Source organism: Bactrocera oleae, chromosome 2 (assembly GCF_042242935.1).
Source record: "Bactrocera oleae isolate idBacOlea1 chromosome 2, idBacOlea1, whole genome shotgun sequence".
Taxonomy (NCBI): Eukaryota; Metazoa; Arthropoda; class Insecta; order Diptera; family Tephritidae; genus Bactrocera; species Bactrocera oleae.
Window position 1 is genome coordinate 60,139,559 of NC_091536.1, and position 144,179 is coordinate 60,283,737.

Genomic DNA, 144,179 nt, shown 5'->3' on the forward strand with positions numbered 1-144,179 from the left:
AAATAAGTGAAAAGTGCATATTTCAACAACGTAAAATGTCATCCTCGAGACGCGTTTTCGAAACGCTTACTTTCGTTGTGTGCATAACTTTCGTTCAAGCTGTCACTAATGTAGATCCGTCATCACGCGAACTCGATCAATTCCATTATTGCATGCGTCAGTCGCAGCATCCGAGTCTGCGCGAGTGCATCGGCCGCACAGCCCTCAATTTCCTGCAACGCTTCGATGAACAGGATAATTACACATTCTTCAGGGATTTAGTTTCTACGAAGAATGATAAAATTTCAGCGCGCTCTTTGGTAAATTTTTTGGACACGGACCCTGTGGATTTTAGGTGAATAAACAATTTATGAATACAATAGTACATTCGTGAGCATCGTGAGCATCGTGAGAAGGAATTTGAGGTGTAGAAAATGTAAATAAATAAGAAAAAACGTTACTTCGTTTGGACCGAAACTATAATATATTTCACAAGTATAAAAGATTCCTTACAAAAACTTGATTTTGATTGCTCAGTTTGTATGGCACCTATACGCTATAGCGGTGCTATCTAAATAATTTCTTCGGAGATTTCACCATTGCTTTAGACAATAACGCATGCCAAATTTCGTGGAGAAATCTGGTCATACGAAAAAGCTTCCCACGCACGCTCTTCTATCCGAGCGATTGTTTGTATGGCAGCAATACGCTATAGTAGTCCGATGTCGGGGGATAGAATTGAGCAGCTTCTTGAAGGGACTGGTTCCCGTATATACAGGCGCACGAACAGACAGCCGGCATGACTAAATCGACTGAGCTCTTCATATTGATCATTTATTTAAATATTTTTATAGGTCCTCAACGTTTCTACGTACTACAAACTTCGTGGTAAACTTAATAAAATAATTCTAGAAAGACATAGTAATCCATGAAATCAATCTAGAGGACTCAGACTTCTGCCTTTCTCGTTTTATTAGATATACATACGTATAGGTAAATATTTAAATTACTGCTGCTGAGCCAAACTTTTAAATCGTCTTTTTAAAGAGGGCCTCTACGTGCGCCACCGACAAATTAATGGAAAAGTACCTACGTTTTTATCTTTACATAATCCTTTTACGAAATTACACAAATATAAACCGAAAAATTAAATTAAAGTGACTGTGAAGCTGCAGTCCACACTTCCATTAGATACGTTCGATAGACTACGAGTACCAATCGCCCCATTTAAAATCGAAAAAAACGCGTTTGCCACAAATGATACTTAACCAATAAAACATTTTTTAATCTTAGACAGCCTTAACCCCTTTATAAAATTACAAAAAAAGAATTCTTTAATATAAAGGTATAACAAAAATTAGCTTAATATTACTTCTTATATCCTACAAACGTAAGATCGTAACATAATATATCCGAATGCAGGTTTTCTTGCTCTAGGCCGTAATTTCGCTGTCAAAAAAAGTATTTGAAATATTCTATTATACGAGAGAATTTCAAATTGACTTACACAAAGTGCTTTTATCTGATTTTACCTTTTACCACTTATATTATAGAACTTCGAATGTGATAAACATTCTATTCTGCCCGGAAATATAGTGCGTATGTTAAAGAATTTCAATATTAGAGTCCATATCACAAGTCGAGTAACTATTTTTATTATCCAGATGACCTCTTGGATGATATATAGATATTGACTAATGAGTTCTTATAAAATAAATCCAACAGCCTTTAGAATAATTTAAAGAGGAAGATTACCTGCAGACTTTTATATTACCCTACATCCCACTTCGCAATATATAGCTAACTAAAGGGTGGAACATTATTAAATTGGGAAAATGATGGATGTTGGGGGAACGAAACAATATGTCATCAGGTGGCAAAGTTCTACCGATATCTTTATTGATGTGCGACTATTTATTGCAAATGTAAATAAGTTGATGATACTTAAAATAAAATAATATAATATGTGGGCGTAGCGGTGATCCAGCAACATCGACTTAAACTATATCGAGAAGAGAGAGAAACATTTATTTAACATCAATTACTTGATTATTTTTACTATTGTAGAGGAATATTGGAAAATGCTGGTGCTGTAATGGGCCAACGTGGACTTGAATGGCACATGGATGCAATATATCCGGGACTAATGTTCAAGATTGGACCCACTGCCGATACAAATAGTGTGGCGCAGTTTGTGCTCGATCCATCTGCTGTTGAGCGAAACTTTGGCTATGAAGAGCCATCAACAGGTAAGTTGAGCTTTCAAATGCGCCTTAAGTCACTAACCAGACTTTTTACTTCATACTCACTACAAAAAAAAGCCCGCCTCTTAGCAAAACAATACTTATTGCCATTTTTGCTTGGCTTTAAATTCAACTTGGTCGCACTGGTGCCACTTGTGTTCGCCGGTATTTGCTTGCTGCTGAAGAAGTCGCTTTTCTTGGCTAAGTTCGCCATTTATCTAAGCAGCTTTTTAGGCGTTGGTGGAGCTTTAACTGCGCTAAGTGCTGGTGCTGGTGCAGGTGGATTTGGTGGCTTTGGACTCTTCGGCGGAGGCGGCGGTGGTCTTCCACTGGGACCTCCACCCTTCAAGTCTCACGCGCATGCAATTGGTGGTGGCGATGGGTACTTACCCGGCAATGTAGGTATTTTTAATCAAAACTATGAAAACGATGAACTTCATCACCATCCACCATACAAACGCAACGATCGTAAAATAAACTTCGAGAAGCCACGTGAGTATGCATCACGGGCAACAGTAACATCAACAACGCCCGCTCCTGACCGATTTTACGACTATGAGAAGCAAATGGCCATGATACATAATAGAAGCGGAAAGTTAAGGTCAACAAACAGGAAACTCGGTCCTAGTGCTTATGATGACGACGAAGGTGAGGTAAAAATTACTGATTTCAAGACAACCAATCAGGATCACAATGGTTGGAAAGTCGTTGATTTGAGGCTGTGAACGGATGAGACGTCTTCATTCACTTTTTAATTAAGTAAATTATTTTATACAGATGTACATACTTTATATGTAAATAGTAAAGGCATATGTATATTTTTAAGTAATTAAACAGAAAAGTTTTTAAACATGCTTAGTCATTTCAAGTAATATCAAATGAAAGGTTTTTAGAATAAATCAGAATGTTTCGAACACATCAAATCGTGTCAACAGACTTACGGAAAGAAAACATTCTTTGACTTAGGAATATACTGTTTATCGGATTATCGGACTTTATACTGAAGTACATCCAGTCCGAAAATCGGAATGCATACACTGTGACATTGTGAATCTGAGAAAAGGCCAACTTTCCCACTTTCTTTGGAGCAGATTCGTCAGTTGAAGTGAATCCTTCTTCTAAATACTTATCGGACCGACCGTGCAATAACTCGGGCTTGGTAGTAACTTTGAATTTTTTTCGCATTTTGGAATATTGTTGGAGCCAGTAATATACTGTCTAATACTGACGAACCAATTTTTCAATACAACTCCTTTTTAATCCACTTATATTATCTTACGTTTAGTATTTTCGAAATATAAAATTGTTTAACGAAAGTTTTTGAGTTTTTTTATTCCAATATGAAAATAAGAAACTTCAAAGTTATAACTTATTGCAATATTTTGGTTGGCGACCAGGACCAAATAGAAGCTATCGGTATATTTGCTAATTAAAATACAACAGTCCACTGAACTGACTGAATAAAATGGTCTTTAATTTTTAAAATTATCCGTCTCTTATGTTGTTTTTAGCCAATAAGTGGTTTATGTATTTTTTGCTTCAAATTAGTTGTTGCCTTATATGTTATAGTCATCCGATCTGTACAATTTCTTCGGAAATTACACTATTGCCTTAACTAATAATCTATGCCAAATTTCGTGAAGATACCTAGTGAACTGAAAGAGTTTTCCATACACTTGCACTTGATTTCGATCGTTCAGTTTGTATGGCCGCTGTATACTATAGTGATCCGCTCTAAGCAAGTTCTTTGGAAATGTTGCCTTAGAAAATAACTCATGCCAAATTTCGTGAAGATATTACATCAAATAAAAAAGTTTCCCATACAAAGACTTGCTTCCGATTGTTCAGTTTGTATGGCAGCTATATGCTATAGTGGTCCGATATCGGCCGTTCCCACAAATGAGCAGCTTCTTAGTGAGAAAAGGACAGGTGCAAAATTTCAGATCGATAGCTTAAAAACTGAGGGACTAGTTTGCATATATACAGACGGACATGGCTAAATCAACTCAGCTCATCATGCTGATCATTTATGTATATATTTTATAGGGTCTCCGACGTTTCCTTCTGGGTGTTACAAACTTCGTGGCAAACTTAATATACGCTGTTCAGGGTATAAAAAATGTTGCTAAAGAATTCAATATATATTATTAGCAAACATTGTAAATAAATTAGAATCAAATTTGATATATTCTTGACTTATATTGACGGCTGTAGTTATATTTTAGTTCGCGTCAGAAAAAGCCTATTAAAACTTCTTCAAATGGGATATACTTATATGTATGTGTGTGGTATCAACTCGACCTAATAGGCTAAACCAGAGAATCGGAATTCATTATATTAGAGATATGAGGTTTAGACCAAAGTAAAGATCGATTCCATTCTAACTCAGCGCCAAACCACAAAATTTTTAAGAACACAGGTTCATTTAGTTTTATTAAAATATTTTATTTTTATATATGTATTAGGTGGAAAGGAAAAGTTGGAAATCATTATACTCACATTGCTCAGGTATACTTGAGAATATATTTGCAAGCTATTTTTTAAATATATAACTCACCTGTCGTTCAGTGGGATTTACTCGGCATAAAACTTCTGAAAACAACGAAAATCATTTAGGGTATTACAAGGTGTCATATCGTCGTATAATAATATGAAATCAAGCCACGTTATTCAGGTAAATTAAGTGGAAGAAAAGTAAAATATAAAAATATTTTGTTGTTTCCGTTTCAAGATAAAGAAAGCTTTCACATAAAGAAGCTTTAATTTTATGTTTGTTAGTTTCCAATGAAACTTTCGTGTTCTTAATTTTTCACTACCAGCTGGAGAAGTGTAGAACTTTTATACAATATGACATACAACGATTAAGAGGTGCTCACAAGTGTCGTATTTTTAAAGACTATTGAAATACGACAGAAGATATAAGACAAAGCTTGTGAATTGCGTAATTATATGTAGTATGTATATGTAAGTTGGGGTTAGTATCGACCCGGTTTATCTATTTTTGCTAATACCACATGCTATTAATATGCCACATGCTAGTGGAATGCTCCCACACACCATTGTTGTGATGTTCGAAAATTCTGAATTTAGTTATATATAGACGCTTTCTCATTTTCATGAGACTTTACTTACATATCGGCCGCTATATGCGGTATAAAGTCACTAGGAAGTTCGAAAATATTTATTTTAGGAATATGGGGGCTAAAGGAAGTATTGACCCGATTCAGCCCATTTTAGACATTCAGACAAACTATTGTCAGGACAGCATTATCTCTGAATTTCAAATATATATCTCACACATTTTTGGTAAAAAGTCAAATATAGGCACTGGGGTAAACACATTCGGTACCGGTTTTAATAGTTTTGGTGCGATTTGAACAATTTTTGGTCATAAGATGGCACACTTCAAAGGCACTATTAGTGCAAAGTTTTATTCCGTTATATTAATTCGTGCTTTATTTGTATACTGGAATTTGAAAGAAGCAGATGGAATTTAAAATTGTGCTGTATGAGAAATCCTTCTATACAGATGTCTTTCTAGTCGCTAATGTCGAAAAAAATCACATAATTTAGCTGGTAGTTAGAATACCAAGAAATTCAAGGGATTATGAATTTCTTTGATATCTTTGTAAGCTTTTAAAAATAAAACTGCTCGTTAGTTTATAAAACTAGTTGTAGAACTATCAAACGTTGTTATCGTTTGAAAAAGGTTTTAAATAAAAAATATATATGTATATGAGAAATAGGCGTGGTTGTAGTTCGATAACCCCTATTTTTTGCAGTGTAACATAGGAACCTCAGAAGAATGTTATGTACCGAATTCGAAATCGGTTGAGCAGGTCCCGAGATATGTGATTTAAACTAAACTCTCGTTCCATCCTATTTATCGCGCTTTTTGTAGTTTTTACAAAACTGATATATTGGAAGTGAGGGTTATCATCCGATTTCGCCAATTTTGACACAATCATAAGAAATGTTGAAAGCATTTGTTCTATGCAAATTTGGGTAATATAGCTTTGTCGGTTTGGAAGCTATAAATACTATACTTATAAGGGGGTTGAACCACAATTTTCAAACCACAGGTGGGCCTCCCTAATGTGATTCATTGTGTCAAATTAGAGTTCTGTATCATAATTAATGGTTTAGATATGGCACTTTATACAAGTCGTTTAATAGCATTTTGTAGACGTGGAAGTGGTCTGTTTACGCCCATCTACCAACTCGTCCTTACTCTTTTACCAGGGAACATGTGTACCAAGTTTCATTAATATATCATAATTTTTACTCAAGTTACAGCTTGTACGGACGGACGAACAGACAGTCACCCTGATTTCAAATCGCCTTGTCATCCTGATCATTTATATATCATATATATAAACCTATATCTATCTCGATTATAGTTAGATGGTACAAACACCGTTAGGTGAACAAAACTGTTATGCTCTGTTTGATTGCCTTATTAGACTTAAAATTGTTTGGGTAAGTAGGTAGGTAGAGCGGTTGTCTAACGACGCACCTAGGCCTATACCGGAACTAATGTTCCCTCACTCTATCGTCTTCTTTATGAACCAACCTGTGCTCCTGATGAAGCTCATCAGTACAAATAATTTTATATTAGCAACTTCTGATACGTCGCCAAGGAACCCACGACCGATAGTTACGATTCTTTTCCTGAATAGAGCTTTACATTCGCATAGAAGATGTTTTACAGTCTCCTCTTCTTCTACTTCCTGACAGCTTCTACAATAGTCGTTGTGAGGTACACCTAGCCTGCTGACATGTCTACCAATTAGACGGTGACTTGGTAGTACTCCTATCAGAGTTCTTATGTCATTCCGTTTGAATTTTAATAGTCGGTTTGTGCGACTCACCTCCATTCCTGCCACGTTAGTCTGCTGGTTGAGCAGGTTAATGATTTTCTCCACCGAGACTCAGCTAGATTTATAGCATGTTCGCTGATTAAGTGTTTGCAAGTTGCCAGAGGCATAAAAATACCCTCTCCCTGGAACCCATTGCAGGTTTATCGTGAAGTAGGATGTTAGATCCTCTAAAAGATCAAGACATTCTTTCACTATCTTTAATTAGACCATAGGAGACTTGAGTGATTTCAAGGCTGCTTGGCTATCCGTATATACAAGTATATATATGCTCCTTATTGTGAGCACACTTTTTGTCAGTACAACAAGGCTTTCTTTGATTGCTGTGATCTCCGCCTGGAAAACACTGCAGTGGTCTGGTAAGCGGAAGGCGATTTTGGTGTCCAAAGTTGCAGAGCAGACACCACCTCCCACTCGATTATCTAGTTTGGATCCATCCGTGTAGATGCTAATTCCTGCATTCCTGTCCACCTTGTCCCTTTCCCACTCCGCTCTAGCGGGGAAGACAATATTGTGGACCGAATTTAGCTTCGATTCTATTGGATTGCGGAAATCCGTAGTTTTGGGTAGAAACGGGAATAAACTAAGTATCATAGAATGCCCCTTGTTGCAGGCGACTAATTGGGAGGATTCCCTCAGTCTGAGAGCTGACTTTGCTGCCACTTGCTCACAGAACAGGTCTGTTGGCAATAAATGTAGAATGACGTTTAGTGCCTGGCTTGGCGTTGTTCTAAGAGCTCCACTAATGCGTATACTGGCTGCTCTTTGCATACTTTCCATACGCCTTACCGCGTATTTCTTATCCATTATTGGCCACCATACCATATATCGTATGTCATGATTGGTCCGACAACTGCTGTATAGAGCCAAAAAGCTATCCGAGGCGTTAGCCCTTATTTGGGGCCCACCATCCTTTTACAAGTGTAGAGTGCTAGAGAGTTTTGTTTCCATGAAAGCTTCCTGTCTTAGGTTAGTCCAAGGTAGCTTGCCTTATCTCCAATTGTTAGTCTGCAACCATTTAATAATGGCGCCGTAACTACTGGAGTATTATGCTTTCTGGTGAACAATACTAGTTCTGTCTTACCCGCATGTAAGTTTAATCCGCACGATACAGCCCAACGATTTATATCGTCCAAGATTGTTTGCATAAGGTTTGCGAGAGTATTCGGGAATTTACCTCTAACCGAAGCCACCACATCGTCAGTGTAGGCCAAAACATATACCCCTTTCTTTTCCAGATCTAATAGCAATTTATTCATTGTTAGGTTCCAGAGAAGTGGAGATCACACGCTTCCTTGAGGTATACCTCTTTGGAAAGATGTACACGTCATTGAAGCTCCAAGCGTGAAATTGAAATTATTGACCTACTCGTAAACATCTTCTTAATTAATTTTTTGAGAGATGTCCAAATCTTTCAGCACGCTCAGTATGGCCTTAAGTTGGATGTTATTGAAAGCACCTTCTATATCTATCTATCTATCTCTAGTGTAATTTAACCTTCAGTGAATTTTCAATCTCTATTACCATTGAGCTTAGTGCTGTTTCTTTGGATTTTCCTTTTAGTTAAATTGCAGCACCCCTTTAGGAATGGTTACTAACCAGCATATTATGAAGTTGTGCTACTGCTGTTCTTGAGCCGGGAATAAACCGTCTGGTTCCGGCGATTTGAAGGGCTTGAAGCTTCTTCTCGCCTAATGTACATTGCTTTCTGAGATTACCTATAGGAGTGGAATCTATCTCTACTCTACTGTCTTGCGTATACTTCGCTGTATGGTTTGAAGAGCTGACTAGGAAATGGGTATCCATTAGTAGACGTAAAGACTTCCTCGACTTCGACCTCTTTTTCCGAACGAGGTGACTCGTAGCATTAGCGTCCGGGTTTACTTTGTTACTTTTTTACTGTTTACTTTGGAACGCACCTTGTATATCTACGAAGGCAATTAGAGTGTATTCTTTAACTTCCCGAGATTTTTCAATCTCCGCCACCACAGAGCTCAACGCGGTTTTTGTACATTTCCTTTAGAATACGCATGCTACGAGCCAGCCAACTTTTCTGGGTTTAGTTTCTTTCTTATATGTAGTTCTATTAGCCTTTCTAACGTGTTTAGAAGGAATGAGGAGAGACGAATTGGTCTGAAGTCCTTTGGATTTGTATGCGATGACTGCATGCGCTCGTTTCCCAGCTTACTGCTGCTGTGGCGTTGGTGCTGTAATGATTTCGTATTGTATAAAAACGTTAAGGTTTTTCTGTGCCATTATGCAGGCTCTGATTTTACCTTCACAATTAGCCAAAATAACTTATAGCTCGGTGTCCTCAGTCCACAAATACGCTCTCCATTAACCCATGGCTCCTGATTGAGGACAAACTCAGGCTGTTCTACTGCCAAGCGGTTAATTAAGGTTGCTGAAGCCAGTTTGCAGTGATGAAGATTAATTTGTAGAAGACGCATTAACTATTGTTACATCTGCGTCTTCCTGAAAATCGCTTAAAAGATCTCTCTCAGTATTACAAGTATACAAGTGGCAGCCAACTCAAACCCGGAAGAACACTCACCTTGCTCGATACTTTCCACATACCTCGAGGACTCCATAGGATCTTCCTCTACTTCGCATGATTCGCTTTCCGATGCTAGATGGTCTGCAGCATCGGCGTCTGACTTGTAGTGTGTAATTCACACTTTCGTGAATCCGTAGTTTATCTCCCCGCCACTTTTCGCCAACGGTTCAATGGATTCTTTTGTTAGTAACAGCAGAATCTGTATCTTGGCCCTTTTGGTCTCTAGGCCAGATTCTGCTACGGTGTATACCTCCCCTACCTTGGCTATAGCAGCTTTGAATAGTGCGACCGATCTCTCGTCGTGGCATGCAATCATTTTAATCTGGCCCTAGTACCAACCGGTATCTGTGCATGACGGTGACAAACCTGAATTCCTTAGTAGCACTTCCAGCGCCAGATTTGTCAGAGCAGCCTGCACCCATTTTCATTGGGCTCTGTAGATTCTTCTTTCGGGATCCCACTGATCCAGAACGCCAATAACCCTTTGTCTTCGGTCGTTTGGCTAACGGCTTAGCCTCTTCAGCTGAACTCTGTCGCTTTGCTGCCTCTACTGGAGGTTCCAGCTTAAAATTAGGTATGACTGCTCTCGCGCCGTCAATCGATGCTTGGAGCTCTTTGGTTAGCTCGTCTTTGGTTGGCGGTTGCAACTCCACTTCTGGGTCCTGAATACTAAATACAGGCCACTCTCTGCAAGGTATGGGTCAGACTGCCTCCGGCGCTACTACTTTCTTGGGGCCAGCTTTAGCTTCTGCCCCTTTACTTGTGCTTGCCTTAACTTCGGGACCAAGCTTCGCTTCTATTCTTTTGCTGATTGTTGCCGAGCTGGCTCCAAACGCTGCTTTTTTTAAAGGAGCAACTAGCCCCCTCCGGCTTTTGTGGAGATCCGGTCTCTCCTATTTTTGTTTTTGTTTTTATTTATTTTAGTTAGATTTTGGTTCATAATTGCTCCCACGAGTGTGGGGGAAAGTGTCTCCGCTTGCGCATAGCACCCGCTGCGCAAGTAAGGCTATCTTATTACGGAGGGCGCCAGGTATCCGTAAGCTCCGTTTGAGACTGGGCTATTTAAGGGCCCCCAGCCAGGTTGATCCTCGGCACGGATCACATGACACCTTGATCCAGCCCTTTATAGTACCCCCGGCCATGGTAAGGCTCCTTATCTGTATGCTGTACTATTGAAGAACAACGAACACACAGGTATGACGTCTGACCTTAGCTAGATTCCTCACGTCTACGGCAGGGGTTTCCCTACAAGCGCTTGATTCCGATTGTTCAGTATGTATGGCCAAGATCGGCCGATCCGAGTAACGAGCAGATTCTAGGTGAGGAAAGGACAGGGCAAATATTCAGATCGATAGCTTAAAAACTGAAGGACTGGTTCGTATTTATAGGCACTATATGCAAAACGGCATTAAGTGCCATATTTCGAGTAGACCTTAGTGCACCACACATAACATAATATTCTTGACTATGGTTTCGTAGAGCCAGAGGACTACTTTAGGTGAGAGACCTCACCTTTTGCCAATTGCTCCTCTGCAGCAGTAAAAAAAATTCTTATAGAAGTTTATATAAATCCACTAGCAGCAACATGTCTATGAGATCAATTTTCTTTTTAGTAATATTTTAAATATTTTATTTTAACATTATTGATTCCTTGCTTTGTGATATTAATGCATGTGAAAGGATCGTCTGCACTTAAAATTTTACCATATTCTTTGGTATTTTGGAACCATTTAATGTCATGTCAATTCACTTCTATCCACTTTTCTCCAAGTAAATACATTTTTCGATGAGACTGTAAAATCTGAAGTATCTGATTGACCCATTTCACTAACCAAAAATTTTTGCTTTACTCCAACTATTCTTAAGAACTGGTACCAATCACGGGGATGATGGGTTTTCATTGAAAATTTGTTTTTCTTTTTATGGGTTAATTTGTTGCCCAGTTATGTATGGCAAGATTAAAGGTCCATGAAGGTATTTTGTTAAATGGCAGTGAAATACTCAATAAAGGTGTAGGCAGATCGAAACAAAACACTTTTAGTTTAGTATTAGGTGACCAGAATCCGGGATGGTTTTTTTTTGTCATCGATTTTTTCCATATTACATTTCACTAAAAATCGCGAAATATACTAAGTAAGAGTAAGTTTTTTTAATTTCAAAGCCCGAGACGGCCGGGACGGCCAAACCGGGACGAATGATCAGCTAAGTTTAGTATAATCTCGTTCTAAGCTGGTTCAGCAATCTAACCGGTTACATAGCCAAAGGAGATTATCAGCTGTCAAATGTGTTGTATTTATTTTCTTCTTGGTGATGTTATTATTAGTTAAATACTACGTAAAACGTTGAAAGCAAAAAAAAAACAGAAAATATAATACATTTTTATGGAAGGAAAAACGAACGATTGTATACTTAATTGCGCAGTTTTTGCCAGAAATATGAAGTTGGCAGAAATCAATAGCTTTATTTCTATGTACAACGAGACAAAACATAGGATACAATTTATTATCCTATAGTATCCAAGTCCCGTCGACTTGGCTACCTCCAGAGGAACCAACTGACTTCTTTTCATCTCTGTAAATAGGTTAATTTTTTGAGAACTTTTATATGTATAAATACATATGCATATTAAATGAACTTACCTGTATTTATTGGTCAAATTGTGTATCTTTCATTTGCGGAATAAACATATCCTCTTGTAGCCTCTTCCATCGACATATCTTTAAAATTAAAATTGCGTTTAACGTGGAAATTGCGTTTCTCCCACATGCCCAGGAGAAGTTCAACTTCTTCCCTGTTCCACTTTGACCTCATTTTCCTGATAAATTAACTAATTTAAGTATATTTTAAATAATGCGTTACAAATATATTTTCAAACCTCTATCCCTCGTTGTCGGACGTTTTTGTTTACGCAAAAGTTATCGATAAAACTAGGAAAACACCGCAAATCTAGTTGTATAATCGGAGATTAAAAATTAATCTCGGACTTAAAAGAGGAGAATTTTGTATGGTAAATCTCGTTTCTTAATTACAGATTATCGAGTTATGCTCGTAAATGGAGATAATCTTGTTATATGTAAACCTGTTATAAGCTTGTCGTGAGTTGATATAGCCATGTCCGTCTGTCTGTATATATATGAACCAGTCCCTCAAATTTTAAGCTATCGATCTGTAAATTTTCACCTGTATTTTGCTCACTAAGAAGTTGCTCTCATTTGACCACTATAGCATATAGCTGCCATACAAACTGAGCAATCGGAATCAAGTGCTTGCATGGGAAACTTTTTCAGTTCACGAGGTATCTTCACGAAATTTGGCATAGATTATTATTTAAGGCAATAGTGTAATTTCCGAAGAAATTGTACAGATCGGATCACTATAACATATAGCTGCCATATTAATTGAACGATCGGAATAAAGTGCTTGCAAGGAAAACTTTTTTATTTGACGAGGTATCTTCAAGAATTTAGATCGGAATCACGTTCTTGTAAGAAACCTTTGTATTTGTGAAGGGTATTAAAGTTTCGGTGCAACCGAAGTTAACGTTTTTTCTTGTTTGTTATTACTAGTCCACTACTACTTACAACTTCACTTTCTTAAAATTTGGATCAACAACCGAATCATCACTAGAAAAATTAACATTACTCACAGTGCTAATGTCTAATAGACTCAGTAAATTTTCACTTTCCATTTTAATTAGCAAATATGCTAAACAATTCAACAGTAATTCAGCCACTGAACAGCTTAAGAAGAAAAGAGATGAAAAAACACACCCAAACAAACTTATTCTGATTTAAAATACCGTTATTGGTGTAAAACGATATATTTCACTAACTTGGTGATTTAATTTTATCATAAGCATTTGTATCCATTAAAGTTATGGAAATCTGAAAAACTGTTTTAAACAGTTTGTGTTGACATAAGATTTATAAAAAAATCCTTAATAACTGTTAAGATATAAAAACAAACATAGGTTTACTTAAGATATTAAGTTGTAGAAAATGTTCTCAAAAAGTATGAAAGTTGAAAAATAAACCATGATAACTTTATCTAAAAACGTAGAATTTGAAACGATGAACTATAATATACCTTAATTTTGACTTAATGGGGTATTCTAGTCTAGAAATTTTAAAATAGTACACATGTATTTCTTTTATATTTTTACAGTTTAGTCATTCAAATATATCTCTCTAAAGAGATTCTTTACAATTCAAATTATTTTTTAAGTTATAACCGTTTTAGCGTCGTTGCCACATGGCCGATTTAGTTTTAACTTAAAACTTTAAGTGCGTTTTTCTCGAAACTGTCTGTTTCAAAACGATACCTATGATTTCTCATGGATTTCTTATCTATTGGACCGATTTACCTGGAATAATTTTAAGAGAGTCTGCTTTATAGACTTGTTTATGTCCAGAACAAGCCATATCCCCGAATTTCAATTTTTTCTATTTTGAAAAAATTTGAAGCATTTAAAAAAAGTGATATTTTTCAGGCAACTGCCATTTCGTAAAAAATGTCTTTTCCAACTTTTCCGTAGTTCCAGGAATTGCGACATTATTATAGATTAATATGTTTTATTGTTCCAGATTGCTAATAGGGTTGAAATCGTGTGTATGGTCACGTGCCAATTTTTATAGACCATCCTCTTCATCAGCTCCTAGTTTTTGAAATTTAAAATTTTTTTGTTTTATTTTCTGTATTCTTGTTATGTTAATAAATAACTAATAAATACGTGGATAGTAAAAATATAAATTTTTTTATGACACTTCAAAAATTACCTAGACAAGTGGGTACACTAAACTCGACTTAAGATGTTATTACCACAGAAATGTATGCAACAGTATCGTCTAACAGTACTACATACCAACCAATGTCAAAGCAACAAAGCTACGTTGTCTCATCACTGATTAGATGGCAATCAATTTCTAATTTCGTTTTTCATTTTATCGCTTTGGCAAACACACTAATTACAACGCTTTGAAAAAAGAGAGTATTATTTGGAGTAACACAAAAAGAGTGTTTTACAGACTGTACCATATTAACACAAGAAAATCTTTTTTACCTTTCACGGCACGTGCTGTCTGTTCTAAAAATATACATAACTTTTTGCTCAAAGTCGATTTCATTGAGGTGTTTTTTTTATTTCCCACTTTCATAATTCCGTTACCAAATTTTTTCATCCGTGTTTTTAGACGTTTTTACCTATATATGTAGTTGTTATGAACAACAATCATGAGACAGATGGGAAAAGTTTGTGTGCACCCACCCATAGAACTCCTATAAATGCAGATAAATTAAGCGAAAATATTTTAGTATTTGAATAAAAGTGTCGGTTGTGGTTGTGTTCCGCTGTTGAGGTAAAACCAACGAGAAAAGGTCATAGTTCGTGCAACGAGAAATCGAATTTACCATTACATAAAGTGCAAGAAAAAATTTTTTTTTTATAAAATAAAAATTGGCAATTGACGAAAATGTCTGCGGTAACGCGGGGTCATCAGTTTTTGTGTGTGACAGGGCTAGTTTTGCAAATTTTGATCCTTCTCAAATGCTGCGCGATTACGGTGACCATAAGCACACCAAAAAGAGCATCTAATGATGTCAGTGGCACAGCCAAATTTATGACACTGCGTGCTGTTGGCCGCTCGGTCAGACATTGCGTGGCTGCAACGGAGCATTTGCGATGTTTCGAGGATCAATTGTTGAGATTCGTAGATGCCCTCGCACAAGACAACAGTACATGGCAGCTGGGGGATTACATTTTCGTCGAGAAGTTGACAAGCAATAAGAGTCATGGACATGCAGAAGAACAGCCAACGTTTTCGAAAAACCAAGCACCGCTACTGCGATCACTTCAAGCGGATGGTGGCAGCCAGCATAACGAGAGTGGGATTGTAACGAGTTTGTTGCAACTGGCCAAAACGCGTTCAATTCGCATGCAGTTGCCCAACTCCGTCGGAACACTGAAAAAAATTGGCGCTGGAATCTCTAATGCGATCGATGGGCTGGCGTTGCAGAATATTTCGCCGTCTGAAATGTCGCCCGAAACGGAGGCGGCGCAAGCGGATGAAGGTACGCATCGATTTTTCTATGGTGTCTTAGATGATAAATTAGAATCATTCAATACTAAGTTCAGTGTTAGTAGTAGTGACGACGCAATACTCTTGCAAAATCACAAGGACAAAACCGAACCAGACAAGGTCAAAGACAACAAGAAGAAAAAAGAAGTCAAACATAAGAAAACCAAAATGAAAAAGATAACTAAAAATAAAAATAAAAATACAAAGAAAATATCTAAAGATAAACATAAAAAGAAACAAGTAAGGAAGGGCTAAGTTCGGATGTAACCGAACATTTTATACTCGCGCAAAGTCAAATCGTACACTCGTTTGTGGATTGACCGATATTTTCGGTAGAAGGTCAACTATAGGCACTGTGGTCCACATATTCAGTACCTAGGGGCTTGAACAGTTTTTTTCGATTTAGACAATTTTTGGCCACAAGGTGGCATACTTTAATCGCATTATTCACGCAAAGTTTTATCCCGATACAGTCATTGTTGCCTGATTTGCATAGTGGAAAGCGAAAGAATCAGATGGAATTTAAAATGGTGTTATATGGGAAGTAGGCGTGGTTGTAGTCCGATTTCGCCCATTTTAACTATAACATAGATATATGAAAAGAATGTCATGTACCGAATTTGGTTGAAATCGGTTAAACAGATCCCAAGATATGGGGTTTCACCTAAAAGTGGGCGGTGCCACGCCCACTGTCTAATTTTGAACGCGGTTCCTATAAAATCATTTCATACCATCCCAGAGATAAAATTTAATGTCTCTGGCGTGTTTAGTGCTTGATTTATCGTGCTTTTAGTAGTTTTTAACAGTACCGTTATATGGGGAGTGGGCGGAATTGTCACCCGATTTCACCCATTTTCACACTGTAGGTAGAGGTTCTAAAAACATCCAGTGAATTTTGTTATTATAGCAGTAGCGGTTTAGGAGATATGCACATTAAACCTATTAGGGGCGGGACAACGCCCACTTTAAAAAAAAATTTTAACTGCAGATGCCCCTCCCTATTATGATCCTGTATTATGGCAATTTATTTGTTTTTGAATAATGGCGTTTTGTCGGATTTCAACTCGTCTCTTCATCTTAATCATTTATATATGTATATATCTAACTCGATTAGTTTTAGGTGATACAAACAACCGTTAGGTGAACAAAACTATTATACTCTGTAGCAACAGGTTACGAGAGTATAAAAAGGAAAGACCAAAAGATAAGACCAATAGCAAATAGAAAAAAGACATATACAAAGACAAACATATACACAAAGCCAATGACAAGTATAAGAAAATAATAGGTAAGGACAACCATAAGAAAAAGCCATTAATTATAGAAGGACTTTTACATAACTATAATTCACTTAAAGGACGCAAAAAGAAAGGCAAAGACAAAAATATGGCTATGATGGGTGGCATGGCGATGATGGCAATGGTCGCGCAAATGTTTCTCGGCAAAGTTATCCTGATCGCGGGCGCAGCCTTCGTTATGGCGAAAATAGCACTGCTCGTTTCCGTGCTCGTGAGTAAACACACACTTCTATGTATACTAAATTTATATAAGCGGTTTTCATATCGGTCTTCTAAGCTTCTATAAAATTAAACATTTTCATGCAGCATTATTACTTAAACAAAGTATAACACTTTACAACCTACCTTCGTAAAAGAATTATATGTGCAAAATTTTCTTTCAGTGTATTTCGTGAATTTATAACGGTAAAATTTTTTTCCATATGCAGTATTCTCGGTCTGCATATTTTGTTTATGTATAACATTTATAATTCTCATTTGTAGTACTTTTAATTAACAACGACATTGCGATTTGTATAGTTCATAGAAAATAATTATATGTGCAAATTCATCTATTTGTGTTCTGTCAGCTTTACAGACAACATATAAATTTAGTTTTTAACTAAAGTGATAAAATTGGAAAAGAAGTAAGTTAAAGGTATTAAATCTAGTGCATAGGAATATAATTAATTACTTTTAATTTTAATTATATAGAAGGAATGCCACGTGGAACACAACTTTCGGACGGAGAGGGGTGTAGGATAGTTGGAATGCATGAAGTCGGCATAAAAATTGGTGCGTCAGTGAACCGACATCGTAACACGGTCGCAAATTTTTGGAAAAATCCTCAAAACTATGGTGTCATCAAGCGGACTGGTCGATTATCAGCAGTATATGGTAGGCCTATTTCCTATAAGCGCACCAAGAGACGCATTTATCACATAGGAACTAGCGAAGGCATGTGTTGCAGGCAGATAAAAATAGAATTAGGCTTACCAATCACTAGACAGAGTGTTCAGCAAATTAAGCATGAAATGGGACTTAACTTCCAAGCAAAAGTATCCCAGCCGCTAATGAAGAAACGACATTAAGATACCCATGTTTTATTTTGCAACAAATACCAATTTTGGGAGTATGAGTTTGAAAACGTAATTTTAAGTGATGAGAAAAAAATTAAATTGGATGGTTCGAAAATTGGATATTTCAGCAGAGCATTCATGTGGCTCGTTCTACAAAAGCATTTTTTCATTCCCAGAATATCGAACTATTGAATTGACCAGCTTTGAGTCCCGATCTTAACCCCCTAGAGCACCTTTGGGGTATACTTTCTGCTAAAGTATATGCACATGCCAAGCAGTTGAAAAGTGTCATCGTATTAGAAAAAATTGAGCTAACTTAGTATGGTCCATGTCACGAAGGCTGTGTATGGTAAAAGTACATAACGGTATTAGGTACTGGAAATATTTAAAATTTCAATGACTTGAAGTTAAGTTTATCATATACTTGCTATAATAATATTTTATATGAATTTGAAGGAGATCTCTATTTTGCAAATATAATTATTTTCTATGGAACTTAAGTATGCCAATATAATTTGAATTTCATTTTTGTTTACTACATCCTATGAAACCATGAATAAATATATATACTATAAAAATGTATAATGTGTTCTCGATACTTTAAATTGAAGTTGATGTATTGCACATATAATTCTTTTACGAAGGTAGTTATTTAACCAGTCCGATTAGAATTCTGCTCTTGGTATTACTTTTATTATTCGTTTCCTATGCTCGTAACTTTATGATTTATTTAATAAATTAATAAACTAATGAAATTCTGTATGAGTGAGGAGGGCCGTAAATTTAGTCCTATATATCCACCTCTTTCATTAATAAAAGCTCTCTCTTTAGTTTATATGTTACAGTAGAAGAGCTTTCATTAAATTTAAGAATAGGTAAAGAAGTCCTTTCGGATTTCAAGAATTTGTAGTATTTACTTTATATGGTATATTTCAAAGTATATACCTTTAAGAACTGAAATGTGTCTTTAGAACTTTATTTGTTATAACTGTATTTCCCATTTATATTTCATGTACTATTCTTATAACCGCACATTAGTATTTAGGTATTATTTTACCAAGTTAAAATATTTTATATGGCATTGTGTTTTATTAAGTTTTGAAGTATTTTGGGAATGATTTCAGACCAAACCTATTCATTTTTTTATTTATTCTCTGTGGCTTCTCGAAAAATGTTATTCTGCATAATTTGTTTCCAACAAGGTTCAGATCTAGAGTGCAAGTTGGCCGTTCGAGAAAGACAATATATGATATTGAAACCACTGCAAATGCTTATTTGAATTATGTTTTTATATAATATTTTAGAAACACCTGCATTGTCTTGTTAACAGACACATTTAATATCCATCTTTTCTTTAATGAAAGTTATAAGAACGTCGACTACATTACATTGTATAGGATAGAGTTCGTTTTTATGAAAGCAGTACAAATCTGAGGCTTTCCTGCTATGGGAAAGCCGCCTATACCATAATACTGTCTTTCCCAAAATACCATGAGTAATGTTAATAAAAACTCCACAATCTCAAAATGAAATTGACATTTTTTCACATCTGACAACAATAAAAACGTGAACAGTTACAGACAGAACCGAGTATAACGTTAATTTGTAACTGTGAAATGTCTTAAAAATCCATACATGGGAAAATAAATATACTTAGGTCTAATGGCAATGTATATCATTGCCGTTGAAATCTATACAAGATGCTAGAGTACTTTCGGGATATCACATTACACGAAGAGATACACGGGTCATTTGAATTATTTAACCTGTTACGGTTACAATTAATGTCACGTTCCCACGGCAGTCGGATCTACGTAACTGAAACGAACCCGGATTTTATCCGGCCAAGGACTGACAACTCGGCTAAATTCTGTCGCTACAACAACAACAATTGATGTCAATCACAACCAGTTAGAGAAAAAAAATATTGAGTTGCAGTATTGAGTATGAAGTCCCTTTAGACGTCCATTAAATAATCTGAAAGATAACTAACGCAACAAATGAAAGCTACTCGAAAACTATACATTTTTCAAAAGTTACAAAAATTGTTTAAATAAAAAAATTCAAGATTTAAACTTAACTAATCTTGCCAATATACACATAATTGCATACCTCTTTTTACAAAACACGTTTGCACAAACCACAATAATTAACCTCTGCTACAATAAATTAAATGTTTCCAGTTCATATTAAAATTAATAATTTAAGTTCACGGTCATTTGCATAAGCGTCATTGAAACTTGTTTTTTAGGGCAGTCTCAAAAAGGGATCGACTGGAAGTAGCGTTAGCACGGAGCGTATTGTTGTAACTGGCCAAGGACATGGTGATCACAGCGGATATGGGCACGATGAAGGATGGCATCGTCGCATGCCATATATTTATCCTGTAACCGAAATAATTAGTGAAAAGCATCAGCCTGTCAAAGCATACCATCACTCGCCGACGCCACCTCATCCTTCAAAACCGTCCGCTAGTCATCAAAAGCACCACTATTACGTCAATGAAATCAACGAAGCAGTTAATGAGGACACAGATGATGGTTATAGACGTAGACAGGCGCAAACTGGATTTCTTTAGAGTAATCATGACATACGAACATATAAGACAGTATGTAGCAATGTAAAAAATGAAAAGTCTTTAAATATGGGAAGCGAATGTTTTCTTTATTACGCCGTTAAGCTTACAGACTAGAGCTTACTTGGCTAAAAATACATACAACAAATCTAGATATATTAAGCATCAGGTTTAACAAAGATATAAATACATATATATATATATAAATAAAAATGTAAATAACATCACTGTGCCTTACTAAACATGATTAATTTATCTAAGGGAAAATTTCAATTGTCAATTTCAATATTCCATATATTTTCCTACTTTTTGGTGATCAGCTTTGGTTTGACGTAAGATCGCTTAACTGCGACAACGACGACTTTTTCTAACAATGCCGCTTCGATGCAATTACCCGCTCTATATCTTGACGAAATTTGCCGTTCTTATGAATGCACACGCGACGGCACCCAAGCGTTGTAAGCCTTATCCTGCATCATCATCTCGTCATCGATGCTACGATGGTAAGTGCCACTTTCATGACCAGCCTCGTACTCGCCCGCATGACTTGATGAATAGGTTTGGCTGTGTTGTACTTGTGGGTGTTTCACAATTTCATAAGTGGTCTTTTCCCCGCCCTCCGCCGACACCAACTTCTTGAGTCCAATTATTGCGCTAATTATAAGCGCAATTTTGCCAACGATCAGTGCCTTGCCCGCGACAATAGCAATGGAATGATATGCCATCTTCAGTATTGCCGTCTTTAACATTACAGCCGCAATAAATGGACCCAAATACTTCTTATCGTCGCCCTTCTTTTTACGTCCTTCATCTACAGCATTATCCGCATCCAGGTCAGCGAAAGAAAATTTTTGGAAATAAGCCATTGCCATGCCAAAGAAATCTTGCCCATTACGCTGACCGAAATTAAGTACGCGCGGTAAATTCACCTGTAGCTGCCGACTATCAACGAAGCGCAAAAAACGCTCCAGTAAGAGCGCATCCAAGCTCTTCATCGACAGATTATATATATCGCGATTACTTAAAATTAAATCGGCGTTTGCGCTCGCCCGGCCTGTCCGTGTCTCATTTTCCACCTTCTTGACAATGGTGACACCCTCCAAGATATTTATGTTATGCACTTTCAACGCGCGACCCAACATGCGTGCTGCCTGCACCTTGAAGCACCAAAAGAGATCATCGCGATCACCACAAATGCCATAAATATGCTTTAATGTACGTGTGAGTCCATTATCGAGCAGTGTGCTGCGAGCGGCATTATGATTGCTGCTGTTGCCATTGCTGTTCTGAACGGGCAATTCCAGCAAAGTCGCTTCCTGACACAGAGCGATCAGTATGACTGCGATCAACAGCCTGAAATTCGCGTCCATGGCGATGAGGTTCAGTCTGATGCCTACGAGTGGCTGGTTGACTGCTTCAGGAGAGCAAATAAATCCACTTATTACTGGCGTGTTGCGGTGACGGCGTCTACAACATATCCTTGCCGCAGCTATTGCAGTGAAAGGAGAAACGTCGAAACTTTACTGTTTCACTATATACCTATTTTATAAGTAGCTTCTTTAAAATGTAGCAAAGAATATCCAGTTCATAGCAGCCTTTCCAAACTTTCAGCAAAATGCAACTGATCAGCGCCGCCTGTGTGCCAATCAAATTTATACACTTTACCTTACCACAATTAGTGTGGCGTTGCAATTGACTGCCAATGTAATTGCCGCTGCTATTGCTGGACCCACTTGCCAAGTCTGCCAAAGCCGTACAAACCATTTAACATTTTCCTTTGCAAGCGATCTGCACACACGCGTCCGCTTGCCACGCTTTTGTTTTTTCTTCGCATGCGCCGGCTATTTAGAGCGTGTTGGATTCATAGTTGCTTACTTTTCCATTGCGGACCGTTCGCTTAGAGCGATTACCTTACAAGCATCGCTGCTGATTTGGTGCAACATTTTGCCGTTGCTGACTGCTATTGGCCACCAATTGGAAGTGATCGCCTAATTATTTATTATAAATGCGAATTTTTATTGTTATTACAATCGCAAGTAGCGATCGGTGAGTGCTTTAAATGTGTATCTCGGTTGGATATGTGGCTCTGAGTGTGCGCAACACTTTCATAGGCCAACTTTTTCCACCCACTTTCTTCTGTAGATTAATCGTTTGCATTCACTCACTGTACCGTATTGTACGTTCGAACCGAATCTTAAAAAAAACGTTCATTTCTCTACTTGTTTTTGGTGACGTTCGTGCTTTTGCTAAAATGTTTATCGACACGCAACACACATTATTGGGGTGCTTCAATACATACAAATTCACACACACACACAGTGAGAGAAATTCCCCGATTACCGTTCTCATGTGCATATACATATATGTAAATACAAATATACAAGTACGGATTTCCCTGCAAGAACAGTGACAGTCAGCTGACCGTTAATATGACCATCTCAGCAGAAAAAGCTTCTATAATTTTCTTAAAAGCCTTTTGCAAAAACTCATGTGTGAACGTGTGTGGTTTTGCATCTCTCTTTAACACATGTAAAATTAGTTATAATAATATGCATTAATATAAAAACGAATGCAACAAAAAATATAATTAAATAACAAATTATGAAAAAAAATGTTCACTTGATTCCACCTCCTCCTCTCAATAGCTCGTCGTCTTTCCCAAATTAGTGGATATTTCCAAATTTAGAAATGCCTAAATAAATAAGAAAATTAACTAAACATATAATATAGTTTTATTTGAAACTTATTTAACTTACGTATATATATTATATTTGAAAACTCCTCTCTTTCATAAAAATGTATATTTTTAACACAAAACCCAAAGAGTTTTGACCAGAAGCGTGCAACACTTTTGGTTTATGGCAAGGAATAGCAGGTATTCCACAACTTCTCTAAACTCCTATGGAAATGTGTGCTTTCTCTTTTGTTTCGTACACAAAATTTTATTTTGGAAAAACCGTAAACTTTGACAATCATTTTACTGTTCATTTGACTATCAGTGGTGACAGTACTAAAGGATTCAGCTATTTCATTTTTACATATCTAAATTTATAGTAATCATTATAAGTCGTGAGTGTTTCTTTGTAGCAAAAAGATTGACGGTCAGTTGAAAGGTAAACTGTACATCACGACTGACATAAAGAATGTAAGTGCATTGGTGAATCCATCAGCAGTTTCTTGTAGAGTTAATAGCACTACCGGCCTTCATTAGTGAACAGCTCTTGATGTTCAGTCCATTGACGGAAATTAAGAAACAAGTAGGAACAATGAGCTCGAAAACAGCACAAAAGCTGGAGCGAAGCTTTATCTAGGTGCAAGAGCCAGCACTAGCAATGGAGTTGAAGCTAAGCCTAATTGCTGGAAGGCAATAACACCAGCGGTAGCCGAAACCAAGCATATGGGGAATGGAGACGCGAAAGATGTCACTTAGCGAAGGCAAGGGCAAGGTATGCTTGGAAGAGATGTGCTGCCTACCTGATGAGGAAAATGCAAATGTACCTGCCAACCAAGGAGGAGCTCACAAAAGAGCACGAAAGCAATCCTACCAAATTTTAAGCTTGAACCGCCAGCAGTGGCGTCGAAGCGATAGAGATCAGCTAAAGAGACCAAGACGACAGCTAAAAGAAGAAAAGATCGGTCAGTTTTAAAAAGCCGCTATAGCCAAGTTAGGGTAGGTATATCCGGAAGTTAAATTGGTAACGGTGGACAGAAAGGACATCCCGACCTGGCCAAGGGTAAGGGATCTACCTACGGATGGGTGGAAATATGTTAACGATTTCGAGACTCCGTTGCAGAATCTGGCGTGGAGACCAAAAGAGTCACGATGCAGATTCTGTTGTTGTTAACAAAGGAATCCATCCTACCGATGGCAAAAAGTGGCGAGGAGATCAATTACGTCGGACGCCGATGCTACGGGTGACATAGTCTCGGAAAACGAGATCGAAGTCGAGGAAGTCTTTAGGTCTACTGATGGATACCCATTTCCTATTTCGCTCTGGAAACCATACAGCAAAGTATACGCAAGACAATAGAGTAGAGATAGATTCCACTCCTATAGATATAATCTCAGAAAGCAATGTATATTAGGTGAGAGAAAGCTTCAACCCCTTCAAATCGCCGGAACCAGACGGTTTATTCCCGGCTGAAGAACAGCAGTAGCACATCTTCATAATATGCTGGTTAGTAACCATTCCTAAAGGGGTACTGCAATTTATCTATATTTCTTCGTTATGGAAAAAAGCCAAAGTAATATTTATACCTCATGTATGTAACGTCCAAAAGAATTTTAGACCAATTAGTCTCTTCTCGTTCCTCTTAAAAACGTTAGAAAAACTAATTGAACAGGCTGTTTCGCAGCAACCGTATTCTAAAGGAAAATCCACAGAAACAGCACTAAGCTCAATGGTAACAGAGATTAAAAACTCACTGAAGGTTAAAGTACACTAGAGATATATAGAAAGATATAGAAGGTGCTTTCAATAACATCCAACTTAAAGCCATACTGAGCGCTGAAAGATTTGGACATCTCTGAACCTCTCAAAAAAATAATTAAACAGATGCTCCCGAGTAGGTCAATAATTTCAATTTCACGCTTGGAGCTTCAATGACGTGCACATCTTTCCAAAGAGGTATACCTCAAGGAAGATCATCTCCACTTCTCTGGAACCTAACAATGAATAAATTGCTATTAGATCTGAAAAAGGAAGGGTTATATGTTTTGGCCAACGCTGACAATGTGGTGGTTTCGGTTAGAGGTAAACTCACGAATACTCTCGCTAACCGTATAATGACATGAATCAGACTAAATTTAAATGCTAGCAAGACGGAGCTAGGTTTTGTTCACTAGTAAACACAGTGCTCCAGAAGTTATGGCGCAATTATTAAATTGTACTAGGCTAACAATTGGAGATACGGCAACCTACTTAGGACTAATTTTAGACAGGAACCTTTCATGGAAACCAAACTAAGAAGCTACAGCACTTTACATCTGCAAAAGGATGACATTATGTCATAAGTATGGCGGTCAAATATAAAAGTGCAGCTAGTATTTGTTGTTCTAAGAGCTGCACTGATGAGCTCTTAATAAGGTGCATTCTAAGATACTTAATTCGTTCCCGTTTCTACCCACTAAAAGTGAGAATGTCTTGTTTTTCTGACAAGAAGGAGTATATATATATTTACGGATAGCCAAGAGATTTTGAAATCACTGAAATCTGCTAGGGTTTCGTCAAAGATAGTGAAATAATGTCTTGATCTCTTAGCGGATCTAACATCCTATTTCACGATAAACCTGCAATGGGTTCCAGGGCATTGTGATATCCCTGGTAACTGACTTTGTATGCCTCTGGCTACGAGGGCATGAATAGAACATGAATGGAACATGGTCCGTACATGCCGACTATTAAAATTCAAAAGAAATTACATAAAAACACTATTAGGAGTGCTTACATGTCACTGTCTAATTGGTAGACACGCCAGTCGTAGAAGCTGTTAGGAGCGGAGACTGTAAAACATCTTCTATGCGAATGCAAGGCTCTATAAAGAAAAAGAATCGCAACTATCGGACGACGGTTTGTGGATGAAGTTTCAGCGTTTGCACAAATAAAACTATTTGCTCTGATGAACTTCATCACAAGCACGGGGTGGTTAAGAGAGCAGACAATAGTGTGAGAGAACATTAGTCCCGGTGGTAGCACAATGGACCTCCTACAGACTTTGGTGTGTCCTCTGACAACCTCTCTACGTGCCTACCTACCTATGTTCCAATGTGAATATGGGCGGAATGGAGCTGTAACCACGCCTACTTTTAATAGAACACAATTTTAAATTTAATCTGATTCTTTCACTTTACAGCGTCAATAACGTTATCAAAATGCACAAATCTTGCCTTTGAGGTAGTTCATCTGACGTCTAAAAATTGTCGAAATCTGACGGCAAATTTTCAAGCACCATCATACCGCACAGATGTACCCCAGGGTTTTTGGCTGACCTTTTACCAACAATCTATCTCTGAGATATTAAATTTAAATTTACAGAACGTCTTTTCCTGAAAATGATGTGTCATGGTACCAAAAAAGATTCAAATCGGGTCAATAATTTTCTTAGCCCTCAGCAAGCAGAATATGGTCATGAAACTAAATTAGTATACGACCTATAATAAAGGGTGTTGTTTTTGTCGTGTGATTTTCAAGAAGAAATCAAGCGCATATAATTTAATGTTATAGCCAAGCATTTAACTTTATTGTAAAGAGTTTACCATTATATTTTCAAATGATTTCAGACAAGTGACCGCCGCGGCTGACTCGAATGTATTCCAGCCGATAGGCTCAATTTTCGATCACCTTTTGCAGCAATTGGGGCCGTACGTCAGCAACAGCGCGTTAAATATTCCCTTCCAAGAAAGAAGAAAGACAAATTGATTGTTTCGTTGCCTATTTGGCATGTTGCGCCGCCTTTTTCAAACCAAAGGTTGTGCATATCAACATCCGCCAATTCACACACAAAAAAGTCATTTATCAGGCCCTAAGTGTTCCCCATTCACTGTAACATTTATCCGGCCTCATTTTTGAAGAAGTATGAACCAATGGTTATTATAAATATAGTAAAATACAAAAGCAAAATCAGATTCCTAGTTGCATATGCTGATAATTTCAGAATGTGTTATGATGTTAAATAACGAATTGGTTTGTATTTTATGTTGTTCTAATTTAGCGCTTATTTTTTGCGGATTAAGGCAAGTCCAAACACATATTCACAGATCTTTTTTTTTTTTTTTGTTACTAACAATGGTATTTGCAAACAAACAGTATTTCTTAAGTAAACATATCAGACCCCAATATACAAATACAAATTAAATAGAATAAGTCGTTAACTCTTGTTAACCTAAGTGTTGCCCAAAAACATTAATTTTTATTATTCATATTCGAAAAAAGGTCATAATAACTGAATAACTTTTTGATAATACTATACATAAGGTATTTTTAAAGCGGCAACAGTAAAAACATGCTTTGACACATTATACCGGAACAACGTTGAACAATATAAAATTTGCATCTTAATTTCAATTTAAAAAACATTTTACCCTTAAAAATTTTGAAATGGTTGACTTTTAAAACTTTCTTCCACATTCTTTCTTTCAGTTTATACCGTCACTTTAAAAGAAACACCCTTTATAAAGTAAGCAAACGTTTAGTAGCTACTTGAGAATGGGGCGAAGACAATGCTCACTTTATTGCTTTGAGTCAACAACATTGCAAGCCAAATAAAGTAAATACACTGTGTACTGAGAAACCACAATCGTAGTAAACAATCATTTAAGCACTAACAAGCTATGACTAGCGCATCGTTACCGGCAGAATTCGTTCAGAGAGTAAGCAACACGAGGAGTCATTACATTCGCTAATTTATTTATTTTTCTTTCTCACTGCAGACTTCGTTTTATACTTCTTTTGTTGTTTAGTTGAATGTAGGAGCTTGCAACACAATAACTAACGATTTTTGGTTGCCTAGGTCAGTCAATATAATGTGCAAAAACCACTGTGCTTGCGCAGCAACCTTTAAAAAGTTTAAAGATAGTATTTGTATTGTTGATACACGCACAACAAAAGCTAAACACATCCGTCGGTAATCACACCTGTTGTTCACGATTTATAACCACAAAATAAACAATGTCACTTTCACTAGTTGATAATGATTACCGAATTAAGTTGAATAATTTTCGCGACTGCATATCTACATATCTTGGCAGACAGACCCAATGCTAATAAAAAAAAATAACGGAGAGCAAAGAACAGGCGGAGCCAAATATTTGATACCCATAGAAGTCCATAATATCTGTAATTTTCATTATCTATACCATTCAGAAATACTATATAGCTTAATAGAGTAATGAGAGGCACCAGACCTCTGTTATATTAAAACGAAATAATTGTAAGAGTAAGCTGAGAAAGGACTACCATACTTATCTGTAAATCTGTCTTCAAATTAGTCATTTAGGTTAAGAGTGATTGGTACAGAGGTGCATTCTCGTAAGGTATCAGCGATACCTTATAAATATAACATACAGTTGCAACAATTGTTTTGCTCAGGATATATTCAGTTTTCCACAAAGTTTGTAAAACCCAGAAAACAACGTCACAGACCCTATAAGATATATACATACATGATCAGCGTAACATGCTAAGTCGATTTTGCTTTGTCTGTCCGACCATCTTTTTATATTTACGCGCACTCTTCCCTCAGTTTTTAAGATATCGATCTGAAATTTTGCACACGTATTTTTCTCCACAAGAACCTGCTCATTTGTCGGAACCGCAGATATTTGACTACTTTATCATAAACTGCCATACAAAAAACATGAAAAAAATTTTATTTTTGAAGGTAATTATAGTTTTGATGCAACCGAAGTTAATGGTTTTGGTTAAAACTTACTCCACTGAGATCCATTCAGCTAACAATTTAAATTTCCTCTAATGAGCAATAGTTTATTTAAATCTCCTAATATCTGAACAGGGTATATTAAGTTTGCCACGAAGTTTTTAACACCCAGAAGAACACGTCGGGCTGTATAAAACAAAACTGCATATTCCACATCTACCATAAATGATCAGCGTGACCACCGTCTGTCTGTGTATACGCGAACTAATCGCTCAGTTTTGAATTTAACACACATCCCTTCCTCACTAAAAATCTGCTCATTTGTCGGAACTGCGATATCGGACTACTGCAGCATATAGCTGTCATATAAATTGAACAATCGGAATCTAGTAGTTGTATTCAAAACTTTTCCTTTGATGAGATATCTTCACGAAATTTGGAATGGGATATTAGCTAAGATAATAATACTATCTCCGAAGAAATTGTTAAGATCAGATCACTATATCATATAGCTTCCTTACAAACTGAATGATCGGAGTGTGAAGTTCTTGGGAGGAATCTTTTGTATTTGTGAAGGGTATGCACCGATACTAGCAGCTGAAGTAACGGTTTTTCTGGTGTTTTGTCTTTATTCTTTTCCTTAAACCCGATAACCAATTTGCCTCAAATTTTGCGAAGATTCAGTGTCAATCGCTTGTAAATATTAGCATTTCAGAAATACAATTTCGTGTGGAATTCCATGCTATTAGAAGTTTTCCATTCGTGATTAAGTGATTAAAGCTTCTTTCATAACATTCGTTTGATTTTTTCAGTTACTTTCGTTTAGTGAGTTATAATTTAGGTTCGGTCAAATGATTTTGTGGGCAGATGTAAACTGCTCACAAAATATTATATGGTATATTCATATTTTCTGAAGTCTCTTACCCTAACTTGACCTAACGCCATCTCTTGGCAAACCGAATATAGTTATAGACCCAATAATTCAGGTCTTTGCAGTCTTAAGCTAACTCAACAGTCATGAAAACGCAAGCCAAAATTAACATAAACTAAAGGCAAATCAAACAGAGGCGACTAAAGCTCTTTGTTGTATGAACTAAGCGTAGAATAATGCCCAACTGACGATGACCATGACGTCATTTATTTACTATTTATTTAACTCTATGGCCTTTTTACGATTGTATGAAAGTAAAATGAGTCAATGATGGGTTTATTTGTTAGTTTCGCTTTTCGAATGCAATTTAATGTAAGAAATTTTTTTCTAAGGTTAAGAAATAAATTGATTCCAACAGACTTATCTGCGTACAACCTTCAAGGATGTACAAAGCACCTATCGATGGAGGTTAATAGCTTTTTGCAGCTTATAGTTTGATGAAACAGCTGAAATACGGACAGATAAGTAAATAAGATAAGATATGTGACCGGCTGTCATCCTACCTAGAGATGATCATTTATTATGAAGCACACTATTAAGATGGGAAATGAATCAGTTTGGAACGGTTCCACTCTAAGCTTATATCTTAAAGAAAGGTCCATTCAAAAGTGCATAAAGGGTTTGAAAACAGTAGAAAACATTGACCCGGGCATTGCATAACCATACTAGACTCTTTGTGCCAATAGTTGGTTTCAGAATATTTTTATGGGGCGATATCTATATAACTTAACCTAATCGACGTACAATCAGGTGCACATAAATTGGGTAACACGACACTGAGGCATAGGAGTAATCCAACTGACAGACAGCATGTTCGTTTATTGGCAGCCGAGCCGAGACCTTATGTCCGATCAGAGCTTGTATTTGCAGTAAGTCTCCATGATGAAGAGACTCCACGAAGAAGAAAATGTGGATGGAAAGACACTGACCTTGTCCTGTATCTACGACTAAGGTGACACCTGCCTCTTAATTGCGTAACATAATGAGTAAAATCCTCGGATCCATAAAACTTAAAAGGCAGTGCCTTAACGCCTGAAAATATTGAGGTGCTGCGACTAGATAAGACACTGTGAAGAGGGGAAAGAAAGTGCGAATCTTAATTTTCAAGCAAAAATTTGATTTTAGCTGTAACAAATACTTCTTTATACAATTTAACCAATTAATTTTGATTTTCAGTTTTCACATTTCGTCAACTTCAAACAATCTATTATAATTGCGTAGCCACAACCGTTAAAATGATGAACTTTCACCGCAGCCACAGCTTGCTTTTAAATCCTTTTAGTTATGTTTGTGTAGGTATGTGGGTGCGACATGCCGCATGCTGTAATGCTGTAAGCATCAACCATCAAAGTCATGCATCATGCGCCACCAAATTGTTGTAGTGAGGGGATTCAATTTGAAATTGAGAGTCGCATGCCACAGCGACGGCAGTGGTATACAGGTCATTCAACCTAAGTGATCGTAGGTATTTTCTCAACGTATGCCGCGCAAGCCGGGAAAATGCAAAATTATGATGTGACCGAAGTAAAGTTAGCTGCGAGTAAACATGTTTTCATGGGCATGCACACCTAACCTCTCTTATTTGTAAAGGCATAGGTTGGGCTGCAACATCGTTGTCTGCTTTGCATTTGACAAATTAGTTTCTCCATTTACGTGACCAAAAATAACGGGCTTGCAACTGCAGCACCGAGAATAATAACAATAACGCTAAAGCACACACAAATTAAGCTGTAAAGTCATATGGGAAAACACGAAATTAATGACAAACGCACACCTACGTGCATACAACCAAACAAATTAATACGTGTGCTTTCCTCACATCGCTTCCACACAGCTTCGTATGCTCGGTATGAAATTTTAACTTTGTAGTTTCACAGTTCGCGCCCACAACCTTATCAATTTGATGTTGTATGTCAAGCAGGACTACTTTGATATCTACCTGTCGAGGCACAACTTGATACCTCCGTCTGTCTGCGCACTGCCAGCTGAATCAAAAATGTCAAAACATAAAAAATAATACTCGTACGGGTAATTGGCTCCAAATATTCCATTTCACTTTCGCATTATTTAAAGTTTTACTACAAACATTATTTTTCTTTGTAATTATTTTAACTCTAACGATTCCAAGCCACAATTTGAGAGAGTCTAACCTATGACACATTGTCATACACACTATTTATCTAACATTGACGAACGGTCGGAACGGTTCCTTAATAAATATGATGTTAGGCAATTAAGTTAATGGTAATGAACACGCCGATCATATAAAATATTTGCTTGCTACAGATTGCTATACAGTTATAAATTAATATATCATTATTAAGATTCATACTAATATTTCCTTTAATCTGATATTTTTTATTAATAATAGGTGTAATCTTACGAAAAGAGTAAATAAAATTAAAATACTAAGAGGGTACATTTCAGATCGTAAGATGTTGTATCTATATATGCTTCTCTCCTTAAAAATATATCAGAAAGTTTCCAGTTCTGCTGTATTAAATATTCAAATAAATATACAGTGTATTTAGGACGTAAGTTTCCAAGTGTTTGTACAAGATAAAAATAAAAAACACAAAAAGTTGGTTATTCGAATTTTTCACATAAATTTTGAGGTTTTGTGAAAAAAGTCACGGTATGAAATTTATAGAACTTTTTATTACCTACAACATTCCCCAAAACTTTTTTCTGTAGGACCCATAATTTTGCCGTAAATCTAGATAAACAATTTAACCTTTAGAAATTCAGTCACGCTTTCCTTCCCCTTCGTTTTCCCGAACTCAGATCGCCCTCAAATTTGTTTTTATCTTAATGTTTGTCATTTTATCTTTTGTTTCCGATGAGTTTAAAGCTATTATGATTTATTTACAATAGTTTATCTACCCTGGTCTAGGTAGGAAACTCGGTTAATATTATTCAACTACCCAGTCATATAGGAATAGAAGGAAAGCAATGGACCCTAGAGGAACACCTCAGGCCAACACCACAAAGTTATTTTGGTAGTGGTGTTTATGGTGAACAGACCACAAAGCTTCTACTTCTAGGCAAAAGTAATATTGTAGGGATCATCACTGGGAACCTATTAAGGCATTATTTAAGGCCAACTTCAAAAAATTGAAAAAGTGGATTCGCCGGAAAGCAGTGCAATCTCGAAAGATGATGAGACACTGGAACATTATATTTACCGATGCCTAGCCTTCATCCGGATGAGACGGGATATATTCCACGATTTCCAATCCTCCAACTTAAGAGACATTGGGCAGCTGGGTGGAATAAAATTAGGTTTTTTATACCAAATCCTAGATAAGGCTTAATTGGTTAGCACTGGGGAGCACAATGGGCTTAATGATGGCTTAAGTGCGGCCCTCTGCGATCTGGCCTTCGTTTTCATCCAACCAATAATTTACGAACATTATGAATACAGTGATTTGAATTTGTTATTCCAAAATTAACTGCGTCCATAACCCACATATAAGTTAATAAAAACGGACCATTGCCACGAAATAAACAGAAATAAATATTGTTATGTTGAAAACTACTAGTTGTTTAATTGAAACTACACAAGGTTAAACTTAACCGTCAGTATGTATATCAGAGCATGCTTGTTTACAGTTTGGTTTATCCTGACATTGTTATGCTAAACTGTACTTGTAACAAGAAAAAACGTTAACTTCGGTTGCGCCGAAGCTATAATACCCTTCACAAAAACAAAGGCCCCTTACAAGAACTTGATTCCGAACGTTCAGTTTGTATGGCAGCTATATGCTATAGTCATCCGATCCATACAATTTTTTCGGAGATTAAATTAATGCTTTAAATAATAATACATGCCAAATTTCGTGAAGATACCTCGTCAAATGAAAGAGTTTTCCATACAAACACTTGATTCCGATTGTTCAGTTTGTATGGCAGCTATATGCTATAGTGGTCCGATATCGGCCGTTCCGACAAATGAGCAGCTTCTTGGGGAGAAAACGAAGTGTTCAAAATTTCAGATCGATATCTCAAAAACTGAGGGACTAGTGCGCGTATATACAGACGGACAGACGGACGGACGGACATGGCTAAATCAACTCAGCTCGTCACGGTGATCATTTATACATATACTTTATATGGTCTCCGACGTTTCCTTCTGGGTGTTACAAACTTCGTGGCAAACTTAATATACCCTGTTCAGGGTATAAAAAGGGGTGAAATGGCCACGCCAACTTAACATTCCAATAGTTTTTTCATTTTACAATAGATAACATAAATCATGATTTGTTGAAGATAACGGAGGAAGATGTTGTTTATTATAATTTTGTTGAATATATATGGTAATAAAGACAACTAGAGATTATCGATCGATTGAAGGCTATTTGCAATTTCATTTCAATATCAATTACTAAACAAACGGTATACCTGGGAATTACAATAAGTCCAGTTGTATTTTCTACGCTTATAAAATTAGTTAGAAGTGCAATGAATTGGCTTCTATGCAACAGGCGAATTCAAGTTCAGAATCACCAAAATCTAAAGATTTTCTCGCCCAGCGCCGCAATATAAGAGTACCTGCGAACAATCAACCAGCAGTGTTTCCAGATGACAGTCTCCGCAAACTGAATGAATTTGCCACATGCAGCCAAGAGCATGTGGCAACTCCCACGTGATGTTGCCTTGTACTTCTATCCGCTCGTAGCCAATGGAAATTCCTGGCGTCTCGTTTTGCACGTTTCACTCAAATTGTAAATAACTGTGGCTACAAAAAGTAATACTCGTGGCAACAACAGCCAGTGACTTAGCGAGGCATCCGAAAAAAACGTGACATGTCACGAAAAAGTGAAAGTATCCTAAGACCCTCCGAAGGCTTCAACGTATAGGCCATCCAAATCTGTGGCGCATCCAAAACGAAGAAACATCCAAAGCATAACAACAATTCAACAGATCAACAAACGACAATAACTACAAAACACGTAGAGTATGTATAAAATTGAAAATACAGAATTCGGAATGTAGAAAGTGATGCTTGCAAGGTAGCGTTGCGATGTTGCACGTTGGTTTATTTATAAAAAATATTTGCGTTTGCACTACCGAATCAAAAACAAAAGCAACAAAGAAATAAATTAGCATTTTGTTGCTGCTACGTGCATTTGTTGCCTCAAGCCTAAAGGACAATAATGTGCAGCGAAGATGTTTAAGCATATGTATGTGCACCTGGTGCAAATGCCTGTAGCTGTATACATCTGTCCCTGCAAGGTTATACGTAAGGTTGCTTTAATATTTGGGGTTTGGGAACGTAGTGATGCAATTCGGCAACTCATAACTTTATCGTAAAGTTGTAAGTACGAGCGCTATTCTTGTTATTTACAGTAACTTAAAATGTTCATCTCGGCCAAAAATGGTATTAAATCGAGAACTTTTTCTCTAGAATATTTTTTACAAATTTCGACGTGGATTAACTCGTCAACAGTGCATCGATGATCTTAACTCAATTTTTGGCAATGAACCTCCATCCAACCTGTGCGCAAACTAATATAGCAAGATCGTTCTACTACAGGCATTAGTGGGACCAGCATACATTCAATATTGCATGAATATTTGATTGTAAAAATAAAGGTCACGTTGGATCGCACACAATTTGTCAATCGCTCAAAAAAAGCTTGTGTCAATTGTTCGAGAGAAATGTAAACAAATACGATAGCCGTGCTTTGAAACCCGCCTATGACATCGTGTCTGATGATGAATCGTGAAGCCCGAAAATAAACAACAATCGATTGTATGTGTGTTTCAGATGAGCCGAATTCAGTATCCGAATAATGTGTTTGCTGGTTTTCTTTTAATAAATTAGGTTTACCAACCGTCAAGGAAATCGACTAAAACAACTGCATTTTTGAGCATCCAAAGCATCGGATTGATGAGTCATACTCCCTATAGACCTGATATTCACGAAATTACTTCTTTTACTCCCGTACGTAAACAATAAACTAAGAGGTCAGCATTTATTGGTAAAAATGTTGTAATTATAGAAAATACACTGTTTTGTAATAACTGACGTTGCAACTAAATTCTCCGCATCTTCCAAAGGAAGCGACATCCTAAGTAGTTGTTGGAGTAGCCGAATGAAATCTTTTTTTGGCGTTGAATGTTTTCTTGATATTTTGGTTTTCAATCCAAATATTTTCTATTGGATTGACGACTGGTGACTTTGATGGCCAATCTAAAGTAACAATATGATTTTCTTGTTTCCATTGAGTATAGAGTCTGCTCCCATGTTTCGGATCATTGTCTTCTTGCAGTATCCAATGTCGTAAAGTATTTCAGCTGACTTCTGTAAACCATTTTTATACAAATTTATCAATCTAACGGTATTCAGGTTTTCTGTGAAGAACTTCAAAACCCCAAATCCCCTCTTTGAATAAATGATTGTCCTCTTCTTAGCCAAAGACGTCTCAAGCAGTTGAACAAGTCAACAACAGTTGACTCGTCTGTAAATATTACATTGCTCCAATCACGGTTGATGTTTTGTACGCCCAATGCAACCTTTTTTCAATGAGTGGGTAGGTTAGTAGGGGCTTGAATACAGTATTTCTGCGTTTTATGGTGAATCTCTGAAGTCTGTCCTATATTGTGCTTAGAGATATATGTATCTGATCTCTTATTGAACAAAATTTATTTTAGCTACTCTTCAACATATCTTAGCTACTCTAAAAAAAATATAGCGAAAGAGTTCAGCTCCATTGTTCGACGAAATGGTGAATCGATTACAATCAAATTTTTTTATCATTTGTATTAACTTAGTTGAAGGTTTGACTCATAGACTCTCCTAGTTTTATAACAATTTTTTACTTTTCGTCAGCGAAATACTATACTAAAATCATTGCGTACAAAGACTCCTGAAAGGCTTGAGAACTTATTTTCAAGTTTTTTTATAAATATAATATATAATAAATATATGGAGTAAAATCAACCCGACGTTTCAAAATCCTGAATTACAGTTATATGGAGGCTACGGCAAAACTACGTCCGATAGAAAATCTTTATATCAGGTATTTGGGGGCTAAGGGAAGTATTGATCCGATTCAACCCATTTTTGACACAATGGTATATTATTATCAAGGAAACATTTTCCCCGAAGTTCAATAATATATCTCATAGATTGACCGATATTTTCAGCAAAAAGTCAGTCATACGCACTGAGGTCCCTATATTTGACGTCTGGTTTCTTAAAAATGTATAAACCGGATGCATTGATTGATTCTCGATTTGTATACTGGAAAGAAACAGAATTAGATGGAATTTAAAATTATATTATGTTATATAGGACAGTAAGCGAGGTTTGTCTAAATTTGACATTGGCTCCTCTAAAGCCCTCTTGTACCATTTTATGAGTAAATTTTAATGTCTCTGGCGCATTTAGTTATTGATTTATAGCGCTTTTAGTAATTTTATGGGAAGAAGACGGAATTATAATCCGATTTCATCCAGTTTTACGCTGGCAGTAGGTGTTCCTATATAATTTGCTTCAGCAGTTAAGGAGATACTTATGTACATTAAAGCTATTAAAGGGCGGAGCCACGCCAATTTTTTCAACAATTCTACACTACACTACAACACTGCCCCTTGCTATTGCTATCCCATGTACGAAGTTATAGTTTTATATCTTAAATTGGAACTTAGTTATGGCATTTTATAAGTTTACTATTATATATGCCCATCTACGAACCCGTCCCTCTTTTTTTAAAAAGAAACACCTGTACCAAGTTTCATCAAGATATCTAAATTTTTACTCAAGTTATCGCTTGCAAGGACGGACAGACTCGGATTTTAACTCGTCTCGTCATTCTGATCATTTATACTTGTATATACATAACTCGATATTTACATCCAATAGTTTTAGGTGATACAAACAACCGTTGAACAAAATTATTATACTTTGTAGCAACATGTTGCAAGAGTATAAAAACTGTAATTCGAAATATGGAGAGACATCTTTGGTTCAAATGTTTTGAAAAATGGACGTTGTCCCGCTCCTAATATCAACTAAAATTGCTGAGGACAAGTCTTTCTAGCTTTACATTATACCATGTGAAAGGAGATAAGAGTTATTAAAACGCTTTAATAGGCAATCAAGGCGCTATTTTAAAGAACCTTTAAAATTAATATTAAGAATTGAACAGCACATAAGGATGAGCGGGAAACGGGCAACCCGTATATATACTTAGTAATAATAATAACAATAACAGTACTTTAAAATCTGGCTAAAGCCAATAACAACCCCCCACTATAATCCAAGCATTAGAAGTTCACTTGAAGACGGTAATATCAAGAGTTTATTAATGTTACAAATACTATAGTGTTTGTTATTATTTATTTATGTTATCATGGGTATACTTTATTTTGAAACTCAATAACAATAGTAGAAAGTGAAAATACATATGACATTATAACATCGGCACGTTTATATCCCACTTTGCTCTGATCTTTACAGTTACGAATGAATACACATGCAAATTCAAATATAGCCGTAGAAATATGTATGTATTTAAAACTGACAATATCATGTACGCAATGTAAACTTATTTACTCGTATGATAGCAGAATGCCCAAGTAGGCCTCTGCATTTTCTGAGGCGATCAAAACAAATTTGTGGTTGCCGATTAAAATGCAAATCACACTAGTCAGCATAGGTCGTATTTTACAATTTATACATAACATTTCAAAAATAGGTAGTATAAAATATAAATAGATAAACGAATATAATAATCGGTATGGCTTCTTGGTAACCATTGCCCAAAGCATTATTTATTTCGCCTTACTGTGTATATATTGTATATATGTAGGAAGTTTGTGAGAAATCCTATGGCATAGCTGAATAAAAGAGTAGATGAAATTAACCAATATTTGCTCCTAGTCTCCAAATAATAAATTTCACAATCACGAAATGAGAACATGAAAACTTTAGAATCTCCAAATTAATACTTTGCGACATTCACTAAACCCATTACACGTAAAACGGTACTCCGGAAACTGTTAACATTGCTATAACTCTTGAGGAATGTAAGCCTTCCTCGATTCGCTATTGCTCTGCTCGCTATCTTTCAGCGCAGTACTCTTGTCAAAAATTTTACTTGTAAAAGCAATAACAATGCTAGCGCGTTGAATTCGTTATAAAAAAGTATCGGAATACCTCATTAAGATAGTATAAAAAATTCTGTTTTACAGATTTTAGACAAATTTTACCATTGTCAAAAACTGAGTTTAAAAATTATTGTCGAAAATAACAAAAAAATATTTTTTATTGAAATTATTATTATGAATTATAGAAACGCAAGATATAAATGTATGAATTAAAACATTGTTTAGGAAAAGGTTGCTGGTATAATATGTTACATTCGCTTAGCGAATCGTGGACTCAGGCAATATGATAGATTTTCAAATATTCTGCTTCAATTGATCGAATTTAATTAGTCCATTATTACTGATTTTCGATTTCATTATCAAGTACGATGTAGATGCATCGATTTTGATTCACCAGCAGCATAGTTCAGCTCATGCTTTATTGGAAGTACTTACATATATACATATGTATAATATTAGATCGATAATTAAACACTGACACAATTTCAATTCATCAAACATAATTATTTATACTTAATGTTAAATAGTGTTGAGTTCATTCGGCACTCTGAATGCCATTTGCCACATATTTTTACACCCGTCGCAATTTGAGGATCAAAATAATTCTAACATTATTGAATGAACATTTAAAATTGTTATATTAGTGCAAACATATCCATTCCTCGCTTCCACTCATACCATAGAACGAGTTTTTAGCCTGCCTGACAGGTTTCCACAGTAAATTGTAAGACAAATTTTTTGTAATCAATAAAACGTAAAGGAGTAGAAATAAAACTGGTTATAAATTTCTCTGAACTTGTGCTATACCTACATGGCTTTTGTATTGTTTCATCGCAAATTTTTGAGAAAAAGTGACACTGAGCAACACAGGTCCATAATTATGTAATTACATTGTCCAAATTAATATAGCTTATAAAATTGTTTCACATATAGAAAGACCTAAAGTCACCGAGTACACAATATCTTTACTACCGCCCCAACTTGACTTGAGTTTGCCTTATTTGTTATTCTCGGAACAAAAGTGAAGAGTAGGCAATTGTTATTGTGAAGACAAAGCGAGTTTCCGCTACATAAAAAGTCAGAGATGACTGTGATATCAATGTCAGTCGTCAAGTTTGCGGTGAACATGCGTGCGGTGGCATAGCGGCACAAAACGTGAGAAATTTACTGGGATAGAATTTTTACTTTCCTTTGGCTTTTGCTTCCACATTTTATTGCACCATTACCAGTTGTAATTTATTTGTTTTTCTGCGTGTTTTTTTTCAATCTATTGTACTTTTGAATGTCTGATGACGCTGGAAAAAGACCATAACGCATTTTCTTTCCACATTTTCAAACTTTTTCTCTCACAGTGTATGCCCACATACATTTGTGCACCTAATTGTTTTCATTACTCAAGCGTGTGTGCTTAAAGTGAGAAGTAGTGGCCGAATTTCTTTTTTTTACACGAAACTTCAATTTAACTCAACAAATTATGTTCACAGCAGCTATGGGCTTGTACACTTAAGACAGAATGATAAGTAATAATGGCCCCCAATGGTAATGGCAATTATTACGGAGGTCAGTCGCGGCGTCAAAAAAAGGTGTGGTGAAATTGCATGTGCGTTCTTTGAATGCGTTCATGTTTCTGCCTTTAAACTCCTACCAAATTAAGTGCGACGTTATAACAGAGTTTAAAGTCAAGATTAGACTCTAACGGTACGATTCTATCAGTAGGTCTGTCCTACTGATTTACATATGTATGTACCCAATATACTACAATCATCACAACAATGGGAATGCTGCTTTACTATAACGAGCCCAGGTCATACAGGCAAAATTTGTTGATATTAGCCGGATAGTGTACGCAGACCATAATTAGTAATAGCCACTCTATCTCAAAGAATTACAAATTTTTTTGTTCTTTAATATGCAAATGATATGATACACTGAAGTGTAACTTGGACGAGAGTAATACCAAATATACCATGTAAGTTTTTTTTGTAAGTACATTTAGATCTGATAACAAGTAAGTAAGGACAAAGTTCGCATGTAACCGAACATTTTATACTCTCGAACTTTGGAAAAACCAACGTCGGGGACATATTATCACGGGTTGGCTAAGCTTTATAATACAGAATGTTGCGAAAGAATGTAATATTCGCTTTTCTACGAAATTATGAATGGATAACAATCATATTAGCTATCTTAATAACTTTTACTATAGATCGTAGACTCGCTTAGTTTCAATACTACATTTTTCTTCATGTCCCAGATATTTACACTAAAATCAACATCAAATGAGATATATGTATGTGATATAAACTGAATCAAAAGGGGTAAATTTAATATATTGGGTATTGAGGATATGAGGTTTAAGCCAGGGTCTAGACCAATTTCATTCATACCTAGCGCTAAACCACATTATTTTTAAGAAAACTCCACCTAATTTCATTGAAATTAAAATATCATACCCGTATATATTGGGTGTGTTTGGGTTGGGAGAAAGTCCAGGCTCATGGAATTAATGTTTGGCATTACTCAAAAATAATCGAAAATAAGTTTTCACGCTATTTTCTGAAGATAATTCATCCACTGCTAGATAAACGAAAACTATGTTATGCTATGTAAGGGAGGTACCAATTTCAGATATTTTCGTTACTGAACTACAAGTATAGTATATACATATGTAAATTATTATTCATTCACTTAGTTTTGCTACGATATCTTACATATTAACGGATGTAGCGGGTGATCCAAGTAGAGGTATTTTTTTCAATAGCCTTTTTTACGTCGAGATCATAAATTGAAAGCGTACAATATACAGCATGTGCAAGAACTAAAGCCGCTCGACCTTCCCAAGCGACATCACTTCGCTCTATGGGCTCTTTAAAAGTTCCAAGAAGATCCGACGTTTTCGAGAAAAATCTTGTTCAGCGATGAGGCCCATTTCTGGCTCAATGGCTATGTAAACTAGCAAAATTTCCGCATTTGGTGTGGGTTGTGGGCCGGTGGAATCATCGGTCCATATTTCTTCAAAAATGAGGCCGGTGAGAACGTAACCGTCAATTACGACCGTTATCGCGCCATTATACCCGTCTATTTGATGCCTGAAATTAAAGTTCGTGATCTCGACGACATTTGGTTTCACACGATGGCACAACTTTCCACAAATCGCAGCAATCATTGCATTTATTGAGAGAACACTTCGGTGAGTAGATAATTTCACGTTTTGGGCCAGTCGATTGGCCACCAGGATCGTGTGATATCACACGGTTAGATTTCCTGAGGGGATATATATAGTCTAAAGTATATGCGGAAAATCCCGCTTCGATTCAGGCCTTAGAGCAAAACATCACGCGTGTCATTCGCCACTAACCAGTCGAGATGCTCGAACGAGTCATCGAATATTAGACTCAACGGATAGACCATCTGAGACGTAGCCGCGGCCAACATTTGAAGGAAATAATCTTCAAACAATAAATACCAAAGAATGCTCTTGATAATACACATTTCCCATTAAAGTTGAATTTTCTGTGTTTTTTTCTTTAAAAAAGTATGGAACCTCGAAATGTATCAGCCTTTACATACCTATATGGTATAAACCCAACCGAAAGCTTGAAATTCATACGACTGAATTTAACTAATAACCCATATTAAGCAATATACATATGCGTCACCCGATATAGTACCTATTCATTGGTGCTTGATTTGTATATTGTAAAGCGAAAGAATCAGATGGGACTTAAATGCATAATATGGTAAGTAGATGTCGTTCGGGCCATTTTCATCCATTTTCACAATATAATATAAAAATGTGAAGATAATAATATGTACTTAATATGGTTAAAATTAATCATGCCGCTCTTGAGATTTGGAATTTCACCTAAAAGTGGGCCCAGCGACGCTCTGCGTTCAATTTTGACACAGGACCTTTCTGTAGCATTTTGACTGTGAAATTTAATGCTACTGGCATATGCAGCTAGTGAGCTAGTCTACTTTTAGAAGTATTCAACATAACCGTTATATGGAGAGTAGGCGGGGTTTCCATGCGATGTTACCCATTTACACACTATTGAAGGAGGTGCCAAAAATATTTTTTAGTAGTTGTTTATTTATGTACATTAATCGTATTAAGGAACCACGCCCACTTTTTTAAAATTTTCAAACCAAAGATGCCTCTCCCTAATGTGATTTATTGCAATAACAAGAAAAAACGTTAACTTCGATTGCACCGAAGCTACAATACCCTTCCCAGGTACAAAGGTTCCTTACAATAACATGATTCAGATCTAATTTCGTGAACCGGCAATAAAAAATAAAATTTTTTTTTAAGCAGGCACTTTACTCCGATCGTTCAGTTTATTTGATAGCTGTATGACATAGCAATCCGCTCAAAACAATTTTTTCGGAGATTTTATTCTTGGCTTAGAAAATAACTCATGCCAAATTTCGTGAAGATACCTCGTCAAATGAAAGAGTTTTTGATGCAAGCACTTTACTCCGATCGTTCAGTTAATATAACAGCTATATGTTTTAGTCATCTGATCTGTACAATTTCTTCGGACCTTGCACTATTGTTTTAAATAATATTCTGTACCAAATTTCGTGAAGATATCTTGTGAAATGAGAGAGTTTTCCATGCAAGCACTTTACTCCGATCGTTAAGTTAATATGGCAGCTATATGCTATATCACCCGATCTAAATAATTTCTTCGGAGATTAAATTGTTGCTTTAAATAATAATCTATGCAAAATTTCGTGAAGATACCTCGTCAAATGAAAGAGTTTCCCATACAAGCACTTGATTCCAATTGTTCAGTTTGTATGGCAGCTATATTCTATAGTCATCCGATCAAAACAATTTCTTCGGGAATTATATTATAACCTTAGAAATTAACTCATGCCAAATTTTGTGAAGATATTACGTCAAATAAAAAAGTTTCTAATACAAGTACTTAATTCCGATTGTTCAGTTTGTATGGCAGCTATATGCTATAGTGGTCCGATATCGGCCGATCCGACAAATGAGCAGCTTCTTAGTGAGAAAAGGACAGGTGCAAAGTTTTAGATCGATAGCTTTAAAACTGAGGGACTAGTTTGTATATATACAGACAGACGCACAGACGGACATGGCTAAATCAACTCAGCTCATCATACTGATCATTTATGTATGTATTTTATAGGGTATCCGACGTTTCCTTCTGGGTGTTACAAACTTCGTGGCAAACTTAATATACCCTGTTCAGGGTATAAAAACCTTCTCGTGGTGCCAGGAAACATAAGTACCAAGTTTTATAAAGATATCTCAAGTTTTACTCAAGTTATCGCTTGCAGAAACGAACGTTGCTCTAGTTACAAAATAATTGCAATATAATATATGTACATATAAAACGTTAACGGCTGTTATAGGCATGTATCTATGTGCCGGTTATTTACCTAGTTGATTTTTTTTTCTGACGTAAACAAGTTCTTTATTTGCTATTTAAACCTCGCCTAAATCATATTTCTTTTCGCATGTATATAACATAAGAAAATTTTATAATAGCATATACATTTTTCACAGTTATAGCTTTATTTTTTTGGAGACAAAAAACTTATTGCAAAAGATGAAAATATATGGAAAAAGTAAAATGATTTAGACACGGTATAAATTGAAAATAAAGAGTTTTTTTAGGTTGGATCCCTGTTTTGAACAAAACTTCAGGCGGCGTTTATAAAAAAATCTACTTTGGAAATAACATAAGACTGGGATTACCCAAACCTTAGGTTAGGTCAGGAGGTCGATCCCATAAGGGATCCCACTTGGACAGCTTAAGACGCCAGTCCGTTGTGATACCTACGACTCCTATAGTCCGAATCAAAAGACCCTTACAAGTCGACAAGACGTCTTGTGCTGACTACAAACTTGTTAAGACGGCCAATATCCATTACAGTGATCCGGTAGCCTGAAGCTAAGACTGACGGAGAGCTCCTTACAGAAAACCCCCCCTCCAACCTTCCCTCCTAGCCTCGATCCATCCGTGAAAAAGCTCACCGCGCCTCTTCTCCAACGGCTTCTTCCTACCCACATGTCCCTCGTTGGGATATGAGCGGAGAAGGAACCGCCTCGAGTGGCTACAGTGACGCAGTGATCTATATTTTCCGGGATGCAGCTGAAGGAGGAAAGAATTTCGGAGTGCCCTTGTTCGGACCTCTTCAAAAGCCCAGCTTCCCTGAGCCTTAGAGCACACTTCGCGGCAATGCACCTACCGGCAATGTCTATGTTTAAAATAGCATTAAGAGCTAGTGTCGGTGTGGTCCGCAGTGCACCGGAGATTCCGATGAGCGCCGCTCTTTGGACCCTTTCAAGCTTTTTAGCCAGTGTGGTCCTCTCGAGCGCCCTCCACCAGACGAACACACCATAGAACATTATTGGCTTAACTACGGTTTCGTAGAGCCAGAACACCACCTTAGGTGAGAGTCCCCACCTTTTCCCAATAGCCCCTTTGCAGCAGTATAAGGCGACCGAAGCCTTCTTAACTCTCTCCTCTATATTTGGCCTCCAGGAAAGTTTGCTATCGAGGATGAGCCCTAGGTATTTCACTTTTTCAGCAGGCTGAAACCACATTTGGTATCTTATACCTCCTGGTAAATAAAACCAATTCGGTTTTACTTGGGTTGACGGCTAAGCCGCTTCTATTCGCCCACCTAGATACCACGTCCAGGTACCCTTCGGTGAGCTCGTAAATGGTATTCAGGAACTTTCCCTTAACCATAAGAACCACGTCGTCAGCGTATGCTGTCACCCGACAGCCTTGCGTCTCGAGTTCTATAAGTAGGTCGTTAACCACCATTATCCAGAGCAGTGGGGAGAGTACTCCCCCCTGCGGAGTTCCCCTATTCACTTTTCTGGTGGCCTTGGCACCACCCCACTCCGCTGCGACAGTTCTGTCGCAAAGAAGACTAAAAATAAGGTGCTTGAGGTTAGATTCCACCTCAACTCTCTCCAGTGTTTTCAACAAAAACGAGGATAGGCTGATGGGTCTGAAATCTTTCGCACAGACGTGAGAGCTTTTACCGGCCTTCGAAATGAAAGCAACCTTAACCTGTCTCCAGACCCTTGGGACATGGCCTAATCTGACGTAGTTCGCGTAGAAAGGGGCCAGCCAGCTCAATGACATCTTGATCGTGCGCTGCAATTGCGCAGGAATAACGCCATCGGGCCCCGGGGACTTAAAGGGCTTGAAGGATTTCAGCGCCCAAGCAAGGTGACGATCGTCCAGAAGGTCCAAGAAGGCTGTACAGCCCTCCTGCAGCTCCCCCAGTGATACTTCTTCAGCAGAGTGATTTAGTGGAAAATGAGCATCCAGGAGTAGTTTCAATGACTCCTCGCTACTCGTTGTCCAACTACTGTCTGCATTTTTTAGATACCCCACTGGAGTAGGGTTTTTTGCAAGAATGCGCCTAAATCGTGAGGACTCATGACAGCCCTCTACACTACCGCAGAAGGCTCTCCAAGAAACTCTCTTGGCTTTCTTCAACTCGGACTTGTAGATGGCCAGTCCGGCCTTGTACAACGCCCAGTCGTCGCCAGAGCCGCTTCTACGGGCTTTGTTGAACAGTCTTCTGCTCGAAGATCTGATCTCCGTTAGCTCCGAAGTCCACCAAGGGGGTTTCCCTTTGATTTTCTGAGTTCTCAGAGGACAGGAGCTGTCAAGAGTAGTTCTACTAACAGAGCTGAAAATCTCGACGAGCTCATCAACCGCATCCGCCGATAGGATCGAATCCCTGTCGGGTGCGGGTGGCAGAGCTGATCGAAGCTTCCTGCAGTACCGGACCCAGTTGGTATTCCTAAAATTTCTATAGGTTTTGAGTTCCGGGCATGAGGCTTTCAAGCTGAAACCAATATATCTATGATCCGAGAATGAATGGTCGTCTAGAACCCTCCATTCCGAAATCAAGGGAGCGATTTGTCTAGAGGCTAGCGTAATGTCAAGGACTTCCGCCCTGCTAGCAGTAACAAAAGTAGGGCTGTTCCCCCTATTACAAATAGAAAGATCTACTCTACAAATAAAATCAAAGAGTGACTCACCTCTTGTGTTAATGTCCGAGCTCCCCCAGACGGTGTGCCTTGAATTTGCATCCGAGCCTATTAAGACACCGGCTCCTTTGCGCCTGGCCTCTGCCAGGGCTCTTCTCAGCAGGTTCGGAGGTGGCTCCACCTCGTCGTCGTGCGGCATGTAGGCTGAGAACAGCCAGAGTTCTCCAGCGCTGTCCTCCAGTCTAGCAGCGACGACGTCTTCGTTGCTGAAATTATGTAAAAGAAAAACGTTAAGTTCGTTTCTGATCAACAAGCAGGCTCTGGTTCTACCTGTACTGTTTGCGGCCAGGAGCTTGTGGCTCTTTGTCCTTAGACCAGAGATACCGTTGCTGCTCAGCCACGGTTCCTGGATAAGGACAACGTCGGCCTCGTCCCGTCCTAGACGAAGCACTAGATCGGCGGAGGCCGCCTTCGAGTGCTGGAGGTTAATTTGGAGGATCCTCATCCTCCAAACTCCTCTCCAGCAGTGCGAGTTTCGCACCTTCATCCGTACTATCGACCCCAGCAGCCTCAAACAGACGGTCGAGACTGAAAACGGATCCATCATCGACTGACGATCCGCCCCCCGTGCTCACCGTATCCGAGAGGATGGGGTCGATATCCATTTTAGAGTGGGTCGCTCTCCCACTCTCTTCCACCTCAGCTGGTGGCGACGGGCCATCAGCCCTGGCTTCATTTGGGAGAATCCGGAGGACGACCCTCTCGAAGCCATAGCTTATGGCCCCCTTTGCACTGCTGAGAGGAGCGAGGGATTCCTTATTTAGGAGTATCAGCGCTTGCCGATATGGTTCCTCGGTCCTCTCCAGCCTAAACACCTTCCAGTCCTGGGTGGGAAGAGATGGATTGCAGTACCGCAATATCTCTTCAATTTCGGTCGGGGTGGAGGGTTCGGCCGGAAGCCAGACACGAGCACGAGGTCGCATCGGAAGATCCGATTTGGCCACCGCCTCGAGCCTTGCTCCCTTCCATACTTCCCCCACCCTGGCTACCGCCTCCTTATAAAGGAATGCCGACCGTTCGTCGGCACACCTTACAGGTTTGTGTAAGCCGAGATTCCACCCGGCACTTTCACATCTAGGGGGCACTCAAGTGTGCTAGCATGCTGATCAGTTTCCTGGTCAGCCTGCTTGCCACCGTAGCGCTCCAAAATCTTGGTAGCCAGCCGACGGTCCGACTTCAGCTTTTTAGCTGTAGTCTGGCGTTTCCCCCCGGAGCCCTTAGCTTTCACTGAGGACCCCGCGCCCCCCATGTACTTAACAGAGGTTCCTCTGCTAGTGCTGGCGATTCCGCCGCGCACTTCTGCCCTACCTAAGGTGTCCGTCGGCAGATTCCTGCCCACTCCCCCCAAGTTACCGCCCCTAGCGATGGTAAGCCGGTCACCCCCGGAATTGTTCTTTTCACCCTTCGGCGGAGACGGTTTCGTCCCCTTCGGTGAGGATGCCCCCCCCAGGGAACTGTCCACTTTTGAAGAGGTCGATTTCGACCCGCTTCCTCCCTCATCCTTGTTTAAGTTTTGTTGTTGTTTTGTTTTCATTGTAATTGGGTGCCCACTCAGAGCCGCTATCCGTCTCCTGGAAAGGTAGTCGCCTTTAAATGGTCCCAAGGTTGTCTCGGTTACGAGGCCAAGGCGAGGGTTGACGCACGCCCTTATGAGGCAGTGCGTTCAGAGCCGACCAGCGCAAAGAAGGAGTCATCTCAACAAACACCTACCACACCAACTTAATGATGACAGGAGGGGAACGTACTCTGAGGCCTGCCATGGTTTTAACGGGACGGAGGCGGCCTTGGTATTAGCCCATCAGCCATTTCTGCAGGGTGTCACCCCTACATACTCAGGTGACAGAATACCACGACCACCAGCCCAGGGTTCAAACCGATCCATCTAATAGTCCAAGCTAAGTCCGTGTCGAGCGAAGGTCAAATCCGTAGGAGTTATAAAGGCCGTGAAGGCCGCAGGTCATTTAGCGTTACCCAGGATGCACCGCGTGGAGGCGAACCTGCTCTACATCCCTACCCAAACCTTAAAGTGTAAAAAACTGTTTGAGTAAAAACAATAAATAAAAGAAAAATATATGAAATTGAAATTAAATGACACATGTGAAACTTGCTTCGAAAGGAAGTTTAAATAATATAAAATATTTGCATAGCGCACTTTTAAACAGCACAAAAAATATTTTTTGAGAGAAATTGTGCTGTTTAACAATTAATTATTATAGCTTTGCGCTATATTGGCATATAACTAACCATAACAAATGTAGCAAATCTGTAAATTTCATGAAAAAATAATGCAGAGGCACGTAACTTGTAAACACAATGATTTTCCGACGGCTGCAAAAAGACATAAACTTAAATCGATGGTCACGCTAATCATGTTTAAGCGCATGCGCGTGCGTTTTAAACACTTACAACTCACTAACCCAAAACAGGGACGAGAAGAACATACGCTGAAATGCCAAACTCAACAGAAGTGAGATAAAAAAAAATGTTGGCGCAAGCAAATAATGATAAGCAACAACAACTAAAAAGTGTTGCAGAAGCAATGACAGCTAATATGTTGCCTATGACAACAAATACTACATCACTGACGTCTTTAGGCCGTGATCATCTTCCAGCTGGTTGAGAACTCCCGCCGTCAAAACTCTAACACCGGTTACGGTGACAAGCAATTCGCTTCACAGCATTGACGGCAGCAGATCCACTGAGGTTAACTACGTATGGCATTGCGGTAAGATCCCCAATATATACACATGTATATGTATATTTCAGGTTGCGGACAGTTCCCAAAACGCTTAACGCATTAAAAAGCTGGGAAAATTAGTCATGGAAAATAATTTAGCAATTCCTTACAAGTAAGCGCTGAAACATCTTGTTTCATGTTGTTGGTTGTTTCTATCACCTAAATCTAATCGAGTAAGATATCGAGTTATATATACATATGTATTGTATATACCTAAGTGCTCAAGATGACGAGACGATTTGAAATACAGGTGACAGTCTGTCTGTCTGTTCGTACGTCGGTTTGTCCGTGCAAGCTTAAACTTAAGTAAAAATTAAGATATTATGATCAAAGTTGGACCATACATATATTACTTGGCACTCACGGAAGGTTGGTATTGTAGAAGGGCGGAATCGGATCATTGCCTCGTCCACAAAAGGCCATTAAGTGAAAACCTATAAAGTGCCATAACCAAGCGATAAATTAAGATACAAAACGCTAATTTAATATAGGAGATCGCAGAAGCTAAGGATACCTGTGGGCTAAAACAATTGCTTATGTGAGTGTGCCCCCGCCCCTTAAATGTTTTAGCGTATATATCTTCCAAACCGCTGAAGCTAAATCAACCAAATTTGCAGAAGAAGTAATTTTAGCACCTCCTCAAACTTTGTGAAAATAGGTAAAATCAGATAATAACCACGTCCAATTGCCTATATCATGGTTATGTTGAAAACCACTAAAAGTGCAATAACTCAATAAATAAATGCGCCACAAGCATTAATTTTTAAAACCATGTTGGTAAGGAAAGGCTTTATATTATTTAGGTGAAATCCTCTATCTCAAAAACTATTTGACCCATTTCAACCAAATTTGGTGTGTGAGGTCACCAAAACATTTCCATTAGGCACTGTGAAAATTGGTGACATTGGAATGACACTACACGCCTACTTCTTATATAAGAAACTTATAAATACCATCTGATTCTTTTACTTTTCAGTAGAGTTATAAGAAAAAAACTTTACGCAAATAATGATCTCAATATATTTCATCTTATAACTTTTCAGTGCATATGGCTAACTTTTAACCGAACATATCGGCCAATTTGTGACGTCTGGTATTGAAAACCAGGGACCCATATACCTACTATAAATATTTTTGAATTTCCAGTTCACTTTATACCGCATCTATCGATCAATTTGTTAGAAATCTCAATAAAATTCAGAAAGAATGTGTTCTTATGTTTTCTCTAGTTTAATATAAAATTTTACGACAACCTCAACTTTTTTTTCGCAATGGCAAGTTGCGAGAGTGTTCGGTTCCACCCGAACTTAGCCCTTCCTTACTTGTTATTATTAGGTTTTGCCAACATCTGAAGATATTTCGCCGAACTCAGTTCATCATTACTTGTTTTTAATTTTTTTTAAAAATTTTGCTACTTTGAGACGAGAATTTACATCAAAAAAATATATGGATAAATTTACTCCCACTTTGAAATTCGAGTTGACGTGTGATCTTTGAATAATGCATACGTCAGATCATCAACAACTGATTTAAGCACTCAAACGAAAATAAATACAAGTTTAGTTTGTTGCATGAAACTCTGACTCTGCCTGGACTTAGATATCCAACTTGCACAAATATATCTGAAAATGTGCACATACAACTCGGGTTAACCCAGAATTGAAACTATAAAATTATTAAACTTCATTTCAACATTAGTTTTAAGCAAGAATTATAAATTCCCAAGTACCTACACAATTTCACTTAAAACATTTCTGTTCCCATTTAAACATTTCTCTAAATTATTTCATAATTCATACATTCCAAACTAAATGTGTAAGCATTTAGTTTCTTTTCATAAAGTTTGCATTTATGTAGAGAGATATATGTACTTAGGTATGTCTGTAGCTACATGAACAAATGTCATCTCATTATACGCCTCAAAATGGCTTGTGTTCGTGCATATCCCAACGTGAAATATTTCGAATTTACCAGCTTACCATTTTCACATCTCTCTCTCTCTCTCAAACAATTCAAAACCACTTTTCCCGCGTTTATTAAAATCTGAAATCTCTTGAATTTCATTCGTTGCGGCTTTTCGCTAATTTGTGGATACGCAGCTGTTGCTATTGTTTTGTTGTTGATTGCGCTTTCTGTTTTGTTTGAGTCTTCCAGCATCTGTGACAGCTATGCCGTTACCTTTCCCTAACGACGTTTCTATTTCGCACACCAACTAATTTTTAGCGTGATTGGTCATTTATAAGTTTGTAACGGTTTTCCAAGAATGTCGAAGAAGCGAGAATAGTATAGTAATAAAACTAACTGAGTCTGTGACCTATAATATAAGTTAATAAAATACCAGATTTGATTATAATCCATTTACGATTTCTTCAAATAATGAATATTAAGTTCAAAGTTTTTCAAGTTTTTGGATATTGAGCTTCATTCGTGGTCTTAAAAAAGGCCAAGTGACAAAATTTTTCTACGACTACCACTTAACAAAAAGCTGGGACTCATGAAAAACTTTGTGAAAGCTATGAACATTAAAAATGCCGGCTTTCATTATCTCAAAACAAAACTTCTTCGAATCAGTGACGGAAAATTGGAAGAAGGAACTTTTGTAGGCCCGCAGATACACGAGCATATTACGGAGAAATCTAATAGTTCAAAGCTGAACAAAGTAGAAAAAGATCTGGGTGGCTGCTATAAAAGTACTTTATAACTTTCTCGGCATTGCAAACTCTGAAAACAACCGACAAATCATTTGAGCTTTTTTTGCGGCTTACATAAGTTAGCTTAGGATGCGGTCACTTAAAATAAATATTTTGAATTCAATTTTTTTCTAAAAATATTGAAGCCGTATGAGATGAGCATAGTTTTAGAACTTGAGACTGCAAGTTATTATTTTACCGGTAAAACTTAGACGGTATTGCTTTTCATATTTTTATAATTTGTGTTACTTTAATAATATTTTAGTTTTTTAGTTTAAATGGACCTTAAATTGAAAATATATGTGCTGTTTTTAATTTTATTAAATGCATAAAATATGGTATGTGATGAACTCATCCATGAGAGGAGGTAAGAAAAATTTGTTTTCGCAGACCAGTGTATTTTGTTTCAGAATTTCATTATTCAGAAGATATGACACAACGTTTTCTCAGTTCCAAAGCATCATGAACCAATTGAAGTCAGAAATGATAGCGAGTGAAGTAAATAGAAGTAAATATTGATTTACTGCATTCATTTTATTAAAACTATCACATATTGTATATTAAATATAAATGGTGTAGATTGAAAATGAGAGATTAAGCTGAAAATGCAAAAACCACTATATCGGGTATGTTATGGTTAGGAGAAGGACTAAGCTGATTGCATTAATCTAAAGAATGGCAACATGTTTTCAAGTAACTTTATTATGAATATGCTAGATTAACTATACTGCTTATTTGTAATTAGTCGATCGATTTCACCCGTTTTCGCCATCACACTATAGTATTATATATCCACGATTATACGTTGAGGTAGTTTTGACCCGATTTTACCTATTTGTGTGACGGGGACACATTATTATCAGCAAAAAAGACGCTTTTGATGGAATAACTTAAGAGTATTATTTATGCAAACTTTTATTTCGATTTCCTTATTGGTGCTTGATTGTCCATTTCTTTATCCAGTTAACCCACTACTTTAAGTAATTTTCGACAAAACCGTTATTTGAGTGGTGTTCGTTGTTAACATCGAATAACACCCATTTTCGCACTGTGTGCACTCGTATATACTTGTATATATTTTTTAATCTATTTTTCTCTGCGCTTCAAGTATTAGCTCTTAATTGTAACGGGAAGGTCGTCCGCCTTAGAGTTCATACTTGGAGAGTTTTTCTTAGAAGGAAAATGTTCTTCTGGGGGAAAATGTTCCGAGCATATACAAATTTTGCAAAAGCCCCTAACTTTTTTCTATGATGGCTTAGTATTAGCGGCGTTTGAAACTCCAATTGCCATCAGTCTGTGTATACTGTTTTTCTATTTTATTTCTTTTTATATATTTGCCTTCCTGTCCCACTATATCTATGTAAATTGGTTCGTGGAGAGAAATTATCAAATCAAATTCGGACGCTTTCCGCAATATATAAAGCTAGTTGACAGGGAAAGTAAAATGAAAATATTTCCCTGCATAAGGGTCCAGTACATTCTTTATTGCCCTTCTTAGTATGAAAATTAATTTCTGTTTGTGTTTTTATGGGCACATTTTAAACAACTCCAACTATAATAAAAGGTAATAAAAACTCTTGAAATTACCTGAGTTTCCGAAGTCTCGCATTGTCGCCAAACTTTGCTCCAGAATAAGACAATTATTAAGGTATACTTTTGTTAGCGTTTGTACTTGTACTACTAACTACCTTCATAATAAAAGAATGTGTGTGCGATAATGAAGATGTGTGTTCATATGCAAAATGAACCCATGTGCATTGAGGCTACTTTCTTTTGCTGTTAACATGCTCACGGTTCTTGGCTTGTACGTTTTGTGTGCATTTTGCGCGACACACTGGTTTTAACCATGACTGGGTCAGCGTAATACAACGATGATTAAATGTATTCAAGTTATTATCACAATATTTTATTACTTTAGAACTAAAGTGAATAGCTAATATTTTAGGAAAAATCCGCAATATTTTTAGGTAGCTAGATTTAACTTATTAAGCTTTTTTAACGAGAACACCAAACATTTTGTCGGATTCGTTTTACACTTTTGCTTTTTAAAAAATAACGAGAATATTAACTCAATAAAAACAACTATCAAGGTCCTGAGGAGTCTAATCTACACAATAATAGTTTGATGTATGTTCCAGGTGTGGAAAAAAGCAATATCAATCTATGGTTCGATTTTTGTTTTTGAAAGGAAATCGTGCATACAGCATGCTCGGTGACTCTTCGCCATCAAGGGCGGCCGACGAAAATTGGCTACTACTGCAAATAATGTAACACAAGTCCACGATATCGTATTGATCGCCGATTGAAAGTCCGCGAAATATGTGAAACAATGGTCACTTCAAATGGAACCATTTAGCGAATAAGTAGTGAAATTTTACAATGACAACGCCCCGGCTTACACCTTCACTAGCGGTGCGATCAAATTGCTGGAATTAGGCAATGAACTGTTGCTCCATCTACCTTATTTTTCAGATATGGTACTGTGCGACTTCTCTTCAGTTCCTTGAAAAATTCATTCGGCAAGTAAAAATTGGGTCGAATGTGGGAGTTATAGCTACCATGGCTGTTTACTTTGCAGACCCCCAGTAAACGCTTCTTCAGAGGGTTCAAGGCAGTTCGGGCATCGGTAGGTCACGTATATAGAACAATAAGAGACTACTTGTATATTAAGAAAATTATCGTATTTTTTTTAATTTCGCTCTTTTTTTATAGATGAAGAGCTTATCAGACCGCCCTCGGTAAAACCACTAAAAATAATATAATATATGAAAAAATGTTGTATAATAAAATTTTTTTATATTAAATAAACATGAAAAAACGTTAACTTGGATTGCACCAAAGCTTCAGAAATAAAAAGGCACAAGCACTTGGTTCCGATCGTTCAGTTGGTATGGCAACTATATGCTATAGTGATTCGATCTGAACCTTTTTTTCGGAGATTGCACCATTGTCTTAGGCAATAATCCATGCCACATTTCTTGAAGAAATCTCGTTAAATGAAAAATTTTTCCATACAAGCACTGGATTCCGATCGTTCAGTTTGTATAGCAGCAATATTCTATAGTGGCCGAAATAGATGGTTCCGACAAGTCAGCAGCTTCTTGAGGAGAAAAGAGCGTGTAAAAACTTTCAGATTGATGTATCATAAACTGAGGGACTATTTCGCATATATACAGACAGACAGACAGGTATGGCTAAATCGACTCAGCTCGTCATACTTATCATTTACATATATATATATATACATATATAGATTTTATAGAGTCTTTGGTTCCTTTTACTTACAGTAAACTGCTAAACTTATAAAAGTTTCAGTAAAGTCTAATAACTGACACCTCTTATGGATGAGTGCTGCCTTCAAGCGGTCCAGTTGTTGGCAGTAGAGGGCTGAATTGAGCGTTTGGCCATAGGGGAGCCAATCCCACCAAACACACAGCAAAACCTTCCTAGCCATCAATCCGGTCTTGGCCACCATCTGGACCGCTTCCCCGAGCTTTGACCACGACCGTTTGCGCTCGATGTTGTCGTAAGTGACCCATTTTTCATCGACAGTCACAATCCGCTTCAGAAACGGGTCGATTTTGGTGCCATTCAGCAGCAATTCGCAGCTGGAAATTCGGTCCATCATGTTTTTTTGCGTTAGTTCATGTGGCACCTAAACATCGAGCTTCGTTTTGAATCCAAGGTTATTCAAATGGTTCCAAACGGTTTTCTGGCTTATCTTTAGTTCCTCAGCAATTAAATAAGTGAAAGAGTTACCGGAACGAAACCTAGCAAACCACTTTTGTGCTACACGTTCGTTTACAGTAACGGGCCCATAAACTAAATTAATTTTTTCAGCCGCTTTGGCTGCTTTTTCGCTTTGATCGAAGAAAAATTGTAAAATATAGCGTATATTTGACGAGCGCTCACAACGTACTGAGTCAATCAATCGAACAACTGTCAAAGACAAACTTTTAGCGCGAATAAACACGTTTTCAGTGCGGCATGATGCGACACGTAGCACTAGTACTATGGACAATAACGCTATCTCTTAGATAAAAACCGAACCGAACCGAACTTGACCTAATATTATATAAGTATGTATAGTAGGTATATAGTATAACTAGAAATCGAATCTGTAAATGAATGCAATGAACTCAACTTTAACATGTACATATGTATGTATGTACGAGAATGTGTATGTAGTGCTAGAGCAAATGCGCATATTGCTAGCAAACCCTACGCTTTATACAGTGCAAAACGCGCTTTGATTATTGTCAGTGTTATGGATGCAAAAAGCTTTCCGCTTCAGTAAGCGATCAATATAACATGAATCTGATTACACTCTATATATGTAGGTACATCATCCCTGATAACCATAATTTACTTTACAAAATAAAAGACATTATGAGAAAGAGCCGCTATAAAATAGCAAAGGACCACGACAAAAAGTGAAAATGAGAGACCTAAAATAAAAACAAGTAAGGAAGGGCTAAGTTCGGATGTAACCGAACATTTTATACTCTCGCAAAGTCAAATGGTATACTCGTTTGAGATTTCTTTGTGGATTGGCTGATATTTTCGGTAGAAGGTCAACTATAGGCACTGGGGTCCACATATTTAGTACTTAGGGGCTTGAACAGTTTTGCTTCGATTTAGACAATTTTTGGTCACAAGGTGGCATACTTTAAAAGTATTATTCACGCTAAGTTTTACTCCGATATAATCATTGTTGCTTGATATGCATAGTGGAAAGTGAAAGAATCAGATGGAATTGAAAATAGTGTTATATGGGAAATAGGCGTGGATGTAGCCCGATTTCGCCCATTTTCGCACTATAATATAGAAATATGAAAATAACGTTATGTACCGAATTTTGTTGAAATTGGCACATCTCAAGATATGGGTTTTCACCTAAAAGTGGGCTGTGCCACGCCCACTGTCTAATTTTGAACGCGGTTCCTATAAAGTCATCTCATACCATCCCAGAGATAAAATTTAATGTGTCTGGCGTGTTTAGTGCTTGGTTTATCGCGCTTTCAGTAGTTTTTAACAGTACCGTTATATGGTGAGTGGGCGGGCTTATCACCCGATTCCACCCATTTTCACACTGTAGATAGAGTTCTTAGGAGATATGCACATTAAACCTATTAGAGGCGAGACCACGCCCACTTAAAAAAAAAAAAATTTACTGCAGATGCCCCTCCCTAATGTGATCCTGTGTACCAAATAACAGTCTTGTATCTTATTGCGGAGCTTAGTTTTGGCAATTTATTTGTTTTTGATTAATGGCGGTTTGTGGGCGTGGCAGTGGTCCGATTACGTCCATCTGCAATACCAACCGTCTCACGGTACCAAGAAACATGTCTACCAAGTTTCATAAAGATGTCTCAATTTTTACTCAAGTTAGAGCTTGCACGGACGGACAGACGGACGGACAGACAGTCACCCGGATTTCAACTCGTCTCTTCATCCTGATCATTTATATATATATAACCCTATATCTAACTCGATTAGTTTTAGGTGATACAAACAACCGTTAGGTGAACAAAACTATTATACTCTGTAGCAACAGGTTGCGAGAGTATAATAAAACAAGCAGTTACCAAAATCTGCTGCGGCAGTACAAACACCTGTCATACTTTAAAACAAAACTCACCGTACTTTGGCTACCGCTTAGTTAACGGTAGGGGAAAAGTACTGGTAATCATTGTTCCACCAGTTTCTTGCTTGTAATGTGCGATTTGCTCGTTGTTGAATGTTTGACCTTTGTCGTGCCCTAATGGACGCCATCGTACAATTGAAAGCAACGAAAAATGGCTGTGAAAGTGAAAATAGTTTCGAAGGCACTCTACCACTCGTATAGGTATATGTAACTCTCTTAATACATATACAATAGTAGTATGATCTGTAAATATTAGATTTTTTTTGTACACACTTGCAACATGTTGCATAGGCTAAGTATTTACTACAATCTTTGGCCTAACAATGAAATAACGTTTTGAGAGATAATAAGACTTTATTATTGATATATTTAATCTACATCTAGAGTAATACATTTAATGTAACGGTTATCTTCCATTTCGATACAGGATAGTATGACGCTTCGTGGTCTTCAAAATACAAACACCTATTTGAAGTTTTAATGTCTTCAATTTATTGGTATAGGACACAGATATAATGTTAGGTATATCAAGATCATCAGAATGATTTCACAATGTTTGTCTGTTCGTCCAACTTAAGTGATATTGATATTACATAAGGAATAAATCTGTGGATATTGATATTACATAAGGAATTCTAAAGTCTGTAATCAATCCAACATTCTTTTTTTTGTGAAAAAGGGGAACCGTTTACTAGCAACCAATCGGATGAAAATCAATACTTTGGATATAAGGAGGGAAAGTAAAATAATATGTTCACTGAAATATCACATATGTTACCGTTATTGTTCCCCATTTTTACTGATATTCTCGATATAAATTCATCCACGGAATCGGAAATCATCATATAGTGTATCAGGAAATAGTCCAATATCAAGTATTTTTAGATGATATATGGCAACATTAGAGGTACTATTTCGGCTTGGGTTTATTTCGACATATTTATTGATGTCTCATTTATCTATTGCAAAGTGAAAAGGTCTGATGGATTTAAAATGATATGGCATGTCTCATATATTGGCAATGTTGAAACCTGTTATTGAAAGTGCGGTGGTATAGTGGAAATAAGGTAAATTCGACTACGGACACGATGATTAGGTCAAGAACTTAGCAATAGTCGTGACTGCGTTCACTTTTAGCATAAATCATAAAATCCAACAACCACTCGATCAATTTTCACCCAACTTGGTTTCTAATATATGATTGCTTCCTTTTCTCACACTTTTCATAGAATGCCATTAGCATCTTCAACATATGGCTCAGGTACCAATGAAAATATTGAAATAGAATTTAACAAAAATAGTGCTCCAAACATGAAGAACTATGATCCAAAAGGAATTGAAATCGGTCAAAACCTTAGACCCTAGACTCTACGCCGAATAGAAGCGAATTATATCGATTAACATTTCTTCGGCTAATTTAACATCTGAAATATATTAATAAAACTAGATACGAGTATGTGAGTATAATTAAGAAATCACATTCCCACTACCCAAATATATTAACTTCTGTCAAAATACTTGATTAAATATTGCGTGATTTTGGTGAAACTAAGGCGGCAGCTTAACTAATGCGAAGGCTAATGGCATCTCTACTCTCAACTGGTTGACAATTTTGATTTACACGAAGAAAATAATTTTAAACGAAATATTTCTTTCAGATACCCAAAATATGTCACATACCTGCAATTCATAGAAATTGCGAGAGTATCTATTGTTTTGCGAAACTAAGCTAAATTACTGCACAAGTACTTGCACTTTTCATCAATGTGAACTTTTGGATGTCAACAAGCAGACAAAGTCCATGCTGATCAAATCAAGTTGGTGCAGACTTGCCTTACTCAAATCAAATAGAAAACTGGCGTGTAGAGCGAAACTAAAAAAAACAAGTAAGGAAAGGCTAATTTCGGATGTAACCGAACATTTTATACTCTCGCAAAGTCAAATGGTATACTCGTTTGAGATTTATTTGTGGATTGACTGATATTTTCGGTAGAAGGTCAACTATAGGCACTGGGGTCCACATATTTAGTACTTAGGGGCTTGAACAGTTTTGGTTCGATTCAGACAATTTTTGGTCATAAGGTGGCATACTTTAGACGTATTATTCACGCAAAGTTTTAACCCGATGTATTCATTGTTGCTTGATTTGCATAGTGGAAAGTGAAAGAATCAGAGGGAATTGAAAATGGTGTTATATGGGAAATAAGCGTGGTTGTAGTCCGATTTCGACCATTTTCTCACTATAACATAAAACTATGAAAAGAACGTTAAGCACCGAATTTGGTTGAAATCGGTTAAGCAGATCCCAAGATATGGATTTTCACCTAAAAGTGGGCGGTGCCACGCCCACTGACTAATTTTGAAAGCGGTTCCTATAAAGTCATCTCATACCATCTCAGAGATAAAATTTAATGTATCTGGCGTGTTTAGTGCTCGTTTTATCGCGCTTTCAGTAGTTTTTAACAGTACCGTTATATGGTGAGTGGGAGTTGTCACCCGATTTCACCCATTTTCACACTGTAGGTAGAGTTCTAAAAACAATTGCTTCCAGTGAATTTTTTTATTATAGGATTAGCGGCTTAGGAGATATGCACATTAAACCTATTAGGGGCGGGACCACGCCCACTTTAAAAAAAAAGTAACTGCAGAAGCCCCTCCCTAATGTGATTCTGTGTACCAAATAACAGTCTTGTATCTTATTGCGGAGCTTAGTTATGGCATTTTATTTGTTTTTGAATAATGATTACGCCCATCTGCAATACCAACCGTTTCACGGTACCAAGAAACATGTCTACCAAGTTTCATAAAGATATCACAATTTTTACTCAAGTTAGAGCTTGCACGGACGGACGGACAGACAGTCACTCGGATTTCAACTCGTATCTTGAACCTGATCATTTATATATATAATATATAACCCTATATCTAACTCCATTAGTTTTAGGTGATACAAACAACCGTTAGGTGAACAAAACTATTATACTCTGTAGCTACAGGTTGCGAGAGTATAAAAACAAATAGATAAACCATTACTGTAAACAAAGCAATGACCTTAATCGTAGTACCAACAATATTGTTATCATCTGTATACGATGACAACTAACGTATCAATGTCAGCGATTGCCAACTGGGTTAGACCCTCAGCACAAATGCATGGATGTAATACCCTTTACAAATACAAAGGTTCCCTACAAGCACTTTATTCCGATCGTTCAGTTAATATGACAGCTATATGATATAGTCATCCGATCTATACAATTTCTTCGGATATTGCATTGTTTTAAATAATAATCCATGCATGCTGATCATTTTTGTATATATTTTAAAAGGTCTCCGACGTTTTCTTTTGGATGTTACAAACTTCGTGGCAAACTTAATATACCCTGTTCAGGGTATAAAAATACAAACATGAAAATAACATGGACAAGCAGAACAGAATAGCTAGAGAAAATCGCAAAAATAACGAAAATAACAGGAAGAGAATTCAACTTAGAGCGCAAACGAAAACATTTCCACAAAGCCAAGCAGATCCCGATTTGTTTGCCGAATTTATGTTTTAACAGTTTCTTAGCAACATTGTTGCAGACAAAAGTTGCTTAGCACAAACTGCAACAATATTGCTGCCGACTAAGAAGTAGCTTCGCAAGAAAAACATTAACTAAGCAGCAAGCCAGTGACGGCAGTGGCAGCAATGAAAATGCAAAGAAATGTGAAAATCAAAAGAAAAGCAGCAAGTAATTTCTTTGCTGGCTTTTAGTGCGAATAAAATTGGTGTCTATAAAAGAATAGAGCGCGCCTTACGGTGGCATCAGTGTGTTTTGAAGACTGCCAGAAGCCGCTTCAGTCGGTTAATCAGTTACAAAAGGTAAAAACAAAGCGACTAACGTTACATATAGTGTACTCAAACGCGACCAAAAGTCAATAGCCGTTTTGGTTGAATTGCTCTCGGTGCGATTGTGTGTGTGTGTGTGTGCATGATAAACAAGGATACTGGGAAAAGTGTAATAAAAAGTGCTTGAAATAACAAAATAGTGGCGACAAACTAAAATTCGTGCTCAACAAAAGAATAAACCACAAAAATTCAAATAAATAATTTAACGGTACTGAAAGCCAGTGGCCAAAATGTTGTTCAAAAAGACTTTTATACCGGCGAAACTAAAAAATCCCGCCATATGCTGGAATTACGTGTTCGCGCTATGTGTTTGCCAGATTTGGCATACCTGCAACGCCGGCACAGAAAATCTTACCAACTTTCCTTACACACAGCAAGGATCTGCAGCAGCAATATCAGTCGTGTCTGCAAGTAAATCTTCTGCAGCCGCATCCTCAGCAACTTCTGCCGCGCCCTTGAGCTCCACAAATGCCGGCACACGCACAGTTTTACGCATCTACGATGAGTGCAGTCATTCGATTGGCGGTTTCGCGCCATGCCTGAAAAAGAAGGCGATCTCTTTTATCGACCGCATATCGCACATTGACGCGATCACCGTGGCAGATGGCATTAAATTGGTGCGTTTGCCGAATAGTGCTGTAGCCGAAGCTCCGGTGCCACTTCAACCGCTCTATAGTGAGAACGAGTTAGAACCATCTTTATCGCGCTCCAGCGATGATCGCGATACAAAATTGACAAATATGCTTATTGAAAGATTGAGCTATTTCTTCAACGGACATACACTGCAAGTTAATTTTCCAAAATTGACTGCTGAAGAAATAGGACGTGGTCTTGAAGAAGGTAAGTGCACCAGCGACAGTTTTGCACGGCTTTGCTTTTATAACACCTGCACCTGTGAACAATCAATAAAACAAAACATAATTTTTCCTGAATAATAAAAAACATATTGAAATGAGTAGAAGAGGCTAGAGTAAAGAAGGTGGTCTGAAGATTTAGGTGAAACTTTTTTTTATGTAAGTGAGAGGTAGTTTGTCACCCTTTCTAGCTCTATTATAGAAGATCAGCAGAGAAAACCTTATGATCTTTAAAACGTAAGCCTATTATGCATTATTTTAAATTAATTAACTCTTTAGCTTCTAATTAAATGGTTAGTTCTCTGCTTTTTAGGAAAGGTACAAAACTAAATAACGATACTAATTATAATCTATATTTCTCATAAAACCTGATTTTAGAGGGTTATTTTTTTATCAGCATATAAATGAATATAAGTCATATGTCTTGTGTTTCAAAACCGCAAATTTATTATGCCAACCTACCAAACCTAAATGCAAACTCGTGGTCGTAAATAATATTAATTTAGATTAAATACTGACTGCAGACTTTTCTTGCGTCTTGTGTCTGCATTCACCTCTCCACTTAAGTATATATTCTATGCATTATATTCTATACATACATAAGTACTTATGCATTCCAAATGAATTACTCATTACACCACAAAATTTCCCACACTTCAGCCGTCTATATATGTGCCAATTTACACAACAACAGAGCTGCAACAGTGAACTTTTGAATAACTAAGAAAATATTTCGACTATGTGTGCATTTAAATTATATATACAATTGTATATAAGGCGTTCCATGCCTCTCATGATCATACATCATGAGTGAATATATATATATGTACAAGTATATATTAAATTAAATTCCCTATGATAATCATTGGATAGCATCAACCACAAAACCAACTCGCGCACACAATTTTCATTAACTTCATCATCATTGAGAAAATAGGTTACAATTTTCACTAGATCTTCTTTAGCCACACTGACAAAAATGTGTTGCATATTTATGTTATTAAGTTACTCTGAATCCTTTCTCGGAGAAATTGTTTTTTGCTCCTAGGTGCAATAAATGAAGAATAGTTGCATGATTGTTGGTTATATACTCATTATAGCGAAAATATTAAAGGTTACAAAGAAACTGTAATTGTATTTTTGGGTTCCTACCTGTTAGAAATTTTAATACACCACTTTTTCCCAATTTGTTATAATTAAATTTGCATACTTTTCCGGTTTCAAATTTTATTTCTTTGAGGGAACAACGTTAAAAATACGAAGTATAATGATACTTACATTTTTAAACCATTTTATTGGAAGATCGTTCTCATATCTGCTGCCTAATAAGAATGATCCTTTCCGGATAATAATCTGTACCACATTTCATGAAGATATTTTGTCAACTAAAAAAGATTTCCACACAAGGACTTGCTTTTGATCGGTCAGATTGTAAGGCAGCCATATCCTTTAGTGTCCCGATATCGTCGGTTCCAGCAAATAAGCAGCTTCTTGGAGAGAATGGGACGTGTGCAGCTCATCAAGATAATCATTAGTATATATGTATATTTTACATATAGGTTTTCTTTTAGGTGTTACAAACTTCGTGGCGAACTTATTATACTCTGTTCAGGGTATAAAAATCTAGCATGTCATATTCCCGTTCGGGACGTATTTTATAAAATTCTTTAGACTACACAGCATCAAAATTTAAAAAAACAAACAAGTAAGGAAGGGCTAAGTTCGGATGTAACCGAACATTTTATACTCTCGCAAAGTCAAATAGTATACTCGTTTGAGATTTCTTTGTGGATTGACTGATATTTTCGGTAGAAGGTCAACTATAGGCACTGGGGTCCACATATTTAGTACTTAGGGGCTTAAACAGTTTTGGTTCGATTTAGACAATTTTTGGCCACAAGGTGGCATACTTTAATCGCATTATTCACGCAAAGTTTTATCCCGATACAGTCATTGTTGCCTGATTTGCATAGTGGAAAGTGATAGAATCAGATGGAATTTAAAATGGTGTTATATGGGAAGTAGGCGTGGTTGTAGTCCGATTCCACCCATTTTCACACTGTAGATAGAGTTCTTAGGAGATATGCACATTAAACCTATTAGAGGCGGGACCACGCCCACTTAAAAAAAAAAATTTAACTGCAGATGCCCCTCCCTAATGTGATCCTGTGTACCAAATAACAGTCTTGTATCTTATTGCGGAGCTTAGTTATGGCAATTTATTTGTTTTTTATTAATGGCGTTTTGTGGGAGTGGCAGTGGTCCGATTACACCCACCTGCAATACCAACCGTCTTACGGTATCAAGAAACATGTGTACCAAGTTTCATAAAGATATCTCAATTTTTACTCAAGTTACAGCTTGCACAGACGGACGGACGGACGGACAGACAGTCACCCGGATTTCAACTCGTCTCTTCATCCTGATCATTTATATATACATAACCCTATATCTAACTCGATTAGTTTTAGGTGATACAAACAACCGTTTGGTGAACAAAACTATTATACTCTGTAGCAACAGGTTGCGAGAGTATAAAAATAAAAAGTTAGATAGTAACTTGATTCTCAGACGTGATAGAAATTAAACGATATGGCATCCAATAAAAGGACATGACTTTGTTTTGTAAACTAGTTTATCAATGATCGCATCCTAAACCTATATTACTTCATACGTTTTATTGAAGATAATTTGGTCAATGTCAGAGTTTATACCTACTAATTCATCTCATAACATTCATTGCAGTTCTCTTTCACGTTTGTTTGATATTTTTACCGTGTATCGCATGCATACTTAACATTTTTGCTCTACGAGAATATGCCATTTTCACAAGGAGATATAAAAAATGAGCGCAGCTCATTTTTTGAGATTATTAGATTCATACCTAGCTGCACATAATTATCGAATATTACAGGCGGGTGAGCAAATATAAAAAAAGATGACGCGACTAAGCTCCATTACCTCTTTATTTACTGTAGAAAACTGACTTACGTATTTAGATTATATGCAATAACTTTAAACAATAGTGTGTAAAAATTAGGCTTTGCAAATTGTAAGAACATATTTTCTTCTTGGATTATGCTTTATTCCACTTTTAATGTCAAAAGAAATAGTTGACTAATAACTTTCACATTATTTATAGGTGAAATCTACTTTGTTTATTTTTTGAAGTCAGCTTTAGGTGTCGTAGAGTTTTCCTTTTATTCCAAATATGCTTCTTTTCACTCGATGAGGAACAAATACAAATTTTAATCTTATACCTATCGGCTTTTCCAATAGGGATGATATGATCTATAATTTTTTTTTCATTGTATTCAGTAATGTTTACAATTTCATCATGGAAAGATATGCGCAAGAATAATGTTTACAAATTATTCAATTTTATTATCAGTATAATCGTTCTCCAATTGCAACTTTTCGTGCGCTTTTGCCATTTTATGATCGTAATAATCGTACATCTCTTGAAAATTGTCGTCGCGAAAAAAAATCCATAAATTATTCATGAACAACTATTATATTCACCTAAATTGACAGTTTAGTGTGCTTTTGGTTTTTTTTTGGTGTGGGGGATCGGTCCGTACTTCTTTCGACATGAAGCTGTGACACCGTTACTGTCAATGAAGAGCGGTATAGATCGATGATAACCAACTTTTTATAGCCATAACTGGAAGAAGTTGATCTTGACAATATCTGCTTCTAACAAGACGGGGCTCGTGCCACACAGCACTTGCAACAGCCAAATTATTGCGAGGAAAGTATGGAGATTCGATAATTTCAAGAAATTGCGACATTGTATGACCTCCAGGAACTTGTGATTTAACACCATTAGACTACTTCTTGTGGGGTTATTTGAAGTCAATAGTCAAGTCAAGTCTTTATCAATAAACCATACTTTCTTCAAGTTTTGGAAGTCAATAGTGAACGTCCTATTCATGCCATACGACTTGATTTAGTGGGTTTATCGAAATCGTATCTGCAAAAGAAGTCGTGAAGGTCATTTAATTGTATCGATTGTACTTCACATCAAATAAAAAACGTTTGAATTTCCTTAACAATTTGTGTATTTTTTTTTTTTTTTTTTTTAAATCTTAATACTCTTATTGGAAAACCCTGTATATATAGAGCTTTAAATCGCATTTTCGCCTTTGAGTTATTAAACTTTAACAGCTTGGTTCAAAAAGAAACTATACCCGTATCAAATATTTTATGTTTTATGGTTATAATAATATATTACCTAAGTTATTTTGTAGAAGAAGAGATTGTGCAAATTTATTATTCTTTCATTAAAGAATGATTCTTTTTTATAATAATTTCTAAATTATATCGTATTTAGTATATCTTCGCTCATTTCAGTTTCTTTAGGTTCAAGTCCACAAATGTATTTAAAGAATTTCCTCTTTTATCTCTTTAAAGTTATTTCCGTTTGAAACAATATTGTTGACGTAAATGCAAATTTCTGTCGCTACCATATAAATACAATACTAGATGAGTTCAAAAATAGTGGAATTTTCGTTTAAAAAAAAAAATTATTCTTTCGCCTACATTTATGTTGTATGCCGACACTTCTTCTAGTCGTCGAAAAACTTTTCAAAGTCGATTTTTGCACCTTTAGCACTTTCAGCGATTTTCATCTGCCATGTAAAACATTTATTTTTGTAAATTGGAAAACTCAAACGGAGCCATATGTGGATAATATTAAGGCTGGGGCGTTGTTACGGTATTGTTTTCATATATTATATTTTACATGTACAATAGATCAACGCGTATAATGACTCGTAATATATATACTAAGTCCTTAATGCACTTTCATCTAAAATTCCTTGCTGGAAAGATTATGCGTGTCTGCGTACTATAATTTTAAGCAACCCCGTTATGCTTGTATACAATTCCCTCGACTCTAGTTGACGATACTTCGATACGATACTTCTAAAATTAAAATATGGTACAAATATCTTAATAAATGTTGTCGAGTTAATGAAAAATGTATCATTTTGGTTTTAAATGTTAAAATATGATTAAATGAAATCATGGAAGAATTACAAAAATTTTCGTTCTCTCTTTTCATTTGGCAGAAAATAGTCTTATTCGTAGTAGAACTTGTTTAAGTGACTTTACTTTCCATACTATTCAATTGCTAGCATTTTTGATGCACTGCAAGCGAGAAATGGCCATCAAAGTAAGATAAGTTAAAGGAAAAATGGTTTTCAGTTCCATACACTTACTATATTTTTAATGTAAATTTTAAAAAAATATTAGAGACTTTATGGTCACTGACAAATGATAATAAATGCAAGTGAAATCCTGCGCAGTTATGGTATGCCGGCAAATGAGTCCCATTCAGACTCACATCTTCTATTTGGAATAGTGTTCAGCGACAGCAAGTGAATTAAAAAATGACCATGAATGTGAATTGATGACTTAAAATAGCCATTTAAATGTTATGATAACCCATTAGTTTTTTCTTTTTGCATTTCCTCAGAAGTAGTTAGTTGTCCGTATGGCAAGCTGTCTACTGGTAGTAGTAGCATATGTCAAAAGCAATTAATCAATGAAATCAAATAGTATTTCATTGAAAAATAAAAGACAAGATAATAAATGGTCGGCTGGAACTTTTTTTTCTTACATTTTTTTTACAAATTATAGCGTACTAATACCTGATACCTCGATAGCGACGGCCAAATTAGGCAGACTCTCACTTTCTGAATTTAATAATTTCCGCCAGGAAATTAAATGAGTATAATGTCCTAAATTTTTATTTTCTCTGTTTCTTTCTCTTACAGGTCGTGGCAAGATGAAGAAAATGATGAGCATGATGATGATGGGCATGGCCATGAAAATGATCGGTATGCTGCCGGTTGCGATGGGTATGCTTTACATGATGGCCGGCAAGGCTCTAATTGTCTCCAAGATTGCCCTATTGCTGGCGGGCATGATGGGTATAAAGAAACTAATGTCAGGGCGAGGCGGCGGATCGGGTGGCGGTGCGGGTTGGTCATCTGGTGGCGGCGGTGGTGGCGGCTGGTCTTCCGGCGGTGGCGGTGGTTATGATCGACGCTCTCTAAATGAGGCGCACGAATTGGCTTATCGAGGTTATACTAATAGGCAGCCATCTGGCATGTATTCGAAGCAGACTTCAGCACAACAACAACCAAAACAGCACGAACAGCAGCAGCAACAGCACAAACATCAGCAACAACCGTTATCGCTGCAGCAGCAGCAGCAGCAAGTGCAAAAGTCATAAACAGTAGCTAGCAGCAGTAGTAGTGGTGGAAGTGATGGTACTTAGAAAAGAACTTAACGACACCAAGAACAACCAATAACTGTAATAAAATCGAAGTGCAATACTTTAATGCAAATATATACATGTGTATATGGTAACTTTTGCATGAACACAAGCGCAAAAGCATGAAAATTAATGCATTCACTCACCATTCATCATCTCATAGATGATGTGTAGCTTCACAAATCAACAGCGGCAACATAAGAACCGCCAAATTGGCAACAAAGATAAAAATACACATTTGTTGTTCAGCATTTTGTAATTAGAATTTCTGTTACTGTCTCATTTCTTCATCTCTTTTTATATATCCACTTCCCAATCCTCTTCTAGCTTTAATAAGCCGTTGGCGCCTTTCCACATTTTACGCTAGTTTTATAAGTTCGCCAACATACAGAGTTAAGTAAACATTTTCTATATAATTTTTGTTGCCTTTTGCTATAATGTAAACTACAGTTATTTTTGTAGACTTTTTGCCACGCACAGCAATCAAGTCATCGCTTTTCTTTTATTAGCTAAAGTCTATTTGTTTTCCTTCTTCTTCTACTACCTCCATTAGCTGTGAACTATGGTGAACTCGCTATATTACTTTTCCATCTTCTTCAGCGCTCTTTACCCCTCAATTGTACTTACTCTATGGAGCTCTTTGTTACAGTTATTTTTCAATTACCGGTAGTGCTTAAATTTTCTATTATTCTGGGCGTACTTCCGTATTCACACATACTTGCAGAATTGCCTTCCAGCGCATGCGCACATGTGCGTTAGCTCTAATATCCTCATTTCCGAGAACTTTGGCATGCCACTTTTCATTGATTTCATATAGAAATCATTAGACACCAATTGAATTCTTAAAAAAAATTCAGTGCAAATCAAATGAAATGGATGACTTATTTTACTTTTTTCATTATGCTTATTGAATCTCTTACTCTTAATAACTTATTTATTTATTATTACTTTGTAGTTTTTAAGCCTAATATTTGTTTAAGTTTTTCTAGTGCTATGCATTCAGAAAATAAAAATTCAAAAAACATACAAAAACACAATTAAAAAATTATATTTTATTTATAATATAGTACGTAAAATCCAATTGTTTACTACATTTTTATACATAGTTATATTAAATAAATTGCAATTTAACGTAAAATACCTCAGCGTTTTTTAGAACCATTGATTTCAGCAGCTGCTGGACGCCTCTCCATGCTGAGGTGTTACAGACCTCGCTCTGAGCCTTCAGTAGGTCAATGACGTATTCTTTTATTTTTCCTGCCGTTCTTAGGAGCAAAGCAGTTATGTTCCTTACAAATATTTTGGCAGGTGGCCTCCCATACTTCAAGTTGCGAAGTAACCTCTGACATGTTAGGTTAGATGGCTGATCCCATCGAGCCCGTCTCGTTCCAGACGCAGCAGTTGGTTTCCGGATGCCGCCTTTGCATGTTGAAGGGTAACTTGACAAAACTTCATTCTACAGGGTCTTTTCCTACAGCGCTAGTTCAGCACCATTCTCCTTAGCGTCCCGACCCTACTCGAACAGCCGTTCCAAACTGAAGACGGGCAACTGCGATCGCGTACGCCAAGTTCAATAGAAGGCGCGTCTTCTCGCCATGTATCCTTTGTCGCTTGACTGTCACTGAGGTATATTCAGCTCAGTTGGCCTACTAAAACTTCCTTCGTCCATCACCCTTCTAGCCAAATCCAACGTATCGTCATGGACAGATACCTGTCCAGCATGTCTGTCACTCCAGAATTTTGGCTGCCAAACGCCGGTCTGATTTCTGCTTCCTGGCCGGTGTGTTCCGCTTCCTATTAGTACTCTTTGTATCCATAGTGAGTTCCATGACTCCAGCAAAGGCACCCCAGCTAGCGATTCCTCCACGGACAGTTGCCTTAACATGGTCAGCAATCAACAGATTTCTACTGACTTGTCCCGTCCTTCCTCTTCCTAGTGGGACTATCCCTGATGCACCCGATATAGAGGCTGCACCGACCCTTTTGGTAGCCTTGGCGGGTGATGATTTCTTCACTCTGGATCCTGCACTCCCAGGAGTTCCAAACTCCTTTCGCCACCCGATTCCGTCTTTCCCTTGCTGAATTTATTGGAAAATGCTCTGCTAACCAAGACGAGGGATAACGCACGCCTCTATGGGGCGGTGCGTTCAGAGCCGACCAGCATAAAGAGGGAGTTATCTCTACCAACACTTACCACACCAACACATGTTGATGGGTGGAACATACTCTGAAACCTGTCATGGCTTTAACGGAACGGAGACACTTATAAAATTATCTCACCAGTAATTTCTGCTCAATTCCCCAGCATAATCGAATGGCAGAATGTCGAAAACATCAACTCACGACTCCACCCGAAATCTAAAACGTTAATTTCTAATCATTGTCTAAGTCAAAATCACTTGCAAGAAAATTTGTTTCAATACCGTTTCCAACAAACAAGTTTTCCAAATTATTTAATACAATTAAGGCATCCTTAACACTTATAACTGTAGGGACATATTATGGTCTTATGTATACAAGTATTTACATAAATTCTTGGGGGTTTGATATTTGCTCCTAAACACCCAGCTCAACTTTGGAGTTCACTCTATCAGAGTTTGAATCACCAATTCCTATCTCAAAGAAACATAATCTTTTTTACTTATACACCAATACACCCCTATGACAACATTTTAAAATTTTAGTTAAGTTGGAACTTGGTCCAGATTTCACCAAGCTATCTTGATAAAGTGATGAATGCCCTATACGGAAAGAGTTTTAATAACAGTTTGAAGTGAAGTTCCTCATTCAATACCATTTACTTGTTTTCGAATTAGATTTTCCTATACTCTGCTTTAAACCTTCATCAAAAGGTTGAAACAGTACAATGGTGTTATCATAGGTGGAAGAAATTATATTATATTTCTATCTTACGAGGAATTTAATTTGTCTTTGGTGACAACATCAACTATCAAGTTCTAGAATAGTATCAGTTCACCATATTAAAGAAGTTATTAATTTCGGTTCTAGATAACATATCTTTTATAAAATTGTTTGCACCAACCTCGTGTTTTCTCTTCCTTAACCATGAAATATTTCTAATTTAATACCATATCGCGGACACCGTCACCATAATCAGCTGTGTACAGGATCAAAATCATCTTTCAATTTTATTACTGTATTTAGAAGAACTTTGAAATCGGCTGATAACCACATAAATTGCGTGCAAAAAGTGACAGTAGAACGTGATGTGTTGGAAGTGTTGCCAGAAATACACGCAGAACGTAATAATTTAACAAATTTGCAACAATGCTGTCGAGATTGCCATCTCGAACGTACCCAAACATGCAGGTGAAGCTATTAAAAACGTTAACTTCGGTTGCGCCGAAGCTGTAATAACCTTCACAAGTACAAGGGATTTCAGATAAGAGCTTGATTTTCATCATTCAGTTTGTATGGAAGCTATGTATATGCTATAGTTATCCGATTTGAACAATTTCTTGAAGATGTCAAATCAATCATGACCTATTTCGTGAAGATATAAAAAAGTTTTCCATGCAAAGACATGATTTTGTTGTTTGGTTTTGACAAATGAGCAGCTTCTTGGGGATAAAAGACCGTGTCCAAAATTTAAGTCGCATATATACAGGCAGACAGACATGGAGAAGTCGACTCAGTTCGTCACGCTTATAAATTATATAATATATTATATATACATATACATACATGTGTATTTAATAGGGTCTCCGAAGTTTACTTCTGTGTGTTACAAACTTCGTGGCAAACCCCTACCCTATTCCGAGTATAATAAAATATACATATGTATGTATGTGATAAACAAGAAGAACTTTTGAAATTTTTTTGTGCTGCTAACCGAAGTTTGTTTCGTAAAAATCAAACAATACTTAGTTATAACCTCCTTTCAAATAGATAAAATCAGGCATATTTTTAGTGTTTCTTATAAGAGAATTTATTACACAAAAAATGTAAACATATCACAGTTTGGTATTCAAATTTAATGGTTAGTTGTGGCACTTTATATGTTTTCGCTTAATGGCACTTTGTAAGAGTGGCAAAGGACCGATTCCGCCCATTTGCAATACCAACTATTCTTGGGTGCTAAGGAACGCGTGTACCAAGATATGTTAATTTTTACTCGAGTTATCGCTTGCACAGATAGACAGACAGACAGTCAATTTCAACTCGTCTCATCGTCCTGATCATTTATATATATATAACCCTATATATATTTCCATTAGTCTTCGGTGATACAAACAACCATTAGGTGAACGAACTATTTTACTCTCTGTTGCAACATGTTGCGAGAGTAAAAAATGAGACAAAATTTTTTAGTTTGTTTTCATAATATAAATAATTATTATTACCCCAGGCAAATAGTGACAATTTCTCATATCTGCGCAAGGAGTCCAAGTGTTCAAATCCGGGTTGTAGCGTTCGACTGATTTTAAGGAGGTGTTACCACAATAACCGCCCACTACGTAAATTTTACCATTCAAAGGCACAGCACCGGCGCCCTCTCGTCCAACAAGCAAAGTTTTCACGAACTTCCAACCGTCGTATGTCGTATATCTAGATCTAAGTTCCGGTGTAACCGAACATTTCATACTCTTACAACTTGCAAGAATCAAACCCAGGGAAATTCCTTTAGGTGCTAGCATAACTTTATATTAAACAAGTAAGGAAGAGCTAAGTTCGGGTGTAACCGAACATTTCATACTCTTGCAACTTGCCAGGATCAAAGCCAGGGAAATACCTTCAGGTACATACGGTTTGTTAGAACAAAGAAAATCAAATGTAGTATATGATAGTTTGGGTATGTTGTGAACCAATTCCACATATTTTTGGCATTAAACTATAGGATATCCAATATTATACTTCCACTTAATTTTTTTAAGGTATATGGGGTCTAAAGGAATTATTGACCCCACACAATCTATTTTTGACATATAGGCAGTGTATTATCAGAAAAGGGTTCTCTTCGAGTTTCTATAAAACTCACATATTGGCAATATATTACGTATGTATTTTCCAAGGGAAGTATTGATTTGATTCAATCCATTGACATACAGACATACTGACTGCGTTCGAGATGGCAATCACGACAGCAGTGTATTTATTGCAACACTTGCAGCAGCAACACATTCTACTGTCACTTTTTGCACGCAATTTATGCAAATTATCGGCAACACAGTTGCTGTACTGCTGTAATTATTACATAGCTCGAATACATCCACTACTATCAGGAAAGAATCCTCTCTGAATTTCAATTATATATATCACACATTGACCGATTTTTTCGATAAGAAATCAACTATCGGTACTTGGGTCCACATATCCGTTATTTGGCGGCTTGAACAGTTGTAGTCCGATTTTGACAAATTTTGGTCATAAGCTGGCCAAGTATAAGGGCACTATTCGTGCAAAGTTTTATCCCGATATAAAATGTATTCATTGGTGCTTCAATTGAGTACTGGAAAGAAAAAATATCAGATGAAATTTAAAGTTGTGTTATATGGGAATAAAGCGTGATTGTAGTCCTATTTTTCGCACTGTAACAATGGAAATGTCAGAAGAATGTTACATACTGAATTTGGTTGAAATCGATCGAGCAAGGCCCGATATATGGGGTTGCCCTTAAAAGTGGGTGGTGCCACGCCTCTTGTCAAATTTTTGTTTTCGCTCTTATAAAGCTTAACTTTATCATCCTATGTTCAACGTCTCTGACTGGTTTATTTAATGAGTTATCGCACTTTTAGTTATTTTAATTAAAACCCGAGGGAGTGGGCAAGGTTATCATCCGATTTCATCCATTTTCACACTGTCGGGGTGCTACAAATATTTGTCCTGAGTGAATTTGGTTATTTTAGCTTTAACGGTTTAGGAGGTTTGTACATTAAACCTATTAGAGGACGGGACCACGCCCAATTTTAAACAGCAGATAACAACCCCGCTAATGTGATTCGTTATATTAAATAAGAGTCTTGTATCTTATTGTGGAGCTTTGTTATGGAAATTTATTGGTTTTCGATTAATGGCGTTTGATGGCCGATTACGCCCATCTGCAATACCAACTGTCTTACGGCACACAAAAACATCTGTACCAAGTTTCGTCATGATATCTCAATTTTTACTAAAGTTACAGCTTGCACAGACAGACGGACGGACAGAGAGTCACCCGAATTTCAATACGTCTTTTCATTCTGATCATTTATATACATATAAGTATATAACCCTATATCTAACGCGATAAGTTTTGGGTGATACATAAAATCGTTAGGTGAACAAAACTATTATACTTTGTAGCAACATGTTGCAAGAGTATAAAAAATATTACGGTGCCACGCCCATCGGCCAATTTTGACACCGGCTTCTATAAAGCCCTTTTGTACCATCCTCGGTGTAAAATTTTATATCTCTGACGGGTTTAGTTATTAATTTATCGTGATTTTGCTAATTTTTAACAAAACCGTTATAAAGGGAGTGGGCGGTGTTATTATTGGATTTCACCTATTTTCACACTGTCGTAAGAGCTGCCGAAAGGATTTACCCTGTTCAAATGTGGATGTTATAGTTTGGGAGACATATAGGCTCCCATCGAAGATGTACTACTGCAAAGTATCGGTACAGTATGACTACAGTTTTTATACATCTTCGGTATGCTACGTCAAACAACATTGCAAAATGATGGTGAAAAGAAATATGTGTAGCAAGTTTCATCAAGATAGAGTCAGAGAGTTAGAGTTTACCTAAAGCCAGAAGCAATTTAGAGACAAATGCCCTGTGATGACTCATAACATATTCGTCAATTTCATTACCATGAGCGAACCGCCAGCAATGTTCTCTCACCACAATTTTTAGCACTGACCACTCGTGGTTCTGTAAATCGGATATTTATCTTTTTTCGTGCTTTAGGCTCACTGTTCCACAATATCGCCTTGAAGGCCAGTAGTTCACAACCAGGTAATGGCTGTATGTGTCTCAACAGAAAACCCAAGCCTAATTGGGTAAGCCGCAGACAAGCTATTAAGAGTGGTAGGTGTTTTTGACGAGCGAGAACATCGTAATTAAACCATCGTTTTATAGCATCATAAGCATTTTCTTCACAAACTTTATTCAAATTGTCAGATTCCAGAATGACTTGCATTTTTTCAACATCAAAGTTCATATATGCGTCACTTTGGCTGATCTAATATTATAATAAACCCAACGATTACCCTCCTCTCGCCCAACCGACGCGAGGGGCCCAATCCGCATACGTGCGGAATTAGCCGAGTCAGAAAAGGCAAGAAAGTTTTTTAAGTGTTGAGATCTAAAACTGCTCAGCTACAGAAACAAAAATTTCAACAGCTAAGATCTAAAGTTACAATATAATAAATTGTTACATTTTCATTTATTAAGAGAAAACAATAAAGTCTTTTTAATTTTGAAAAGTGAGTCAGATAAGTCAAATGTGCTGGAATGAGAATTAAAATCATGACATATACGGCGGAATGGCTCGTTTAGTTCAAAATTTGATCTACAGGATTTTAGCAGTAAAGGTCTAAACTGCCTCGAAAGGCGAACCGGGATATTAAATTTAATTTCAGACAGGAGAAAAGAACTGCAAACAGTTCCATTCAAAAGTTTCACTAAGAATATTATGCCAAGCATTTCCCTACGACTAGAAAGTGTAGGTAGATTAATAAGTTTTAAGCGACTAGTGTATGGAGGTAGACTTACCCTAGCATCCCATCGGAAATGCGCTAAGGCGAAAAGTAAAAATTGTTTTTGAACCGACTCTAACTTGTCAGAATGGATTTGGTAGCTAGGGTTCCATACCACAGAGCCATATTCCAATATAGGTCTAATCAAAGTTGTATAAAGTGTTTTAGTAATATACGGATCTCTAAATTCTTTAGACCAACGTTTAACAAAACTGAGGACAGCTTTTGCTTTCAAGACCATGGTATCAATATGAAGACTAAAATTAAGCTTAGGGTCCATATTAACTCCCAAATCAACATAGTTTAAAACTTGCTCTAGAATATGGTGTTTTATTACATAAGAAGAGGGGTGCACAGATCTACGGGAAAAGCACATCGTCTTACATTTATTGAGATTCAATGGCAAATCATTTCTATCACACCATGCAACCAAATTGCTTAAGTCTGTTTGCAACAGACACCTTTCCTCAGTTGAAGTGTATGATTTAAAAAGCTTTACATCGTCAGCGTATAATAAAATTTTTGAGAATTCTATTACTGAAGAGATATCGTTAATAAACAACAAGAACAGAATCGGGCCAAGATGACTACCTTGCGGAACACCAGAAGAAACATTAATTGTATCTGAAGGTGTATCCTCAAATATCACTCGTTGTGTTCTATTATAAAGATAGGAAGATACCCATTGAAGGAATTTCGGCTGAAAGCCCAGCAGATCAAGTTTATGTATGAGAATCGAGATATTTACTTTATCGAAAGCTTTGCTAAAGTCTGTGTATATAACATCCGTATGCTTATGTTCCCTAAAACCCAATGATACATGGTTTACAAATTCAAGTAAGTTTGATATAGTCGAGTTCCCTTTACGAAATCCATGCTGAGATAAGGAAATTAACGGAGAAATCGAACAGGTTATATGGTCAGTGATGATAGCTTCAAAAAGTTTAGGTATAACTGATAGTTTTGCGATACCTCTATAGTTTTCAATGTTGGATCTAAATCCACTTTTTTGCAAAGGGATTATAAATGACTGTTTCCATATTGAAGGAAAGTGTTTAAGAGAGGAATTAAATATCCTTGTCAAAGGCAAGTAAATATATTTGGCACTATTTTTTAGGAAGCATGAGGGTATCATGTCTGGGCCATAACTAAAAGATGGTTTTAACTTATTTAAATTAAAAAGGACGTCTTCTTCAGAAATAACTGGAGCGTTAATTAAAGTATTCGAACAAAGCACTTGCTGATAAGAAAAAGTTTTGGAAGAATTATTACAGTAGTTTGACTTGAAAAACACTGCAAACATATTGGATATAATATCATTGTCACTTGAAATGATAGATTTGTATTTCATTGCGGACGGAAATTTGGAAATCCTGCGTTTGGAGTTGACGAAATCATAAAACGATTTTGGATTACTTACAATATTTTTTTTAACTTTATTTAAGTAATTATTATAACATTTTTTGTTTAGGTCAAAATATTGTCGACGCAATAGCGAATATTTAGAATAGTCGACAAGTGAACCGGTTTTTTTAAAATGCTTAAAGGCTCGAGTTTTTCTGTTTTTCAATTTATATAACTCTTTCGAAAACCACGGACTTATACTTTTGTTTTTGTTAATAATTACTATTGGAACATACTTTTCAAATAATTTCATAATAATGTTATTAAAATGAGAGACACTCAATTCAATGTCACCATTATAATTAGGCCATGTTATTGTAGAAAGTTCTGTATTTAATTTTTTTAAATTAGCTTTTGCAAAGTTAAACCGAGTACAGAAGCACAAAGTTTGATGATCCCGTACAATGCCTGAGATTTCGACAGATATTTCCAAAGCAGGATGATATGAGTCCTCTGGTAGAACAAGAGGATTACTCTGAATAACGGAACACTTTGCAGAGGTATACTAAATCTAAGCATTTACCAAATTTATTCGGAATCAAATTAATTTGGTTCAGACCCAACTCGGACATTTTTTCGAAAAACTCTTTAAAACATGACCGATTGCAAATCGGCACGACATAGTCATCGAAAGGTTTCCACGAAGCACACGGTAAATTGAAATCACCTAATACAATTATTGAATCTGCATTATTTGCCATCGAGGTAGCACTATTTATTAAAGAAGCATGCTGCATGTATACAGATAAGTCCGAATGGGGTGGTATATAAGATAGGGTTAAATAAATAAAGCAACTATTAACGTATACTCTAATACATTTAAATTCAAATAAGTCGGTCCCTGGAAAAAGAATATTTTCAGATGGGATAGAGGAATGCACGGCAAATAGAACACCTCCACCGATTCTGTTCAGTCGATCACATATAAAAATTTGAAATTCGCTGTTTAAAATCTCATTATCAAAAATGTGAGATTTTAACCAAGTTTCTGTAAATCCAATTATATGGAAATTAAAATTGGAACTGTTCAAATACAAGTCAGTTAATTTTGTATTAAGACCTCTAACATTTTGATAATAAATGCTTAGCGAATTTCTACCAATCAGTTTTTTATATCGGTGGTTGCTTTTGGTAATTTAACACTGTTTTCCTCAGTTTGACTTCTAAGTTTAGGTTTAAATTCGCGTACAAAAGTCCCAGGTGGCCAGAATGAACTATCTAAGATCTTTTTGAATGTTTCAAGAGATACGTCTATTTTAAACGATGATACACTTCTATCATAATTGAAGTTAAATTTACGTATATTGATATCATCGATTTTTAAACGTGAATGTAATGTAAGATTTAATGTCCTCCACCAAGGTATCTTTGGCAAGTCTCGAAATAAATATAGACTTTTTAGGTGGAATAACTATCAAGTTATTAACTGATGCTACTAAGTTAATAGGGGGAGCCGCTGGAATTGTGAGACACTTATTACTATTAGATAGAGCTTTTGGGGAATTGAGCTCTTTGGAAGTTGACGGCTTATCACCTTGAGGGCAAGGAGAAGAGAGATTTATTAAGTCATTGGGAGGAGACATTCTTTTCTGAACAGAAGAACTAAGTGTTACTTCATCGGAAGGACGTTTACGCTTAGGAGCAGGTTTAGAGGATTCGTGAGAATCATTCAGGCACTTAAAAGATTTGAACAATTTTTCATAGTGCCTAAATTTTTCAGTGAGGGTTACAAGATCACGATCGATTTCGTTAAAGCCATTGCGTGTCTCAGTATAAACTTTAAATAGATCGATTTCAATATATCTACAATTTAAACAGGACCAACGCAATCCCTTACAGTCGATAATAGCATCTAAGATTCTACCAGTCAGTCCAGCACATTTAATATGGGCAAGCCCATCACAAAGCCAGCATGAAACGTAGCGATCTGACTCGCCTTTAATGTTACAATTGGGGAAGTTACAAGACATAATAAACCACAAGAATGAAGATCAAATAAAAGAGTAGGTAGAACAAAATTTAATAGATAAATAATAAATGAGTGTCTTAATAAAATATTAATAATAATAAATTCAATTAAGAACAATTTTTTTTTTATCAAAGTTTAAAACCAAGACAATTTGAAGAAGCAATATAGCGAGCAGTTTTAGAAGCACTGTAACAAATAAAAAGCTAAACGCAACACAGCTGTGAATAAAGAAGTAAATAAGATAAACAAAGTGAGAAAATAGAATAAAATAAAACAAAATGAAAGAAAGGCTGACTCGGCACCAAAAATTGTAAAGTTTAAACTTTTTAATACTTTTTAATACCGCACAAAACAGAACATTTAATACTTATCATGAAACTGAGAGTTTAATCACTAAAAATTTGTATTAACACGGTAATAAAAATCAGTTAAACTTCAAGAATTTTTTAAAATGTACACAGCTAAAAAATTACAGCTTAAGAGCTTGGCATACAAAATTGGAAAGATCACAAACAAAATTTAAGTACACAAAAACCGGAATTATGACACATTGCGCGGATAACTAGACCACCTCCAGGAAATTCTGTATTTCGTAATCGATAATATTCTTATTAAGAAGTTCACATTGAGTTTCACGCTCTTGTGTATAGGCACCATAGTCCAGTAATTATAGTAAGTTCACCTCGGAATTCAGATACCCAGCTGTAAGTCTGTAAATACTTGTATATTGACACCCTAAAAGTTGTCTCGAAACCTACATATGGTAGGGTGTACGCAACTATTAAATTTCAAGGTCAAAGGTCACAAAAATCGGTTTTTTGCGCTTTTTTTGTAAATATCTCATTTCCTATGGGTTTTTTGCTATTGGTATTTATTATCAATATTGTAGAATACAAAATTCTCTACAAATTTTGTTTAAAAATTTTTTTCATACGGTGAACCGTTGTTGAGGCTTAGAACGCGCGGTCACAGCATCACTTCAGGTCAACCGGTGCCTCCGATCAAAAACGCCCCATATATAGTTGATGAACTATCGATAAATCAATGATTATAAATATTTGTCAATTTTTATTAACTATTATATTATATTTTATCATTTTCTTCATGCCTTAAATCTTTATCTATTCAATAATACTGATCACCGTTTCCTAAAATTAAATAATAATGAGGGGAAAAACTTAAATCTTACTATAATTATATTCCCATTAACACTAATGACATTTTAATTAGAAAATAATTAAGTGCATCTTCTTTAAAATCTGTAACTTTGTAAATAATAGGACAAGATATTGATTTACTCATCATTTTAATTGGGCGTACACTGTCTTACGAACAAGAAATTTTCTTTAAAAAAGTTGGGAAAGGCAATGTAAAAACGGAGATATACTCGACTAAAAGTTTTGATAATTATCCTCATTCCAAAACACATATTTTATTTCTGCACGCATTAAGTGGATGTGACACAACTTCTGCGCTTTTTAAAAAGGGAAAAAAAACATTTTTAAAAGTTTTTGAGAAACTGACCAATTTGGATGAACTAGCTGCAGCATTTGAGGAAGAAAATTGTTCGGCCCAGAGATTATTAGAGAGTGGAACTCAAACCTTATTGGCAGTCTATAATGCTCCGAAATCTGTGAAAAGTCTCGATCATCTTCGTTATATGCATTACGTCAAGTCTACAAAACTTAATAAACCTGTGCAGCTTTCAAATATTCCACCAACAAGTGCAGCTGCTTATCAACATTTCGAACGTGTATATTATCAAGTTCAAACTTGGTTAGGGCATGATTTGGAACCCCAGGTATGGTTGGGCAATGCGAAACGATTTTCTGGAGCCTATCATGACAATTTTACCACCTGCTCCAGAACATTTGCTAAATACAATTTTCTGCAACTGCAAGAGTGGTTGTGGTTCGCGATGCGGATGCAGGAAAGCGGGCTTGCAATGCTCTTTAGCTTGTGGCCAATGTAATGGGCAAGCTTGTCTCAATGCTCTACCATATCAGAGCGACATTAACGAAGATGAAACTTTTGACCCCGAAATCATGGAAGAACTTGAAACAAATGTCGTTGAAGACGATAATGAAGACCAGTTTGAAATTTACCAGCAGCCGGAAGACGACGATGAAGAGGAAGAAGATGATTAAAATTATAAATTGTAGTTTTTGTACCCTTTATTCCATTTTTTTACTTTTAATAAAAATAAATGTATTGAATGATATTTTTTAATAAATTTTTTTTATTTTTTGTTTATCATGTAAGAAGTTATTAATATTAATAAGGTTTAAATTCAAATATAATTCCTATATTTTCATTAACAATTCTGCAATTTCATGGGCAGGTAAGTGTTGTTAAATAAATTAATACTGAATAAAAAGTGGATAGGTTAGGAAAAAATGATAAAATATAATATAATAGTTAATAAAAATTGACAAATATTTATAAGCATTGATTTATCGATAGTTCGTCAACTATATATGGCGCGTTTTTGATCGGAGGCACCGGCTGACCTGAAGTGATGCTGTAACCGCGCGCTCTAAGCCCTCTATCTCGAAAACGGTTCACCGTATGAAAAAAAAATTTAAACAAAATTTGTAGAGAATTTTGTATTCTACAGTATTGATAATAAATACCAATAGCAAAAAACCCATAGGAAATGAGATATTTACAAAAAAAGCGCAAAAAACCGATTTTTGTGACCTTTGACCTTGAAATTTAATAGTTGCGTATACCCTACCATATGTAGGTTTTGAGACAACTTTTAGGGTGTCAATATACAAGTATTTACAGACTTACAACTGGGTATCTGAATTCCGAGATTCTTACCTAATTTAAGCTTAAATGACTGGACTACCATGTAATGTATATTCATTGATATGAGTCATAATGTAGCGCACACAACTGGTTATAGCATCGTCCAATTGCAAAACAATTGCCGCCTTTATCATTGCAGCGACATTGTTAACAGTAATCAGCGCCTGGCCGGTGTAGCAAAATGTTATTAAACGTTAAAAAATATCGCTATCGATATCATTATTTCGATAACTTGTTTTTGATTCAAGCCTTAATCGCCATTGAAAAGGTTCTCGAAGTAAGGGCTCGCGGCGGAGAGTATCAAACGATGCCCGCGTACACTGTGCAATACAAAAATTATATACTTACAAGTACATATGTATATAAATCGATATAATTTTATGTAAGATGAAGGCAAAATAATAGGTAAATGTATAGTTTAGGTCCCCCTATGAAGGGGGCCGCGAAAATTATAATTTTTCTTTTTAAATCGTTTTATTTTGACACCAAGATTACAAATCCGTGAGCGGAAAGTGAATTTTTTCAATAATTTATATATAATTTTATATAAAACAAGTAAGGAAATTCTAAGTTCGGGTGTAACCGAACATTTTTTACTCTCGCAACTTGCAAGGATCAAAGCCCGGGAAATTACTTCAGGTGTTGGCAAAATTTTATGTTAAAGGAAGTATTGATCCGATTCAACCCAGTTTTGACACAAAAACTTACTATTATCGAGAGTTCCATTTATTTATTTTATTATTTATATAATATTAATTACAATAATATATCTTACACATTGACCAATATTTTCGGTAAAAAGTCAACTATAGGCACTGGGGTCCATGTATTCAGTACGTAGGGGCTTGAACAGTTTTGGTTCGATTTAGACAATTTTTGGTCCCAAGTTGGCATAAAATTTAATATCTCCGGCGTGTTCAGTGCTTGATTTATCGCGATGTTAGTAGTTTTTAAAAGTACCGCTATACGCTGTCACTCGCTTTGACCCATTTTCACTCTGCCGATAGAGATGCTAAAAACCTTTTTATACTCTCGCAACCTGTTGCTACAGAGTATAATAGTTTTGTTCACCTAACGGTTGTTTGTATCACCTAAAACTAATCGAGTTAGATATAGGGTTATATATATATAAATGATCAGGATGAAGAGACGAGTTGAAATCCGGGTGACTGTCTGTCCGTCCGTCCGTCCGTGCAAGCTATAACTTGAGTAAACATTGAGATATCTTTATGAAACTTGGTAGACATGTTTCTCGGTACCGTGAGACGGATGGTATTGCAGATGGGCGTAATCGGATCACTGCCACGCCCACAAACGCCATTATTCAAAAACAAGTAAAATGCCATAACTAAGCTCCACAACAAGATACAAGACTCTTATTTGGTATACTGGATCACATTAGGGAGGGGCATCTGCAGTTTAAATTTTTTTTAACAAGTGGGCGCGGTCCCGTCCTCTAATAGGTCTAATGTACATATCTCCTATACCACTGAAGCCATCATAAAAAAAATTCACTGGGAACAAATGTTTTTAGCATCTCTATCGACAGTGTGAAAATCGGTGAAATCGGGAAACAATCCCGCCCACTCCCCATATAACGGTACTGTTAAAAACTACTAAAAGCGCGATAAATCAAGGACCAAACAAGCCAGAGACATTAAATTTTTATCTCTGGGATGGTATGAGATGACTTTATAGGAACGATGTTCAAAATTTAGTCAGTGGGCGTGGCACCGCCCACTTTTAGATGAAACCCCATATCTTGGGATCTGCATAACCGATTTCAACCGAATTGGGTACATAATATTCTTTTCGTATTTCTATATTATAGTACGAAAATGGGCGAAATCGGGCTACAACCACGCCTATTTCCTATATAACACGATTTTCAATTCCATCTGATTCTTTCATTTTCCACTATGCATATCAAGCAACAATGATTATATCGGGGTAAAACTTTGCGTGAATAATACGCTTAAAGTATGCCACATTGTGGCTAAAACTTGTCTAAATCGAACCAAAACTGTTCAAGCCCCTAGGTACTGAATATGTGGCCCACAGTGCCTATAGTTGACCTTCTACCGAAAATAACGGTCAATCCACAAAGAAATCTCAAACGTGTATACCATTTGACTTTGCGAGAATATAAAATGTTCGGTTACATCCGAACTTAGCCCTTCCTTACTTGTGCTCAGTTAATTTTTGTTTACTTTAGCGGTTTAGGAGATATGCACATTAAACCTATTAGGGGTGGGGACCACGTCCACAGATGCAGATGCCCCCCTCTCTAATGTGATTCTGTATACCAACTAACAGTATTGTATCATATTGTGGAGCTTAGTTATGGCAATTTATTGGTTTTTGACTAATGGCGTTTTGTGGGAGTGGCAGTGGTCCGATTACGCCCATCTGCAATACCAACCGTCTTACGGTATCAAGAAACATGTCTACCAAGTTTCATAAAGATATCTCAATGTTTACTCAAGTTATAGCTTGCACGGACGGACGGACGGACAGACAGTCACCCGGATTTCAACTCGTCTCTTCATCCTGATCATTTATATATATATAACCCTATATCTAACTCGATTAGTTTTAGGTGATACAAACAACCGTTAGGTGAACAAAACTATTATACTCTGTAGCAACATGTTGCGAGAAAAATATCTTAGCGCAAAAATATCTTTTTAGAAAAAATCGCATGAAATAGATAAAGACTAAGGGCTAAAGACCCTTTTATGTAGTAGTAGATAAACTGTGACCCCATCGATTTAAATGCTACTGTCTATTATTTCAGTTTTGCGACACATTTGAATATGAAGGTCATGAGGTGTGCTGTAAACTCAAGAAAATTACGTTTAAGTACTTTTTAGGATTTTCCCAGCGCCGTTGGTAGCTTATGAAAGGTTTAGATATAAAGCCAGAAAGAAAAAAATCTACATACCTGCTCAACATATGTGTATACCATACTTAATTATATGTAAGTTATTGTTGATTTAGCCTATATGAGTAGACATTTTAAAAATAGGTACCATAGATCCCCCTGCTTTAAAAAGCGTTAGACAAAAGCAATTTACGGAGGGGTTTTTCGAGCACTTAATTTCAATACAATGAAATAAACTATTAATTTCTTAAATATAAATATAACTAAATATTATGTATTATTATGTTAGTTATTATCTAAGTAATATATAGGTATACAAAAGTACGTAAGCTGTGTGTACAAAAATATACCATAACAAAACTAAAAGTATTGTACTCTGTAGCAACATGTTGCAAGAGTATAATAGATATCAGTACATTGTGTTTGTAGTTTCAGTTACACTAGATTTCTTGACCAGCCAAGCCAGCTTTCTTTAAAAAAAAATGTCGGTGTATTACTTATATAGTGTTTAAACTGTGCACACATTTACTCCAGTATATGCAACCAAAGTACCTATACACCGATCAGGATGGAGAAGTGGTAAATACAGTTCATATTGAACAAGGCGGCAAGATCCACAAATTCGCTCTGAAGAGCAAATAAGGTCAGAGATCTCGTCAAGAAAATCCCGAGATACGTTATGATGAGTATAGGAATTTAGAGCGCATTCGTGATCAAATGCAAAGAGAACATGCAAGAAGAAATCCTGAAATAAGGACATATAAGCGTGATAGAGAAACACAACGTCGACAGCTTAGTAGGAGGGGTATGAGGGAGGAAAATTTTAATCAGAGACGTCTTAGACAAAGTCAAGTTTGCCTTCATAGAGATAACCCAATCATAGGAAAATTGAAAACGAAAGGCAGTCTGAACGAATCCGATTGATGGAGAAAGTAATGTTATAGAAACTGATTAAGTGGCAATTTAACAGATTTCAAAAACATTTATTTCCAAAATTAAAGAAGGGCCCTACTGAAATATGTATTTGCTGCGGCGGATTATGGTTTTCACACCAAGTTCGCAAGTTAAGTTTCGAAACTATTGCGCAAGGTCATCCGAATGCTGCACCTGCTTTCTTTTTAATGCAAAAATTACCTTTGGAAGATGGAAATCACAATTTTTGTGCTACTTGCAGAAATGCGATTGTTAACGTCTCATAATGCGTAGATTGCTTTATATGACAATCCGTCCGTTAGAATATCAAGGTCAGAGTTTGCTCAAAGATACTTTTGTTTATAAACCGATTTCTGTTAACAATATTTTGACAACTTGAGAAGGCGTGTGGAATACAATCATGATTACATGATCAATACCATACGCCCCGCAAATTTTATGGAAGCTTTGCAATTCTTGAATACCCCTCTGTATTGTGAGCACAATATATGTACATATTAATGAGAACTGGATTTCAGAATTTAATAACCAAGAAGAAGTTCCGTTTGTTGCATCTGCAGAGGATTTCCAATTCGTTCAATCTTTTCACACGGAACAAACTTCTCATGATAATGCCTTAGGTAATAATATTCCCACCGGTCTTTTACCTTCAGAGCTAAATCCAGGCGGTCAAGAAACTCTTTTGAACAATATTCCTGTAGAAAACTTGGACTATAGCCGTTTAGTTATACCGACAGGTGAAGGACAAAGACCAATTTACATAATTAAGAAGAGTTGTCATTTGAACAATATACGTTGAGCAGAAACGTGCATGCTCTGAAACATATAGCAAGATAATACGTTCTGAAATTCACCGTTTTAACAAAAGAGCGTGTACCATTCCAAAAGAACAAAAACAACAATCGCTTTGATTCGCCAATTCGGGCTTCCAACCATCTTTATTACTTTAGCGGCTGCAGAGTCTCAGTTGGTTGAGCTTTTGGTCATCTTCCCTAAAACTGTCGATTCTTATTTTTAAAAATAATTCCGGCATTTTTGGAGAGCATTTTGTCACAAATTTCTACTGGAGAGTGAAGTTTCAACAGAGAGGTTCCCCGCATGTAAATGGCATGTATTGACTTAAAATGCTCAAAGGATCAACCTTCGAGATCCTCAGACCTTCCCTGATGTCATTAGTTTTATTGATAATTATATATCTACAGATGGTCAGTCGATTATCAAAAGCCCAGACGCTCTTGTACTAGGGAAATAAGAGGACAACAGTTTTGTCGTTTTGGTATACCATATCCATCAATGCCTTCAACGCAAATACTGTTACCCCTTTAAGAAAAAAGTCAAAATACAGAAAGACACAAGGAAAACTTTTTCAAAATTCAAAACGTTTTAAATTTAAATATGACTGCAGAAGACTGATTTGAAGCAACTCTCACTTGTCGGAGATAGGTGGATATTTTCTCCTAATTCCAATAATGCATACAGCACTTTAGTTGGTTGCCCTTTGTGAGACAACTCCTTCCGTTGGCAGGCCTTTGCAATTGCATTAAACCATATGGTACTATGACAAATTAGGACATCGAATTTTATTTAACAATGTTCAGAGTATTCACGCTCACATTAACGATATAAAAAGCGACTGTTTGATGCTATCTTTAGATATTTTATGTTCTGTAAAATTTGGAGTTATCCTCGCGAAAATTTTGACATACCACGATTTACTCCAACTAACGAGCTAAGGATAGATAGCACGGAAACAAGTAACAAAAATAAACGGGGCATTAAAATATATGCAAAGCATAGTATTGCTAGCTCTATAGAACCAAAAGCTGTAAAAAAAATTTATTCAGGCGGCAAAGTTTTAGAAGCGTTTTGTTTAAATGTTTCAATATTAATATTCTGGTTCTATACAGAAATTCATCTTTCTCTGTCAGACATTTAATTGTAGAATTTCAGGAAGTCCTTAGTTCTGAGACTGCAATCGAAATGTGCTAATTGTTGGACAGGGACTACAATATGGACAACATGGATCCTCCCCATGTTAATGCAATTACTTTTGAGACAGTATATATAGACACAACGAATATTCCTATATGAAAAATCGTTGCGCATACCTATTTAGATTTATGTTTTCAATTTCTATGATATGACAAATTTATAATTATGAAAAGCCTTCTGAATTAAAAATCTGTATTACCGGTGAAAACCCCAGAATTCATAATAAAATAAACATTTAATAGGCAATTTTTCCAACTTATGTATGTGCGTTGCGTGAGTAATTGCTTATTAAACAAAGGATAACAATAAAACAGCGGCTAAGCGGCCACATTTCCACTTTTGAGGTGGCTGAGGTCGTAAGCGGGAAGGGGTAAGCACAATCCGAATACGAGCCTATACGTTCGAATCCTAAAACTGAAATTTTATTTAAATTTTTTATTTTATTAATTGGAGTCTAAGCATTTCATAATTCAATTTCTTTAATAGCATATTTTACTCTCTGATATAATTAAAATATATCAGGAAAATATGTTCATATGTTTAGGTTGATTGAATATTTCCTTATTATGCGTATTTACACAAATATGATAATCACACATACATTCTTAAATACACATACCTGATGCTTGCTTCTTCTTGCCCCGCACAAGCAATAACTTTTGTCTACGCTTTTTGCTTTTTGCGAGAAGCAAGTTGAACGATCACAAGCAAGAAGGGGTCAGGGGCGCACTGCCACATAATTATTTCAGATATATATTTTATTTATCGAATTTAGTTTGAAAACGATTATAGGTATGAATTTATTGGTATATATATATATATATAATATATATTATATTACGAAAATAATTCATAAATGCATCAGTATTTTTCAATACAAATTAAGCAACATAATAATATACTAAAAGTCCTCAGTTAGAACGCCTCTGTGTATAGTGGCAAGCCAACGAAATAACGGCGAGTTCGCGCAGACATTGTGTTGTTAAAAAAAACCAAATGACGACTTTGTCCACAAACATACATATGTATATACATACATACATACATATATGAGCTCGCATACATATACACCAAATTGTGTGAATCGTCACGGAGTTGACAAAATTTGTTTGTATGGACAATTTTGCGACAATGTCGGTCGGCTATGTTGTCTCGTTTGTCCTTTTTGCAGGGGTTTGCTATTGAAAGTTGACTTATGCTCTTTTGAAATATTGCGATTACTGATTGGGCTGCATTTTGAGTTCACAGATTAGACATAAGAGCTTGAATATTGTTTTTGGTGCTGCTTGTATAGCAGACTTGTTTATTGCAACGTGAAATATTTTGCCTAAGTTCAAATCCTATCATATTTTTATATAGTCTTTTTTTATTTTTATAACCCTTTTTTATAAAATGATATTGTAATTCTATTTTCGTTTTATTTCGCTCATTCCTTATATTTTTTTTTCATAAGTCAATTATTCTCCATTTTATTACTTTAATTTTTGTTTATGCGCATATCAAAGAACATCTCTGCATATGTATGTATATGTATATGCTGTATTATAGAGTAAATCTCATATACATGATGTACTTCATTTATTTAAAAAATATTTTATTTTGAAATGTATGTATAGAAAATAAAAATGACTGCTAAATTTCAGGTCACAGCTTATTTGATACAGTTCAATTCATTCTAAAATAACATAAACAAATCACTTTCAATCTTAAATTCTTAATATTTTGTGTGGAAGCCTTTCGCCTTAACAAGAGCCTGGATCCTTGTTGGCATTGATTGGACCAACTTTTGTGTGGTTTTAGGGTAATTTTCTGCCATTCCTCTAGTACCGCCTTTTTCAATTCCTCGTTGTTCTAAATTTTGTGGCTTCGAATGTTTTTGTCTAATAAAGCCGACAAATTTTCAATAACATTCGTATCAGGTGACTGTGCCGGGAGTGTCATCAAATGGGGACCGTTCCATATGAGCCAGGATTGAACGACTGCTGCTTTGTGTTTTGGGTGGTTATCTTGATAAAAGCGGAATTTTTCTTTTATACCAAGATTATCGGTACTTTGCAGTAAATTACTTCTCAGGATATTAAGGTACATATTTTTGTCCATTGTCCCTTCAATAAACTCCAAACCATCACACTTCCACCGCCATGTTTCACTGTAGCTCTCAGGTTCTCCTTATTTAGCTCTCTTTTCTTTTTTCGCCAAACGTAAGACATGCCGTCGGACCCAAAAATATTGAATTTTGACTCGTCTGAAAATATAACCGTGTTCCAAAAATCATGGGTCTTACAAACATGTTCCTGAGCGAACTTTAGTCGACATATTTGGTTTTTTTTACTAATAAACGGTTTCTTACGAGCAACTCGGCCATTAAAATCATGCAACATGTTGCTACAGAGTATAACAGTTTTGTTCACCCAACTATTGCTTGTATCACGTAAAACTAATCGAGATAGGTATGGAGTTATATATGTATGTATATATGAACACAATTGATCAGGATGTCGAGACGAATTGAATTCCGTCCGTCCGTCCGTCTGTCCGTGCAAGCTGTAACTTGAGTAAATATAGAGATATCGTAATGAAACTTGGTACACGTGTTCCTTTGCAAAAAAGTGAGGACGAATTTGAAGACGGGCGTAATCGGACCACAATAAATTGTCATAACTAAGCACTTAATTAAGATATAGAACTGTAATATTTTACAGGAGATTGCAGTCGCAAGGGCACCTGCAGTATAAACTTTATTTAAAAATTGGAGTGGCCCTGCTCTCTACGCTCCTATGTAAGTACATATCTCTTAAACTACTACAATAACCGAATTCGCAAAGATCAAATCCTATAAGAACCTTTACCGACAGTGTGAAAATAGATGGAATCTGATTATAATCCCGTTCTCTTCCCATATAACGGTTTTGTTACTACTAAAAGCGAGAAATCAATAACTAAATGCGTCAGAGACACTAAATTTTACACCTATGATAATCAGGATTTTGTAACATTCGGCTGACTTTTCTTTTTATATATTGGTGATTGTAAGTGAAATGCCTTAATGAAGCTCAGAGAGCATCTTTTTCTGTTAGCAATATGTAGTATTGCCAAAAATAGATAAAATCAGGTCAATACTACCCCTATCTCCCATAAACATACGTAATATGTTTTCTCGCTTTTGTAGATTGTCACGAAAAAACCGGAACAGTTATTTCCGCTTTAATTTGCAAAACATTTCTCTGGAAGATTGCCGTTGACAGTGCTACTATAATAAGTGGTGAATATGAAGAAGCGCAAAATCACATCCAACGTAAAAATACTTAAGTACATATGTAGTTCGTTCGCCCTGTGGCGAAAACTTTTTTTGTTGTAATTCAAAAATGTTTCAATATTTTAGTAGCAGCACACAACGTTGGGAAATTCTGAAATCCAAAATATCCAATTCACTTCGGTCGATCAGGGAAGAAACTTGGTTTTTGGAATTAGAAATATATGTTGCATATTATTTAGAGAATGTCGAGACGATTTTACCATCAGCAAAAAAAAAAAAACACACACGCAAACAACCTAAATACAAAATTTCATTAAAGAAGAAATTGAATTCAACGAAACATTTCTACGTCATACTTGGCGGCGTTATCTGTGGAATGAAGAGAAGATTCGCCACATAAACGACATTAACAAACCGTTCTCATTTCTATTGGCCATGATAATGAAAAAATGAATCTGATAAGTTCTCCAATAAAGCTATGCAACTCAGACACGTTTACTATGCAATTTTTCTTACTTCATACAACTTATTGAATACCATCAATGCTCGAATAATAGGAAGACTTTTCCCAAATATTTGCATCGTTTTGAGAATATTTTGCCTTTACCCGTTTCTGTTTCCAGTGGTGAAGTTCGTGTGCTTCGGCAAGGAATAAACATTTTCATCGATCAAGATTTTAGGACTAGCTACACTGTGCATAGATGTAAAATTAGTCAAGAAGTTGGATTTCCAGACTAATATCGACACATTCCTGCCGCCAAAGCTCACTTTTAAGTTCCAAATAATTGAATATCGCAGGATTTTAAACTGCATGTTCAAAAACTTAGTCATGATAGTCAACAGATTTTAAAAGAACCATTTTTTTTTCGTTAGTAAGATCGATAAATAAATGTTTGAATTAGGGATGGTAACAGCGCGCGAAAAGTCGACTTTCGATTTTAGAGTCGGCTTGGAATTTTATGACTCTTAAAGTCGATTAATCAATGCTAAAAGTCGACTTTCAAGTCGACTTTTTTAAAAATTAAACAATTATATTTCTGTCAGTTATGTTATACTATGCTTATTTAAAACAAGCAAGGATACCAGCGATGATGTTTATTTTTGTCCAATCAGAAAGAGGTTAGTTTAACGATAAGGTATAAAAAAATATAAGAGAGTCGGTACATGAAAACGATACAAACTGTACTATCATCGAATGTTATAACTGTTGACAGAAAAGTCGAAGTCATCGAGTGAGAATCGATTTTAATCGACTTGACTAATTCTAAAAAGTCGATTATTTTAAGTTAAAGATCGATTCTTGACCAAAGTCAGAGTCGACTTTCCTATCCCTAGTTTGAATGAATTGTTTCTTCCTTCCTATTAATTGTCAAATCTTGCTATCGCTATGTTCATATATTCCGGTATAATTTGAAAAAATATTTTTGACTGAAAGTATATGTATGAACTGATTTACATGTTACATTATTGATTTTCAAAACCGTACAAAATAAATTTGATCCAACATTAACAAGAAAGCAAGTACAGATATAATGAGAGCATAAAACACTACGTCGTATTTGACTTATTCTTCAAAAACATTGAAGTAGAAAGTGGAAAGATAGTTAAGAAAATTTATAAAGTGCGTATTTTTAGCAAGATGGATAGGTATAACAAATTGTAGAATTGTAGGTATTTTTAGGTGAGGATGAATATATTATGAAGTAAACTTGATGTAGCTAATTACTAAATCTAGTGACTTATTTGTTAATTTATGTATACATATAAGTAAGTAGTAATACACAAATTGTATAATAAAATCAGATTAATACTTCTATTTAAAAAACTGCGTTTACTTTTTTGTGTTAATAAATTGTTTGAAAAAAAACCAAACAGCCTAGAAAGCTACGTGATAGGAGTGAAACTTCATGGATCTCGATGGGCACTTGATATGCAAATACTCATCCTAGCCAGCAAGTTTTATGAGATAGACAATAATAAAATATTTGCTCGTTGGGCTACTGTGTCCGTCAAGTCTACTGCGTGAGCCCGTAAACTATGGCCAGAGAATGTTTACTAGAACAGGTAGAACGAAGCAAGTTGAACGATCGCAAGCAAGGAGGGGTCACTACCACATAATTATTTTAGATATATTTTTATTAATCGAGTTTATTTTAAAAATGTTCAAATAAGAATGAATTTAATATTAATATATATATTAATTTAAATATTATAATATTATGTAAGTAAACCCTAAGATATCAGTATTTTTTTATACAAATTAAGCAATATAATAATATGATATAAATCCTCCGTTGAAACGCCTCTGTCCATGGTGGTACGCCATGGAAGTAACGGGAGTTCTCGCGGAGACGGGGCAAAAAATTGAGTTTTATAGTATTTAATTTGATTCTATTGTAGTGTTTATTTAGTTGGGTCCTCCTCCGGGTCGCTATCTCCGCTCACTATGTGCAATCGCTATGTTGATCCCGTGACTGTCACTTTTTGCGTGCAATTTCAGCAACACAAGATTTTTGTCTGCAGAACAGTATGGACGAAGAAAGGTTAGTGTAATTGTGATTTATTTCATATTTTATCAATTTATATACACACATTTTTCACTTATTGTGTTTTTACTTATTTGTAGCGAAAGATCGGATTCAATAATAAAGTTTCTAATAAGATGCCGGCTCGATATGGAGGCCGAATTTGCAGCCGGCAAAAAAAAGCGGTCCTTTGGGGTAGAGTCCTAGACTCTATGAAAGCAGTGAATCCCGAAGTAAAGGATTCAAAAGAGGCAATTTAGACGAATTTTTTTAAAATGTTGGCCTCGTACAAGAGAATAAAAAAAGAGGAATAAATCCACAGGAAGGGATGCCACCAGCTGGGAGTATTTCGAAGAATTCAATGCTCTTTATGGCAGCCGCCACTCAATTGAGCCTCCGTTGGAGAACTTGCTATCCTCCCTGGGAAGTCCCACGTGCGAAGACTCGGGTTGCGGTGACTCGGACAGTTACCTTGGAAGGGCAAGTAAACTCTCCAAAAAATCGCAAAATGAGACATAAGCATTTTTTAAGGCGGAATCTAGTCAGGAGCAAAAACGCCATGAAGAACTAGTAAAACTAGAAAGAGAGTTAGAAATCGCGAAGGAAAAAATTTGCGTTTTGAGTGCGTTGCGAGAAACTCTGGCGAAGAGGATTTGAATATAATGATTACCTGAGGTGCATGATCTCACATAAATTTAAATTTTTTTTGCAAACTATTGTAGTACAAACATGAATGTGATCTTTCAAAAAACATGTAAAACATCTTTTTTGTAATCTATTTATTTTTAAATAAAATATTTATGACGAAAATAACATTTAATTCATTCCTTCTTATAATACCTTCACTACTTTCGTTAATGTTTTCGGCAACAGCCACTGTTCGACTAATATTCGTGTGGAACTGAGGTAGTAGTTAAACTTTCTCTCTTTTCTGGTGAAATATGCTAATTATCCCTATACGGGACCATCAAATATTTTGATAGCGGATAAGCCGAATCTGCTAATATTACGGCCATGGTCGCGAGCTGAACATCTCCGGAGGTGATCTTTTGGTAAATTGGGCTATTTTGCCAGACGTTAGCGTCGTGACAGATTCCAGGAAAGCCAATAAAGACGTCTAAAAATCGTAGGTTGCTATCGCAAATAGCCTAAATAGAAAAAATAAATCTAAAATTGAATATTGTAATAGGGTATATATATAATACAACTTTTTACCTGCATAATTATCGAAAAATTTCCTTTACGATCATAATAGCTGATTGCATCTTTTTTGGGGGTATTTATTTTAAAATGGATTCCATCCATGCATCCAACCACAAATGGAAACGGATTTGTTCTTTTTGATTGGAACTTTTCCATAATTCTTTGTTGCTCCACAAGCGTGAGCCAAAGTATTTCATTTTTTAGTTGGCATATGGCTTTGATGGTCATGAAAAAAGTTTATGTGCTGTTCCTTTTCCAACGCAGAATCGATCAGAGAGTTCTCGGTACGTTACGCGACTATTGCTTAGCTTCCATAAAGTAAGATACAGCGATTGTTTCAGGGAGTAGCGAGTGTCAAAGGTTAACCGATGCGGCTGCAGAGCATGCGCCAATTTCTAAACAAATCAAAAACATTTGTTGTATTATAAACAATAGGTTTTTAATTACAATACTTACGGCAAATGTGTGAGGAGTCATGCGAAAGTGGGAAAAGAATACATCGTTATCGTACTGCTCAATTGTGTTGAAGAAATTTTTTACTTTTGTTACACGTCTTTTGGGAAAACTTTAGCATAACGTCCCAGGCTTTCGGGGATAAAATGGGTATGTGTGGATAGAGGAGATCCTCCTATAGCCGCGGGAAACCTATAGCTTTCGAGATATTTGGGTTTAAAGTTCAAAATTTCGACTATTTAAAGTACGCATTTTTTCGATTTCAAATGAATTATACACTTATATTTTCCACTTTTATATCCACTAACACTTCACTAATTCATTTGTACACATTTATTTTACATTATATAGTGCAAAAATAGTTTAATTCAATAACTAAATTATTGTTAAATTCTATTAATTCTGACAATAACAAAAGGGTTGCAAAATTTCAATTAACCAGTGTTACCTTATCGACATCTTTTGTAATTGAACTGAAAGAAATTAAAACAGATAATACCCTAAATACAGGAATCCAAAACCTAGAGAAAGGTAGGTCGGTCCAACACCGGGGTGTACCAAAGTTTTTACGCACAGAAATTCTTTTTGCGTTGTTTCCTGTATCTAGGGTACAATCTCTGTGTTTATTTTATTTTTCTTCGTTTACAAAATATATTAGAATGGCAACACTGGTGTTTTGACATTCACAACCATTTTGTTATTGTCAAAATTAATAAAATTGAAGAATGATTTGAGAAAGCTATTTTTGCAGCATCTAATATAAAAAAAATTTCTAAAAACGAATTAGTCAAGTGTTGGTGGATATAAAAGTGAAAAATATAAGTGTATAATTCAAAAATACGTATTTTAAATAGTTGAAATTTTCAACTTTAAACGTAAATATCTCGAAAACTATAAGTTTCCCGCGGCTATATCTACATATATATATTCTTGATCTGGAGGTCTCCTCTATCCGCCCATACCCATTTTATCCCCGAAAGTCTGTGACGTTATTCTAAAGCCGACCCCGTCTTTTTTCGAAAATTGATTCCAATAAAAGATTCCGTTTTTTTCTGACGACTCTTCTTTTTTTTCAAAATTTAATAAAAAGTGTTCTTCACTTTTTTCCATTTCATCGACAATTAAATGAATTTCCGTTGAGCGAATTTTTTTGGCAAAATTTTGGCAACACAAACAGCACATCAGCAGAGTATCAGCAACGAAGTGTCAAATGTGCAACAGAGTTGCTGTACTGCTGTAATTATTACGTAGTTCGAACGCACCCTATCTTTGCATTGTAGGGAGGTCACGCAAGGGTTGACGTAAGCCCTTATAGGCGCCAGATCAGCGTTAATTGGAGCATGCTCAATCGAAAATTGCAACCCCAACTTATGGATGCGTATTGCATGTAAATAACATATTATGTGATTGTGTGTATGGATTGTAACGACTTTTTTTTAGATAAACATGTTCAAAGATATTTGAACATGCTTAATATTTTTAATATTTTAAATAAGTAAAAAATTCACTGTGTGTGGGACATAAGAAAGTAAGTTTACACCAAATTTCGTTAAAGAAAACTTATTTATGTATAAGAAAAATAAAAATCCCAAAAACATGGATATTTGAATTTTTCATTTTATTTTACAAAAATCAGAAAACGTGAAAGAAAATAACAGATATATTTATAAACTCCGTTTTTCTGTTTTTAAATAAGATCACATACATATGCAGTTATAAACGTGAGGCAAATATCACAAACATACATACATATGTGCATATTATATGTTGTAAGTATATCAATAAAACGCATTATGAGCTTTTTCTTTGTAATTTTCAAATTGACAATCTCTTTTTATGGACCAGCTGTGATCTGTCATCATGTGACGATTCCATCAACTTAACTTTCTTCCCTCTCTTTTAGATCTTGGTAGAACCCAACTCGCTGTTTCTCACTATAAATTTTTTACTTATAACTCGATACTTGATCATAAAAACAAGAGCAAATTCAATATTTTCTTGAATAAATTCCTAACCTGGGTACTTGAAACTTTCAAACTTTTCTAAGATAATCAGGACAATAAAGCAATATTTTTTTGTAGAGCTGTGTAATTATTACTGTCAATCTACACTCAAAATTCGTCTTTTGGTTAAGAAGCGCCAGAGTGTATGTTATGAACTCTTCCGCAACTTTGGGATTTTTGGTACTTTTGACAATGTGGGTGGATCCAAGCGCCTGGAACTAGGCAATTCTACAAAACGAAATGTTGTGGAACATAATATTTCTGTCAATGAATAAATGAGCCAGCTTTTAATGCGATTTGAATTTTCTCATCTGTAACGAAAATACACATGACTTAATAAAAGAAAAACACAGATGTCACTGATGCTCTGAACACAAAAATTACTGCACGACAGCGACATTTTCTTGTCGGTAAATGTCGTCTTGAAGCCAGCTTCTTGAGAATTTGATAGACGGCAGCGGCATATTAAACAGTTGATGTACACAATTTAGTTGTTGTCGTACTAAAACCTTTCACTTGAATGAAATTTAAATGTTTTGTTCAAGGTGAAAATTTTTGTGCAAAAAATAAGTATTTCGATTTATTTGTTTTATATTTTCAATTGTTATTAAAAATGATATATCAGATCTATTTTATGTTTCTGTTGGTGAAATAACGTTAAACTAGTTACGAGCTTTAAATAATTTTACATATCACTTATAAGTTGCATCACTACAGCTTAAAAATAGTTTTAATTTGGCGACAGCGTCAACTGCAGCACTGCTATCGTGAAGTCGTGCTGTTGTCTAAATAACTGTGCCCATAAGAACGTGTGTGTTTTAATATTTGACAGATGCTGCATGTCGCTTGTCGTCGTCTATGTGTTCAGCGTATAATATTTGAATTAAAATATTGTAATTATTGTACCCTGAACAGGGTGTATTAAAAAACGTAAATTATTAAATGGACGAGCTGAGTCTATTTAACCATGTCTTCCCGTCTGTTCGTCTGTATATATGTAAACTAGTCCTTCAATTTATGAGATGTCGGTCTGAAAGTTTGCAAGCGTCCTTTTTTTACTACACAAATTGAACGATCGGAATCAAATGTTTCATAAAATTCGACAAGGGTTATTGTCTAAGTGTAGGTGCATTTTCGAAGAAATTGTTCAGAGGCGAGTCACTATAGCATATAATACATACAAAGCTGACCGATCAAAATCAGTTCTTTTATAGAATCTTTTGAAGTTGTGAAGGCTGTTATAGCTTCTGTACAACCGAAGTTAAGGTTTTTTTTTGTTATACTCTTGAAACATGTTAGGTTAGATTAGGAGGTCGATCCTAAGAAGGATCACACTTGGACAGCTTAAACGCCGGTCCGTTTTGGTACTCAAAACTCCTATGACTGGATCAGTAAACGCTTACATGTCGACAAAGCGCTTTGTGCCTATGACAAACTTGTTGAGACGGCCAATATCAGTTTCGGCCAAATCTTCTGGTGTGTGTGATTGCCGAGATGTTTCAGTCTCAGCCTAGCAAAAGCCGGACAGTAGAAGAGAAAGTGGCGGGATGTTTCCACCTCACCCTCCGCGATACAAACATGTTACTAGAGAGTATAATAGTTTTGTTTCCCTAAAGGTAGTTTGTATCACATAAAAGTAATCGAGAGAGATATTGAGTTATATACATGAATGATCAGGATGACTATACGAGGTCTGAAATCTGGGCGACTGTCTGTCCGTCCGTCTGTCCGATTGGGTTTGTCCGTGCAAGCGATAACTTAAGTAAAAAATGAGATATCTTGATTAAACTTGCTACATAATATCCTGGCACCCAAAGGTGGACGGTCATAACCGGACCACTGCAACGCCTACCTTTAAACGAAAACCATTAAAGCGTCATAACTAAGCACTAAATTAAGATACAAAACTGTAATTTGGTACAGGTAATCGCAGTAGCGAGACATACTTACATGCTAAACATTTTCTTAAATGGGCGTAGCGTCGCCCTCTAAATTGTTAAACAAACATATCTTACAAACCGCTGAAGATAACTCAACCAAACTTACTGTGAGGAAGTCTCTTTACCACTTCTTCACACACTGTGTAAACTCAGGCAATAACCACGCTTACTCCCCATATAACGGTGATGTTGAAAACCACCAAAAAATTAGATGACAACCAAGCCTACTTCTCATATAAGAAACTATTAAATTTCATCTGTTTATTTCACTTTACAATATATAAATCCTATACCAATGAAGTTATCAGAATAAAACTTTACATAAATAGTGCCTTCAAGGTATTTCATCTTGCGTCCACAAACTGCCGAACCATAACTTGTGCCAAAAATGTGTAAAATCGGGTCATAAGGGAAGTATTGACTCGATATACCTAACATACCGCTTCTATCGGTCAATATGCACGAAACCTTAATGAAATTTAGATAGAATCTGTTTATAATAATAGTGTATCCTCTTGCCTTAAAAGGATGAACTCACGGATCTACTTTCCCTAGTTTAATATAAAGTTTTGCCAACACACCTAGGCAAGTTGCAAGACTATGTAATGCTCGGTAACGCCCAAACTTAGCCCCTATTTACTTGTTATACTCTCGCAACCTGTTGCTACGGAGTATAATAGTTTTGTCCACCTAACGGTTGTTTGTATCACCTAAAACTAATCGAGTTAGATATAGGGTTATATATATATAAATTATCAGGATTAAGAGACGAGTTGAAATCCGGGTGACTGTCTGTCCATCCGTCCGTCCGTCTGCGCAAGCTGTAACTTGAGTAAAAATTGAGATATCTTTATGAAACTTGGTAGACATGTTTCTTGGTACCGCGAGACGGTTGGTATTGCAGATGGGCGTAATCGGACCACTGCCACGCCAACAAAACGCCATTAATCAAAAACAAATAAATTGCCAGAACTAAGCTCAGCAATAAGATACAAGACTGTTATTTGGTACACAGGATCACATTAGGAATGGTATGAGATGACTTTATAGGAACCACGTTCAAAATTAGACAATGTGCGTGGCACAGCCCACTTTTAGGTGAAAACCCATATCTTGGGATCTGCTTAACCGATTTCAACCAAATTCCGTGCATAACGTTCTTTTCATATTTCTATGTTATGGTGCGAAAATGGGCGAAATCGGGCTACAACCACGCCTATTTCCCATATAACACCATTTTCAATTCCATCTGATTCTTTCCTTTTCCACTATGCATATCAAGCAACAATGATTATATCGGGGTAAAACTTTGCCTGAATAATACGTTTGAAGTATGCCACCTTGTGATCAAAAATTGTCTAAATCGAACCAAAACTGTTCAAGCCCCTAAGTACTAAATATGTGAACCCCAGTGTCTATAGTTGACCTTCTACCGAAAAGTTCAGCCAATCCCCAAAGAAATCTCAAACGAGTATACCATTTGACTTCGCGAGAGTATAAAATGTTCGGTTACATCCGAACTTAGCCCTTCCTTACTTGTTTTTATATTAAAGTTAAGGGCTGAATTATTAAAATTATATATTGTATTATTATATGTATATATATATGTGTATATATATATATATATATTATATTAACTTATAAAAATTATATACCGAAAACTATTTGTTTTTTATGCTTTTTATGATTATTCTGCCTAATTCTTTGTTTATATAGCGTGACAAAGGGTTTTGTTAATGTAAAATTATTTCATTTACAAAACTTTACTGCCGCTTAGATAATGAACTAAACCAGCACACTCAATTATATCTAAACATTAATATTGCATAACTTCAGCAAACGGTTAATTTTATTCACCAACAGTACCTAACAGCTAATATTAATGAACATCAAATGCGTTGAATCGACCCAATTCGTCAAACTTCTTGAATTGACACCGGAAATCTTAAGTTGTATGTGTTTAAATATGTACATATCATACGTAATATTTTAAGAGTGTATGTACATGTAATTAATGTGTGCGGCAAGGCAAGTGCTTCCCCTAGTGGGAAAGTGGAAATAAGAGCGTAAAAGTAAAAAATTCCAGTAAGCCGCCAAATGCCGTTACCACGTGCCAATCGTGAATGGTGTAAAATATCAGAGAACTGATTTCGATTTTTCATGGTTACGTTGCGCTATAAGTGTGTCTTTGATATTTGAAGAACTATATTGCAAACTATTTATGCAAATCACTTCCCATTTTGTCATTTAAATATTTCCAAAGTGTGTAGACACTGACAAGTGTTGGAGTAGGCAAGCCTACGTACCTGAAAAAGTGATATTCACACTTTGTTGACTAAATTACTCTCTGCCATAAATTTTTGATATATAAAATTTTCATCTTATTTTCCACGCTCGATTCAGGCAATAAGAAATTTGCGAAATTTTTCACAAAATTGTGACGGTTTGAGAATGGTAACAGCACACAGGGTGCGTTCCACGGCTGAGTTTATGACTCCTCAGTCACCAGGTGGCTCTCTACTGCTTTCTATCTAAAGTCTCGAGTTCGTACGAAAATGTATTACTTGAAAATTTTAAGTGAATATTAGTCTCCTACATAACTTAATCAAACCAAACTAAGCTTAGATTAATTTAAAACATTCTCCGCTTGTATAGTTAAGCTTAGATGTCGCTTCTGCCAAGAAGATATTGTCTATGACCACAGTGTAGTTCTATCAAAACTAACCTTCTCCTAAACTGATCCAAAACTTTTTCTTACTTTATGCATATCTTATCCAACTCTCTTTGGAGCTAACCCTCTACTCGTTCCTGGAAAAAGCCACAGCGCAATTTGCATATATAACAAAACACCGCTTGCTTTCATTCGAGCCCACTGGGCAGCCAATTATTTGTGTAAATAAATAGTCGACACTTGCTGTGCTTCATGTTAAACAAGCTGTCAGCTGCAACAACATTCAAGTGGTAATAGATGCTGGCATTAGTAATCTTGTGGTCCAGCCTTGCGCCTTTGCATTTGTTCAGCTTAATTATGTCAAATTATTCCATAAAACTAACTGTATGCTTACCTGCCTACAAGCTTGTAATTTTTTTTTTTTAATTTTTCCACGCTTTTACTTTCATGGAAAATTGCATTTCCACATATAAAATGCAACAAAATATTCAAGTTCAAGTTAGTTGGTGCTAGACGTCGCATGGCAGTTGTAATCTAAATCTACAATACATCTAACGAAATCCGATGTTGACGAAGGAAACAAAATTGATATATTGAATTTGGAAATATTAATACTGTTATTTATGTGTTCAAGAAAACTGTTCAGTGAATTATTATGTGTTGTAAGATTTTTGGTGGTAAAACTATGTTGAAGGCAACTATAATAGCAAACAACAAGTGAAATTCAAACTTTTCACACATGATTGAATCCGTTGATTTCTTTTGTTAGAAAAGTATTTGCACTTCTATAGAGAGCGAAAAAACCAAATTGACTTTCGAAAAGTCTAAAATGAGGAAAATGTGAATGTGTTGAGAGGGTATTATTTTAGTCTACTACTTAAAAAAAAAAAATTTTTAAAAAGTTTTTTTCATATTTTGATAGTTTAGATATTCAAAAATATTGCTCTAAAAGAATTCTTAAAAATTCAAGTTAGTTTTAATGATATAGTCGTTTTAGTGTCGTTGCAATTAAGCGGTTTGATCGGACGAGGAAGCTTTAAAAACTTTTCCCCGAAACCACTTTTTTCGATGCGGTCGTCATAATATTTCAAGTTCTATTTAGCCGCTTTGTTTATTTTAAAATTTTAAGAATATTCTTTAATAATATTCAACCCACAAAAACTGCAACTTCCTGGGTTGTAACATTTTTTAAAAATGCATTAAGAAAAAAAATGTTTGGAAAAAGATTTACACCGATTTCAACCATTTTAGGCCGATAGTTTTCATCTGCGAAATGCAAATCAAAATGGTCTTATGCGTAATGTTGTGCTGGGTAACAACTTGAAGATGTAATGCATATTCCTTTGCTCTGAGACGCCATGGACCGAATGTTTTTTATGCAACTTGATTGGTGACTGAGCTATTGCACTTTTTTTGAATAATGTCGTTACATAGTCCGTTTCTGATCATGTCTTTTTCTCCTCAAGAAGATGCTCATTTGTCAGAACCGGCGATAACGGATCATTACTTGCTATACAAACTGAACGATCGAATAAAAGGGTTTATATGGGAAACTTTATCATTTGAGGATATATCTTCACGAAATTCGGCATTGGTTATTGTTTAAGGTAATGGTGCAATCTTAGGAGAATCAGAGAAATTGTTCAGATCGCTGTAACGCTATAACATTTACATAGCTGCCACTAAAAATGGATCGATCAAAATCAAGTTCTTGTAAGAAACATTTTGTATATATGGGGGGTATTGCCATATAGCTTCGGTATGACCGAAGTTAACGTTTTTTCTTTTTTTACTCATGTTGTTGCGTGAACGAACGGAGGATTACCTAAAATCAATTTTGTACGTCGTTCTAATTAGCTTAACATCTTTAACTCCACCATATATTATATATGGTTCGTATAAATAAACAACCGTTAAGACCAAAACTACTACACTGTCGTGTAGAAATTTTTAAAAAGGGGTGACACCATCTTCTAAAAAATATAATAATCGTATGTTCTAAACTACATTCGAATCAAAATTTATGTTATCTTTTCGATGTAACATCCTTTTGAATTCCATTGCATTGTTTTACTTTACAATAGGTAAAAAAGCACAAAGAAAGATATCGATATAGAATAGGATAAGATCACTTCAAAATTACTGAACTAGGCTCCATATATCTAACACAAGAATTTTTTTATTCTTCTTGCTTTTACTGTATATACTATTTGAATACACAAACAGGGAAATATTGCATTTCATTAACACTTATTTTAATTGCGTGCAACATTGTGTCTACAGTTACTTTATTGTACAAGTTACAGCGTCCCTAACGAATTTGAAAACAAAATTGAAGAAAGAAACGCCGCTGAAGTAATCGCCACAATTATCTTCCATTCCACAAAACCATACCAACATAACCAATATAGGAATTTTGATATATATACTCGTACATACATATACGGACCATCACCGCAATAGAAACTTAGTGCGATTTACCTGTAATTCACCCAACAATACCAACGTCAGACAAAGTCATTATCAATTCTTGGGTCAAGTGACACAAGAGCCAATGTACCGTGTCCAAGTAAAAGTTTAAGGTAATAGTAATAAAATAAAAACACGAGGCAGGCTATTAAGGTCAGACGCTGAAATAAAGAGATGAAGATGGAAACTATTAAACATTAAAGTATCAAAATAAGAACAGTTATAAAAATAGCAATAAAATAGAGCAAAAAAGGAAAACATAATTAAAAGGTGTTATCACATAGTTTCTAATTTGCGCCCCTCTATTACTCGAATATAATATTCTATTGATATTTTCAATTAAGCTTGATGGGTGTGAAATGTGTGACCCTCTGATTTACTGTACTATTGAAGATTAAACAAGAAAAAACGTTAAGTTCAGTTACATCGTAGCTAGAATACTCTTCCCAAATAAAAAAGTTGTCCATTGTTGCAAGAACTTGTTTTTGATCGTTTAGTTTCTATGGCAGCTGCATGCTATAGTGATTTGATCAGAAACAGTTATTCGGATATTGTGGCGCTATTTCGTAAATTTTGTAAAGATTATTTGTCAAATAAAAAAGTTTTCCTTACAAGGGCATGACTTTCATCGCTCTGTTGGTATGGGAGCTATATGCAATAGCAGTCCAATGTCGACGGTTCCGACAAGCGAGCAGCCTCTTGGTGAGAAATCGATGTGTGCAAAATTTCAGATCGATATCTTATAAACTGAGGGACTAGGGACGAACATAGTTAAATCAACTCAAATCATTTAAATTTTATAGGGTTTTCGATGTTTTCTTCTTGATGTTACAAACTTCGTGGCACACTTAATATACCTCGTTGAGGGTGTAAATATTGATACGTTAAAAACAAATTTATATTTACCATATATTTTGATAAATAAAATGCGAGAATCATATTCCTTTGTGGTTCTTAAAATACGAAAGTTTTAAACATAAAGTTTTTAACATAGAAAAAATATATCACTTCGAAGACTTCTGTAAGTAATATTGAAATCAATACTTTCTAGTATAAGAAGATAATATATCCTGCTTTTGAGCTTAATTTTTTTGGTTTTTATCAAAATTGTAAATTTTTAAATACAATAATACTCGTAAATATATAATATGTATATAATTTAATTAATAAAACTTTGGTTGAAATTGTTGCGTCCATATTTTATTATCTAAATTCGCAGTGGTATCTTTCTATTTTAGTCATCTTATTGTTTATTTAGTAATGTCCTCTTATATAATTTATGTGAGTATTGCTGTATTACAATCTCAATTATATAACATTATTTGGTTGGACAGCAGCAATGCATTAGATCTTTCTCATCTTCCAATATCTTACAGTAACAAAACATATGAAGAAATAAAAAGGACATAAAGTTGTTTAAGGTTTTGAACAAAATTGTAGTTTCATCAAAATAAAAGAACATTATCTATATATTTTGTTTAAATTCTACCGGCATTGTGAATGCCCCAAATCTTACATTCGCTTCCAAAATAAATCTATAAAAACATGTATTCCAAAAACTTAGTATCTGAAGTGTGTCCAATCTCAATGAATATCTAATCTATGGTATGTTGCCGGAGTGACCTACAAGTATATAGCTATGTGTCTGAATGAAATTGTAGTAACGATTGCGTGAGCGCGGCAAAGCACAATAAATAAACAAGTAAGGAAGGGCTAAGTTCGGATGTAACCGAACATTTTATACTCTCGCAAAGTCATACGGTATACTCGTTTGAGATTTCTTTACATATTTTGCTTGATTTGAATAGTGGAAAGTGAAAGAATCAGATGGAATTTAAAATGGTGATATAGGGGAAATAGGCGTGGTTGTACTCCCATTTTTGCACTATAACATAGAAATATGAGAGGAATGTTATGCACCGAATTTGGTTAAAATCGATTAAGCAGATCCCAAGATATGGGTTTTCACCTAAAAGTGGGCGGTGCCACGTCCACTGTCTAATTTTGAAGTCGGCTCCTATAAAGTCATCTCATACCATACCAGAGATAACATTTAATGTCTCTGGGGTTTTAGTGCTTGATTTATCACGCATATGGTAGTTTTTAACAGTACCGTTATATGGGCAGTGGGCGGGGCCTATTTCACCCATTTTACACTGTCGATAGTGGTGCTAAAAAAATTAGCTTTCCGCGAATTTTGTTATTATAGCTTTAGTGATTTAGGGCCACGCCCACTTTTAAAAGCATTTTTAAACTACAGATCGCCCCCTCCTTAATGTGATCTGCAATACCATCAGCCGTCTTACGGTACCAAGAAACATGTGTACCAAGTTTCGTAAAGATATCTCAATTTTTACTCAATTTACAGTTTGCACGGACGGACGGACAGACAGTCAACCGGATTTCGACTCGTCTCTTCATCCTGATCATTTATATATAACTCTATATCTAACTCGATTAGTTTTAGGTGATACAAACAACCGTACGTCAACAAAACTATTATACTCTGTAGCAACATGTTGCGAGAGTATAATAAAACAGTGACAACTGATCGCTTGATAATATGGAGACTCTAACACGTGTAGATTTTTTATTATTTCTTCTTTTTTCTTCTTTAATTTATCGTTTTTTCTTTATGTGCAGCGATGCATTGCGTACGGATGAATGTTGGTTATATTTATTTCGATACCGTGCGCTTGAAGCTTTGAGCCTTTCTCTTCGACAGACCAGAGTGTTGATATTATTACTTAAGAAATTTTGTGTAAAAATTGAATTTCCTTTCTTTAAACTGTAATTTTCTGCTTTTCTATTGATGTTTTGATTTCTCGTTGTAACACACAGACGGTGATGACCAAGTGGTTGAATCAGCAACTGAATAGAAATCAACACCGCCGGACAAACAACAACACAATGTAATTATAAGTGTAGTAAAAATAAAAGATTCTTTGAGGTGTGCAGCTGTAAGCTGATAAAATATCGAGCACACTGCCAGTTCAGGTTATTTGTGAATCAACTTTGAACGAATGATGAACTGCGTCGGCGAGCAGTTGCCAAAAAACTGTGACGGTTAATGAAACCTCCGTGGTAAAGAAATAATTAAAGCAAATTAAAATCTTAAAGAGTGAATATTTCCAAATCGGTGAAAGATGCTGCTGCTTGTATTAATCGCGTTTGCACCAATTTTCACACTGCAAACCGAAGTGATTTTAAATTACGATGGCTTTAAGTCAGTCGCCACTGTGCCATCTGCATCAGCAGCTTACACCTCTGCCTCCTACGTTACATCAGCAGCAACAACCACAACGAACGCACAACAGCAGGTGCAATGGCCACCCACGGCAGTACACAACAATTGGTATATCCTGAATGCCGCCGCCAACGCTGCGGTTTCCGCGGTTATTACCACTCAGGCAGACGCCGCACGCTTCAATAAACAGCACAGGCGACAAAAAACAATGACGCGGGATAAGCAGCCACACAGCACATCACGCTACACCCATGATACACCACACGCGGCACAGCAACAACAAAATCCGGTAAATTATTACACTTACAACAGTAGCAACAGCGGAAATTACCGTTCGCCGTCACCGGATATGCGCTTTGTTGCGCCATATATATTGGCAATAAGTAATCAGCGACACTCCTCGATGCTATCTAGCGAAAGGAGTAGGCGGCGAGAGCACAGCAACGGCACGACTGACAAAATTGTCACTAACTTCAATAACCGAGAGTATGTCAACACTTATACCAGTAACAACAATTACCACAACAAAAGTGTAACGCAATACAATAAGTATGGTGACAAAGAGCAAGCGACAATAAATAAAGTAAACAATGCCGACACCATTGTTACACAACCACAGCATCGAGCGTTGTTTGCTTTGCAGGATATTGAAAGCAAAAGTGATGAGGATGGCAACGAAGATGGCATTGGCGAGAGGAGTGACGCCGATATTGAGGAGAACGCAGAGATTCGAAGCATGGAAAGTATGATTCTTGTGCCATTGGGAAAAGCCTTGGATAAAGTGCGACACTTTTTTGAGGTTTTCAGACGCATCATCAGCGATGATGAATCAGGTAGGGGAAATCATCATTATTCACTGCACAAGGCTGATTTGTGGTCAAAATTGTGTGGACTTTTGGAATTTGTATTGAATATTTTATGCACCTTGTTTTGAATACATGTTTGACATACATATGTATATCCAGGGCATTGAGGTGTCAAATTAGACAGTTAAAGTTCATATGACAAATGCCTCAAATTAGCAACATATTTAAAATAAATAATATTTACAATCTAAGGTTCATCACCTTCTTAAGTAGAAATATTAGAGATATTTTTCGAATCTGACCTACCTACATACATCTGTATATTCATCATATTAGTGCTGTAGCCAGGTGCATACCAATACAATAATTTTTATCACGAATGTCATAATACTAATTGAAATATTCTCGGTTAATGTTATCGAGATAACTTATAAGATATAACATCAACCAAAGTAAGAAATTTAAGTGGGGTCGAAAAGATGACAACGGTGCACATAAAATTGATATTGATTGATACTACTATTGATTTTTTTTCTCATAAAAATTTTTAGAAATAAAAAATCTATAATTTTAAGATGTTTGATGTTTTGAGATATTTGAAATCAATTTAAATTGCACACTACCGTTTATTGACTGTACTTGACAAATGTATTATCTGTAGTGAGTGACTATCTGAATAGTATTGTAAAACCAATGCATCGGGAGAGAAGTGGAAAACTATTTCAACTAAAAGTGGAAAACGTGCAAACAATGAGTCACCTAAACTCAATGAAAAAAAAACAAATTCCCATACTCCCAAACACATTCGACATCTTAAGTGATGATGACGATCAGCCAGGACGTGCTGAATGCTCCAAAGCCACCATCGTACCTGTGGTTTATATCATAAGCGAAATGATAAACTTTATTTCTAGTGTAATTGCCAAAAAAGATTTTAGGAAGGATTTCTTTCAATTCGTTCTTTAGTTCGTAAAATTTTTTTATTGTTAAAACAGCTTTGTGAGCAGGTGCAGTGTCTTGATGAAAAATGATTTGTTTGTGCTGCAAACCCGGTCTTTTCTCACGAATTTTTCCATACAGCTGATCCAAAAGGCTGCAATAATATTCAGAGTTGATTGTTTTACCTTTCTGTAGATATTATAGCTAATCGAACTAAAACGTAGAAAATAATTTTTAATTACAAAGAGTTTATATTATTGTAGTAGCAGATCAAACAATCAATCATAATTAAGTACTTTAAATAAAATTATAATAAAATTAAAGTTATTAAGAGAATAATTAAATTCAGAGTAAAAAACATGGAGTTGCAACCATTTAAGTTACATTGATTTAAATGATTAACTAGTCAGCTTCTAAACTAATAAAGCTTACTATACATTGGATTATTTCATGAATATATTTTCTCACAGCCCTATGCCTTGAAAATATGTACATACTTGTATATGTATATGTATTATTAATTAAAAACTTTTTCGCATGTTTTAACCTTATTTGCAGACTTTGCAAGCGGCGACCTCGTTACATTGAGGAGCAGCGACGAGGCCTTCGCAAACACAGCATCCGCCACGTTACCACAGCCAGCATCTGTAGACACAGTCATTCCTGTTGGTGACAACACGCATTTGTCGCTAGAAGTTCAAGGTCAGCGAAGCCCTCCCACCGCTATCGATAAGCCACGATTAACTGCGGTTACAGCATCAACACAGGCAACACCAATTGCAAGCGCAGAAAACTCAGCCATATCATTAACATCCACTGCCTTGGCCATTGGTCGAGGCAAAAAGTTGAAAAAGAAATTGAAAAAATTCATGCTTCCATTGTTGTTGGCATACAAGCTGAAGTTCATAGCATTAGTGCCGCTGCTAATTGGTGGCCTAACACTGCTGGTCGGCAGCACCGGCCTGGCCGGCTTCTTTTTTGCCCTCTTCTTGACGGTGATGAGCCTGAAGGGTGGCGGTGTGAACAAATCGATTGCAATTAAGAAAGTTTGGTAAAATCCGAGCTGCCAAAGCATTTTGCGGTTACCTAGGCGGAACAGGGGCGCGGCACACGCTATTAGCTAATTTTTTTTTATTGGTCAACATGATTTGTCATGAATTACGGTAGCTCTTTGCAACTTGCAAGTGACATAGAAGTGGGCGAATGAAATTGCCCAATCGCTCAACTTCAAGTGAGGCGAGTATAATTTGGGCAGTATTGTGGTTGATAAAAGCAAAGTCAAAGCCATTTTTATGTTCAGCTTATAAAACAATAGACTAACAGTTGCAACTTTTTTAAACTCTTGTGTGCATTGTAAACGTTTATTTTTATTCAATTGCCACACGACAAATTAATTTAAGCCAATTACTTCACAAAAAAGCTGCTACATTTTAAAATGAATAAATACAATTAGTCAACTCGGTAAATTATTGAAGCGCGTATATGAATCCGTATTGAGCTATGTTAGTTGGAATGCACGTTACGCAAAAAAGTGATGAACACTTTAGAGACCGTAGATAACGGGTTTGCTTTTGTATTCGCAACAATTACTTTATTTCGCAATTTTGTGCCTATTTATAAATATATTTTATTTAATATTTAAAATAATAATTTGAGTAAATTTTTATACAATATTATAAATGTATTGATAATAATAGTTTTAGTATTTATTGTAAAAAATCAACAATAAATGACGGAAATATTCTTAAAAATTGCCTGTCGGAATGAAGTGTTCCCAATTTCTATTTTTATTAAAATTTGTCGACATCTCTCATCATAACTGGCGATTATAATTACTAAAATAGATTTTAAAAATAAAATTTTTAGATTCAAGCTGTATGTTAGAATCAGAATGAATGTTAGAATGTGACGTTAATTCTGCTATTTTCGATTATAATGGAAAAGAGTGAATTTCGAGTTTTGATAAAACATTGTTTGCTGATGGGGAAAACCTAGTTAATGTAAAGTAATGCGCAAATGTTGTGGCATATTTGCTGCACCACATGCAAAAATTTCCTACTGAACCTGCCAGCATAAATAATGCGCCAAGAGCTCGTACTTGGAGAGATTTTTGTAGTTGTGTCAAAGAACGTATGTTTGAGCATCAAGCGGAAAAAATTTCGTTTTGTTTGACCCACTCTAATATTAATGTACATATATGGTGGCTTCAACATACTTGCACAAATATTTTTTATTTTTTTTATATATACCTAGTTCCATATATATCTACTCAAATCAACTGTCATTTGCAACAACAGTAACAAAATTGCCTTAAAATTGTTTCCTTTGCAAATGCAACCGAAATGAAATGCAAGCTACTGAACTTGCGAGGAAAAAAAAAATTTTCAAAATAAAATTACAGTTTTTGCGCCAAAACTACTAAACATTGTTGACATGATGTTGGCACATTGCTGTTTGCAAAGCGCAGCAAACTATCATATATAACTGGACTGGGTGGTCTGAGTTGAACAAACGAACAAGTGTTTGAAACAGTTATGTAAAAGTTGTCGCAACCCACAACAAACAAGGGGGGAAGGGCTTCGTGAAAATTAAAGGCGGTGTTTATAATGAAAATGTTACATATGAATGCAGTATTAGACGAAAGAAAGACGGAAATTATTATATTACGTATATGGGGCATAGGGGAACATATAGACTAATTTCTTTTTTTAATTTTCGAATCAAACATCATTATTTCTGAAACCAAAGGTTCACTCAATGCCAATAAAATATTTAGGTGATGCGTGTTTTGGGAGACTACTACTAAAATGGGTGGTACCACGTCTATTGTGCAAGTTCAGTTGTTTTGTATATATGAAGGTGTGCGATCTTATTATCCTATGTCACCTATTTTAATAATGTATCAAGAAATACCAGAGAAAAATATTTTCACTAAGTTTCGTTAAGATAACTTTTGTGAGGTATTATAAATATATGTATATGAATCCACACCCACTATTCAAAAAACATTTAGGTACAGATGTCCCTCTCTATGGGGTTAGTCTGTGCCAAATATAAGATAACGGCAAATGAAGGCATCGCTATGCCTATTTGCCCATTTGCAATACTACAGACAGATAACCCTGACATTGTTACTCCATGAGGTTGCCATATACATATTTATGTATGTAACTCTTTAGTATAGGGTCTATACTTATGTTGATTACTTTAAGATGTTGCAAAAAACTTTTATAACATTATACTCACACGAGACGAAACTTCGCATACGTGTTTCTTGGCACACAAGGAGGGTTGGTGTCGCAGATGAGGAGAATCGGACCTCTGCCACGTCAACAAAGCGTCATTTATTAAAAACATATAAAGTGCCATAACTTATATCCATACCAAGATAAAAGGCTGTTATTAAATATAACGAATGGCATAAGCGAGGCACATCTATGGTTGAAACAATTTTTAAGGAGGCGTGCTTTCGCCCCTAATAAGTTTAATGAATGTGAATATGGGTCAATTTGAATTATAAACTCCGTCCAATCCCCATATACCCGTTCTGCTAAAAACTATTAAAAGTGCGATAAATCTATAAACAAATTCACTAGAGAATAAAAATTTGACATCCGAAATAGTACGAAAGGGTTATATACCAGCTGGTGTCAAACTTATTTCGGGACCTAATTGACCGATTTCGACCAAATTATATTATATTATACTATTATATATAAAAACGGCGAAATCTTGCAAAAATCACGCCCGCTGCCCATATAACAAAATTTTAAATTCCATTTAATTCCTTTACTTTCCAGTATACAAATGAAGAATCAATCGAGGTATCCGGATAGAACTTATCTCTAATTAACATCTTATGACCAAAAATTGTCCAAAGCGGTCCAAAACTATGTCAGATCCCAGATACCGAATATGTGGACCTCAGTTCCTATTGTGAACTTTTTTCGAAAATATCTCCCTTATATCAAGTTCTAAAATTTTGAAGTGATTAGAATACATATAATCTATTTTTTAATCTAGACCGTTCTCACTACCGCTGGAGATTTATAAAACAGCTGTTTTTGACTAGCCGATCGAAGCAGTGACATTTTTCTATTAGACCGGTTTCGGATGCCTCACTCCACATTACTCTTGTTTTTAAAAATATTTTCCGCTATTTTCACTTATTTATTTTATATTCCATAATTTTTTTAATTTTTATTTTATTTGTTTGTTAAATTTTTCCTTTCTCTTTGACAGTTTGGTGTTTAAATCAGCTGTGATAATGTGATAAATTTCCCTACTGACAAACAGATGGCGCTAAGTAGGAGAAATCTTGCTAGATCTAGTAGATTTGTAAGATAATCTACTCAACAGCCCGCATATAATAGACAAAAATTTCTCGTAGATACTCCTAAAATTGGGTCAATACTATCTTTAACTCTTATAGACATAATTTAATAATTTCAAACTTATAAGATTTTCAAACTTCTGGTTGGCTTTATACCATTTATATTGGTCAATATGTATAATATTTTAGCAAAATTAACTAAACGTATAATATTGGATATACTATATGGGAGTTTAATGTTGAAAATATATGTAATTGGTCTACGAATTACCCCGCCCCCATATTTTCGTTATACTAACTAGCCATATGCCGAATATGTCGGTCTGTGTGTGTGTCTGATATTGTAATGAAATTGAGTGGACAAACTTTCATTAAAATTCTAAAATTATATAAATAGGTTAGCGCTGAATATAAATAGAGTTGGTCTAGACCTTGTCTCGCCGAAAGAAAGTTTTGAAGAATCAGTTGCTAATTATTTGTTATGTACCTCTGCGTCGCAATTAGGAATTAAATTCTATAGCTTATGCATTAACTTGGTACTATGACCTGTCCACGAAAACTTAATTTAAAATGGGGAATAACTTATATGCATCGTTCCAACATTATATAAGGATCTTAAAGTAATTTCTAACGCATTTTAACGACGCAATTCATTAGTATTTATATTACCAACAACAGTTAATAATTCTACATATTTAAATATATTAAACTAGAAGCATTCATTAAATCACAGATACTTATGGCATGCCAAAACAGTAATTCGTATTAAAATTAAAAAAGTCAAATGGTATACTCGTTTTAGACTTCTTTGTGGATCTTGCATTCTTGTTCTATGTTGACCGATATTTTCGGTAAAAAATCAACTATAGGCACTGGGGTCCACATATTCAGTACCTAGGGGCTTGAACAGTTTTGGTTCAATTAAAATAATTTTTGGTCACAAAGTGGCATACTTTAAATGCGTTATTCACGCAAAGTTTTACGGCGATATAATCATTGTTGCTTGATCTGCATACTGGAAAGTGAAAAAATCAGATGGAATTTAAAATGATGTTATATGGGAAATAGGCGTGCTTGTAATCCGATTTCGCTCATTTTCGTACTATAACATAGAAATATGAGAAGAATATTATATACCGAATTTGGTTGAAAGCGGTTAAGCAGATCTCAAGAAACGGGTTTTCACCTAAAAGTGGGCGGTGCCACGCCCACTATCTAATTTTGAACGTGGTTCCTATAAAATCATCTTATACCATAGATTTTAAAAGTACCGTTATATGGGGAGTGGGCGGGGTTGTCACCCGATTCCACCCATTGTCACACCGTCGATAGAGATGCTAAAAACATTCGATCCCACTGAATTTTGTTATTATAACTTCAGTGGTATAGGAGATATGCACATTAAACTTATTAGCGGGGTGGACCACGCCCACTTTAAAAAAAAATTTTAACTGCAGAGGCCCCTCCCTAATGAGATCCTGTATACCAAATAAGAGTCTTGTCTCTTGTTGTGTAGCTTTATTTGTTTTTGATTAATCCCGTTTTGTGGACGTGGCAGTGGTCCGATTACGCCCATCTGCAATACCAACCGTCTCACGGTACCAAGAAACATGTCTACCAAGTTTCATAAAGATATCTCAATTTTTACTCAAGTTAGAGCTTGCACGGACGGACGGACGGACGGACGGACAGACAGTCACCCGGATTTCAACTCGTCTTTTCATCCTGATCATTTATATATAACTCTATATCTAACTCGATTAGTTTTAGGTGATACAAACAACCGTTACGTGAACAAAACTATTATACTCTGAAGTAACAAGTTGCGAGAGTATAAAAACAAAAAGTGAATATCTATATATCTACAATAGTTTCGAAATTAACAACTTTCGTTTTATAGAGATTCGCTAACATTTGTAATATTTCACGCCATTGTCTCCACATTCACCACAGTATACTACTTGGGTCATCAATTTCCCATAAAATCCTAGCCAATCAAAGTCATTTTATTTCATTCAACATCTAGAACATAAATTTAACAACTACCGCTATACGGCTCAGTTAGCACTTCAGAAATGCTAAAAGTACGCACACACCAGCCAAGAAAATCATTTCGTGTCTATGACGATAGAAGTGCTCAGATTCTGACATTAAACGCTTTTGCAATTTTCATTGAAGCAGATTTTCTAACTGCCTAACTTGACGCATTGCTTGACTGCTTGAGTAAGTGTTTGATTTAGTGAGTGAGTAAGTGACATAAATGTCATCCTTAAGTGTGCAAGTGAATAAGCACGGGAGTGTGACGCATCGCAGCCAAGTATAAAGCGACTGAATTAAATTTCACTTGACTTTCTAACTTCATGACGGACAGTCAAAAACGCCTACCAACTGTGTACGTTTATATATTTGTTATCTTGGTACTGTCTGGCTTGGTAAATGCTGCCAACGACAACTCAATTGTGGCGTAATTGCCCCAATTCTTTTTTTTACGTTTGTTAAAGTGGTTAATGAAGGAAATCAGCGCAGCAACGGAGACCTAACCGCCTTAATGAATGAAGTTGTAATTCCTGCGAACACTTTTCCGCACCAACAAATGTTTTTGTTCAAACATATTTTTATTTTCGCGGTTTCGTTTATCCAAGAATATAAGAATATATGTATATAGAATAGTTATATAATTATACTTACAAGTATATACACAGGGGGCTTCTTATGCTGCACTTAAATTTTCTTTTGCGGAGGCGAATGTTTAATATAACACTCAGCCAGTCTACGAAGTGAAAATTCGTACTCAATGTGAAATTAGTAAAAGCCATTACTTAGTTTTCGTTAGAAATGGCAATTAGCTGTTTGAATTGTGGTAGAATTCAGGGAATTATTGCGCTACATTACGATTATTTGTTTCTCCTGGAGCAGCAACTTGTGCGACTGCGAATTTCATCTTATTAACCAAGCTATGGAACTTTTATAAGACTGTTCGGTGCAAAAGCACCACTTTCGTTTCGATCCCTGACTGAGAATGGTGAATGTGTTCAATGCAACAAGGACAAGTAAATACTTTTCAAATCATTGATATTATATACAATTTCGGCGATCATGGAACCACAATAAATACGGAATAATGAGTAGTTTTTTTTAAACTCGTACTTTTATAACCAGTGCTACCTTGGACTGAGTAGAGAACAATTTAGATCCCACAATGCGCATACTTATAATATTAAGTCTAGTGTACCATAACTAAATCCATTATTTTTGCATTAAATGGAAGGTTTTATTTAGGATAACATATTTATAATGTTAGTCAAATATGCACTGTTAGTAGATTTTCACAAAATTCTATTGAGATGAAATTTCCACCATCACAATCATTTTCCATAAGCAGAAACAGGTAGTAAGCATTTATTTCTAGGTCCGGGCTAAGCGGTGGATAAGAATTTACCAATTTGTACACCTGACGTTGGCCTGATGGAACACAATTTCTCTGCTATTGACCAAAACTAGTCGCTTCTGGGCGATTGCTACCTTAAAACGTACTAAAAGTACTTACATGATGCCTGGACGCGACGATTTCCATTTGATTTATCGATTTCGATGGCTGCTACAGTATCGGTGTCCACTGAATTAAGCAATCACAAAACTTTCTGAAAATATTTTTTTGTATGAAATATTGTCTCGCCAATGCCATACCTACTATAGCGTAACCCGACCCGGCACTTATACAACACGAAATACAGATTACTAAAGCCATCTATTGGAAAAGTAGTGGACTCTTCTTTACGAGACCTATGGCCTATGATACAGAAGCTTCGAATATCATACGAGTAATATCCTAAAAGGTGATTGTCCGACGAAGTCAGGAAGTCTATAATCTGTATATCAATGTCAAAGGAAGGAGGCTCTCTTCAACTGGCAAAATTGTGAAAGTAGACGGAGTATATCTTTTTAAACAAGGAGCTAATTGGGGAAATCACCCTGTTTAGTGTATAGGTGCAATACCTTATAAAGCATTCTTATTCATAATTTCACGGTTATCTTAACAGCAACAAAAAAGGTAATGAAGTTAATTTATTGGTAGTAATATATACTTTCCACTTAGAAGCCAGCAACATGCGCTTAACTCCAGACGCAGTAACTTCAACTCAGATAACTGCTGTAGCTGTAACATGCTGACAACCAGGCTGAACACTGAATTTTCAACGATTTGCGGTACTTATGTAGCACGCAGCCAAGCGTTTGCTGCTACAAAAGCGCATAGATTACTTGCGCCCACCGCATCAGCGGCCGCAGCAAATTTAAGCGCAATTGCAACCACTACTTCGCGTTGCAGCTGCCACACTGCAGGCGCAACACCCATTCTGTTGCATATTTAGTTAGAATTGCGCCGATGTACGCAACGGTTTGCAAATTTTAGTTTGAATTTTTCGCAGATTTTCTACTCGCCTACAATTTTTATTTCAAAACACAAGTTCTGAATTGGATTCGTTGCAATGAACAGTTTCGTTTTATTCGTATATGGCTTATCCTGCGGCTACGGCTTATTGCGACCCACAGCCACCGCAACGGCCAAATCGCCTGCCATACAGTTAATTGGTTTGGCTACGGAAGCGTTTGTAGCGACGGGAAGAGCAGAGACAGTGAACGAGTTGAATCGTCTGGGAAACGATTCAGTGCTTCAGGCGAATATGTTAACCCATCGTCATGAAATTCAAAAACGGGGAGACATTCAAAAGGATGACAAAATTTCTGAATTGAAGAATTTCTCAAATGAAATAAATGAAGGTGAATTTAAATGGGAAGCATTGAGCGTAGTGTGTATGCATATATTTATATATATATGCGCTTTACAGTGGATTGGATATACTTAGTTGTAACGGTATATACATATAAACACTCCAGTAAATGATAATTCAAGTTCATACAAATTATTCTCCAATTTGTTCACTCAAGTGGTTTCTATGAATAGCAACTTTATAAATATTATTAATTAATGATTTACAGTGCGATAAAAAAATAGCTTTCGTTTTCCAAAGTGTAGGTGCGTTTATTGGGAAAACCGTTGTAATTCTAGGAACTACATTGTTTTGCTGTAGCTAACGTTTATTCAATACTTGCACCAATCTTCCTATTTATAGCCTGACATGGCAACTTGCAACTAAATTTTCCGATTTTTCAAATTGGTTTCTCATCTTTAAAAAATTTTGGATTAAATATCTAATTTGAAAACAATAAGAGCCCAAGCAATGGTAAAAATAATACTTTATTTAAACAAAACAAATTAGGAACGGCTAAGTTCGGGTGTAACCGGACATTTTATACTTTTGCAACTTGCAAGGATCAAATCCGACTAAATACTTTCAGGTGTTGGCAAAACTTTATATTTAAAAGTTTTGCGAATCAATTAATCATTCATTGTTCGACGAAATCGTGGATTACAATCGAATTTGTCGTATTTTCCCGTATTTGTTTCGTATCATTTTAACTTATTTGGAAGCTCATGCACTCACTTGTTTTATCAATATATTTTAATCGCATCAACGAAAACTATCCTTAAATGATTTATATAATATATTGAGTTTTATCAACCAAACGGCTTAAAGTCAGGACGTGAAGATCAATTAGACGGGAGCTACGGCAATTTTTCACCCGATTTGATCATCTTAGACACACAGATGCACCGTTGTTAGAAAAACACGCCCCCACAATTTTATCGGCCGATAATCATTCTATTAGGTATATGGGGGCTAAGAGGAGTATTGACCCGATTCAGTAAAATTTTGACATTCAAACATAATATTAACAGGAAATGGTCCTCTCCAAATTCCAATTATATATCTCATACATTGAACGATTATTACGGTAAAAAGTAAACCCAGTCCACTTCACTTGGGTTCACATCTTCGGTGTATGGGGGCTTGAACAGTTATGGCTCGATTTTGATAATATTTAGATTTGAGATGGCATATCTTGAAGGCAAGCTTTTCGCAAAGTTTTATTTGAAAATATTCATTAGTGCTTGATTTGTATACTGAAAAGTCAAAAAATCAGATTGAAATTAAATTTGTGTTACATTGAAAGTAGGCGTGGTTTTAATCCGATTTTGCCCACTTTTGCACTGTAACATAGACATATTAGTATAATATTATGTTCCAAATTTGTAGGTTTTCACCTAAAGGTTGGTGGTGCTCTCATTGTCCATTTTTTTATTGGCTTCTATAAAGATTAATTTTATCATATGTTTAAAACTCAAAGTCTCTGATTCGTTTAGTTAATGAATTATCGCAGTAGTTTTAAACAAAACCGTTATATGGGGAGTGGGCAAGCTTATCAGAGTGAAATGGGTAAAATACATTTTCATATTGTTGGTAAAAATTATAAAAAATTATGATAGATGCTCCCCCCGAATGCGATTCGTTATATCAATTAACATAAACAAACACAAATAAAATCTTGTACATATCATATTGTGGAGCTTGATTATGTCAATATATTGGTTTTCGATTAATGGCGTTTTGGGAGCATGGCAGTGATCTGATTACGCCCCACTCCAAACCAACCTTCTTATGGTGCCAAGAAACATGTGTACCAAGTTTCATGTGGTTATCTCAATTTTTACTCAAGTTACAGATTTCACAGACGGACAGACAGTCACTCGGATGTCAAAATATTTAGTGCTACCACGTATTTATCTATTAAATAGTGGCCAGTCGGAACCCCTACAATAGCTGGTGAGATTGACTTTGGGAAGTGCAAGTAGTTCGGAGGACATCTTACGGTTTACTTTGGGCCAGAAAGATCTCGCAGTCCTGGTTGTTGACCAGCCTGCCAAGCTCTCTAGAGGTACGTAGGTCCAGCGCTAGAGCCCAAGGAAACATCTGGCAACAAAGCGGGGTAATGGTGGCATCCCTAGCAAGCTAAACTGCCATCACTATGAAATAAATTAAAATGAAAAACTGTAATTCGGTTTTAAATACTTCTTCCTACACTGTGAAAAATGATGAAATCAGATAATAAAACTACTAAAAGCCCGTTAACAATTAAATTTCACAAGCAAGAAGTTGTATAACGGCTTTATTGGAGCAGGTATAAAAGTGAGCAATGGGTGTGGCACCGACCACATTTAGGTGAAATCCTATATCTCAGGAACTATATGACCAATTTAAATCAAACCCAAAACTTACTCATGATACACTGCGAAAATGGACGAAATCCACTAACAAACACTTCCATATAACAAATTTTTCAATTCGATCTGATTCTTTCACTTTGCACTAGTCAAATCAAACATCAACGAATAAAACTTTACTAAATAATGCCCTCAGGATATCTCATCTTATAAGTTTTCAAGGACCCAGACACTAAATATAATATTAGAATCCCAGCGCATATGGTTAATTTTTTAACGAGCACAGTGGTCAATCTGTGCAGTCTGTCAGCCAAGTTTTTTTTAATTGCAAAGAAGAAAAATTAAATTTATTATGAACAAAATGCTTTAATGTAATTATACTTTCATTACAAATATTTCGAAAAGTTAGACAGTTTTCTATATATAAAAAATAATGTATACAATATATTTATATATTATCTTTAAGTTAGTACATACTACACAATGTTATTTTTTTGTTAACGTTGAAATGTCTTCCATTTCATGCTCATTCACATACATACATCTTGTGTCAGTTCATACGGTCTGTTGCTTGGCAAAGCGTAAAAAGATGAGAGTTTTGCTTGGCTTCATGTCGAAACCTCGAACTTTTCTGCCAAAACAAATGTCTGACACAAAACGCAGCAAAAGTTCTATGTGAATTGGCCACTATGACTTTCTCTCACGTACCCACAGATAACTCTTCACGAGTTCTCTATATAAATTATTAATCATAACACGCGGTCAAACTGTCATTTTGTAACTTTCCATGTGTGACATTTCGCAATTGTTCAATATTATTACATCATCCAATTTATAATATTAACTATTTAATCAAGTAAACGCCTACTTACACTTACACTCTCTCTACTTCTGTCTCCATCTAGGACGTGGCAGGCATAAACGCAGGAAAATGATGAAGTATCTTCAACCAATACTGATTGGTTTTCTAATAGTGAAGTTCATAATTTTTCCGCTCGTTTTAAAAACACTAACAGCCCTCTCGACATCCTCATTTGTGATGAGTAAAATTGCGTTAGCAATCGCCGGACTGCTTGTGCTTAAATGGCTGCTTTCGGGTTCCGGTGATGGCGGTGGTTACGATGGCGGCGCCAAAGAGCGAACACATTTGGAAATTGTCCATTTACCTTTCCCATTAACGAAAGCATATCACAGGGGCAATGTAGGCGCAGGTGGAGCTGCGTTTGGAGGATGGGATGATTTAGCTTCAAGTGGCAGCAACAGTGTATTCGCTATAAAACATGGTAGCAAATCGCACAAGTATATACCAGTGAGCAATGTGAAGCAAATGGCACATGTTGTAGCAGCAGCAGCGGTCGCAGATGCTGAGGATAATGGCGACGGCGGCTATCGAAACACGCGCCCGGTATTTGACGCCAAGCCGTTTTTGTAAAAAAGAAAATAAAATGTGGCACGGCAAAAATTTCCCAACGATTAAACAACAACTCACGACAATCATACAAACTTATTGCTACTGCACTCTCAATTTATGTGTACTTATCGATGTTTATTTGCATAAGTCAACGCGCGTGTTTATTTAATTATTTATAGTAATACCGAATACCAACTAAGAAAACAATTTTATATTTCAGAAATGAAAATATTTAACCATGCAGGAATGCGACAAGTAAAGTCATTTTATGTAAAAACAAGTAAGGAAGGGGTAAGTTCGGATGTAACCGAACATTTTATACTCTCGCAAAGTCAAATGGTATACTCGTTTTAGATTTCATTGTGGATCTTGCATTCCTGTTCTATGTTGACCGATATTTTCGGTAAAAAATCAACTATAGGCATCCACATATTCAGTACCTAGGGGCTTGAACAGTTTTGGTTCAATTTTGATAATTTTTGGTCACAAGGTGGCATACTTTAAATGCGTTATTCACGCAAAGTCTTACGGCGATATAATCATTGTTGCTTGATTTGCATACTGGAAAGTGAAAAAATCAGATGGAATTTAAAATGATGTTATATGGGAAGTAGGCGTGCATGTAATCCGATTTCGCTCATTTTCGTACTATAATATAGAAATATGAGAAAAATATTATTTACCGAATTTGATTGAAATCGGTTAAGCAGATCTCAAGATATGGGTTTTCACCTAAAAGTGGGCTGTGCCACGCCCACTATCTAATTTTGAACGTGGTTCCTATAAAATCGTCTTATACCATCCCAGAGATTAAATTTAATGTCTCTGGCTTGTTTAGTGCTTGATTTTTAAAAGTACCGTTATATGGGGAGTGGGCGGGGTTGTCATCCGATTTCACCCATTTTCACACTGTGATAGAGATGCTAAAAACTTGTTCTTAGTGAATTTTGTTATTATAGCTTCAGTGGTATAGGATATATGCGCATTAAACTTATTAGCGGGAGGGACCACGCCCACTTAAAAAAAAATTAAACTGCAGATGCCCCTTTCTAATGTGATCTTGTATACCAAATAAGTCTTGTATCTTTTTGTGGAGCTTAGTTATGGCAATTTATTTGTTTTTGATTAATGGCGTTTTGTGGGCGTGGCATCTGCAATACCAACCGTCTTACGGTACCAAGAAACATGTGTACCAAGTTACAGCTTGCACAGACGGACGGGCAGACGAACGGACAGACTCTCACCCGGATTTCAGCTCGTCTCTTCATCCTGATCATTTATATATATATATACTCCTATATTTAACTCGATTAGTTTTAGGTGATACAAACACCCGTTAGGTGAATAAAACTAATATACTCCGTAGCAACAAGTTGCGAGAGTATAAAAATATATATTCATTTAAAATTGGAATGAGTACCACATTTTTATCATTCTGTGGAGTTTTATGCAATAAATAAAGGAATAAAGAAATTTTATTGTTGGGAATTCGGAATAAATTTAAGTAAACACATATTAATCAGTTATCAGTTTTTGTACGTTCTTACGTACCAGCACTAGTTTATACACGAGGGCACATAATAGAGATGATAAAATATTGAAAAGTGACTAAAATTCTTTCGAAATGTCGTGAACCTTACTAAATGAAAAAGTAATATTTTTATTCTTAGCAGTTTAGAATGAAGAAAAAATTAACAGCTACTTTTGAAACAACAGAACCTAGTTTACAATATGTAGTATGGGTATAAAAGACTTTCATACTGAGATATTTGCTTCGTTTTTTGCTAACTTGATTTAGCTTTAGTAGCGATGTCGGACGTGGTCGTTTATTGCTCGTACATATTGACAGTAATTTCTCAACACAAGCCATTGTTGCGACGCCATTACATCTTAAAAACGTCGCTGTTTAGTGCGCTCTATGGGCAGAGGAAATCACTGGTCCATATTCCTTAAAAAATCAAGCTGGCCATACTGCTTCAGTCAACGGGGAATGCTTTAGAGCCATGACTAATGAGTTCTTCGTGCCTGAATTGAAGGATGTTGATGAGGATGACCTTTGGTTACAACAACACGGTACTACATGCCATACATCCAACGACACAACTAATTTATTGAAAGCAACCCTTGGTGAGCGCATTATCTCGCGTCGTATGTATGTGGCATGGAAAATATCATATGATTTAAAACCGGCCTAAAAAGTGGTCGAAAATTGGGTCTCTCGGCTGAAATTTATTCGAGTCAAACGCAGCGTTCGCTTACCCCAAAAACAAAGACTGGCGAAATCGTAGTAATCGGCTTGAGCGATAGTCTAGAGAAGAAATATTAGATATATCACATTAACAAGCTTGCCCTTAATAGTTTAATTCATATGACAACCTCAAATGGCGCAATAACAGCGAATGAATGAATGAACCACGGATATTTTTAAACACCAAAACCGAATAAACGAAAAAAATTTTGTTGAATAGTTATATTGTCAGCGCTACGGTAAACCTTAGCGGTTCACGTGTACAGTAATAACTCCTCTTTCGTTGTGTATACAAATATACCCCACAAGCTCTTTATGCACAAATTGTATGCTTTGTTGTTTATACAGGTCATCCAAATACCTCTAAGTACTATTTGTTAGAAAAAATATTTCTATACAAATAGCCAAAAAATGATGATGTACACATGTAGTTAGGTCCTTGATGATTTATATATTGTATAAAGAACTTTTACACTGTAATGGGTATTGTACGAGGTTTAGAGAACAAAAACAAATATTAATCATCGAAAATCGATTTACGGTTTTTCTTTACACTTTTCACTTTTTTTGAGCGTTATACAATTTGTGTGGGATCCAATGAGAGCAAATTTTTTTGACAGCCAAATGTTTACGCAATATTGAATGTTTGCTGGTCCTACTAGTGCCTATCTCCTAATCTCACGATAGGTCACATGACGATCATGCAATATCAGTTTGCGTACATAGTTTCCGGAACAACAGTTGATCACGAAATTCGTCTTTGACTGTCTTACGACTTCGATTGACTTCGACCGTAACATCGACAAATATTAATCCTTCAAGGAGCTTTATCGCCAAAAACTCAATTAAGTTCATCAATGCACTGTTGCTAAATTAATCCATATAGAAAGTTGGAAAAAAATAATCGCACGAAATTTTTCGCGATTTAATTCCAATTTTTTGGCTAAGATGAATATTTTAAGTTACTGTAAACAACACAAATAGCGCTCGTATATCAAAACTAAAATTATCAGAGGTTAAAGTAGAAAGGAAACATGACAATTTTTTAAAAATTCGGCATTTTATTTTAACTTTGCTGTCAAAGCAAGCCCTTCTTAATTTTTCGTTTTCTCAGTTATTTGTTAATGATAGCACATTCAAGTGTTCATCCTTTCCACTGAAGTAACAAACTCTTTAGCAATTAAGTAAATAAGTTCAAAAGCACTACAAAAACAAAGTGCATGTAGGTACGAGTATAAATGGCTGATAAAAGGTGTGGAGCTGAAATTGACGATCGATGAATGACTTGGCGGCAAAAGCGCACCAGATCGATATAAAGAGTAGTGATCAGCAAAAAACGGCAGCAACAACTATAAGTAGCCCTATCAATGTTGGCAACTAACAATGCCGCCGTTGCGAATAGCTTCCCGAATTTTAGGTTTTTCATTGCCAGTGAAAGTTGCTGGCAAGTCGACGGCCATAATAAGTCTGCATACATTACACATTATTGATGCGTAGCGGAAGCGCGTAAATGCGTCCCAATTACTCAGCATGCGCATGTGCATATACGAGTACAAGCCAAAGGAATGCTTCACCCTATGCGCTGCTTAGTTTTGTTTTCGCGTGGATATGTACGTATCTTGTGGTGGATCATCAAGTATGTTAAACAAGAAATGATTTTCGTTGCCGTTTGGTTTTTTGCTTTTGGCAACAGACACCGGCACCTGATTTGTTGGCTTTGAAATACGTAAGTGAAATATTTTATTACGCATTGTTTAGTGTTGTCTTTTCTATTGCTTGGCTGCCGCTGACGAAATCGGAAGTGTCATGCATTAGCAATTAACATGTAGTCAGACATGCGCATGGTGGTTACAGCAAAGTGCATAAAATAGCAACTATGAGCGTTGACCAGCGCACCTATTCACAATTTTCTGCTGTCTCTGCCATATCTCCCTCTGCGAATTCGTATCTGCGACAGCGCGGCAGATTATCTAACTTTGCGCAACCGCTCTTGCTGGCATTCATTGCTGGCGCAACGGTGTGCGCGAGTCACAAACAACGCGGTTCGTCGTAGCGGCGGTGGTGCGGCAGTTCCTTTCGCCGTGGCCGACTTTGAAACCTACTTTTCTTATTACTTCATTGCGATACGATTTTCGTCATCTCACTCTTCTGTTGACTTTTGCTTGCCTTTTTGTGTCAACAATTTCACTTTCAGCAGAAAATATCGCAGCAAAGACAAGTACGATGCCTCGGTAAGTTGGTGTATTTAAAGGTTTTCGTTGAAATTGTACCGTCGCGCAGGCGTGTCGCACCTGTTAAAATTGCCCAACCAACCGCTGTACACAAAAGATGCTATCCCACAAAAACAGTAATAACAGGTAGAAAAGTTTCAGGCTTACCAACCGATAAATTGGCATTCTTTCGGTTGGTTTTTTCTTTTCATTCTGCTTCGTACGCATGTTGAGCCACCCATGCGCTTGATTATTTTCTTTCTTTCACCGTCATAATTGTTACATTTTTTTATTGTATTTGTTTGTAATTTTGTTGTTGTGATTACTCAACCTTTAAATGCGTAGTATGTAGTTATGTCGCCGCCGCAGCGTGAGAGCATCCAGCATTGTCAAGTCTCGGTAATTGGCAAGCTGGCTAAGGGAAAGTGATTTTAGGCTTCGTACCAACATACGACGTGTACTTGTTTGGACTGTCGAAGTCTTATTGAATCTGAAATTCCAAAGCGTTTAATAAACTCATAAATGTAAAGCGCTTTAATGAATAAAATGATAAAACCATAACTGCAGCGGGTTTTTTAAACAATGAGGCCAATTGTTCCGCATTTTACACAAACAAATATGTAAAATAGTTAAAAAAAAGTTGATGTTTAATATTTTTATTTTATTGTCGAAAGGCAGTCGTTTCATAAGAAGAAACACTCTTAAATGAAATCAGTTAAATGCATTGTAAAAGCGGCAAAACTATTTGGCGTCCAACGATTCTGGAATAATGTACAAAACTTTTGTACCATACGCCCAGTTACAGTCTTGGATGGTCTATATGTTTTCATTGACAAGCTTAATATAGAAAAATCAAAGAACTGCTTATAGCTCAATTAGCAGAAAAAATTGGATTATTGAAATAGTCCTATAACTTTTTTTTTAATTAGCTGTAGCATATTCATATAACATCGACCAAGGTCAGTTACTATTCACAAGCGCTCTCTTTATTGTGAACATTTGATGAACTCACATTCGACTTCCAGTCTAACTTATGAACATTTATTGTCGAAACCCCAAGTATCGAATGTCTTACACAGAAAAGTTGGAGATAATATACTCAATATACTCGCAATTTTTTTAAGAAACTCACTAACCCACCGTCATATTTGGCATAAAGTCTGCTAGAATAACAAAAATCATTATAAATAATATAAGCATTTGGGGTAATTCGTAGACTAATTTCACAGATTTTTAGAATTAAGCTAAAGCAAAATCAACATCATGCGTACGCTATAAATTCAACCGGAAGTTTGAAATTCGTATATTTGGTATATGGAGGCTAGCGATAATATTGGCCCAATTAACCGATATTTTCGGTACAAATTTAGCTATAGACACTGAACACCACATGCTCAGTATCTGGGTGCTTGAAAAGTTATGGTCGAGTTTGGCTATTTTTTGCCTTGAGATGAAACTAAATGAGTCTATTACCAATAACATAAGTTAATATGGTAAGATGCGAAATTTTATTGTAATCTTTTCCATTTCTTCGAATAATACATGTAGAATTCTCAGACAACATTTTTACACTCTCACAACATGTTGCTACAAAATGGAATAGTTTTGTTCACCTAACAGCTGTTTATATCACCTAAACTAATAAAAGTGCAAAAACTCAATAAATAATTGCGTGAGAGACATTTAATTTTACACATAAGATAGTACAAAACGGCTTCATTGGAACCATTATCAAAATGGGACAACAGGCGTTACACCGCCCTCTTTTGCGGAAATCCAATATCTCAGGACTTGCTCAGGACATAACATTAACCTGGCTTTTCTATATTACAGCGTGAAAACGTGCGAAATCGGACTACAACATAATTTAAAATTCCATATGATTCTTTGACTTTGTAGAATATACAATTCAAGCACCAATGAAAATATCGAGAAAGTACCTATAAGGTATGACATTTTAACACTAAAAATTGTCAAAATCGTTCCATAACTGTTCAATGTCCCAAATATCTAAGATGTGGACCCAGTGCCTATGGCTGACTCTTTATATACCATATACCTAATTTAAAGATATTCGAACTTCCGGTTGACTTTATACCCTATATATCGGTCAATCTAACAGGCTTCCTAATGAAAATCATGAAACATCCTTTTCTGGTTATAAAAATGGTCAAGATTCTAACATGCCTATAAGGGACGTAAGGGGTAATTCTCGCAGCGAAGAGGAATTTGCAATTTGCCTAACAAATCAACTCGAAAAAGACTTCGAGTTGTGAAGTTAAGAGGATCATAAAAGAGTTGAATCCAAAAACGTTACGTTACTGAAGCTATCAAATATTGCTGTAGTAGTACCTTCCTTGCTTTTAAATGTTAATTCATGGAAAAAGTCGCAGATCATCATTATAGACGAACCCGGGAAAGACTCAATACAGCCGTGGCTTTACAGGACAATAAGTCTGCTACCCTGCCTATCCAAAACATTTGAAAAAGTGTTACAATCAAAGAAGTCTTTTCCTTATAAACAAAATATAATTACGTCGCACCAATTCGGGTTTCGGGGGGTGCAAAGCAAGGCACTGTAGATCAAGTAAATAGAATAACTAACGAAATTAGAAAGACATTCGAGTACTGAGAGTATTGTTCAGCAATATTATATAATATTGGAGTCTTATTAAAAAAAATGAAATTTACTGTTGAAGTAGCTAATTTCATATCTGATCAACGATCGAATGGCTGATGGGCTAATAGCAAGGTCGCCTCCGTCTCGCTAAAACCATGGCAGGCCTCAGAGTACGTTTCCCTCCTGTCATCATTAAGTTGGTGTGGTAGGTGTTTGTTAAGATGACTCCTTCTTTGCGCTGGTCGGCTCTGAACGCATTGCCTCATAAAGGCTGGCGTCAACCCTCGCCTTGTCCTCGTAACTGAGACAACCTTGGGACCACAAAAGGCGACTACCTTTCCAGTAGATGGATAGCGGCTCTGAGTGGGGACCTAATTAAAAATAAGAAGGAACAACATAATTAAGTACGAAGGAGGAAGCAGGTCGAAACTGACCTTTTCAAAAGTGGAGGGTTTCCTGGGGGGGACATCTTCACCTAACGAATTCGTGCCCGCTAAAGAGTGAGGACAAAAATTCCGGGGGTGCTTGGCTTACCTTCGCTAAGGGTGGTAAGGCGGGAGGAGTCGGCAGGAATCTGCAATCAGCACTAGCAGAGGAACCTCTGCTAAGTTCATGTGGGGCGCGGGGTCCGCAGCGAACGCTAAGGATCTCGTAGGGAAGCGCGTGACCGCAGCTAAAAAGCTGAAGCACACTTGAGTGGGCCAATAGGGTGATAAGCGACGCGAATGACGGGAAAGTGGTATGTATGTACGGTATGTACGACCGCAGCAGGGAAGAAATTTCAGGAATACCAACTGGGTCCTGTACTACAGGAAGCTTCGATCAACTCTTCCAACCGCACCCGACCGGGATTCGATCCTATTTGCGGTTGCGATTGATGAGCTCGTTGAGGAACTAACGGAAATCAGATCTTCGAGCAGAAGACTTTTCAACAAAGCCCGTAAAAGTGTCTCTAGTGACGACTGGCCGTTTACAAATCCGAGTTGAAAACAGTCAGGAGAGGCTCATGGAGAGCCTTCTGAGGTATTGTAGAGGGCTGTCATGAGTCCTCATGGTTCAGGTGCATTCTCGCCAAAAATTCCACTACATTAGGGTATTGGAGAATTGCAGATAGAAGTTGGACAACGAGCAGCGAGGAGTTGCTGAAGCTACACCTGGATGCTCATTTCTCGCTAAATCGCTCTGCTGAAGAAGTTCCACTGGGGGAGTTTCAGGAGACTGTACAGCCTTCTTGGACCTTCTGAATGATCGTTACCTTACCTGGGCGTTTACATTTTTCGAACCCTTCAAGTTCCCAGGGCCTGATGGCATTTCATGCAGCTGGCTGCCCTCATCTACGCGAACTGTGTTAGATGGGGCCATGTCCCGAAGGCCTGGAGACAGGTTAAGGTTATGTTTATTCCGAAAGCCGGTAAAATCTCTCACGTCGGTGCAAAATATTTCATACCCATCAGCCTATCCTCGTTTCTGTTGAAAACGTTGGAGAGACTTATGGATCTGTACATTAGGAGCAGAATACCGAGAGGTAAACTGTTACGAGCCTAGCATGCCTATATTAAAGACAGATCGGTCGACACTGCTTTGCATGATGTAGTTTCATGGCTAGAGATACCTCTCAAGCACAAGGAGTTTTTTGAGGGCACCTTTCTAGACATCGACGGGGCCTTTAATATTGTGCGGCCGGAGGCAGTGGTTAAAGCCCTCGAAAAGTTTGAGGTGGAATCGAACCACAAGCACCTCATTTTTAGTCTTCTTTGCGGCAGAACTGTCGGAGCGGAGTGAGGTAGCGCCAAGTCAACCAGAAAAGTTAATAGGGGCACTCCGCAAAGGGGGTACTCTCCCCACTGCTCTGGATCTTGGTGTTAAAATACCTACTTATAGAACTCGAAGAGTAAGGCTGTCGGGTGACAGTCTATGCTGATGATGTGGTTCTTATGGTTAAGGAAAAATTCCTAAATACTGTCTACGAGCTCACCGAAGGGTACCTAAGGCGGCCTAGCCGTTAACTCAAGTAAAACCGAAATGGTGTTATTTACTAGGAGGCATAAGATTCCAAATGCGCCCCCCCTCTTTCGGGGGTTCACTTCTTCAACCTGTTGATAAAATGAAATACCTATGGCTTATCCTCGATAGAAAACTTTCCTAGAGGCCAAACATTGAGTAGAGAGTTAAGAAGGCATCGGTCGCCTTATATTGCTGCAAAGGGGCTATATGGAAAAGGTAAGGACTCTCACCTAAGGTGGAGTTCTTGCTCTACGAAACCGTGTTCAATCAAGCCAATAATGTTCTATGTACACGCCGAAATGCTTTCCTCCTTCAGCTGCATTCCGGAAAATTTAGATCACTGCGTCACTGAGGCCACTCGAGGCGGCTCTTTTTCTGCTCATGTTCCGACGAAGAACATGTGGAGGGAAAGAAGCCGCTGAAGAAGAGGAAAGATTGGAGGGGCGGAGGGTTTCTGCAAGGAGCACTCCGTCAATCTTAGCTTCAGGCTACCGGACCACTGTAGTGTTTTTCAGGCGGAAGTGGCTGCGATCAAGGTGGCGGTAGAAGTACTGCGACGTAGTGCAGCCTCGCTTAGAGAAATGAGCGCGCGAACCGTGCTACTGAAACATCTCGGCAATCACACTTTCGACGGACCTGAATACATAGGCGAAATGGATATTGACCGTCTTAACAAGTTGTTCAAAGGCACAAAGCGTTTAGGAGTTTTTAGGTACCACAACGGGCCGGCGTTTTAAGCTGTCTAAGTGAGATCCTTCTTGGAATCGACCTCCTACAAATTGTTCAAACAGATTGTTTAGTTTAGATCGCTGTAGCATATAACTGGCAGACACACCGACCGGTCAAAATCAAGTTCTTGTATGGAAACTTTTTTATTTGTGAAGGGTATTCTAGCTTCGGTGAAATCAAAGTTAAAGTTTTTTCTTATCTTAGTTATTATTTCCATTTCTATACATATTTCTTCTTTTTATACCCTGAACAGGGTATATTAAGTTTTCCAAGAAGTTTGTACACCCAGAAGGAAATGTCGGAGACCCTATAAAATATATACATAAATGATCAGCATGAATAGCTAAGTTGATTTAGCCATGTCCGTCTGTCTGTATGTATACAAATTAGTCCCACAGTTTTTAAGCTATCGATCTGCTCATTTGTCGGAACGGCCGATATCGGACCACTCTAGCATATAGCTCTCATTCAAACTGAACAATCGGAATCAAGTGCTTGCATGGAAAACTTTGTTATTTGACTAGGTACCTTCACGAAATTATTCACGAGTTATTGTTTAAGGCAGCAATGTATTCTCCGCAGAAATTGTGCAGATCAGATAACTATATCATATAGCTGCCATACAAATTGGACGATCGGAATCAAGTTCTTGTAAGGAGCTTTTGTATTTGTGAAGGGTATTATAGCTTCGGTGCAACCGAAGTTAACGTTTTTTCTTGTTTGATTAGAAAATTACTTAGCGAAACCCGTCATTCAAAATGTATTGTTGTATAGGTATACAACCATATGTTATGTATGTACATATCGATAGTTTAAAATTAATATTTTAACTTCGGAAACTAAGTTGGCAAACTAAATATAACTGCGATGTTAAATAAAATATATTTATTTAAATTTCTTCTGAATTTGGTCACCATATGGCTCTTAAGAAATTTGTTCTGACTTGTTAGAACCACCTTACAAATACTCTTAAATTTTACTGTTAATTATGTTATACTAAAATTTTGTTTAGTTGTTCTGTAAATTTTTTTTACAGATATTTTACACTATAAAGCATCTTGGTCAGCAGAAAATATTCAAGACAACCTTATATTATATATGTATTCTTTCTACTTCAACTCCCGAATCTTTTAGTATTTTAAGACTTGAAAGTGACACAAAGAATATAGGTGGTTATCCGCCCAATTAAGTAATCGCGTTCTCCATTGTTTGAATACGTTGAACTTTGCCTGCTTGGGCATCCCATAGTTATGTCTAAGTATAAGTAAATAACAACGATGTAAATAGCAACGCAGAGTGGCAACAAAACAATCCCACGAAAATAAAACCCACAGCCACGGTGTGGCCTTAAATATTTAGGTTGAATGCTCAAACTCCGACAGGTGAAGTGAAATTGATTTCCTTTTCATTTGTGCAAATATGAAATGTCAATATTGGCAGACTGGGAAAGTGCCAAGCGATGGGGAAATGACAACGGCTAGGAATGCATAAATGACCAAATGAGTTTGAGGGGAATGTGCAGTGCAGGGCGTAGTGTGACACCTGAACAATTGCTTGAATATTTGAACAGCTTAGATACGCCCAGTTGACGACGGCAAACAAACAGTTAAGTTAGCTTTGTTATCTTTCCTATCAACAATTTGTGAAAAAAGTAAAATAAAATAAATCTACGTAAATATTTTGACATAATTGGCATGTACATTTGTATTTATGGCTCTTTCACCACAAATGAGACTAATGGTTCCGAATCCTTCAAACAGTCTGCATTGGAAATTATATATATCTATAACTCAGCATTTGAATAAAATATATATCTCGGGGTACGGAGATATGAGTAAGTACGAATTTCAACAAAAAACTGAAACATCAACTCAAGAAAACTCTGAAGCAAAAATAGGACAAAAATATAAACTTAACCCAAGTAAATAGAAAACACTTTTTATTATAAAGATTGAAACCAACCAAAAGCGCCAAAATAAATCCGCTGTAGGTATCTTGGCGCAAACAAAGTATCTAGGTATTTTTGATGAGAAGTTTCTGTTAATGAGGTATCCATTTCGATTATAAATATGGTGCAAACAATAACCAATAAAACATTCAGCGAACGCCTTTATTCACTACTTTCTTAGAATTATTGTTATCATTAAAATTCAAATTCAGTAAATTCAGTTCCATAAATGAGATTAAAAATATGATGCGTTAAAGATTTGAAAAAATTTTGAAATAGTATAACAATCTATAAATAGTATAATAATCATTAAATTTACAGTTATTTTTCTAATAGACGCTGAGTATGAAATGCTCGGTTTCACTCCAAGTTGGCCTGCCTTATTTGATACCTTCATTTGCAGTGTCCATCATTTATGAATCAGTCGCAGCGTAAACTATTTGCCAAATTAACCCTCTTAAACTGTCAAAAATGAACTAAATACTCAAAATATACATATTTACATACAAAAAGAGAAATTATGCGGCGTACCAAACTTAGTTTGGGACACAAAAGACTCAAGGCACCAACGGGCGAGGAAGAGAGAAAGTAGCTTAACAAGAGATAACACTCTAAAAATAACAAATATTAATGTACACTGCGCTTCATTAGGTTAGCACACTTCAAGTGTAAATGGATTTTACAGATTTTTAAGAAAAATTGTATAAATTTAAACTAAAACAAGTAAGGAAGGGCTAAGTTCGGATGTAACCGAACATTTATACTCTCGCAAAGTCAAATGGTATACTCGTTTGAGATTTCTTTGTGGATTGGCTGATATTTTCGGTAGAAGGTCAACAACAAAGAATCAGATGGAATTGAAAATGGTGTTATATGGGAAGTAGGCGTGGTTGTAGTCCGATTTCGTCCATTTTCGCACTATAACATAGAAATATGAAAATAACGTTATGTACGGAGTTTTGTTGAAATCAGTTAAGCAGATCTCAAGATATAGGTTTTCACCTAAAAGTGGGCTGTGCCACACCCACTGTCTAATTTTGAACGCGGTTCCTATAAAGTCATCTCATACCATCCCAGATATAAAATTTAATGTCTCTGGCGTGTTTAGTGCTTGATTTATCGCGCTTTTAGTAGTTTTTAACAGTACCGTTATATGGGGAGTGGGCGGAGTTGCCACCCGATTTACACTATTTTCACACCGTCAATAGAAGTGCTAAAATTTTGCTTCCAATGAATTTTGTTATTATAGCGTTAGCGGTTTAGGAGATATGCACATTAAACCTATTAGAGGAGGGACCACGCCCACTTTAAAAAAAAAATTAACTGCAGATGCCTCTCCCTAATGTGATCCTGTGTACCAAATAACAGTCTTGTATCTTATTGCGGAGCTTAGTTATGGCAATTTATTTGTTTTTGATTAATGGCGTTTTGTGGGCGTGGCAGTGGTCCGATTACGCCCATCTGCAATACTAACCGTCTCACGGTACCAAGAAACATGTCTACCAAGGTTCATAAAGATATCTCAATTTTTACTCAAGTTACAGCTTGCACGGACGGACAGACGGACGGATGGACAGACAGTCACCCGGATTTCAACTCGTCTCTTCATCCTGATCATTTATATATAGGTATATAACCCTATATCTAACTCGATTAGTTTTAGGTGATACAAACAACCGTTAAAGAAACAATCAGTGTTTCACAGTTTTCCTTTCGAATTTCAATTCAATTTCAAGTTAAATTAGGTCATCAGGTCAGCAAATATCATCTCGTTTTAGTATTATTTATTAATTTTAGGCAGGAAAATATTTGTAACTTATGTATAAACTAATTTAAACATTTGTATATTATATAAATGTGTCGATCCCGCCTTGTTGAGAATGATCTCTAAGATCCGATTTGGTAGCGATTCGTAAAATTTTCCAATGTTATTTAAGACAATTGATGGCCAAGTATTTTGAATACCTTCAAACACTTTGCAAGCCGACCACCGCGACACATTTTTAATTACATTGATTTACCTCACAAGGCGCCACTACATTAAATCGACGTTTTGTGCTTCAATTCTAGACTTGTAAAGCAAAACGTAAAATAAAGTACCTGAAAGTTAATAACAAAAGAATCAGAAGTAATGGCTTATGAAGGTGTGATAACCTGGTGACGCGCAGTGTATGTATATATATATAATGGAAAATTAATGAATAAATTTGACAAGACAAAAAAAAGTGCGTGAAAATTAATATCATAAACGGCAGCAGCGTAACATATTTAAGCGACGTAAAAAATGTAATGAAAGTTTCGCCAATTTGCCGGAAATTATTGATGTTGCCAAGGGCAATAAGTGTCAAAGTACCTGAGTAGGTATGTAAGAGCTTAATGTGGTGATTAAATAAACTAATTGATCAAAATGTTAATATTTTTGTTGTTGTCAATTGATTTACGACCAGGCACCATTGTCTGTTTCTATACGTTTGAAAGCCCCAACAACACATGGACAACTATTTCGAATAATTGGCTAGATAAAATCGCATTTGAAAGCCGAAATTTTAAACACAGAACTAAAGTATTTTCAAACTCATACAAGTTGCGTTATTTTTTTGCTCGCTATCTCTGGGCGCAGCTCTCTTGTCACAAAATTTACATGTGAAAACAGCACTAAAGTTATAGAGTTGAATTCTATACAAGAGAGTATGCGGATACCTCATTAAGTCCCACTTCACACACGGACTCTTTTGCCGCTCAAACTGGTTTTTTGTGGGCGAGGGGATGACGAGGAAAAACGAAGGGACCGCTGCTCATGCTCGGGTGGCACGTTTTCTGTTTTTGTTCGAAACAACTCCTCGCTCCTCATTTCTACATTCCTTTTCATTTTCAAATTCTTTTCATGGTTGCAAGAGCGATCGATTTCAAATACCCGTATACGATAAGTTCAGAATTTTAAATTTTGTTATCTATTTTTTGTATATAATATGCAAATATGCATAGAATAATAGAAATATTTGGAAATTGGTAAATAAGAATAAAAACAAGAAACTCAAAAATATTTAATTTAAATATTTAATAATACATATAAATATACTTCCCGATAGATTAGGAAATTCGCGTCATAAGTTTTTCCTTGAAAATATAAATAGTGGATATTCTAAGTATTACTCTATCACATTCATGGTAATTCCTTGTAAGCAAAAGGTGAGTCCCCTATACTAACATACAAATGAAATATAGGATATAGGATATCCGAAAAAATTGGACTTTTTCCATACGGTCTGTTGAAGCGGACGGTAGAAGCGGTGGTAACTGTTCATTTACATTGCGCTCTCATAAGATAGGTCGTATTAGCTGATTCGGTCCACGGTTTTGGAATGACAGAAACACTAGACTCGTGTTGCTGGATTCTTTTCGATCGTGTGAACACACATGGCGGCACCAAAAGAGAATTTGCCGATAATAAGCGACAAAAGAGTCAAAATGCGAACGCCGACTAAGGGAGCATTACATCTATTTTCAATGCTTCGTATTTTTACATTTTTTAAATCAATCTTACTCTGGTGAGCGACATAGATGTTTGTATAAATTTTTAAAACTTAAAATGAATTATAATTGTTTATAGAAAACGAAGCTAAGGGTTCGCAAAAATAATATTTTCCGCTCCAAAGAAATTAGCGCAGCATGTAAGTATGTGGTATAGTTTGTTTGTTTTTTGTAGTGGATTAGAAAACATCCCTACATGGCACTTACATACGTAGTATAACAATTACACGTCAATGAATATAATACAACCATTAGCAACCAGATTGTTATGCGTTGGTGTCCGCTGAGTGCTGCCAATATACTTGTATGTATGTTTTTGCCGTTGAAATAATGTGTTTTTGGTAAAACTATTGCATGTAATGTTTTAAAATTTATTAGCATAAATTTATACATAATTGATTAATACGAGTACATACATTTTTTAATACAATTTAAATTTTAGTGAGTTATTCGAAAATGAATATTAAACTGTATACCATACAATGACCCACAATTGTTAAAAAAAAAAATTAACAAAATGGCATATTTAAAAAAGTCGTAAATGAAAGAATATTTGCAATATTCTTTTAAAATCCTAGGACGCTAATTTTAATTTTAAAGGTATAGGTGTGCCCTTTAATGCAACTAGTAAAGTGTTCTCCTAAGTCTAAGCGCTCACACTATGCAAAAAAAAGAAATCGACCAATTAGCAATTTCTAAAAAAATGCTGAATTCGATTAAATTTTCACTCTAAGAGTCTAATAAAACAAGTTCTGAGATTGATAAATTAAAAAAGTGAGTAAAAAGTTGTATAATATATGTAAAATTTAAAGCTTCTGTAATGATTATTTTATTTAGCAACAAATTTAGATACCGTTCATATTAGGGCCAACAGAAGTAAGAAAATTGCTTTTGTGGTAATAACTGGGTGTTACAAATGATAATTATAATTAAATGGCATCACAAGGTATTTTCCAAACTCGATTTTAATCAAGAAAAATGAACTCAGAGCTACTATTGAATTTTATGGCTACTTTTCTATTGACGTACAGTGTTTCGAAAGAAGTTCCGCTTGCCAAAAATTAACAGATGGTTTTCACAGTATTTTACATTAGCGTTATTTATATTAAAAGTTTTTAGTTATTTTTTGTTATACTCTCGCAACCTGTTGCTACAGAGTACAATAGTTTTGTTCACCTAACGGTTGTTTGTATCACCTAAAACTAATCGAGTTAGATATAGGGTTATAGGTATATATATAAATGATCAGGATGAAGAGACGAGTTGAAATCCGGGTGACTGTCTGTCCGTCCGTGCAAGCTGTAACTTGAGTAAAAATTGAGATATCTTTATGAAACTTGGTAGACATGTTTCTTGGTACCGTAAGACGGTTGGTATTACAGATGGGCGTAATCGGACCACTGCCACGCTCATAAAACGCCATTAATCAAAAACAAATAAATTGCCATAACTAAGCTCCACAACAAGATACAAGACTATTATTTGGTACCCAGGATCACATTAGCATTAGGCATCTGCAGTTAAAATTTTTTTTTAAAAGTGGGCGTGGTCCCGCTTCTAATTGGTTTAATGTGCATATCTCCTAAACCTCTAATGCTATAATAACAAATGTTTTTAGCACTTCTATTGACGGTATGAAAATAGTTGAAATCGGGTGGCAACTTCGCCCACTCCCCATATAACGGTACTGTTAAAAACTACTAAAAGCGCGATAAATCAAGCACTAAACACGCCAGAGACATTAAATTTTATCTCTGGGATGGTATGAGATGACTTTATAGAACCGCGTTCAAAATAGAGCACACCAGTGACTTTTTGAGGATGTAACGGCATCTTAACAATCATCATTCCAAATGTGACATCGTTTATGTGATTTTGTTTATATACCTTAATAAACCATTCCCCTAGAAGTGAGCTCCATCGCTGAACCAAATTTTCTTGTGAAAATCGGTCTCGATAGCCCATTCACTGAATGTTCGACGCACTTGATGATCGTTCGGTTTCAATTTTTGCACAAGTTGAGTTTTGTAAGCCCGCAAATCAAAAGACTTGTCCGCAAAATCTTCTAAGAAGTGTATGGGAATAGCTCCAATTGTTGCGCGCAAAGGCGAATGAACTCATTCGGGTTTTTTTTAATACTCTGCTTCACAGCAGCAACAACGTCATTGATGCGCACAGCGTCTATGAGGATGCGCATTATCCACTAGAGTAAACATGGTGCAAAACTGATCCAAGGTTGCTGGCGTACTGCCTCTGCTGGGCATTTATGCCGACCGAATGTTGGACGCACCACACGATGCGTCCTAAGAACCAAACCATTATAATAAATTGGCACGACGTGTAAACGTTATTCCGGATTAAGTCTGTTCATTATAAAATGGCAAACCAAATTAAGTGTAAATCAGTAATAGCTGTCAAAAAGACCAACTCTGAAAAATGTATAGCCTTATTGAAAATCACACGTCTATAAACCACCCTTTCCTTTAGCAACTTATAAGATTTATGAGATAGATTTATAATATTATATTTCAATTACAAGTATCGAAGATTGTTCATTTTAACAGGTATTGCGAGTCTGCAAAAATATATAGTTAACTGTGACGTTTTTTTGTTTTTTGGCTTAAATTTTTGGAAGAAAGTTTTTGCAATATTGGGAGTAAATCATATTTTCTTAATTCTTGCAGAGTTATATTGGGCGTAAATTCGGATTTATTGCGATTAAATGGATCCAAACACTGCGCAGAAGCAATATACGCTTTGGAGTTTGATCCATGGACATTCTAAAAAGTTTTGTCATGCAATCAAAGAAAGATCAGAACATCAGTTATGTCGATCAATTTCATTTGACGATTATTTTGTATTTTGGTAGAATAATATATAATTATGTATGGATTCGAGCCTATATTCGCTTGTGTCGTTATGCGCGATTTGGTCGAGAATCTTTAATGGTGATGCTGGCAATTATCAAATAAAAAGTACAGTGATCATTTAGGTAATTATTAAAATAATTTATCGAGAACTATTAAAACTAAAAGTCATCATTTGACGCTGATCTAAATAACATAATGAATACTAGGTTGAGCAATCCTTAGTAATGTCTATAAATCGATAGGAATGTTATACTGGTTAAAAATGGTTAACATCATTATTTAAAAGTGTATAGAATATAGTTATTAATAACTACTATTTGAAAATCGTATAACTTTAGTTCCTACACCGCTGGCTTAAAGATAAATTAAACATTTGAAATGTAGTTATGTATATCCGCCAAATGTGCATGAAGTTATATTTTTAGTGCAACTATTTGGTGTTGGTTTGCTAAAACCATACATAACGCCTCATAACCCTCTTTGTTCGCATAACAGTGGATCGTCTATTTTTGGATAGGTTACGTGTACTCAACCATCTGCCAACACCAACCTTTCAAGCACTTTAAATGCACACATACTCGTAGTTCCAGTCATCAACATCGCCGAACGCGGTGTAAATAATAAACGGCCACGCTATGTAACTGGTGCGGCCATTGGGCATTCATTCCTTACTACTGCCGCCTCTATCATAGAAAATGCACAGAAAACCATGCGTGAAAATGCACAAACAAAAACCCAAAAAGTGACCAAAATACAACAAAACTCTCGCCACACACTCAGACCAAAAATAACTACCATTATTCACTGCTCTCCAATTTTGCACATATTGTACATATCTATGTAAATAGATAGTATATCCCAAAGCATCGCGTTCACCAAGGTATTATACTTTCAACGGTAACCTATACAGATAATTATATAATAAGAACTGTTATATAATATTTTATAATAATAAATAATATTATATAATAAGAACTGAGTTTTTTATCACTATTCTTCACCACCACACGTAGGGAAAACAACTCAAAAATGATTGCTCCAAAATATTGCATCAGAGCTAGAGGTTATTACCAACAAACCACCGCCGCATTATGAGAGTAATAAAACAGCTCTTATTTCAATAGTTTCATCAATACTTATTGAGACTATAAGTGTCAACCTAAATATACTTATACAGTATCATTAGAGAAACATACTGTGAGTGTTACAGCATTACTAAAGTCGCGCTCATCGTACGTACATATGTTTAAGTGGCACTAGAACTCTCTAACCGGAGCAGCATGCGTTGCCTGACACAGAATTTTACAAATTGACACTTACAAAATATAAATTAGACGGTTTTCTAAAACATAAAAAACTAACTTTGAATATTTGTTTTTGCCTAAATTCCAGCCACCTCATTATGTTATTTCTGCATGTTGATATATGTATTTTGTGAATATTAAACTGGTTTTAGTGGTTTAGTGTTATCAATCCAAAAAAACTGTATAAAACTCAAGTCAAAAAAGAGAAGAAAGTACCTGAAAATTTGTACTGGCGTTGACGGTGGCGGAAATAATAATGAAACTGGAAACCTTATTGCTGCGCCGAACCGCTAAAGCTAATCGCCGTGCAACTTATAGACGCTCTCAGCAGGTGTCTAAGGTTATCACATTTATATGACGAACACGTTTGACTTTTGTTGTCACTAACTTCTTAGAGGCTGCCGCTAAGTCAGTAATACAATTAATGAGTGCAAACAGAAGAGAAAATGTACTTTTCGTTTATGCAAACAAACACATTCACATCAACGTGCATATCTGTTGGCACTTTAATATGCGGTAGTGTGTATATATGTATATGGCAAACCATAATTACTTATTTCGTACTTGTGTAATCTTTGAGAAAGTTCAGATGCGCTTGTTATGAAATCGAAAGTAAAAATTTAGTTGAACTGATCAAAGAATAAACATAAGAGTGTAAATAGATATAATAAATATATTCAATGAGTAAAGAGTTACGAAAATTTTGTTTTACTCAGAAGAACTATTCAAAATTTGGCAACGTGATGAGGGTTTCTGTTTTTATATCTTCACCCTTTAGAAATGGTTCCAGAGTTTGTGGTGGTGAGGCTCGAAAAACTTTAACAAAAATGTTATAGAAAGTTTCAGAGTTTTGTTGCAGATATCGCTGTTTGCGAACACTCCAGTGGTTCAATTGAGTACCTTAATCAAAGTTCAGGTATAAAATATATTATTTTCCCATTGCAGTATTGCAATTAGTTTAGAAGAAAGTAACACAATAAGTCAGTTGCATTTCCTTATTTGTTTTGAAGATTTGTGGAAACCACGCGTCATTAATAATTTGATGAAAGAATTTCAGAGTGTCCAAAATATCTTACGAATCATAAAACACGACACTAAAATAATATGCACAATTGTAGTTTGGTATAGGGGATCGCAGTAGTGCGGGTTTGTAAATCTTAAATGGGGGTGGTCCCGCCTCTTAATAAGTTCAATGTACATATATACAAGGTGTGTTCATAGAAAAAGGTGAATTTGGTTTTTTCGCGAGCTGTGTACTTTCGATTATAGATATTTTGTTTTTCTTATAATCGGACACATATGTTTATCATGTGCTTCCATTACAGAAAAGGTTAGTCACATTTTTGTGTACTCTTCAAAGAAATGGATCAAAGAAGATGTATTACAT

General features: G+C 36.2%; 4 protein-coding genes and 2 pseudogenes across 4 annotated transcripts in view; 3 read left to right on the forward strand and 3 right to left on the reverse strand.

Annotated features, from left to right (window-relative positions):
• The window catches only part of Osi10a (Osiris 10a), a 3,212-nt gene extending 39 nt beyond the window's left edge, over positions 1–3,173 (forward strand). Inside the window, exons 1-3 of the mRNA XM_036378380.2 lie at positions 1–334; positions 2,047–2,228; positions 2,301–3,173. The exon at positions 1–334 is cut by the window's left edge and continues 39 nt beyond it. Of these exons, the coding sequence (XP_036234273.2) occupies positions 36–334; positions 2,047–2,228; positions 2,301–2,947 (1,128 nt within the window). The 5' untranslated portion in view covers positions 1–35 and the 3' untranslated portion in view covers positions 2,948–3,173. The remainder of the gene's footprint in view (positions 335–2,046; positions 2,229–2,300) is intronic.
• A 17,556-nt stretch (positions 3,174–20,729) lies between these two features.
• Positions 20,730–22,392, reverse strand: Osi11 (Osiris 11). Its single transcript, XM_014239782.3, has one exon. It carries the CDS (start codon positions 22,029–22,031, stop codon positions 21,087–21,089), a length of 945 nt encoding a protein of 314 aa, XP_014095257.3. The 5' UTR covers positions 22,032–22,392; the 3' UTR covers positions 20,730–21,086.
• Positions 22,393–62,042: 39,650 nt separating this feature from the next.
• Osi12 (DUF1676 domain-containing protein Osi12) lies at positions 62,043–70,390 on the forward strand. Its single transcript, XM_014244987.3, has 2 exons — positions 62,043–62,953; positions 68,748–70,390. The coding sequence occupies exons 1-2, from the start codon at positions 62,344–62,346 to the stop codon at positions 69,206–69,208; spliced, it is 1,071 nt and encodes a 356-aa protein (XP_014100462.2). The 5' UTR covers positions 62,043–62,343; the 3' UTR covers positions 69,209–70,390.
• Positions 70,391–73,523: 3,133 nt separating this feature from the next.
• LOC118683915 (kelch-like protein 17) lies at positions 73,524–95,411 on the reverse strand (annotated as a pseudogene).
• A 150-nt stretch (positions 95,412–95,561) lies between these two features.
• On the reverse strand, positions 95,562–99,969 carry LOC138856904 (uncharacterized; annotated as a pseudogene).
• Positions 99,970–108,173: 8,204 nt separating this feature from the next.
• Positions 108,174–112,126, forward strand: LOC106626309 (uncharacterized). The gene is made up of 2 exons (XM_036378348.2): positions 108,174–109,549; positions 111,020–112,126. Exons 1-2 carry the CDS (start codon positions 108,616–108,618, stop codon positions 111,514–111,516), a joined length of 1,431 nt encoding a protein of 476 aa, XP_036234241.2. The 5' UTR covers positions 108,174–108,615; the 3' UTR covers positions 111,517–112,126.
• The last annotated feature ends 32,053 nt before the right edge of the window (positions 112,127–144,179 follow it).

What these genes read in the sequence shown, in the direction of transcription:
- LOC106626309 (XM_036378348.2), top strand. Translation starts at nt 108,616, where the DNA reads ATGCTGCTGCTTGTATTAATCGCGTTTGCACCAATTTTCACACTGCAA. An exon ending in CATCAGCGATGATGAATCAG is followed by an intron (nt 109,550 to 111,019) that starts GTAGGGGAAATC and finishes CCTTATTTGCAG; the next exon opens with ACTTTGCAAGCGGCGACCTC.
- Osi12 (XM_014244987.3), top strand. Translation starts at nt 62,344, where the DNA reads ATGTTGTTCAAAAAGACTTTTATACCGGCGAAACTAAAAAATCCCGCC. An exon ending in AGGACGTGGTCTTGAAGAAG is followed by an intron (nt 62,954 to 68,747) that starts GTAAGTGCACCA and finishes TTTCTCTTACAG; the next exon opens with GTCGTGGCAAGATGAAGAAA.
- Osi11 (XM_014239782.3), bottom strand. Translation starts at nt 22,031, where the DNA reads ATGGACGCGAATTTCAGGCTGTTGATCGCAGTCATACTGATCGCTCTG.